This window comes from Akebia trifoliata, chromosome 15 (assembly GCF_017979445.1).
Source record: "Akebia trifoliata isolate Shusen 1 chromosome 15, ASM1797944v1, whole genome shotgun sequence".
NCBI classification, from domain to species: Eukaryota; Viridiplantae; Streptophyta; class Magnoliopsida; order Ranunculales; family Lardizabalaceae; genus Akebia; species Akebia trifoliata.
In genome coordinates this window covers 8963345-9107523 of record NC_141389.1, presented here as the reverse complement: position 1 = coordinate 9107523, position 144179 = coordinate 8963345, and the positions used below count along the sequence as shown (strand labels likewise).

General features: G+C 35.2%; 4 protein-coding genes and 1 non-coding gene across 5 annotated transcripts; 2 read left to right on the top strand and 3 right to left on the bottom strand.

The window, feature by feature from the left end:
• Positions 1–5778: 5778 nt before the first annotated feature.
• On the top strand, positions 5779–9848 carry LOC147384242 (UPF0481 protein At3g47200-like). The gene is made up of 2 exons (XM_086424792.1): positions 5779–5898; positions 8233–9848. The coding sequence occupies exons 1-2, from the start codon at positions 5837–5839 to the stop codon at positions 9581–9583; spliced, it is 1413 nt and encodes a 470-aa protein (XP_086280918.1). The 5' UTR covers positions 5779–5836; the 3' UTR covers positions 9584–9848.
• An 11228-nt stretch (positions 9849–21076) lies between these two features.
• Positions 21077–28105, top strand: LOC147384241 (UPF0481 protein At3g47200-like). The gene is made up of 2 exons (XM_086424737.1): positions 21077–21253; positions 26545–28105. The coding sequence occupies exons 1-2, from the start codon at positions 21192–21194 to the stop codon at positions 27833–27835; spliced, it is 1353 nt and encodes a 450-aa protein (XP_086280863.1). The 5' UTR covers positions 21077–21191; the 3' UTR covers positions 27836–28105.
• A 4344-nt stretch (positions 28106–32449) lies between these two features.
• On the bottom strand, positions 32450–54210 carry LOC147384240 (Translin family protein). Its single transcript, XM_086425126.1, has 7 exons — positions 54053–54210; positions 53841–53947; positions 41689–41768; positions 41297–41438; positions 41049–41198; positions 34769–34970; positions 32450–32895 (listed from the first exon to the last, which is right to left on the bottom strand). The coding sequence occupies exons 1-7, from the start codon at positions 54120–54122 to the stop codon at positions 32795–32797; spliced, it is 852 nt and encodes a 283-aa protein (XP_086281252.1). The 5' UTR covers positions 54123–54210; the 3' UTR covers positions 32450–32794.
• Positions 54211–57972: 3762 nt separating this feature from the next.
• NRPA2 (nuclear RNA polymerase A2) lies at positions 57973–115852 on the bottom strand. The gene is made up of 27 exons (XM_086426667.1): positions 115527–115852; positions 115341–115423; positions 114192–114311; positions 109525–109601; positions 106480–106543; positions 106250–106320; positions 98454–98531; positions 98310–98355; positions 96805–96985; positions 96653–96705; positions 96448–96521; positions 95846–95963; positions 88903–88990; positions 85666–85781; positions 78641–78768; positions 78481–78560; positions 77999–78240; positions 77754–77918; positions 77215–77379; positions 77000–77074; positions 73746–73849; positions 73595–73670; positions 70321–70449; positions 70067–70210; positions 61610–61822; positions 60819–61073; positions 57973–58780 (listed from the first exon to the last, which is right to left on the bottom strand). Exons 1-27 carry the CDS (start codon positions 115690–115692, stop codon positions 58367–58369), a joined length of 3525 nt encoding a protein of 1174 aa, XP_086282793.1. The 5' UTR covers positions 115693–115852; the 3' UTR covers positions 57973–58366.
• On the bottom strand, positions 60344–60416 carry TRNAK-UUU (transfer RNA lysine (anticodon UUU)). The gene has a single exon. It is a non-coding gene; the product is annotated as a tRNA-Lys (tRNA).
• Positions 115853–144179: the final 28327 nt, after the last annotated feature.

Below are 144179 nucleotides of genomic sequence, written 5' to 3'. Positions count from 1 at the left end.
TTCAACAAAAATTGGATGGCCTACAAGTTTCATAATGGGCTGATTTTTGGCAAGGATGATCTCCTCACCACAGAGATCATCCTCACAAAAAATCAGTCCATTCCAAACATTTTTGCCCATATAAGACAAAACACGTTGTCTATATGTGTGTTGAAATGGTTGTCGTTTGAACCTGACCCATATATATATATATATATATATGGGTCCCTTTCAGCAACAAACATTTTGGCAAACATTTTGGCAAAACATTTTTCAAAACATGGGTTAGAGGTTTTGGAACGGGCTGATTTTTGGTGAGGATGATCTCTATGGTGAGGAGATCATCCTCACCAAAAATCAACCCATTCCAAAACTTCTAGCCCCATGTTTACAAGTTGAAAAGTCATGGACCGTCCATTTTTTGTAAACCATTTTTGATGGGTTAGAAGTTTTGGAATGGGCTGATTTTTTGTGATGATGATCTCCTCACCGTAGAGATCATCCTCACAAAAATCAACCCATTCCAAAACCTCTAACCCATATTTTTAAAAATGTTTTGCCAAAATGTTTGTCAAAATGTTTGTTGCTGAACATTTCCCTATATATATATATATACATATATGTGTGTGTGTGTGTGTGTGTGTGTGTGTGTCTCATTCAACACCCTACACTTTACCCTACGTGTTTAGTCCTACATGGGTTAGAAGTTTTGGAATAGGCTGATTTTTGGTGAGAATGATCTTTATGGTGAGGAGATCATCCTCACCAAAAATCAGTCCATTCCAAAACTTCTAACCCCATAAAAAATTATTTACAAAAAAATGGATGGTTTTTCAACTTGTAAACATTGGGCTAGAAATTTTGGAATAGGCTGATTTTTGGTGAGGAGGATCTTATAATTGTAGAAATCATCATCACCAAAAATCAGCCCATTCCAAAACTTCTAACCCATCGGATTGAAGTATTGTCAAAGCCCATGGTGAAAAATTATATAATTAAATCAAATGAATAAAAGTCGCCAATCAGGATGATCTTTGATTAGTGGGCCTCAAAAATGTGCCACATGGCAGACAAGCTGATTAGATAGTAGTGTTTTATGTTAAGCAACTCATATTGAGTATCACAGATTTCGCTTAGAGGCTAATCAACCAAAACCATCAAAAGAAACAATCTTTTCAGGTACAAAGGCCACTTGGCGTTTGAAAGGAATCTTCAGTTGGTTTTGTTGGCTTAAGCAGCACCGTTGGATCATTCTTCTAACACTACATGGTCAGCATTGGGCCCATTACAGCTGTTTACCACATAACTCATTAATTGTAAGTTTTAACTTAAATGAGTCTTATTATATTAAATTTTAAATGTTAAGATGGTGACATTTTTCAACCTATGGCGGTGGATTGCTGTGATAGTTTAATCCGAGATTAGTTGTGGTGTGCACAAGTTGGCCTCGATTAGAAAAAAAAATTAATAATAATAAATAAAAATTTTGACAAATGGAGTTATAGTCGTCTGTGCGAGGGAGATGGAGTTATAGTCGTTCGTGCAAGGGAGATGAAGTTGCAGTTAGAGTGAGAGAATGAGAGAGTGAGAGAGATGGTTTCAGTGAGGTAATTGCGAGAGCGAGAATGAGAATGAGAGAACGAGAGAGAGGATTCCAACTAAAAGAAGATGAGAGTTCTGTCGAGTTCTATCGAGAAAATGAGAGAGTGAGAACTCTCTGCTTTGTTTCGATTTTAAAAAGACAGGAAGGTAGCACTAATTATTGAAAACTATAAGGATGGCGTTGTAAATATTACTTAAGTTATAAGTTAAACGTTAAATCGTGCAAGATTAAATATCATCCGTCCGATCTCTCTATATCCAACGATCGAAAAATGTTTGTTAAACAAAAAGGCACCAAACGCCTCCCATATATATATATATAGGTCCCGTTCAACACCCTATGCTTTACCCTACGTGTTTTGTTCTACATGGGTTAGAAGTTTTAGAATAGGCTGATTTTTGGTGACGATGATCTCTATGGTGAGAAGATCATCTTCACCAAAAATCAGCTCATTTCAAAAACTTCTACCCCATCAAAAATGGTTTACAAAAAATGGACGGTTCACAATTTTTCAACTTGTAAACATGGGGTTAGAAATTTCGGAATGAACTGATTTTTGGTGAAGAAGATCTTCTAATCGTAAAGATCCTCCTCACCAAAAATCAGTCCATTCCAAAACTTCTTACTCATGTAGGACAAAACACACTAGGCAAAACGTGGAGTAAATAGTAGGGTGTTGAACATTTCCCATATATATATGTGTGTGTGTGTGTGTGTGTCCCATTCAATACCCTACACTTTACCCTACGTGTTTAGTCCTACATGGGTTAGAAGTTTTGGAATAGGCTGATTTTTGGTGAGGATGATCTCTATGGTGGGGATATCATCCTCACCAAAAATCAGCCCATTCCAAAACTTCTAACCCCATAAAAAATTATTTACAAAAAATGGACGGTCCACAATTTTTCAACTTGTAAACATGGAACTAGAGATTTTGGAATGGGCTGATTTTTGGTGAGGAGGATCTTATAACTGTAGAAATCATCCTCACCAAATATCAGCGCATTCCAAAAGTTCTAACCTATGTAGGACAAAACACGTTTGGTAAAGCGTAGGGTAAAGTGTAGGGTATATATATAGGGTCCCTTTCAGCAACAAACATTTTGACAAACATTTTGGCAAAACATTTTTCAAAACATGGGTTAGAGGTTTTGGAATGGACTGATTTTTGGTGAGGATGATCTCTACAGTGAGGAGATTATCATCACCAAAAATCAGCCCATTTCAAAATTTTTAGCCCCATGTTTACAAGTTGAAAAATCGTGGACCGTCCATCTTTTGTAAATCATTTTTGATGGGTTAGAAGTTTTGGAATAGGCTGATTTTTGGAGATGATGATCTCCTCACCGTAGAGATCATCCTCACCAAAAATCAGCCCATTCCAAAACCTCTAACCCATGTTTTGAAAAATGTTTTGCCAAAATGTTTGTCAAAATGTTTGTTGCTGAACATTTCCCATATATATATATATATATATGGGGGGCGTGCAATGGCCAACTTTTTAGGAAACTTTTTGGCAAAACATGAGTTAGAGGTTTTGGAATGGGCTGATTTTTGGTGAGGATGATCTCTACCGTGAGGAGATCATCATCACAAAAAATCAGCCCATTCCAAAACTTCTAACCCCATCAAAAACAATTTACAAAAAATGGACGGCCCACTATTTTTCAGCTGGTAAACATGGGTTAGAAGTTTTGGAATGGGCTGATTTTTGGTGAGGATGATCTACTCACTGTAGAGATCATCCTCACAAAAAATCAGCCCATTCCAAAACCTCTAACCCATGTTTTGAAAAATGTTTTGCCAAAAAGTTTGCTAAAAAGTTTGCCCTTGAACGCTACCCTATATATATATATATATAGGGTCAGGTTCAAAGGATAACCATTTCTACACACATATAGACAGCGTGTTTTGTCTTATATGGGCAAAATATTTGGAATGGACTGATTTTTTGTGAGGATGATCTCTGTGATGAGGAGATCATCCTTGCCAAAAATCAGCTCATTATGAAACTTCTAGACCGTCCAATTTTTGTTGAAAAATTATAGACCGTCCAATTTTTGTAAATCAATTTTGATGAGGTTACAAGTTTTGGAATGGGATGATTTTTTGCCAGGATGATCCCCTCATCACAGAGATCATCCTCACAAAAAATCAGTCCATTCCAAACATTTTTGCCCATATAAGACAAAACACGTTGTCTATATGTGTGTAGAATATATATATATATATATATGGGAAATGTTCAGCTACAAACAATTTGGCAAAACATTTTTCAAAACATGGGTTAGAGGTTTTGGAATGGGCTGATTTTTGGTGAGGATGATCTCTACGGTGAGGAGATCATCATCACCAAAAATCAGCCCATTCCAAAACTTCTAACCCCATTAAAAATGGTTTAAATGAGTCTCATCATATTAAATTTTAAATGTTAAGATGGTGACATTTTTTAAATTCAAATTGTGACACGTTTGACTTTCAACCTAAGGCGGTGGACTGCTGTGGTAGTTTAATCCGAGATTAGTTGTGGTGTGCGCAAGTTGGCCTCGATTAGAAAAAAATAATAATAATAATAATAATAAAAGAAAAAATAAACTAAGCCAACTCGCATTATAATAGTAAAGATATATTAAATATATAAAAGGATTCGTTTTTAAAAATTTTCCTCAGGCCAAACTTGTACAGAGTTGACCTTCACTATACACTTTTAAAGAGAGTTTACTATTGGCACCCTAACTTTTACTTATTACACCCTAACTTCTTAAATTATTTATCACAACCCAATTCATGATTAAAGTACACCATTCAAACATTACATAAGTTTGATTCAAGTTGTTATCTCAGCATTATAAAGAACAATGACACATTCAAACAACTTCAGCAAATGTTCACAGGATTAGGCTCATATAAAATTTTAAATCTAACAAATTGAAATCTAAACCAACGAGAGCGAGAGAGAGAGAGAGTCTATTGGCACCCCACTGTTTTTCAGTTATTAACTTAGCTTTAATTTTTATTTTAATTGAGGTGAAATAAGTAAAAGTTGGAGTGCCAATAAGCAGCTTTCTATAGAAATCAGGGTCTTACAGGTATTTATTTAAATTTTAAAATGGTGTGGGTCCATTCCAAGGTTTGCTATGTAACGAGCTTGAAGGGAGTTTTGTAATAAAAATACAACAGGTTGCTCCCTGCAAGTACATCGCTGTTAAATTTAGTGAAACCCTTTTGAGTCTTACTAAGGATCATTTTGCTCAAATGGATCACCACACCACAACCCTCTATGTTTCATCGAAAAACTCAGATGCAAAAAATAATTCAAAAAATAATTTCTTTTGAAATAGATTTGTCTTCTTTCATGAAATAAATTCATCCTTTAAAGTTTTGTTCACCAGTTCAGCTTCTTCACTGAATTAGATAATTCTGTAGGATTTTCTACATATTTTTGTTGTTAATGGCTTACATTACAATTTGAAATAATCATGTAAAATTGAACCTAAAATTTCTTATTTTGTGCAATGGCTGATGGTGAACGCTCCCAGTTGAGTTGTCATATACATTTCTATGTTCCATGTAAAGACTCACGAAAATTGATTTGACTCGTTTGAGTTATCTTGTCTCACACTAGTAACACTAGATCTCTAATAAAGAATTAAAATGTATGAGAAATACAAAAGACAATGAAAATATTCTTCATCTAATTTATCATTCATGAATGCGTGGTGTGGATCCTAGAAGAGTTATGAGTCGTACTGGACTAATGTTGAAATTGAAATCGTTTCACACATTGGTGTGCACATAACCATAGATGCTTCTCACTCATATCTCGAAGAAAAGTATCTATGATTCTGTAATCACATCCAGGTCAGCAATGTTTGGAATGATGTAAATTTCAATGTTACTTCGGCATTTTCCTTAAATTATCAACATACCTCAAATCAAAATCCATCAAATGGATCATGATATGATGTCATAAGCTCATGATATCATGATATGACATCATAATGAGATCAGGATATCCATCAAATGTAAATTTCAATGTTTGACCAATTTAATCGAATACTTAAACCAATCAATGTGACAAGTGTACAAACTTTGACTATGTAAGACTAGTTTGCATCTTTAAGAGGTCGTCATTATAAAAACCCAGGAGGCTCACATCTTTCGACATTGGAATCATTTGGTGCTTGTTAGGTTTGTTTTAGTCTCTCTGGGGAAGAAGCCACAACTTTCGGGTTCTATAATACATTAAGAGAAATGGAGCATTTAAATGTGGGCAGCCCAAACCCAAACACAAACAGGTGTGGATCTGATGCTTGGTAAGTTTTTTTCCTTGTGGACTTATTTTAACATCAAACTAGGGATGTCAACGGGTTTGTTTTGGTTGGGTTTCTAAAAGAATTGAAATTAAAATTGTTCAATTTTATTGGTTTTGGTTTCTGCTGGTTCTGGTTCCAATTCTCAAAACTTATTGGGTGGGAATAAAATATGGCTGTGCAACTTGGACGGGTTAGAGGGTCAACTCAGGTTCAACCCAAAATGTAGAACGTTCAACCCGACTGTCAGGTTAGAGCTCATTAACTTAAGCTCAATCCGAGATTGAGCTTCTAAAATCAAGTTGAGCACGAGTTAGCCCAAGTTATATAATTTTGGGCAGGTTGGACAGGTTGAACTCATTGAGGAAGTCTATTTCATTTTGATCAACACATAAATTTTATTTTATTTTTAAATAATAAAATATAATATAAAAAATAAAATCACTAGACAATGTATATCCCTAGAAGAATCTAGTCAGTCGTGTATCTGTTGTTTTATCTCATCTATGGAAACAAAGAAACCAAGTTCGAGTCATCTTATATGGTATTAGAACTCAAGATTTAAACGATTTCTAATCAAAATATATTTATGTATCTACAATTATTATTTTTTCTAATTATAAGGTTACTTAATTCAAGGACTTTCAGCATAAAATTTTCATAAGGTTATGGCAATGGCAAAAAATGGTCACTTTTCTTTTTAATACTCAAAATAGGGTTATTTGCTCTAGGAACTCATTTTTTTGGACATAAATGCTCCCACCTACAATTTTTCTAATAAACCCTTGAAAAATATTCCATTGAAATAGAGAGATTCATTTCCTCTAATAAAAAAGTCATTAAGCTCACTTACTAGGATCTTGGTTTGAGAAACAATAGTGAACCTTATAGATCTGCCCACTCTTGTGTTCAATATCCTTGATCTATTAGAGCTTTCCACTACTAAACATTATCACTTTTTCTTCTATTTCTTTCATTTAAAAAAAAAATCATTTATATATTCTTAAAATATATTTCTCCTCAGTAGTTTGACAAACCGAAAATGGTAGTAAAAAAATTGATTTTGCAAAATTTTAAGCTTTTGTACATAAAATTTAGCCAGTGTCAAAGTTCAACTTTGGAATGTATTATACCGTTGAGAATCAATGTTACCTATCGTTGAGGTTTGATGCTGTAGACCATTTTTCACTTACAGAAACTTCTGATATTCTTAATCGTCAAGGTTTGACTATTGGTAATGTTGAGCCTCGAGGTATAATATATTCTAGTGTCGATATTCGCCACTGAGTAAATATTTTGAACAAAACCTTTAAAATTTCGCGAAATTAATTTGTTTGGTTACCATTTTTCATTTATATAGCTAGTGAGGATATAGATATATATATATATATATATATATATATATATATATATATATATATATATATATGTATATATATCAAGGTTAAAGAATATATAAATAATTTTTTTTTAAGAAAGAAATGGAGGAGAGAGTGATTATCTTGGTGGAAAGCTCCAATAAATCGTGAATCAAATAGAGAGTGGATAGATCTACAAGGTTCACTATCATTCTTCAGATCTAGAGCCTCGTTGATAATTATTTGTTACAATGTTTTTTACAATACCGTTCTACTGTCATTTATTTATCAATATTTTTTTACAACACCAACTAGGTGCAATTAGATCTTGTAAAATGGATTTACATAATTGCCCTCCCTAACATATGAAAATTGAAAATTTTGATAAGAAAATTCGAAGGGCCAAGGTGCTCGAATTTTAGTATGCTCCCGATTCAATGGCTTAGAACCGTTGAATTTCTCCCATCCTCCATTAATTTGGAGGTTTCGGCCCGAAAAAAAAAAAAAAAAAAAAAAAAAAAGTTCGACAATGAAAATTTTGACATCTTAGTCCATCAAATTTTATGAAATTTAACTGTCTTGGATCGTCGAATATGACTTTTTTTCATGTTGCGGGCTTTGCCCCTAGGACCAAGGGATAACTATTTGTTACAATGTTTTTTTATGATACTATTCGACTGTCGTTTATTCTTTCAATGTTTTTTTACAATACCACCGGATGCAGTTGGATCTTGTAAAATGGATTTGCATCCAGGCAATTTAAACAATTTTGTAACAAATAGTTGTCCTCTGATCCCCGGACAGATGGGACTACCTACGACAACAAATACACATATATAGAAAAAGAATTGAATATAACAACTAATCGGGCTGAGTTCCTAATCCAAGTCGGCAAGTTTACTAGTTGGTTGCAACCAGTTTAATTATATTTAAATTGAAACTCAGCGAGTTAATTAGAGTCATTTATCTCTTGTGGTAGTCCTTGTAGTATTATAACAATCACAGAAGATGAATCCCAAAGTGCTCGACGGACTGGTATGAAGCCTCGAATCCCAAAGGTTCCAAAGGTACTGCGAGATATCGAAGACCACGACAAATGCTTTGATCCTGTGGTGTTGTCGATTGGCCCTTACCACCACGGAAAACCTGAGTTGGAGATGGTACAAAATCTCAAGATTGCTTGCGCTCGACAATTTGTCTCAGGTTGTGATCTTAATAACTTCTGCAGCATGGCTGAAGATGTGGCTACTAAAGCCTGGGCTTACTATGATTGGTCCATGATTGGGCAGAGGTTCGATTACAAAGAGTTCGCAAGGATGATGTTCATTGATGGTTGCTTTATTCTGCATTTCATTGATTGGGTCTTTGGTATTGAAACACGTAGCGAACTGGTCAAACATATAAATATTAGCGCTCTCATATGGAGAGATTTGTTCTTGCTTGAGAACCAACTCCCATATGTAGTTCTCAAGGCATTCATGAGCTTGAGCTTCAAATACACTGAAGCTAAATGGCAAGAAATGTTCGATGAATGTATCAATTGCATGGTTAATCCCCAAGACTTTTATTCTAGTGAGGATGGTGCTGAAAGCTATGATCAACAACAGAATCAATCTATTGGGGATGGGGGAGATGATCAACGACAACCGCTTCTTCATCAATCTATTGGGGATGGGGGAGATGATCAACAACAACCGCTTCATCTTCTTGACCTTCTTTGGATCAAACTGGTTGGTTCTCGTGACAATGCTCAGACATCTAGCCAATCTTATTTGAAATGGAGATCATACCCTTCAATCAATGAGCTTGTAGCGGTGGGAATTAATATCAAGAGGAGTAATACAAGTTGTTTAAATGACATTCATTTTCGACGTACCATGTTTGGTGGAGAGTTGTTACTTCCTCAAATGGTCATTCGTAACTATACCAGAGAAAAGTTTCTCAACTTGGTTGCCTATGAGAGGAGCATAGGTACATATTATTTTCCAGTTAGTTCTTACCTCTATTTCATGGATACACTCATTGATGATGCCAATGATGTGAAGAAGCTGCGGTCCAAGAGAATATTATACAATTCTCTTGGCACCAACGAGCGAGTGGCCGATATCTTCAACAAATTGGCTGTTGGATTGGTGCCGAATCCTGATGCTTATCCACAAGTTATAAGGGGCATTCATGAACATTACAAAAGCAAAATGAAGGTTTCCATTGGAGAATTTGTACACTCTCATTTTAGTGGTCCCTGGTCTATTATAGCTACCATTGCTGCAGGCATTACTATCCTCCTAACTTTCTTTCAAACCATATCCTCACTCTCAAGTGCTAATTAGTAATTTTCATCTTTTATTAGTAGAATTAATGTGAATGATTAAGCTCTCCTAAAAATTAAGGTACTTAATAGTGATGTAGAGAAGGTGCTTGTTTGAGATTTTAGGGTTTCCCTTTGTTCTCTTCTTTGTAATCTAAGGTGTCTCCCCTTGTTACCGTCTCTTTCTTATAATATATAAAATATTTGCTTTCTTAGTAAAAAAAAGAAAAATTCTTATGGAATTCCTTATGTAGTTCTTTTAGAATATTTTCTTTATTGCCATTTCCTTCTCTTAGCAGCAATCAACTGCTTTGGTTGTAAGCCTGTAATACAATTGGTTAGCCGATATGCTACAATGCTCAGCACCATTAAATCATGGATTTAAGAATAAATTACCTTTAATTTGTATCTTTTACAATTTGAAACGTGCATTTGTTATTATTTCATGATATGGCCGAATTTAGTCAGCAAGGACATCCAAATTCATATTTTCTATATAAATTAATCTTCAAAATCTCTAATAACCACTAAACACAAATTTCTAAATTAAGCAAATTCCCATAATCCATAACGTAGTACTTGTTACATAATTAGAGTTGTTTAGGTAATATGACCATGGATTTCAAAATTGGTATCTCGTCTCGTCTCGTTAAGCTCTGATACCGAGTTGACTTGTACGATACGTCTCGTTTGAGTTGTCTCGTTTGACATTGAGACAATGGTTTTTAACCATTTAAAAATTCTGAAAAAAAATTCAAAAATGATTCCTATTAAAAAAATGAACCCAACAAAGTATAAAATAATAAAAAAAATCTATTTGGGGGTGAAAGAATAGAGAGTTGAGGCTTTAACACGTTTGTCTTGGTTAACTCGGACGAGATTTTGAAAATCATGTTAGATGCGTCCCGTTTAACTCATGGGTTAATCATTTTCTACGTTGTCTCGTTTGTATCGTCCGAGATATTGAAAAATATCGTCCGAGACGAGTCACTTATCTTACAATACGCGGTCATTTCAAATTACTTTGTGAGTTGGTCTCATTCAATTTTGATACCGAGTTAACTCGGACGATACTTCTCGATCTCAGACGAGTTTAAAAACCATTAATATGACTGCCCAAGTGGCTTACTCAAATGACTCCATGATGTGACAAGTTCAGATACCATGGATCTGAACATCAAGGGATATGCGATTGCATTTTCCCATAAAAACGACCCCATGGGAATCGTGTATCCCGATGCGTACAGATCTATGGTTCCTAAACTTGTCCACCTCATAGAGTCATTTGAGTATGCCAACTAGCGAGACATATTATCAGGACTCTCAAAATTATTATTTGGTGATATTATCTAGTAAAGTACTTTTGAAATGTACCCTTGACCAAAAGTCAACATTCATTAGCTATGAATATCCCAAATACCCTCCCACGACAAGTTACTAAAATGCCATTAGATATTTAAAAGAAGAAAAGAAGGTTAAAATGGATCTCATCAAGTGTAGAGTTTGTTTTCTTTCACGTAATAAATTCATCCTTTTAAAGTTTTGTTCACCAGTTCCGCTTCTTAACTCTGTAGGATATTCTCTACAAATTTTCCTCCTTAATGGCCTACATTACAATTTTGAAATATTCATGTAAAATTGAACCTAAAATTTCTTATTGTGCTATGGATGATGGTGAATGCTCCCGGTTGAATTGTTATATACATTTCTATGTTCCGTGTAAAGACTCACACAAACTGATTTGACTTGTTCGAGTTATCTTGTCTCACACTAGTAACACTAGATCTCTAATAAAGAATTAAAAATGGATGAGAAATACAAAAGACAATGAAAATATTCTTCATCTAATTTATCATTCACGAAGAGCGGGGGTATCCCTTGAGTTGGCAAATATTATTGGTAACGATCTTTGTTGTAAATATATTCATGTGTGAGTTTGGAATAAAGGGAAGGGTCCCATTAATCTCCAATTTGTGACTAAAAAAGAAAAAGAATAAGAAAAAAAGCCTTAACTAGCAAATTTTCACAATATGGAAAAAACCCAAATTTGATGCCCAGGGCCATCAAATTTCATAAATTTGACAAACAAAAGGGTTGAATTAGTGTCAAATGTTTCATTGTTAAATTTTTATTTTTGACGGGCTGAAACTATCCAATTAATGAAAGATAGGAGAAATTCGATAACTATAAGCCATCAAATCTGTGAACATCAAGAATTTTAACGGTCCTATCTCATCAAAATTCAATTTCTAAAATCCGTGGGCCTTGCCTAGTCAATTTTTTCTGTCAAATTTTTTAGTTTTCACGTACACAATGTGAAAAAAACCCAAATTTGACAGTCTTGGGCCGTCAAATTTCAAAAAATTTCTATGAACCAAGGGGTCAAAATGGCATTGAATTTTTCATTGTCAAATATTTTTTTCCGATGGGTCGAAACTGTCAAATTAATGAAAGATGAGAGAAATTCGACAGCTCTAAGCCGTCAAATTTGGGAACATCAATAATTTTGACGGTCCTAGACTGTCAAAATTCAGCTTCTAAACTTCGTAAGCCAAGGTCCGTCAATTTTTTCTGTTGAATTTTTCAATTTTCACGTAATGGTAGTGTTTTCAATGTGAAGTTGTCACTTAGCTAATGACTCCGCTTGATCGATTGCTCTACCTAAGGCTGTACTCTATGATTTTTTTTTCTAGGTCATCACGTAATGAAAAACAAAATTGTTCGTAGAAAACTCAATTCGGGATATCACAGAATCTTGAATCAACCAATCACATGAACCCGCGTATATTGATGGCATCCCAAATTTAAAACTACCCTCATAGCAAAAAATCATTGATTGACTTTTTTGTGTGCCAAAAATATCTTATCTGTCTCACATTATTATTCTTTATTCCTAACTCGTAACTACTGCAAGGACTAGATTATAATAAAGGTAAAAAAAAAATAGCAGATCAACCATTTCCTTTACTTGGTATGCGAGGAAGATATGATACTTCAAACTTCTATGCAATACTATTTCTTCATTTAACTTCACTTCACTCCTATATGTATATATAAACTCAAGTACATTTTACAATGTCCGTACATAACTGGTAACTGCATCTCAGTTTGAGCTGTATTTCATGGCCCAAAGCGATGAAATTAGTTCGGTTCAACGAGAAGAATCCGGAGAAATGAGCAACAAGGATGCTTGGTTGGTCAACTTAATGAAGATCGACAGTGGTGATAAAAGTGGCGATATTAAGTCTCGAATTCAAAGCGTACCACAATTGATGTGTGAAATCAAAGACCATGAAACATGCTTTGTTCCTAGGGTGGTGTCCATTGGTCCTTACTACCGTGGAAAACCTGAGTTTGAGACAATAGAGAAGATCAAGCCTACACTCGCTTGGAGATTTGCCTCAGATTGTGACAAGAAGATTGAGGACTTGTACAAGAAGGTTGTTGATGTCACTGCTAAAGCTAGGAAGTACTATTCTGATGGCTCCACAACTCACTTTAATGACAAATAATTCATTCACATAATGTTCCTCGATGGATGCTTTGTTCTGAATTACATTTATTGCGTTGTCAATAATAATTACAATGATGAGTTGTTGACATGCCGCCAAGTTGAACATTATTTATTGAGAGACTTGTTCTTGCTTGAGAACCTACTCCCATATGTGGTTCTGATGGAATTTATGAGCTTGAGATCCCCTGGAGAGGAGGAAGGAGAAAAGATACATGACTTTATCAACACGATGATTGATAAGACAGAACACTGTTCCAAAGGACATTGTGGACATCAGCAACCACTTCATCTCCTTCACCTTTTTTGGACCAAATTGCTTGGTGGAAATGGCAAGCCTCACCAATCTCAATTGAACTATGGCATTTGGCACAGTAAAAGAGCTTAAAGCCATGGGGATTAAATTCAGGCAGAGTCGTTTGTAATCTTCATTATAATTTTGAAACTGCATTAGCCCACAATTGGTTCCACATTGTCAATGATGCCTACAACTCAGATGGTAAGTGTACAAACATTAAAATCATACCTCCCTAATGATTCAAAACTGGTTGAGCTAAATCATTGATCATAACAGGGCTTTGAGCAACAAAATTTGACACTACAACTAAGGATAGTAAAAAATGCATATTTGGAGTAAAAAAAGGAAATGAAAATCCAATACTTATCTAAAATCAGTTTAACATCGTGGACTAGCACATTAATGTTGATAAATACATATTTTATGTGTTGTATTAATAATTATTATTTTGTAAATATTATACTTACAAATAATATTGATAATTACATATGTTATTGATACTTTTCCCTATTTTTAATAATTATAATTATTATATTAAAAAAATTAATTAATACTTACTAATAATTATAATTATTATATTACTTTTCATAATTTTTCTTTAAAATGAAGTAAATTTTGTACAAAAATAATAATGTATTTTATAATGATTAAATAATTAATAACTTAAACGAATTTTTAACATTATAACAATTATTTTAAAAAAAATCAAAGTTCTTATCTGATTTTTTCAAAGTGAGAGTGGGGACTTTTTGCCACTCTATTATATTTTACAAAAAAAAAAAAAAAAATCATTTTTCCTAATGATTGTAACTATTATACTAAAAAAAAGCAGTTAATACTTACAAATAATATTGAAAAATAACTAATATTGATAATTACAAATACTATTTGTAATTCTTGAAAATACCTATTATTTGTTATTTTTAATAATTATAATTATTATATTACAAAAATTATAATTAATGCTTACACATAAAAAAAATATTATTTTTAATTTTGATAATTTTGTAAAAATAATTATAAAATAATTTATTATTATTTTTATATTAATTTTTCCTATTTTTAATAATTATAACTACTATTTTTAATTTATATTTTTAATGATATAAGTCAAAGAGCTTGAAAATGATTGGTTTCAAAAAGAAAAAATAATTGAATTTTGGTTATAGGTTGAAAATGTATTTAGGTGTTTTTCAAGTTTATGAAAGAAGATCAAGGTCAAAGGGGGCTTATCATCAATTTGAAAACAAAAAGATATCTCAAATATTCACCAATTTGATAGAGGGGATGTCTCAATCATCCAAAAATTTGATGTGATAGGAGCAACAAGGTAAATGGCATGTCATCAATTTGAAAATATCGATGGTATCTAAATATATATTCACCGAAACATACAAGAACGTTTAATCACCCAAAACCTTGGGTGAGGGGTGGGGGAACATAGGGCTTCTCAAATATTTATGAAAATATAAATAGATGTCTAAAACCCAGAAAAGTTGGACACTGTCACATGATGGTATCTAAAATAGTTGAGAAACGATAGTGAAACGAAAGCGGTGGGAATTAATATCAAGAGGAGTAATACAAGTTGTTTAAATGACATTCATTTTCGACCTACCATGTTTGGTGGAGAGTTGTTACTTCCTCAAATGGTCATTGATGACAATACCACAGAAATGTTTCAAAATTATTATTTGGTGATATTATCTAGTAAAATACTTTTTGAAATGTACCTTGACCAAAAGTCAGCATTCATTAGCGATGAATATCCAAAATACCCTCCCAGGACAAGTTAATAAAATGCCATTAGATATTTAAAAAGAAGATTAAAATAGATCTCATCAAAGTATAGAGTTTGTCTTCTTTCATGAAATAAATTCATCCTTTAAAGTTTTGTTCACCAGTTCGGCTTCTTCACTGAATTAGATAATTCTATAGGATTTTCTACATATTTTTGTCATTAATGGCCTACATTACAATTTTGAAATAATCATGTAACATTGAACCTAAAATTTCTTATTTTGTGTAATGGATGATGGTGAACGCTCTCAGTTGAATTATTATATACATTTCTATGTTCCATGTAAAGACTCACGAAAATTGATTGACTCGTTCGAGTTATCTTGTCTCACACTAGTAACACTAGATCTCTAATAAAGAATTAAAAATGTATGAGAAACACAAAAGACAATGAAAATATTCTTTATCTAATTTATCATTCATGAAAGCGTGGTGTGATTCCTAGAAGAGTTGACTTATGAGTCGTAATGGACTAACGTTGAAATTGACATCGTTTCACATATTGGTGTGCTCATAACCATAGATGCTTTTCACTTGTATCTCGATGAAAAGTATCTATGATTATGTACTCACATCCAGGTCAGCAATGTTTGGAACGATGTAAAATCCATCAAATGGATCATGATATGATTTCATAATCGGGTCAGGAGATCATGATATGACATCATAATCTTGACGTCATCAAATGGTCATCATATGACATCATAATCGGGTCAAGATATCATGATACTGACAAAAACACGTGGTTCACGTGGTAAGATTTATGAGACAAGAATTAATTTTTTGAATATGACGCCTAACTAGATTTTTAAATAAGCTTTTATTACGAACCAAAAATGCGTGATGTGGATCCTAGAAGAGTTATGAGTCGTACTGGACTAATGTTGAAATTGAAATCGTTTCACACATTGGTGTGCACATAACCATAGATGCTTCTCACTCGTATCTCGATGTAAAGTATCTATGATTCTGTAATCACATCCAGGTCAGCAATGCTTGGAATGATGTAAATTTCAATGTTACTCCCGCATCAACATACCTCAAATCAAAATCCATCAAATGGATCATGATATGACGTCATAAGGTCAGGATATCCATCAAATGTAAATTTCAATGTTTGATCAATTTAATCGATTACTTGAACCAATCAATGTGACAGGTGTACAAACTTTGAATAGGGCACCATATATTTTTCACTACTGACTATGTAAGACTAGTTTGCATCTTTAAGAGGTCGTCATTATAAAAACCCAGGAGGCTCACATCTTTCGACATTGGAATCATTTGGTGCTTGTTAGGTTTGTTTTAGTCTCTCTCGGGAAGAAGCCACAACTTTCGGGTTCTATAATACATTAAGAGAAATGGAGCATTTAAATGTGGGCAGCCCAAACCCAAACACAAACGGGTGTGGATCTGATGCTTGGTAAGTTATTTTCCTCGTGGACTTATTTTAACAACAAACTAGGGATGTCAACGGGTTGGTTTTGGTTGGGTTCCTAAAAGAATTGAAATTAAAATTGTTCAATTTTATTGGTTTTGGTTTCTGCTGGTTCTGGTTCCAATTCTCAAAACTTATTGGGCGGGAACAAAATATGACTGTGCAATTTGGACGGGTTAGAGGGTCAACTCTAGTTCAACCCAAAATGTAGAACCTTCAACCCAACCGTCAGGTCAGAGCACATTAACCTAAGTTCAATATGAGATTGAGCTTTTAAAATCAAATTGAGCACGAGTTAACCCAAGTTATATAATTTTGGTCGGGTTGGATGGGTTGATCTCATTGAGGAAGTCTATTTCATTTTGATCAACACATAAATTTTATTTTATATTTAAAAAATAAAATATAATATAAAAAATAAAAAAAGAATCTAGTAGCCGTGTATCTGTTGCTTTGTCTCATCTATGGAAACAACGAAACCAAGTTGACTCATTCGAGTCATCTTATATGGTATTAGAACTCAAGATTTAAACGATTTTTTAATCAAAATATATTTATGGCAAAAAATGACCACTTTTCTTTTTAATACTCAAAATAGGGTTATTTGCTCTAGGAACTCATTTTTTTTTTTGGACATAAATGCTTCCACCTACAATTTTTTTAATAAACCCTTGAAAAATATTCCATTGAAATAGAGAGATTCATTTCCTCTAATAAAAAAGTCATTGAGCTCACCTACTAGGATCTCGATTTGAGAAACGATAGTGAACCTTGTAGATCTACCCACTCTCGTGTTCAATATCCTTGATCTATTAGAGCTTTCCACTAAACATTATTACTTTTTCTTCTATTTTTTTCATTTAAAAAAAAAATCATTTATATATTCTTATAATATATGTCTCCTCAATAGTTTGACAAACCGAAAATGGTAGCAAAAAAATTTGATTTTGCAAAATTTTAAGCTTTTATTCATAAAATTTAACCAGTGTCAAACTTCAACTTTGGAATGTATTATACCGTCGAGAATCAATGTTACCTATCGTTGAGGTTTGATGTTGTAGACCATTTTTCACTTACAGAAACTTCTGATATTCTTATTCATCGAGGTTCGATGATAGGTAATGTTGAGTCTCAAGGTATAATATATTCCAATGTCGATGTTCACCATTGAGTAAATTTTATCAACAAAACCTTTAAAATTTCGCGAAATCAATTGTTTTGGTTACCATTTTCCATTTATATAACTTGTGAGTGTATATGTATAATATTTTTTTTAAAGAAAGAAATGGAGAAGAGAGTGATTATCTTTGGTGAAAAGCTCCAATATATCGTGAATCAAACATAAAGTGGATATATCTACAAGGTTCACTATCATTCTTCAGATCTAGAGTCTAGTTGATAAGCTCCAATACTTTTTAATGGGTTTTGGTTGAGAGAATAATGAACTTCTCTCTCTATTCTGATTGTATAAAAGGTTGGTAGGGAGGAAGTTACAATTTAGGAGAATATTTTTCAAGGGTTTGTTAAAGAAATTGTAGGTGATAGTCTTTCTATAAAAAAAAAAAAAAAAAAAACGAGTTATTGTAGCCAATAACCTAGTTTTGAGAGTTAGAAAAAAAGTGGCCCTTTCTTTCCATGCTGTAAACCTATGGAATTTTTATGCTAGAAGTGCTCAATACAAGATCAAAAATGAAACTTTTATGTTAATAAATAAATCAATTGACTTGGTCGAGCTGAGGACAAGACATCTCAGATTTTGGATGTGTCATTCTGATGAACAATTCAAATGACCTCCTGCTCAGCCACATTGTCCGACCTTAGACGAGTCAATGTGCATGATAATCGTGATTGATAGTGACTTAAGTAGACTTGGATCTCCAATGATCAGAGTCAAATAAAAAAAATGGGAAAATTATTAAAACAATAATATATTAATTAATAATTATTAAAAAATAATACTTTTTTCAAATTTATCATAAAAGTAATAAACCGATGGTTTAATCACCGGTTTTCAACTTGACAAAAATACCCTCATGAAAACTAGCGGTCCAATTGTCGGCTTTCATTTATTATTTTTTTAATACTTATAAATATGATTATTTTTACTAATTATAAATTAATATATTATTATTTTAATAATTTATTATTATTACTTTTTTGATAAATTCACTATATTATTCCCAAAATTTTACTATATTATTTTTGTAGTAATTTTCCTAAAATTATAATATTTTATAATTATTCAAAATAAGGTAAACATATATTATTTTCTAACAATATTTAAAAAAAAAAAAAAATTTTTAATTATTTGATATATTTTATAATTTATAAACTTATAAATTAATATACTAATTCTTTTAATAATTATAAATTAAAATTTTATTTTTTATAGTTTTTCCTACTAATAAATATGTAGTTATTTAATATTTTATTATATTTATTTGTAATGTAATCCTAAAAGTTATTATTTTTTTAATAAATATGACTATAATATTAAAAAAATTATAATTAATAATTACAAATAATATTGAAAAACAAAAATATTGATAATTACATAAATTATTTGTTAGTTTTCAATGTTTGTAACTATCAATATATTAATAATTATTAATTGTAACTATTATATTAATAATAAAATATTGAAAACCAAATAATCTTGATAATTACATATTTTATGTGTTGTATTAATAATTATTATTTGTAAATATTATACTTACAAATAATATTGATAATTACATATGTTATTGATACTTTTCCCTATTTTTAATAATTATAACTACTATATGAAAAAAAATAATTAATACTTACAAATGATTATAATTATTATATTATTTTTCATAATTTTTCTTAAAAATGAGGGAAATTTTTTACAAAAATAATAATGTATTTTATAATTATTAAATAATTAATAATTTAAACGAATTTTTAACAATATAACAATCATTTTTTTTAAATCATATTTCTTATCCGTTTTTCTCGAAGTGAGAGTAATTAAGAGTGAGAGTGGGGACCTTTTGCCACTCTATTATATTTTACAAAGAAAAAATCATTTTTCCTAATGATTGTAACTATTATACTAAAAAAAGTATGTAATACTTACAAATAATATTGAAAATATAACTAATAATTATAATTCCATATATTATTTGTAATTCTTGCAAATACTTATTATTTTTTATTTTTAATAATTATAATTATTAAAAAAATTATAATTAATGCTTACACATAAAAAAAAATATTATTTTTAATTATGATAATTTCGTAAAAATAATTATTTTTTAATAATTATAAAATAATTTATTATTATTTTTTATATTAATTTTTCCTATGTTTAATAATTATAACTATTATTTCATTATTTTTCTTAACTATTATAACTATTATTTTTTATATATATTTTTAACGACATAAGTCTGAAGAGCTTGAAAATGATTGATTTCAGAAAGAAAAATTATTGAATTTTGGTTATAGGTTGAAAATGTATTTAGGTTTTTTTTTAAGTTTATGAAAGAAGATCAAGGTCAAAGGGGACATATCATCAATTTGAAAACACAAATGTATATCAAATATTTACCAATTTTATAGAGGGGATGTCTCAATCATCCAAAAATTTGATGTGACAGGAGCAACAAGGTAAATGGCATGTCATCAATTTGAAAATATCGATCATCAATTTGAAAATATCGATGGTATCTAAAATATTCACTGAAACATACAAGAGGATCCTAGAAGAGTTAAGTTATGAGTTATACTGGACTAATGTTGAAATTGACATCGTTACACACATTGGTGTGCACATAACCATAGATGCTTCTCACTCGTATCTCGATAAAAAGTATCTATGATTCTGTAGTCATATTCAGGTCAACAATGTTTGGAATGATATGAAATCCATCAAATGGATCATGATATGATGTCATAATCGGGTCAGGAGATCATGATCTTGACAAAAACACATGTGGTTCACGTGGCAATATTTTTAAGGCAATAATCAATTTTATGAATATGACGTGTAACTAGATTTTTAATTAAGTTTTTATTACGAACCAAAAATGCGTGGTGTGGATCCTAGAAGAGTTAACTTATGAGTCGTACTGGACTAACGTTGAAATTGAAATCGTTTCACACATTGGTGTGCACAGAACCATAGATGCTTATCACTCTTATCTCGATGAAAAGTATCTATGATTCTGTACTCACATCCAGGTCAGCAATGTTTGTAATGATGTAAATTTCATTCTTACTTGGACATTTTCCTTAAATTATCAACATACCGCAAATCAAAATCCATCAAATGGATCGGGTCAGGATATCCATCAAATGTAAATTTCAATGTTTGATCAATTTAGTCAAATACTTAAACCAATTAATATGTGACAGGTGTACAAACTCTAAATGGGGCGCCAGATATTTTTCACTACTAACTATGTAAGACTTGTTTGCATCTTTAAGAGGTCATCATTATAAAAACCTAAGACCCTCACATCTTTCGACATTGGAATCATTTGGTGCTTGTTAGGGTTTGTTTTAGTCTCTTTGGGGAAGAAGCCACGACTTACGGGTTCTATAATATATTAAGAGAAATGGAGCCTTTAAATGTGGGCAGCCCAAACCCAAACACAAGCGGGTGTGGATGTGACGCTTGGTAAGTTATTTTACTTGTGGGCTTATTTTAACGTCAAATTAGGGATGTCAACGGCTTGGTTTTGGTTGGGTTCTTAAAAGAATTGAAATCAAAATTGTTCAATTTTATTGGTTTCGGTTTATTTTGGTTCTAGTTCCAATTCTCAAAACTTATTGGGTGGGAATAAAATATGGCTGTGCAACCTGGACGGGTTGTAGGGTTAACTCAGGTTCGAGCTCATTTACCTAAGCTCAATCCGAGATTGAACTTCTAAAATCAAGTTGAGCATGAGTTAGCCCAAGTTAAATAATTTTGGGCGGGTTGTACATGTTGAGCTCATCGAGGAAGTCTATTTCATTTTGATCAACACATAAATTTTATTTTATATTTTGAAAAAAAAAAAATACAATATAAAAAATAAATTTACTAGTAAATAAGTTTGCACAGAACCTCCAGATCCATAAATTTTTATATTATAATTTATTCCCTTAGTTTTACAAATATATTTAGGAAAAGAAAACTAATAATTTTTTAATAAATAATTAAAATATTTATATGTAAATATATAGCATCGAGTTTGGGTTGACTTGAGCTGACTCAAACCTTGAACTTCAGTTGAATCATAGCTTCAAGTGTACGTCAATATGGTAGGATGATTATGGGGATTCTCTAGACAATGTATATCCTTAGAAGAATCTAGTCAGCTGTGTATCATTGCTTTGTCTCATTTATGGAAACAAAGAAACCAAGTTGACTCATTCATGTCATCTTAACTGGTATTAGAACTCAAGATTTAAACGACTTTTTAATCAAAATATATTTATGTATATATAATTATTATTTTTCTAATTAATTCAAGGACTTTTAGCATAAAAATTTCATAAGTTTATGGCAATGACAAAAAATGGTCACTTTTTTTTCAATACTCAAAATAGGGCTACTTGCTCTAGGAACTCGTTTTTTTGGACATAAATGCCCCCACCGACAAATTTTTTAATAAACCCTTGAAAAATATTACATTGAAATAGAGAGAAATTCATTTCTTCTAATAAAAAGTCATTGAGCTCACCTACTAGGCTCTCGATTTGATAAACGATAGTGAACCTTGTAGATCTACCCACTCTCGTGTTCAATATCCTTGACCTATTAGAGCTTTCCACTAAACATTATTACTTTTTCTTCTATTTCTTTCATTTAAAAATAAATTCATTTATATATTCTTATAATATATTTCTCCTCGATAGTTTGACAAACCGAAAATGGTAGCAAAAAAATTTGATTTTGAAAAATTTTAAGCTTTTGTTCATAAAATTTAACCAGTGTCAAACTTCAACTTTGGAATGTATTATACCGTCGAGAATCAACGTTACCTAACGTTGAGGTTTGTTGTTATAGACCATTTTTCACTTACAAAAACTTCTGATATTCTTATTCGTCGAGGTTCGACGATAGGTAATGTTGAGCCTCAAGTATATTCCAGTGTTGATATTCGCCATTGAGTAACTTTTATGAACAAAACCTTTAAAATTTCGCGAAATTAATTGTTTTGGTTACCATTTAAATTAATTGTTTTGGTTACCATTTTCCATTTATATAACTTGTGAGGATATGTATATATATATAATTTTTTTTAAAAGAAAGAAATGGAGAAGAGAGTGATTATCTTTGGTGGAAAGCTCCAATAAATCGTGAATCAACATAGAGTGGATATATCTACAAGGTTCTCTATCATTCTTCAGATTTAGAGCCTCGTTGATGAGCTCCAATAACTTTTTAATGGGTTTTGGTTGAGAGAATAATGAACTTCTCTCTCTATTTTGATTGTATAAAAGGTTGGAAGGGAGGAAGTTACAATTAGGAGAATATTTTTCAAGGGTTTGTTAAAGAAATTGTAGGTGATAGTATTTCTTAAAAAAAAAAAAAAAAAAAAAAAAACATGAGTTATTGTAGCCAATAAACTAGTTTTGAGTGTTAGAAAAAAAGTGGCCCTTTCTTTCCATGGCTATAAACCTATGGAATTTTTATGCTAAAAGTGCTCAATACAATATCAAAAATGAAACTTTTATGTTCATAAATAAATCAATTGAAGTGCTCATCCAAAATCAATTGATTTTGGATGAGTCGTTCTAATGAACAATTCAAATGACCTCTTGCCCGGCCACGTTGTCCGACCTTAGACGAGTCAATGTGATAATCATGATTGATAGTGACTTAAGTAGACTTGGATCTCCAATGATCATAGTCAAATAAAAAAATGGGAAAATTATAAAAACAATAAGATATTAATTAATAATTATTAAAAAATAATACTTTTTCAAATTTATCAAAAAAGTAATAAACCGATGGTTGAATCACCAGTTTTCAACTTGACAAAAATACCCTCATGAAAACGAGCGGTCCAATTGTGGGTTTTCATTTATTATTTTTTAATACTTATAAATATGATTTTTTTACTAATTATAAATTAATATATTATTATTTTTATAATTTATTATTATTACTTTTTTGATAAATTCACTATATTCCCAAAAAATTACTATATTATTTTATAGTAATTTTCCTAAAATTATATTATTTTATAATTATTTAAAATAAGGAAAAAATATATTATTTTCTAACAATATTTCAAAATAAAAAATTAAAAAATTAGTTGATATATTTTATGTTTACATTTATCTAACTCATAAACTTATAAATTAATATACTAATTCTTTTAATTTTTATTATATTTATTTTTAATGTAATCCTAAAATTATTATTTTTTAATAAATATGACTATAATATTAAAAAAATTATAATTATAATTACAAGTAATATTGAAAAACAAAATATTTATAATTACATAAATTATTTGCTAGTTTTCAATATTTGTAACTATTCAAAATAAAAAATTTATAAATTATTTGATTTATAATTACATTTTTATAATTTATAAACTTATAAATTAATATACTAATTCTTTTAATAATTATAAATTAAAATTTTGTTTTTTTTTATAGTTTTTCCTACTAATAATATGTATTTATTTAATTTTATATATTTATTTGTAATGTAATCCTAAATTATTTTTTTAAATAAATATGACTATAATATTAAAAAAATTATAATTAATAATTACAAATAATATTGAAAAACAAAAATATTGATAATTACATAAATTATTTGCTAGTTTTCAATGTTTGTAACTATAAAATATTAATAATTATTAATTGTAACTATTATATTAATAATATAATATTGAAAACCAAATAATGTGATAATTACATATTTTATGTGTTGTATTAATAATTATTATTTGTAAATATTATACTAACAAATAATATTGATAATTACATAAGCTATTAATTAATACTTACAAATAATTATAATAATTATATTATTTTTCATAATTTTTCTTTAAAATGAGGGAAAATTTTTACAAAAATAATAATGTATTTTATAATTATTAAATAATTAATAATTTAAACGAATTTTAACAATATAACAATTTAAAAAAAATCATATTCTTATCCGATTTTTTTCGAATGAGAGTGGGACTTTTTGCCACTCTATTATATTAAAAAAAAAAATCATTTTTCCTAATGATTGTAACTATTAATTATACTAAACAAATTACTTAATACTTACAAATAATATTGAAAAATAACTAATATTCATAATTACATATGTTATTTGTTATATTTTATTATTTGTAATTCTTGAAAATATCTATTATTTGTTATTTTTAATAATTATAATTATTATATTAAAAAAATTATAATTAATGCTTAGACCTAAAAATATATATTTTTTTTAATTTTGATAATTTGTAAAATAATTATTTTTTAATAATTATAAAATAATTTATTATTTTATTTTTATTAATTTTCCCTATTTTTATTAATTATAACTATTACTTCATAATTTTTCTTAACTATTATAACTATTATTTTTAATATATATTTTTAATGATATAAGTCGAAGAGCTTGAAAATGATTGGTTTCAGAAAGAAAAATTATTGAATTTTGGTTATAGGTTGAAAATGTATTTAGTGTTTTTTAAGTTTATGAAAGAAGACCAAGGTCAAAGGGAACATATCGTCAATTTGAAAATACAAATGTATATCAAATATTCACCAATTTGATAGAGAGAATGTCTCAATCATCCAAAAATTTGATGTGATAGGAGTAACAAGGTAAATGGCTTGTCATCAAATTGAAAATATCGATGGTATCTAAAATATTCACCGAAACATACAACAGGGTTTAATCACCCAAAACCCGGGGGGGGGGGGGGGGGGGGGGGGACATAGGGCTTCTCAAATATTTATCAAAATATAATAGATGTCTAAAACCCAAAAAAGTTGGACACTGTCACATGATGGTATCTAAAATATTCACCAAAACATATAAGGGTGCCTAAAATCAATGAAAAGAATTTGGGGGAGGGGCAAAAAGTAGAAACTGTAGAGTGAGAGGGAGCAACCAGTAAAAATATGGGGGCATCTCAAATATTAAGCAAAATGCAGAAGGGGGTCTTAATGGCCTTCCCTGGCTCTGCCCCTCGGACCAAGGGATAACTATTAGTTACAATGTTTTTAACAATACCATTCTACTGTCATTTATTTTTCAATATTTTTTTACACACCACTGGATGCAATTAGATCTTGTAAAATGGATTTACATAATTGCCCTCCATGGCCATTATATGAAAATTGAAAATTTTGATAAGAAAATTCGAAGGGTCAAGGTGCACGAATTTTAGTACGTTCCCTATTCGATGGCTTAGAACCATTGAATTTCTCCTGTCCTCCATTAATTTTGAAGTTTCGGCTCGTAAAAAAAAAGTTTGACAATGAAAATTTTTACATCTTAGTCCATCAAATTTTATGAAATATAACAGTCTTGGATCGTGAAATATGACCTTTTGTCATGTTGCGGGTTTTGCCCCTGGGACCAAGGGATAACTATTTGTTACAATACACAGTAATATGACCTTTTTCATGTTGCGGGCTTTGCCCCTGGGATCAAGGGATAACTATTTGTTACAATACCATTCGACTGTCATTTATTCTTTCAATGTGTTTTTTTTACAATATCACCGGATGCAGTTGGATCTAGTAAAATGGATTTGCGTCCAGGCAATGTAAACTATGTTGTAACAAATGGTTGTCCTCTGATATAGAAAAAAAAAATAAATAAATTGAATAGAACATCCAATCGGGCTGAGTTCCTAATCCAACTCGGCAAGTTTACTAGTTGGTTGCAACCAAATTAATGATATTTAAATTGAAACTCAGCGAGTTAATTAGATCATTTATCTTTTGTGTCAGTCCTTGTACTATTATAAAAATCACAGAAGATGAATCCCAAAGTTATCGACGGCCTAGTAAGAAGCCTCGAATCCCAAAGGTTCCAATGGTACTGCGAGATATCGAAGACGACGACAAATGCTTTGATCCTGTGGTGTTGTCGATTGGCCCTTACCACTACGGAAAACCTCAGTTGGAGATGGTACAAGATCTCAAGATTGCGTGCGCTCAACAATTTGTCTCAGGTTGTGATCCTAATAACTTCTGCAGCATGGTTAAAGAAGTGGCTACTAAAGCCAGGGCTTACTATGATTCATCCATGATTCGGTGGCTGTTCGATGACAAAGAGTTGGCAAGGATGATGTTCGTTGATGGTTGCTTTATTCTGCATTTCATTGATTGGTGCATAAATGAAATAGATAGCGAGTTGCACAAACATAAAAATATTCTCTCTCTCATATGGAGAGATTTGTTCTTGCTTGAGAACCAACTCCCATATGTAGTTCTCAAGGGATTCATGAGCTTCAAATACACTGAAGTTAAATGGCAAAAAATGGTCGAGAAATGGATCAATTTCATGGTTAATCCCCAAGACTTTTCTTCTAGTGATCAACTACAACCTCTTCATCGACATATTTGGGATGGGGGAGATGATCAAGAACGACCGCTTCATCTTCTTGACCTTCTTTGGACCAAACTGGTTGGTTCTCGTGACAACGCTCAGGTTTTCCATGGTAGAAAGGACCAAACTGGTTGTTTGGAAATTTTGAAATGTAGATCGTACCCTTCAATCAATGAGCTTATAGCGGTGGGAATTAAAATCAAGATGAGTAATACAAGTTGTTTAAATGACATTCATTTTCGACCTACCATGTTTGGTGGAGAGTTGTTACTTCCTGAAATGGTCATTGGTAACTATACCAGAGAAAAGTTTCTCAACTTGGTTGCCTATGAGAGGACCATAGATACATATTATTTTCCAGTTAGTTCTTACCTCTATTTCATGGATACACTCATTCATGATGCCGATGACGTGAAGAACCTGCGGTCCAAGCGAATATTATTCAATAGGCTTGGCACCAACGAGCAAGTGGCCGATATCTTCAACAAATTAGCTGTTGGATTGGTGCTGGAACCTCAAGGTTATCAAGAAGTTCAAATGGGCATTGATAAATATTACAGAAGCAAAATGAGGGTTTTCATTGGAGAAATTCTGCACTCAAATATAGCTACCTTTGCTGCAATCATTACTATCTACCTAACTATCCTTCAAACTTTATTCTCAGTCTTAAGTTATTTGAAAGGGATGTAGAGAAGGTGCTTGTTGGAGATTTAAGGGTTTCCCTTTGTTCTCTTCTTTGTAATCTAAGGTGTCTCCCCTTGTTACCGTCACTTTCTTATAACATATAAAATATATTTGCTTTCTTAGTAAATAAAGGAAAAATTGTTGTGGAATTCCTTATGCAGTTCTTTTAGAATATTTTCTTTATTGCCATTTCCTTCTCCTAGCAGCAATCAACAGCTTTGGTTGTAAGCCTGTAATTCAATTGGTCAACCCATATGCTACAATGCTCAACACCATGAAATCATCGATATAAGAATAAATTACCCTTTGGTTTGATTATATTGTTACCAATTGATGTGATTCTTCCTATGAAGTCATTTGTTATGCCTTGTTTGGGGCAGCTTTGCTTACAAAAAATACGCTTATGCAAAATTATTGTCTTTACAAGAATCAAAATTAGAGATGTGATGTAGTAGGACTCGTTAGGCAGCATACTCAAAATGACTCCATGACATGACCAGTTCGGATTCCATAGATTTGAACGCCACGGGATATGCGATTGCATTTCCCCATAAAAAATGTATCTCGAGGGAATCGTGTATCCCGAGGCGTACAGATCTATCGTTCTTAAACTTGTCCACACCAAGGAGTCATTTGAGTATGCCAACTGGCAAGACATATTATCAGGACTCTCAAAATTATTATTTTAAAGTACCTTTTGAAATGTACCCTTGGCCAAAAGTTAGCATTCATTATCGATGAATATCCAAAATACCCTCCCAGGACAAGTTACCATAATACCATTAGATATTTAAAAAGAAGATGAAAATAGATCTCATCAAAGTGTAGAGTTCACAGAAAATTCAATTTGGGATATTACAAAATCTTGGATTGACCAATCACATGAACCCACGTATATTGATGGCATCCCAAATTTAAAATTACCCTCATTAGTGCGATTAACTTTTCTCTGAGCGTACAATCCCTGATTGACTTTTTTGTGAGCTAAAAATATCTCATCTGTCTCACATTATTAATCTTTATTCCTAACTTGTAACTATTGCAAGGCCTAGAACATAATAAAGGTGAAAAAAAAAAATAATAGATCAACCATTTCCTTTACTTGGTTGCGAGGAAGGTATGATACTTCAAACTCCCATGCAATATTGTTTCTTCATTGTACTTCACTTCACTCCTGTATGTATATGTAAACTCAAGTACATTTTGCAGTGTTTGTAACTGCATCCCAGTTTGAGCTGTATTTCATGGCCCAAAGAAAGTGAGGGTTATGGTTTCGATAGTGTGTGTGTGTGTGTGTGTGTGTGAGAGAGAGAGAGAGAGAGAGAGAGAGAGAGAGAGAGAGAGATTTAGGGTTAGGATTAGGGTTTCGAACGCAAATGACATCGGATTTGGGTAAGGGTTTAAAGAGATAGTGCAAAAGGGAGAGAGTTATGATTTAAATATAGAGTGCGAGAGAGATACCTGTAGAGAGAGAATACAAGATAGATTTGAAGCTTCTGCCACCGGACAACAGTTCAAAAAAGACGAAGCCTGCCTTAGTTTGAGAGAGGGGATCTCTTCAAACTTTTATGTTTTGTGCAAGCATATTCGCGTCAGTTAGAAGACAAGAGATAGATGGCGAAGATGATCTGATTTTGGGTATAAGAGAGAGATATGTGACAGAGGGGTAACTTTTAATTTCCAAAACTTTATACACACAAAATGATTTCCAATTGTCTTCTCTTGATCTCATCTGTCGAATCATGAAATATCTAATGGTCTTTAAAACTAGGTATGATCCTCGGCTAACATTAGGATATATATGGGTGGCATTCGGAGGCCCTAAAGAGAGCCAAACATTTTTCAATTTGTAGGCTAGAGGTTTTAGAATGTGCTGATTTTTTGCGAGGATGATCTCTATGATGAGAAGATCATCCTCATAAAAAAATCAGCCCATTCTAAAACTTCTAACCTCATCAAAAATGGTTTATAAAAATTGGACGGTCCACGATTCTTCAACTTGTAAATTAGGGTTAGAAGTTTCGCAATGAGCTAATTTTTTGTGAGGATGATCTCTTCACCTTAGAGATTATCCTTACACAAAATCTGTCCATTCTAAAATTTCTAACCTCTATTTTCAAAAATGTTTAGCTCTCTTTAGGGCCTCTGAATGTTTCCCTATATATATATAAGGTACCGTTCTTTTGACAAAATCCTAGACAACATTCTAGACAAAGCATTTTGTTTTATATGGTTAAAATTTTCAGAATGGGCTGATTTTTTGTGAAGATGATCTCTATGATGAGAAAATCATCCTCACAAAAAATCAGCAAATTCTAAAATTTCTAACCCTAGTTTATAAGATGAAGAATCTTGAACTATCAATTTTTATCGTTAGTTTGTAACCACTTTTCTTGGAGTTAGAAGTTTTAGAATTGGCTGATTTTGTATGAGTATGATCTACTAACTATAGAGATCATCCTCACAAAAAGTCAGTCCATTCCAAAACTTTTTAGCCATATAAAACAAAACTTTGTCCAGAATGTTATCTATGATTTTATCAAAAGAACGCTACCCCATATATATATATATATATATATATATATATGGTCCATTGGATTAATAAGACTATGAAAGGAGACCCTCCCCAACCTCATTTGGATTGAAAACTAGAGAATTTCTCATATTCTTCCTCTAAATCTTCTCATTTCCTACGAACCACAAAAAGATGAAAGCAAATTTGATTTTGAAAAAAAAACATGCTCTATAGCTGTAGAAAATGTAATCCGCCGCTATATTTAGTCCTTATATATAATTTTTGTTGTAGTGCCAACATCATTTTCCAATGTATCCCGATGAAAAAGATCTATGGTTCCGTGTCCTTGCCACGTTAGTCGCCTCCCCAACTGCGTGCATTCATCACGACTCTTTTAATAAATATGTCAATTGCCCCTAAATTTTTAGGATTTGTTATTAACGGTGTATATTTAACAAAAAAATTGGGAGGATTTGTTTCACTCATGGGTCCTTTGACAGAAAATGCGGATTATTTGAGGCCCTCTTTCTTACATGTTGTCTACATAAGAATCGTTTGAGATGTTTTGTTACTAAAATAACAATACTACAGTCTTAAAGAAGGACCAAACGATTAGCAAAATCATCAGCCCTCACATGTCTTGGTGAATGAAACCATTTAACATGTGTTGGACATATTTAATTTGATGAATATTTGATATACTCATATATTTTAAAATTGGTGATATGCTCCTTAACATTGACATTACTATAAATTATTGAAAATAATAAAAAATGTCATACATTTTTTCAAAAATTAGGCATTTTTATTTTCTAGAACAATGATGAGGATGATGTGATGATAAAGGCGACAATGATGATCACAATAACCATTGTCGTCGTCATCATACCACCATCATCATCATCATCTTCATCATCATCAAGAGGTTTGAAGATTTTGGAGGTATCTCAAATATTCACCACAATGTCACCCGTACATATGAGATGAAACGAGTTCTTTTTAGCGATTTGAAAAGGGTAGTTTTGGTATTTGATTAAAAAAAATCTTGAAATTACAAGTTTTAAAGCAAGAGCCTTACAAGGTCCGTATTTGCAAATGAAAGACTGGTTCTAACAATTTTCAAAAGAGTCCTAATACTATGACTCGCCAGGTGGCATACTCAATCGACTCAATGACGTGGACAAATTCGAGAATCGTAGATCTGTACGTCTCGAGATACATGATTCTCTTGAGATACACTTTTTATGAGAAAGTGCAATCATGCATTCCCAGGCATACAGATCTACCCGCATTACCATTGCTCAATACTAATTGTTCATTGTGATCTAAAGCCCAACAATATTCTTCTTGATGAAGACTTAAATGCCCATGTGGGTGGCTTTGGAGCGGCGAATTCCCTTCTTGAACTTCTAATAGCTTCAGTAAAGATTTTACTAGCTCGATTACACTAAAGGGATCCATTGGGTAGGGGTGTCAATGGGTCGGTTCCTATGATATTTGAAACCATAACCTTTATATTTTATCGGTTCCAGTTCCGATTTTAAAATAAGTGGAATTAGAACCAAAACCATAAAAAATCACAGGTACCCGTCGGTTCCGATTCTCAATAATTGAATGAGAAAAATTATTTCAAAATCATTATAATAAAAAATTTCTTCTAAAAATTAACATATTATCTGTAAAGTATCAACTTAAGAATAATTTGTTCCACAAAAATGATGATTTCATGACTTTTATTTTCAAATATTAAAATGTATTTCCTTTACAAGTAATAAATTTAAAAAGAAATGACTCATCTTAAACTCAAATATTTAATTTATATGAAATTTGAAAAATTTTATATCATATATGTTAATTTTAAAATATAGGATTACCTTGAATCATATATAATGTAAAAATAAATGACAAACTAAATCAATTCCAGTTACCCACGGGTACCCATCGAATAGAACGTAATGGTTATGGTTCCAATCGGTTCGGTTCCATATTAGACCCAACTCTAATCAGTTCCAATAAAAAGGGAATCAGAACCGGGGTTTTCGATTTCAATTCTGGTTCGGTAATGGGTAAATGGGTATGTTGCATGTCATTTAGTTATGATTAGGTTCACTTTGCAAATATTGAATCCAAGGAAAATTGAAGTATAGGTAAAAGATTCAAACTATCTATAACATTTAAGTACACCAACAACAAAACTTCCCCTGCAGTGGTCCCAAAATCTCTTGCTTTCTATAACATTTTAGTATAGAGAAAAACAATCTCTTTACGAAGATATTCACCTTCGTGCATTTTAGCGCACAAATCCTTCGCCTATTAAAATGGCCCCAAAATCTTTTGCTAGTTGCCCAACCATGATTTAAGTGTTTGTCTTGTGCACCAAAATCATTGATTGGAATACAGTAAGAGCAGAGCAAGACAAGTAGAATCACGGGTGGACAGCAGATGTTAATTCAAAGTTCAAGTTCTGGCACACCCAAGAAAGTGTAATCTGGATCACTGGATCCTAATGATGGAATGTACTCTGATCCTCTAACATGAACGCTAAAGCAAGCTGCAATAACAGAACAAAATGAAAAGAACTGCATGAACAAACTTTCATGAGAGATGTAATTCTGATGAGGCAAAAAAAACTAAATAAATAAAATTGAATCACCAACTCTTTGAAGTGATTTTCATGGAATTTCCTACTGTATCTTAAACATCTTGAAGTATTATGAGATTTCAAAAATACAGAATTTCAGAAGAAATTTATTGGGCAAAAAAATGTAGTAATCTTGGAAATAATGAGTGAGTGTTCACAAAAGTTCATAATTTGCTTACACAGCTAGCAACATACTTATTGTCAAAAAATGATTGAAAATTAGCTAACAACGAACTTGAATTTGTATTCTCAATCATGCACTTTAAACTCCCCTTACAATGAATTCCATTTTGAAAATATCTGAAGAGCAAGTAAACTGGCTGGAGGGACCCTTTGACGATGAGGAAGATTTTTTTTTAGGAGAATAGTTTTGAAGGTGACAAATTGTAGGAGCCAAACGTTTAGTTTTTGGGCCTATTTAAACTTGTGGGGAAATGATTAGAGATGTTTTATGGAAGTAATCCAACAGCATATTTGTGATTCTCTAAAAACAGAGTCAAGACTTTCATACTAAACGCTTGCTAGGGAGTACTAACAAGATTCTTCAGTAAGATGTTAGCCTTGAGAATTCGACTAGTACTTCATACACATATTTCATCCATATGAAGATCTCTTGTTAGAGATAGGCAGAAATTGGATGCGATATTGATTGTCAATGGATAAATTGATTCAAAGATTTGATTGAAAAAAAATAAGGATCTTATATGCAAAATTGATATGACAAAAAATTTGATATGTGAACTGAGGATTTCTAGGTTACTACTTGGGGAGGATGGTATTTTGGGTCGAGGTCAAGAAGATGGATTCTGAAATGTGCATCATCTACCTCTCCCATTTATCAATTTTCCTATTTATTATTCCCCATTTTCATCATCTACCTAGTTATTTGTTGACGTCATAAACAGTTGTGTTTCTCGAGGGTTCTCTGTTGCTTTGGGACGATGTCAAGGTGAGTATCAACGTGGGAAGAAGCAATTTTTTGGGGATTTGTGTTGTAGATGAAATTGATGCTCTTGCAGGACTTTTGGGTTGTGGGACATTGTTCTGCTATATTGTGCCTAGGTTTCCCTTAAAGGGCTTCATATAGGTTTCACATTATTTGTGATCTTGTCAATGGATGATTCAAAAAGAGACTAGTCTCATGGAAGTGGTGTTACCTCTTCAAAGGAGAGTAAAGGTTGTTCTGATCCTGATACAGTATCTAGCATCCCCGCATAATGTCTTAGTTTGTTATCCATGTGCATTATTTAAGAAAAAACATTAGAGACCTATTGTGGAATGATGCGGCAGACACCCACAAATAACATTTGGTGGAGTGGAAGATAGTCTTAAATGGGGTGGGTTGGGTGTTAGAAAACTTAAGCCTATGAATTTGGCCCTCTTGGCATTTGGCTTTAGAGATTCAAATAAAAATCTCGGAAAAAGAACATTGAGGCAAAGTATAGATGTAGAAACCTAAGTTGGGATAGTAGTACAGTTTGTTTTATATCTATAATTGTAGTGTTTAGAAAGGCATCCAAAACGAGCACATAAAAATTTGTGCAAGGGATATAACTCAATGAAGGCAACGGTAACAAGGTATTTTGGGAGGATTGTTGGTAAAACTCATCCTTATTCTCCAGTCCATGGTCCTTAAGAATAGAATTCAAGGAGGATTCAGAGGTATATTATGAATAAAAAAATTTATAACATTTTGTTGGCAATAATACCTTTTCGATATTTGGGAAACATGCATTCATGCTATATTTTTAATTTGACGCCAAGATGAATGGGAACACCATACCATTTTCTATTTTCACCACGCTTTGGAGCATTGTCTCCATTTTTTTCTTCATCTCAGAGTTGTCATCCATATGTGGGACAAGAAGGGTGAGCTCTCTATAGATATCTCGTACGAACCTGCATATCGTCTCAGCATATTTAAGTTCTCCATCTGATATTCTACCTATGGCTAGTCTCATCAGCTCTCCTGTCAAATCCGCAAGCTACAAAAAAAGAGTAGTCAAGCAACTTACTTTACACAAGTGTACAGAAAAGATATGTACAATAAACTAAAAACATTATATAAATCAATATTGAATACCTCTCTTGAGTACTGGGATGGGTACAGACATGTTTGGGTAGCTTAGCAGTATTTTTGGACTTGTTGAAATGAGACTGATTTTCCCAAACTTGGTCTAGTCCTATTAGCAATGGAGGCGAATCCAGCGACTCTTATAAATGGTTGGGGATACACAGTCATCCAGCACAATGAGGCTGAAAAATCTGTAGCATACCAGTAGCAAGCTACAACTACTCCTACATGTCAGGTTGTTAGACTTTGGCCCCCAGATTAGGGGGACTCCATTCAAATTTGAATTGGCAATAGATACTGTTAGAATTTATATTATTGTAAAAAGGGCATACTAGTCTTTTGACCAAATTTAATATAAATAGGGAGAGAGGAGGCCTCTCTCCAGAATCTCTTCTCCTCTATTTTTCTTCTCCATTAACCTAGATTTCTACATGGTATTAGAGCAAAAGTACGCTCAACACTGGTATTTTTCTTCTTTTCTTATTCTTCCTTCAAATTTTTTTTTATTTATTTTCACTTGGTTTGTATCTTGCTGTGAACAAAACCCTATATTCTAGGGTTTATTGGTGATTGCTTCAAACCTAAATGTATATGTAAGGTTTGGTTGAAGGTTTGTTAGTATTGGTTTGAAGTTTCAATGTGATTGGAGCTAGTTCAAAGTTTAGAGGTCGAAACCCTAATTTTTGGGTTTTTGATTTTCTTCACAACCGCGCGCATCTAAGCATCCCCACTCAAACCGCACCACTCATGGAGTTATTCTCTTTCATCCTCCACCTTTATTTTTTTTATTTAATGCTTCGCTAAATTCTCAATTTTTTTTCGAGTCTCGACTTTAACGAATTGTGGTTTGTGAGTTGAACTTATTTCTTATGGCATTTACTACTTCTGGTGAGGGTAAACAATCATGGGATGGTACTGGTGTCTATGTGACAGCAGTTAAACTGAATGGGGCCAATTATCTTCATTAGTCATTCTCCTGATGATTGTGTTAACCGCGAAGAAGAAACTGAAACATATTAGCTCTGTTCTTCCATCCACAGATGATAAATCTTATGAAGACTAGGTGAGTGAAGATGCTTTGGTTATGAGTTGACTTTTGGCTAGTATGGAGCTAATGATCAATGCCAACATGGTATTGTTATCTTCAGCTAAAGTTGTCTGGGATTCTGTAAAGGAGATGTATTCTAATGAACGTAATGTCTCCAGAATTTATGAGATATGGGAATCTATCTTTACCCTAAAGCAGAACGAGAGAAGCATGTTAGTGACTATTATAACACTCTTCGGGGACTCTGAGAAGAGTTAGCTAAGTATCAACCGCTCACTACCAGTTTAGAAGCACAAAAAAAAAAAAAACGTGAATAATTTTATAATATAAAATTTATGTCTGGGTTGGATGTTGATTTTGAACCTATAAATGGTCAAATATTGGCTTGCAAAACTTTACCTACAACTGCCAATGCCTTTTCTCGAGTCGTACGGGCTGACCTACCTCATTTGTGGCTTCAAGTTCATCATCTACAACTAGTAAAGATTCCTCATCTCTCACCACAAGTAACCCCATGGTGGTGGTAGAGGACATGGTAATCCTAGTGGTGGTGGTGGTGGTGGTGGTAGAGGTCGTAATGATCATAATGGTGGTAGAGGCACTAACAATAATATAAAGTGCACATATAGTGGTTTCAGTGATCATACTAAGGATTTTTGCTAAGACAAGTAGGGTAAGCCTACTTGGGCCAATCAAGCTACTAAAGAGTTTCAGCAGACTGGAAAGTCTACTATTCTATATGTGTCGGTTCAACATGGAGTATCTGCTGGCACACAATCTCAGGGAGATCTAATTGCCCAGATGGCTCAACTTCTGAGAGTTTTTCTGCGTCATCTAGTACATCCAATATAGCCATGCTTGCCAACACAGGTAATTCTGCTCTTGTGGTTGCCTAGTCACCATCTACCTAGGTGATTGACTCAAGAGTTAGTGACCATATGTCTAGTAAATTATCTCTCTTTTCCCAGTTTCGTTCTCCTAAGTCTAATATTTTCCTTGCTGGTGGCTCTACTAGACCTGTTTCTGGAGTAGGAACCATCCATCCCACTCCATCTATATCACTATCATCTAACTTGTATGTACCTGATTTTCCTTTTAGTTTGTTATCTGCGAGTCAGCTTACTAAATCCCTTAATTATTCTATGACATTTCTTCCATCTTGTGTTATCCAGGACCTCAAGACGAAGAGGACGATGTTTGGGGCAAGAAACTAGTGGTCCATATTACCTAGATATGGGAAAGGTTAAATCGACCTTGAGCACATATGTCTCCCCACTACAGTAGCATTATCGTTTGGGTCATCCATCTTTAGTTAAGTTGCGTCAATTGTTTGCTAATTTTAAGCAATTACCAAGTCTTGAATGTGAGGCTTGCCAATTGGGCAAGCATCACCGTAGTACTTTTCTTTGATGTAGTCCATTTGGACATTTGAGGACCTTCAAGAATAAAAAGTATTTCTAATTTCTCTTACTTTCTTATCTTTGTGGACGATTTCTTTCGCATGATGGGTTATTTTTATTAAAGGACAAATTTGAATTTCATCATGTTCTTACTACATTTTACAATGAAATTCAAGTTCAGTTTGGTACACCAATAAAAAAAATTTGTGACAGATCTCTTGAATGTATGCAGACTCCAATTCAAAAATTTTGTTCAACCCATGACATTGTTCATCAAACCTTGTGTGCTCATACATCCCAACAAAATGGGGTGGCCGATCGCAAGCATCGCCATTTATTGGACGTTGCCCGCATTCTTATGTTTAACATGAATGTGCCAAAAATTTATTGGTGTAATGCTATCCTCACTGCTTGTTTCCTAATTAACTGTATGCCATCTACTATTCTTGAGGGTCAAACACGATTTTTTGAGTTATATCCTTCCGGTCAGCCCTTTCATCTTCCATTGCGTGTGTTTGGTTGTATGTCCAATTTGGAACCAGGTCGAGATAAGTTGGCTCATCAGGGCTATCAAGTGTGTATTTGTTGGCTATTCTCACACTCAGAAGGGGTATCAATGCTTCCAAAACATTGTCAGTTCTATCTGAGTGCAGATGTCACTTTCTTTGAGTTAACACCTTTCTTTTCTGAAGGGGAAATTTTTTGAGTTAGATTTGATCTCTTTGAGTCGAGGGAAGTTTCTTCAATCTACTCCTATTCCAATTATTCCTTCATTTATAAATGATGTTTCGGCTTCGTTGTAGGTTTATCGGCAAAATAATATGAGAAAAGCAACACCATGGATACCAACCTCACATCCAACGTCTTCTAGTCTTGAGGCTCCAAGACCAGTTGATTGAGAATGCATTAAACATCCTATAAGTAATGATGTGTCCCTTCATCATATCTCATCCACGATGAAGTCCTTTGCCTTGTCTTTGTCCTCTATTTCTATTCCTCCCTCTCATATAGATGAATTAACATCACCTAGTTGGAAGTTGGCTATGGATGATGAGATGAGGGCATTACAAGACAGTCAGACATGGGAGCTTGCATCTTTACCTCTTGATAAGAGAACAATAGGATGTAAATTACGCCATCAAATATCTCCCAGATAGGTCAGTTGAAAGGCTAAAGGCAAGGTTAGTATCTAAAGGTTACACTCAGACTTATGGACTTGATTACATGAAGACTTTTTCCCCAGTAGCTCCCCTCAACTCAGTTAGGATACTATTATCTATGGCTACATGTTGTGATTAGCCTCTTTATCAATTAGATATCAAAAATGCATTTCTTCTTGGAGATCTGCAAGAAGTTTATATGGACCAACCCCCAAGATATGTAGTTCCTAGGAAGTCAGAATTGGTATGCAGACCAAAGAAGTCCATTTATAGACTAAAGTAACCTCCTAGAGCTTGGTTTTACAAGTTCAACTCTGTGGTGTTGGATTATGATTTTCAGAGATCATCTTCTAATCACTCAGTCTTCATTTAGAAGTCGGTATCATGGGATTATAGTGCTTATTGTGTATGTTGACGACATAATCATTTATGGTAGCAACTCTATTGGGATAGCTGAGTTAAAAACTCATCTTGAGAAGCATTTTCATACTATGGATTTTGGGGTCCTTCAGTATTTCTTGGGTATTGAGGTTGCCAGATCTAAATCTGGGATTAATTTCTCTCAGAGAAAATATGTGCTGGATTTGTTGTTTGAGACTGATATGCTTGGTTCAAAGCCTATGGATAATCCTATGGACAGTTCTATCAAGCTCAATGGTGAACAGGGAGAACTATTTTATGACCCTAGAAGATATAGAAGCTTAGTTCGTAAGCTCATTTATCTCGCAATGACTAGACCATATATTACCTTTGCAGTAGGTATTGTGAGCCAGTTTATGCATGTTCCACGCCAACCACACTAGGATGCTTTGATCAAGATTCTAAGATATCTCAAGAATGCACCAGGCATTGGGCTATTGTACAAACCATCTAAAGAATTGACAATTACAGGTTTTACAGACGTAGATTGGGCTAGTAGTCGCACTGACAAGAGATCTACCTCGGGGTACTATACCTTTGTAGGAGGTAATTTATTTACTTGGAGGAGTAAGAAGCAGACCGTAATAGCTTGTTCTAGTACTAAAGTTGAGTATAGCGCTATGACTCATACTACAACTGAAATGGTATGGGTTAGGTCATTACTTCAAGTGATGGGGTTATTTGTGCCTACACCTATGCATATGTTCTGTGATAACCAAGTTGCTATCTTGATCTCTAGTAATCCAGTGCTTCATGAGAGGACTAAGCATATTGAAGTTGATTGTCATTTCATTAGAGACTTGCTTATGAGGAATCGAAGTTCTACTCTGTACTTAAGGTCGGATAGTCAGATTGGTGATATCTTCACCAAGGCATTGTCTAAGGGATTATTTTATAAGTTTTGGAACAAGCTAGGTATGTTTGATTTGTATGCTTCAGCTTGAGAGGGAGTGATAGAATTTATATTATTGTAAAAAGAGCATATTTGTCTTTTGACCAAATTTAATATAAATAGGGAGAGATGAGGCCTCTCTCTAGAATCTCTTCTCTATTTTTCTTCTTCTCCATTAACCTAGATTTCTACAGGTACAAATGGAAATGATTTGAAAAAACACTCCTGGAAATGACTAATAGGTAGGATTTTATTTTTTAGTCGGGATCTGTAGACTCATGAAAAGTGAACTCATATGTTCACACACAATCTCAAACATGCAGATATGAGATCCAACGGTTGGGATAAAATATGTATCCCGAGTATATATTACAAATCTCTAAGATATATCTCAACCGTTGGATCTCACATATACATGGTTGAGATTGTGTGTGAACATAGAAGTTCACCTTCATAAGTTTACAGATCCAGCAGCTTTTGTGAAGTGAACTTCAAGTTAAAACCAAGTTTCAGAGAAAAAATACTCTCTTTATGGGAGGTGAGGGCATTTCCCCTTTTTTTGGGTACGTCACATTTCTTTATCAAGGCTGATAAATGAGATGCAAGAATGAGAAACTGAAATACTTTGAATTTCATTTTCATTTTAAGCTCTTCTAATAGTGTTTGCAAATTTGTGGGGAAAAAAGGGAGCAGCCTCGATTTCAAATTTTTTATTTTTATTTTTTGTCCATTTCTGACAAGTAACAAATGTTTCGTCCAAGGATAGTATTTATGATCTTAGCAAAACTTAACCGTAAGATTGGATAAACATAACCAGCAACTATAGAATTGAATGGACTGTTGGTATCATTTCTCAACCATCCAAAGAAAGTGATCAATTGGATGGATAGGATCATTTGACCAGTTTGAAGATTCTCTATGAGAGGTTTCCTATTACAAACTACAAAATACAGGGACCTACCACCTGGGCATGTGCACTAGAGATTCTAGTCTACCCATCAGGTATCTTTGATTTCCTCCTCTTAAAGACACTTTTAAAATATAAATATAAAAAATATCTAGAGATTACCCCCAAGAGATAGTCAAGAACATTAATTTGCAAGGGCTCGAGAGAAGGATCACTCAATGGTACCAAACTAGCATTTATCTCAGCAAGCTTCAAGAGTGTCCCACTCGTACAGAATTTACAGAGCGTCGCGGCTTCAACATACTCTTGTATCTGCAATGACCCAAAAAGGGAATTGGTATTAATAACACAATAACTGCATTTTCAAAGTTTTAAGTATTCTAACAAGTGAGAGGATTCAAAGATTCAACCCCAAAACAATATGCTCGTCTAAGCTTCCAAAAATCAGTCCCTTGCAACTCTTTTACTAGACGGGAAATATATTGATCAGTCACGGCTGCTAGATCCTTCTCTGCCTTCTCCAAAACTTCTTCTCTATTGTGTTTACTGATCCTGTCGAGTCAGAGAGGAGAGAATCATTCGTATCATTTAGCATTAAGAGTCTATAGTTAAGTTATATTTCTAAAGGAAATCTAGAAAACAAAAACATTAGAGAAAGAAGTAAATAGTGAGGTGGGAAGCTCCCTCACATTTTACCATGTAAGTCTTGCTTCCTTTCTCTTCAATAAATTATATTTATCGATTAAAAAATGTATATGTTGGCAACATAATTTGTTATAGGCAAAGATGATCATTTGGTTACCTGTGCACTTGAAATATGACCTTTTTGCTGTTAATGGTAATATCACGGCTAGCTTTTACTACCCTCTCCCTCTTGTCATTCTACAACATATACATCAAAAACATATTTTAAATACAAACATAAATAACAAAATGATACAAGAATGGTCACGCTTTGAACTATAATGTCATCAGCACATAGAAACGATGTTATAAAAGTAAGGTTTCAGTATATTGCTACATGGTCTTTGTGCTAGCAATCTCAATTGGCATTACTACACCAAGAAGATGAAATAAAACTGGAACTCAAATTACATTTGGAAAGATAGAGTCATAAGGATATACTTAACTTTTCCTTGCTCACCAAAATGTTCTATTTAACAGATCGGAAATTATATACATTATCATGAGGGCATGATCTCCCCACTTGAGAGAACAGGTGTTCGAAATCATGCATTCATGCGGGGTATGATCTCGTCTCTTTGGTCCCTTGCATGTTGATCAAAGGGATATCGACCAATGTAAAGTCAAAGCTAATGAATTCAGTAACCTTCATTGAATAGTTAAGGCTTTGAGAATCTATAATTGACAGCCCCGACTTCCATGTATTCGGATGGCGCCCAGAGATGTGGAAAAGACTGCTTTCCGTACACCAATAGGAAATTTCTTCTTCACTATGATGCCGTTTGGACTTAAAAATGGGGGGGCAACATATCAGCACACCATGACAACCATCTTTCATGATATGCTACATTCGGACTTGGAAGACTATGTTGACAACATAGTCGAGAAGAGTAGAGACCGTGAAAAGCATATGGACACTCTACGAAAAGTCTTCGAACAATGTCGGAAGTTTAGGTTGCGAATGAACCCTCGCAAATGTAACTTCAGGGCGTTTTTTAGGCTTTGTGGTTCATAAACATGGGGTCGAAGTTGATCCCGATAAAGCCACTGCCATCGCAAGTATGAGCCCACCTCGTACACTGGATATGTTGAAGAGTTTCTTGGACAAAATCTCGTCTATCAGGAGGTTCATCCCCGGCTTAGCTCAACTAGTCTCACTTTTTTCGACACTGCTAAAGAAGGGAGCTCATTTTGAATGGAATAGAGCACACTAACACTCGTTCGATAAGATAAAGAAACTAATGGGAGCCACCCAAACCATGATGGCGCCGATACCCCAAAAACTATTGCTAATATACATAGCAGCAACGCATAAAGCCGTCGTGGCCTTGTTGGCTCAAGAGGATGAAATGGGTCATGAGAGGCTAGTCTACTACATCAGTCAAGCATTGCGGGGTGCGGAGCTTCGATACTCGAAGATTGAAAGGATGTGCCTTGCTCTGGTATACGCTTCACAGAAATGCAGGCATTACTTGTTAGTCAATGAAGTCCAAGTAGTGATGAAAGTTGACCCTATCAAGTATCTTTTATCATGGCCCGCCCCAACAGGACAGACGGCAAAGTGGTTACTCCGTTTAATTGAATTCGACATCAAATGCATCACGCCTCGAGCCATCAAAGGGCAAGCAGTTGCGGACCTTTTGGCTATCTTTCCGAGAACAGACATCTGTCCTATTAATGAAGATATATGTAGCCTTGGCTAATAAACAACCTAGATGGACAATGTATTTTGATGGATCTTCAACGACGAAAAGGAAGAGGGGGGGGGGGGGGGGGGGGGGGGGGGTGGTCAGTCTTGTTTTTGAAGGCTCAGACAAGTTAATGGTCTCTTTGGCATTCAAATTGGATTTTATATGCAACAATGTGGCAGAATATGAGGCGTTCTTACTTGGACTCGCCTTGTTAAAACAAATGGGCATTAAGAATCTAGATATCAAAGGAGATTCCAGCTTTTTGGTGAATCAAATGAATGGGACATTCGCTTTAAAGGAACTACGGTTGGCGTCTTACTGGACGAGGGCGCAACATCTATTGTAGTACTACGAAGACTCTACTATCACACATATGGGACGAAATTCCAGCAAGCACGCTGATGCTTTGGCAACGCTGGCTTCAAAGTTGAAATTCGAGGGGGAAATCAAGGATGTTTGAGTTGTCAAGAGGACAGTACCCTACTCATGGGATTGCATTGAAACGAAAAGTGAAGTGAACAAAAGCGATTGGCACAAAGGGTTGATCGAGTTACTTAAGACAAGTGATGCAAGTCACAGGGAAGTGACCTTAAAAAAGAAAAGTGATTACTTGATTTATGACAACGTGCTCTATTTTCGTAGGGTTGATGACACCTTGGCCCGTTGTGTAGGAAGATGAGAAGCACAACAGATCTTAAAAGATGTGCACGACCAAGTATGCAGCCACACTTTGGACATCCCAATGTATCAAAGAACTCAACGTCAAGGTTATTTTTGGCCAGAAATAGCTCAAGAATCACAAGCTTTACAAGCGGCATGTCCAAGCTGCCAAAGCCCTCCACATCATGGAGAACGAGCTGAACGAGCATAAGATGGGGAAGTCGCCCCCTTTTTTCTGTCAAAATTAACACGTTAAGCTAAATTCAGTACGAATTTAACAACAAAGAAATATTACCGTAGAAAGCAATACATACCTTATGCTGTAGAAGCACATTCAAGGGGATGCCATCCTCAACATCCGAAAATTGGGTTGCTATGCTAGGGTAAAGGTCGGCATCAGGAATTAGGATCTGGCCAACAGTGTCCACAACGGTCTCTGTATAACCCATATTACAAATTTGGGACACAGCAACTAGGCAAGTCGGAATGTCCCTTAAATTCGGCAAGGGAGCGAAAGACTTAATTGTGTTAAAATCATAGTAAGAGGTAGCTAAGTCAGCCATACATATTGCTGCCTTCAAAATCTCATTATCACTTGCACTTGTAGACAAAGGGGACTTGTTTCTCCTCCTAGGGATTCGAGACTTCGCTTTTTTGTCGACATAGGGCGTTGATCAAATGTAGAATAGTGTTGATAAGGTCTTTTGATTATTGAATTACAAGTGTTCGTTACAAAGACTCCAAGGTCCTACTAAGCTTTTCAAAAAAAGCTTATCGTACACAGTCGTGCAGACCTTGTTGCGTACAAAGCAAGGTGAAGACAAAATATGAAGAAAGATCTAGAGCAATTGCAGAGGTGAAGGTCCAACCCCTTCAATGGCAGCTTCGTACTCTTTTTATAGTGAAAGGAAAAAGGTTTCTCCTTATTCAACCGTTCTAACATAGTAGTTGCGAGTTATCACTGTCACGTTTGAGGTAAGGTCATGTCCTGACATGGCAACTGTGACCTATCTCTTTCAAGTCCGAGGTAAATTCGTACTCCTGTCCATGTTAGAGGCCTACAAGCGACAGTCATGTTGGCCTCTATGGCATGTCAATTATCTATGTAGCCTTATAGAATCTAGCGCCTTCTCCTTATAGGTGACCCTATGAAGGTACCATAATCAAGGTGTCAAGGCAGCCTCCCTTCTTTCATGCTACCAGATTCAAAGCCCTCAGAGGTGACACGTGACGACTTTGCTAGTGCCATGTGGCAGTCACAACAGTGACACCTGATCATTCCATTACGCATGTCTACACTAACTACTCCAAAAGATGTAGATTTGAGGTGATTAAAGGTCCTTATGCTAAGGGTTCTGATTTTGCAACTATTGTAGTGATCATGCAACAAAGGTGAGCCAATGGGCACCCGCAACATGGAGTCCATGATGATTAGCTTTTAATGAACTCTTACTTGTCTGTCCCTTATAGTTTTTTATGTGAACGTACGACGTGAGTCACACAGAGGAGAGGACTAGCCGATCTTTCTAGCCGTGATAAAACTACTTCTCTCATTGAAGTGAGGTTCTTTTGGCTAAGGATGAGGAAAGACATTGACTAATTGATGAAATGATTTTAGATTTGGCAGAAAAAATATGGAAGGAAAGCAAAATGCGGGGTTGTGATCTCCTTCGCTTATAGTAGAGAAACCATGAGAGGATATTATAATGGATTTTATATTTGGCTCACCCTCCACATGCCTATATTCGTCCAACCGTCAAAGGCTTCTAAGACTATACAAGGAGCATTCATATGTTTGGGTACCAAAACTACCATCCAATTTTTTTCCATTGCCAAGTCTTAGTAGGATAAAGAAGTCACTTTGGTTTATTAACAAATATTTATTCAAAGTTCTACACACTCCGATGTATTCATCCATATAAAAAGAATGTGAAAAAAAAAAGGAGTCAACTTTCATTTGCCAAAAATCCAAAATTTGCACTATCAAGAAATGCCCAAGAGGAATAAATCTTTTTTTTTTAAAGCAAATATATGTTGAATTTAGTTCATGTTGTGTGACCTAACATTTATGTGTCTCAAATTGATCACCAAGTGAGTTATTACATTTGAGTCGTCCGCCCATCCTAATTAGGGAAAAACATTCAAAGTACCCAAAGGACACTTTGAATTATGGTTTTAAAAATTGTCGAAAACCGAGATGACTGACCACTTGGGGGATATTCAATGTGTGTCATCATCCTTCACATTGACTCATCTAAGATCCGATACGACCTATCCACTATTTGATCAGCCAAATCATAAAAATTGGACCGAGCTAACAGGGTTTTTTTGTATTTTTTCACTAAAATAATTAATTTATTACATAATTAAAAAAATATGACCTTATCACCAACGATCTTTTGACCCACCTTATTTATTTTTTTTTTTTTATAGATAAAGATAAGTTTATTGAAAAAGAGAACGAGGGGGTCGAGATGACCAACCCAAGAAACAAAGAGAAGCAACAAGAAAAAAAAAACAAAGAAGAAAAAAAAACAACACACAAATGATGAGAAACTCTCACATCAACGAACAAACCCTATCCCATCATCTTACAATAAAAGCTTTAAAGAAAACCCCCTTAAATTCCTTATGAGTTTGCTCCAAGAGTACAAGAGCTCCAAAATAGACAAAACTAAACCTTCCGTTGAAAAACCTTTCCCCTCAAAGATGTATCAATTACGCTCTGTCCAAATACCCCAACAAATAGCAAAAGGAGTTAAGAACCAAAAAATCTGTTTTGAAGCCAAGAATGAAGCTCCCCATGTCAACCACAATTCCAGTGCCGACTTGATTGAGCAAGGAAAGCAGCCCACTACCCCAAATAAAGACAAAAAATGTGACCACATGTGATGTGCCACTTGGCAATGAATGAATAAGTGATCCACCGATTCTGCCTAGATTCTACATATACAACATTGGTTTGGTGAAATAAAACCTCTTCTGATCAACTGATCTAATGTTGCCAGTCTCCCTAGAACCGCCATCCAAATGAAGACCGAAATCTAGGAAGGTATTTTACCGCCCCAAACAAATGCATGAGGGAAACTCTCTGTGCTACTTGGAGCAATGCTGGCATACATGGATTTAACCGTGAAGTTCCCATCCCGAGTTCCAACCCACACTCTCTTGTCTTCTGAGGAATTCTATGTGTAGTTATTCTCCACCCTAAGAATCAGTCTTCCAAGTCTATCCACCTCCCAATCATTAAAAGTTCTTCTAAACCCAAAATCCCAGCTAAGCGTGTCATTTTCGAACCTCTTGAATGCAAATACAACTAGATTCTTTTTCAGGGATAAATCAAAAAGATCTGGAAAAGAGTCCTTGAGAGGACTATTCCCACACCACCAGTCTTCCCAGAACCTTACCTTGGTCCCGCTCCCAACTTTACATTTAAATCTGCTCTTGAATGCCGTTAATCTTCTTAGGATGCCTTTCCATACTCCGCACCCCAACGCACCTCTCACCGGGCCACTCTCCCAACCATTTTCTTTAACTCCATATTTGTTGTCGGGCCACCCTAGCGCACCTTATTTTATAAAAATATTTATAATTATTTGCATATAAATACATAAACAATTCTAAACTAAGTTAAATGGTTTACCAAACCTAGTCCAGGACAGTATGACTAATTCAAACAAATCTCATATGAAGAACAAAACCCAATAATTGGAGAAAACGAAATTGCTTTATTACTTTTCTCCCTATCTCCAAACGAATTTACAATGGTATTTATAAAATAACAAAAAACAAAAACTTAGTTCTATTCTAACTGACGTAATTACTATAAATAGTAATAAAATTTATAGTAAGTCTAAAAATAGTAAAATTCTAATTACTTCTTAATTGGATTAAGAATCCTAAATATGTTAAAACTCATTTCAGCTAAAAATTCAAAATCACTACCGAATTAAAGTTATTAGCAGTTAAAGATTCTATAAATAGAAAGTCCAACTTTGACTGTGATTTCGAAGGGGTAAACAATGTTGAAACGCTTTCGTAGGTTACGCTCACTCTAAATAGTGGAATGAACACTTGGGCATTCGGTCGTGTAGTCCTCTTTCCAACGCCTTTGGAATCGTCGAATTCCGAATTTGTATGACAAAATTATGCCCCATTTACTATAAGCTATCTATGTAAATCCTCCTGGATCATGGTTCCCCTCTTTTAGGGGACTTAGCTCCTGTTAAATCTAAAACTGTACATGAGGAACATTTTGGTCCCCTATCTCGATTGTACCATTTAGACTGGCTAGGTATTTGTCCTGTCTTGCAAATACGAAAAGAGTCATACTTACATCGTCGTGTCTTTGTCACCTTTTTGAGAATGCAGTCCTCCTTCAAAAGGTCTTCATGGTCAATCCATAGATCATCAATGGATGGGAGACGAGTGTCTTTGTCAGAGTCATCATCAAGGAGTGACGATTCAAATAATTTCAAGTATTCAACATTGATGACTGAATACATGATCCAGGAGGATTTACATAGATAGTATATAGTAAATTGGACATAACTTTGTCATACAGACTCAGAATTTGACGATTCCAAAGACGTTGGAAAAAGTACTCAAACGACTACGCGACCGAATGTTGAGGCGCTCATTCCACTATGTAGAGTGAGCATAACGTACGAAAGTGTTTCGACATCGTTTACCCCTCCGAAATCACAGTCAAAGTTGGACTTCCTATTTATAGAATCTTTGATTGCTAATAACTCTAATTCGATCGTAATTCTAAACTTGTAGCAAAAGAGAATTTTAATGTAATTAGGATTCTTAATCCAATTAGGAAACAATTAGAATTTTTTTATTTTTAGACTTACTATAAATAGTATTACTATTTATAGTAAGTACGTCAATTAGAATAAAACTAGATTTTTGTTCTTTCTTCTTTTATAAATATCATTGTAACTCCGTTTGAAGATAAGGAGAAAAGTAATATAGCAATTTTGTTTTCTCTAATTATTGGGATTTGTTCTTCATATGAGATTTATTTGATAACCCGGAATGGCCCATAATAAATAGGCTTGAGTTTCTTACCTTCACCGTGCAACCGCTCCTTGCCAAGACACAACCAAACAAGATCGTCCTCTTTGACTATACATGAAACTCGGTGCTTGGCATGACGAGCCTTGTACTTTTACTGAGACCTACGCAATTGTGCTTCAACTTCTCTATGAATCTTACTGATCATCTTTAAAAATTTCTTAGCTCTAGCATGATCCTCTTTTTCCTTTCCACCCAATTGTTTGTCACTTATAGTGAATGCCATGTCAAAAGGACTTTGAGGCAAATATCCCAAACACACTTCAAAAGGCGACTTCCATATAGAACTATGCACTGCCCTATTAAAAGCAAATTGTATGTATGGGAGACTGTCATCCCAAGTCTTCAGATGCTTGAAATTATAGCCTGCAATAGATGCACAATGGTCTGGTTGACAACTTCAGTTTATCCATCGATTTGCGGATGGAAAATTGTACTCTGTTTCAATCGGGTATCCATCATTCCCCATAAAGACCACCAAAAATGTCCAAGAAACCGACTGTCCCTATCAGAGATAATCGATGTGGGAAGTCCAAAATGATTCCAAACATGTTGAAGAACAACTTGATCGCCCCCTCTCCTGTAATAGTCTTCTTACACGGAATAAGAATAATCATCTTCCTGAATCTATCTACAACCACATATAGATAATCATGTCTAGACTTGGTTTTAGGTAATCCACCCAAAAAATCCATGGAAATACTCTCCCAAGGTCGATTAGGTATTGGTAATGGTAGATTCAATCCTACCTTTCTATCGAAAGGCTTCAAGGTGTTGCACAATACACAACCTTGGATAAAACGAGAAACATTGAACTACATCTTCGGCCAGTGGACATAACACCGAAGATTGAGCAAAGTCTTATCGACCCCAAAGTATCCTACCACTCTAGAAGTATAAGCCTCATGAATCCACTGCACTTGATTCCCATCTTTCGGAATACACAAAAGTGTTCCCTTGTACATCAACCCATCATTTAGCTGAAACTCACTAGTTTGCCCTTGTAGTCGCTTTTGATAATTATAAACAAAATCAACATCTGTGTCATACCCTTTTGTGAATTTGAAAATAACCATAAGTTTAATTTGCATTGCCACCAGTAATGCGGAATTTACTAAAGTAGGAGGTCTAGAGAACATGTCTGCCAACTTACTGGTCACTCCCTTTTTGTATTTGATGGTGATGTTGAATTCTTGCAAGTATGACATCCACTTCATGTGAGGAGCTTGCTGTAACTTGGACTTTGTAAACAAAAAACTAAAGAGGTTTATGATCAGAATGAACCATGACTTCGTTCCTAAGTAAGTAAACTCTCCAATGCTTCATGGACTGGTGCAATGCATAGAGCTCCTTGTCATAAGTTGGATAGAATCAACCCACTAAACATTTCTGAATGATAAGCCACCGGTCTTCCATCCTATATCAGATAGCTCCCAGTGCATAATTAGAAGCATCTGCTTCAATCTCAAAAGGCCTCTGCAGGTTTGGTAAAGCTAGCACTGGTGCCTCAGATATCTTCCGTTTGAGCAACTGAAAAGTATCCCCGTGCTTCTTGTTCCACTCGAATTTTTTATTGGCATTTGTTAGAGAATGCAAAGGTGCTGCAATCTTTGAAAAATGGATTTGCGCAAATACTGACATGCGCCCATAAAATTCCAAACCTCTGTTATCAAATGGGGTGTGGGCCATTTAGAGATGATCTGTACTTTCTCATAATCTACTTTCAACTCTCTTGTGCCAACTTTGTATCCCAGATACATTAGTTCCTATTTCCCAAACTTGCACTTTTTCTCGTTCAAATATAACTGACTTCTTCATAGGGCCTCCAAAACTTTTGCTATATGTCGTAGATAATCATGCCATGTTTTGCTAAAAATTAGAATATCATCTAAATACACAATAACAAAATCATCGATAAATGGTCAGAGTACCTTATTCATTAGTTGCATGAAAGTGGCTGGAGTGTTACATAATCCAAATGGCCTAACCAACCACTCGAAAAGGCCTTGCTTGGTCTTAAAGGCAGTCTTCCAATTACCTTCTCCTCAAATTCTAACTTGGTGATTGCCAAATTTAAGGTCCAACTTTGTAAAGTAATGAGCTCCTTGAAGCTGATCTAACAGATCATCGATCCTTGGTAGCAGATATCGATTCTTGATGGTTATTTTGTTTAGTGCTCGAAAATTGATACACATCCGCCAACCGCCATCCTTCTTCAGTACTAGTAACATTGGTGAACCAAAAGGTGACCAATGGGCTTGAAAACTCCTTGCTCAAGAAGTTCTTGGATTTGCCTCTTTATCTTTTCAGATTCCTAGATCGATGTACGATACAAACCCAAATTTTGTAAAAGAGAGTCCTCGACCAACTGGATATCATGTTCTACATCCCTTGAAGGTGGCAACCCTTTGATGTCTTGAAATAAGTCTGTATATTCTTACTATAACTTCTCAATCTCGATTTGTTGTTTAGGAGACAAAGACATAGCAGATAATGTCACAATTACCACATTCTGTTCTTGACGATGTATCATCAACAATACGAATTTCCTGCATGCATTAACCATCCTCTTGACTTGGGTTGTTGTCAACAGAGTCTCTGTAGTCTATTCCTTGCAGGCACTAATATGGAATTCCTTCCCATTTTTGACAAACCTATATTTGTAAAGACATCGGTAATAGATTGCATCTTTGTCCCATAAGTATGGACTTCCCAAGATTACCTGACACCCATCCAATGGTACTACCTCACATGTTACCTCATCAATATATCTTTTAGTGATTGCGAACTTGAAGATGCACTATTTAGTGATCTTCATCTCCACGTCTTTCTGAATCCACCCCAAAGGGTATGGTCGAGGATGAAGTGTAGTCTCCAACCCCAACTTTTGTACTACAGATTCTGAAATTAAGTTTTTCTGACTACTCGGTTCTACGATAGCCATTACCACACTTTGCTTCACCTGAATTCTTACATTAAACAATTCTTCTCAATTATCGTGTCTAAGGACTTATTTGGTCTAGTCATAAGAGCGAGTTTAGTATCTATAGTCTATACCTCTAGGATCTCTTCTACATGTTGCATGGCCAAGGCTATTATCTTCCTGTCCTTCTTCCCCTCTTATTTTTTCCATTCTTTGGTCGTAATTCGGGGTGAAGTACCCAACACTTATCCTTCACATGCCCATTGAGTTCATAATGGTCAAAATAGTTCTATTTGGAGGACGATCCCTCCTTCCTCTAATCCCCATTTTTGCCATCCTTCCAATAAGACTTATTCCCCTGTTTTGGCTTGCAATCCTTCTTATCAGATTTTTCATTTCTCGCCTCAATGGTGATGGCCTTCACTACAGCATCTTCAATTGTCTCTACAGTGAACAACTTCAATTTTTTTCGTATATACTCCGCGAGATCCCCAGTATACTTCATGAAGACTACATGGTCATCGACATCCACATCTAGAACTAAAGCGTGATTGTCAAATTTTGTAGTATTCTCTTCTACAAACTGCCCAATCTTCTACCTAAGGTGCTGACACTTATACCAACATTCATCCTCATAACTTATGGGGTAGAGTTGTTCGCAACATACTTTTAAATTTTTTCCATGTGAATTTTACCACATCGTGGTATTTTCAGTACGATTTTCACCATGTGAGAGCATGACTTGACAGTTTCAAACTTGCAAAATTGACCTTTTATGTACTAGAATACTTATTTAAAGCATAATAGGTTTCTAGTCGATCAATCCATCCATCCAATTTATCGGCATCAATCGTCCCATCATAAATAGGAAAATCAATTTTAAAGTCAATTTTTGGAGTTTTCGTGGGATCCTTACTAGTATCTTTGGAGTCGTTTGCAGTATCAGAGGCATCATCATCTCTATCGCTATCTTCTAGTTCTGGCTCTTTTGTTTTCAGAGTGTTTTTCCATGAGATTTTGTTGGTCGACGAGCCTTTTACTATCTTTTCCAAACAGCTTGGTAAGGTTTTCAACTTGCTTTTCTAGCTTGTCAAATCTATCGTTATCGTCTTTCTCTATGTTGCCTAACATCTCCCCCAAACTCGTCTTCGAACTTGGTTTCCTGTGAACTTGCAACGGAGTAGTGAGTTTTTCACCATATTGTTTGTGTTAGTCACCCGTTGAGACCATGAACCACCCTCACCTTCTGAATCTGGATTAGCTCTAAGACCACTTAATTCAAACAAATCTCATAGGAAGAACAAAACCCAATAATTGGAGAAAATGAAATTACTTTATTATTTTTCTCCCTATTTCCAAACGAAGTTACAATGGTATTTATAAAAGAAGAAAAAAACAAAAACTTAATTTTATTCTAATTGACGTACTTGTTAGTTTTATAATAAGTCTAATAATAGTAAAGTTCTAATTGGTTCCTAATTGGATTAAGAATTCTAAATAATTTAAAACTCTTTTCTGCCACAAGTTCAAAATCACGATTGAATTAGAGTTATTCGCATTCAAGCTCAACTTTAACTATGATTTCAGAAGGATAAATGATGTCGAAACGAGCGCTAGGGCAGTAGGTCATGTAGCCTTCTAAATCCTCTTTACAAGGCCTTTGGAATCGTTGAATTCCGAGTCCATATAACAAAGTTATGCCCAATTTACTATAGACTATCTATGTAGATCCTCATGGATCAATGACTCGGACGAGCCAACTCAGTATTGACGGGGAGAGGGAGAGGAGAGCGAGACGAAATACCAAGTTTTAAAAATCATGCTCAGAATTGGATTTTAAGTTTGGTGAAGGAATTAGGGTTTCATACTTCTCAATGAATCAAAAAAGGAAGAAAAAGAGTTGGGCAAGCTCACAAGTTGATTGAGGTACTCTGTGTATTTCTCGAAACCCATTTTCATGGAGGAATCTGTGGTTATTTTCCTCGGCTTCTTTGCCGAGCTTAAAACCGAAGTCTCTGCAACTGTGGACACACACACACAGTATCAGATCGTAATGAAGAAATGATGAAACACAAACACAAACACACACACATACACACAAACACAGAGAGAGAGAGAGAGATTACATTGATGGAGACGATGGGATTTGGACGCCATTAAACAGAATCTCTGCAAAGTAGAAGAGTATAAGAACATCTGTCTGTAAGGCCCAAGAGCAGAACATCTGCTTGATTAATGGTGAAAATGAAGAAGTTTTGAAAACCGAACCAGTGGTTGGACCGGAATGATATCAAATTGGTTGGACCATAGTTGAACCTGGTTCAATTTATATGTGACTTTTCCACAAATTATCTTCTCTTGGGGTCTATTTAGAGCTTCAACTTGAGAGGGTTGTTTGGGTAAACCCAGGCTCAACCCACAACCCATGTTGTAGAAACCTTAACCCAACCATAGGCCTAATCTCACTGACCCAAACTGGCAAGCTCAACCTGAACTTGATCTTTTAAAATTGGGCCGATTTAGAATTAGGTAATTTTGGGCGATTTGGTTGGATTGGACTCGTTGAATAACCCTAATTTCATTTTGATTCGCGAATGAATTTATATTTAAAAAAAAAAAAAATACAATATCAAAAATATAATCACTAATAAATAAAATAGTTTATAACCTTCAAATTCATCATGGAGTGAATATTTAAATAAATCGTACTAAACTAAAGTCGATGTTAATAATATCCAATGTATGTCTGCAAGTGATAATAATACGATGGAATAAAAAAGTTAAATAAAATTATATAATTAATATACAAACAATTATATATTAGAATGTAGTATCGAGTTGAGTAGGATTGCCCGAACCCTCAATCTAAATTGAGGTTGAGTTGAGATATTTTAACCTAGGCTCAACTCATCTTCTATATAACTCAGCCCAGGCTTGCCCATCAATCGGGTTGAACCTAGGTTGACTTCGCCCAAGCCGCCTAGGTTGCAGCTCTAGAAGACATACATTTAGAGAGTTGTTATTGGCACCCCAACTTTTTTACTTATTAAATTCCAATTTCTTTTCTTTCTTTTTTGATGGCGGGGTTCTGAACCTGTGTGCTCGTCTAGCAAGGCAAGGCAACTAGCCACTTATCGTCCAAATCTCCCAAGTACATGCAATACCCTATAAATCACACATACCAGAAAAGCAAGGATAAATCCATGTGATTTTTCAATGAAGGGGTTTGAACTCAAGACCTTTCTTTTTTTAACGGAAGCTTTGGTCATTGCACCCAACACTCAATGATTAATTTTTTTAAATTATTTATTACACCCTAAGTAAAGATTTAAACACACCATTCATTCATTCATTACAAAAGTTCAGTTCAAATTATTACATGAACATTAGAAAGGGTTATTATACATTCTAACATCGAGGGTTGTTTGTAGTTAGTATTAGGCTCTTATAAAATGTAAAATCTATCGAATAAAAATTTATACACGCACAGTTTCTATTGGCACTGCAACTTTTACTTAATTCTCAACGATTAATTTATGTTTCTTATTTTAATTGTGGTGTAATAAGTAAAAGCTGAGGTTTCAATAACAAATTCCCACTTTTAATATCGATATTTTGTCTCATTTACATCATGACCGATGTCAAGATGTCTCATATCTGAATTCTGAAGCATAATGAAGAAGAAGAAAAATCAGTCCCAAAAAAAAAAAATATATATATATATATATATATATATATAGAAGAATGTCTTAATGGCTCATCTCATCTCGTTCACGCACAAAACTGATATGACTTGGGTGAGTCATCTCGGTCTCCGACTACTTTTTAAATTATGTTTGATGTTGGTAATTGACAAGTAGGTACAAATTAAACATGAAAATTGGCACAAACAGAAAATATCATTGTCGATAGCAAATTTCACGATCTACGTCTAGATGTACAAAACAAGATAACAAACAAACAATTTTATCTGTCACATCCCGAATTTTTGACACATAGAATGAATCGTGAACCGTTAACTTGGCCAAACAACTCAACTTGACAAATTTCTAACTCAACATTAGTATTGGGGAGATTTGACCCTTGAGTACTAGGGAATTTCTATAAGATTCGATTTTGATCAAAACTTTTGTAACCCAAACCTTCTGACTAGGCCAACCTTCCTGCTCTAAAACTGTGATTTGATCGATTTAGAGTGAATCCGTGGTTTTGTGGTGCTTTCATGTGATGAAATCAGCGCTCTCACTTATTAGAAATCGGTGTTCTCATTTTGCTAACTGGTCCGCAAGATTGTGCAAATTCTTTGGTGATTTACATATGAATTGAGGTGGTGTTAACAAAAGTTGGTGTCGCAATAGAATCTCTCTATCTGAACCCTAGGCAACACCACAAAACCTGTCATCATAGTGTACTTTAAAAGTACTAAACGGGAGGTTTTGACCTTTATATTTTTACATTTTTGTAGGTATTACCTGATTCAAGAAGAATATTTTAGAAAAAGTTTAGGACTGAAATGTGACTAAAAACATGTTTCATGACAGATACTTAATACAATTTATTTGAAATAAAATAATATCGTTCTAAATTCAATCATACAACAATCAACAATTCCAACTCTCTTGTCCAAGAGAAAAAAATAAAGCTACAATCTATCCTAGACGAGAATCGGCTGTATCAATGATTCTCAATGGAGGATCGGGGGTTTTTTGACCAATTGTTCAAGTCCGCAAAAAATCCGTTCGAGAAACAAGAAGAGAAATTTCGGGTCGAACCAACAACCAGATTGTGTAGTTATTATGGATGCAGATAAAAAGTCCTCAATCATACTTGAAGTTGATCGATCACAAATACCTATTGCATCTTCAGTGGATTCGAATATCCCATTGGGATCCCATAAAAGAATCACTTATCCTATTCCAGCAAATGATCCTATACAGTTCGTATATCTATTTCGTGATTCGATCACGAAAACTGTTCTTTTTCAATGGGGAAGAATCGTTGCGATGAAGAAGACAGCGGGAGAAGAAACAACTCATCGATCGACCTTTTCCAAGAAGAATTGGTTTTAGTCAATCTGTCGAGTGGTCAAATACCAAGCTATGGGGAACCTGTTTATGAATTGAACAAGAATTGTATGACTTCGTGTGGATGAACAAGTGCGGGCCTAAGTCAATCTTCACTCCTTAGTAACATCAGTACCACCCTATGAATATAACACAAATGTAGTGCAAAACATCGGCCTAAATTCAGAACTACGTGAAAAGGTCGTTGAACAATTGGAAAAAGTCCGGTCCTATTTACGAAAAGTGGAATCATTCAATTTGAACAACAAAGAACGATTACTCAAGTCCGCCTTCAAGGTTTCCAACAAGGCTTACAAGAATCTCTAGTAACTGCAAATAATAATACTTGTGTTGATGAAATTACTTATAACACACCAAAAAGAATTTCCACTTTGCTCCAAAATACTTTCTCATGTTCTAATTCTTTTGCATTCGTTTTGTAGTTTTTTCTGGTACATTTTGCTAAGAGAACCAGAATGGAGGAAAAAAGAAAGGTTACTCTTTAACACTTCCATTTATATCATTGACTGGGATGTTATAAATAATAGTTGGTGTATCAATATAATCTCTCATAAATGAAGAATTAGGCTTTGATCATCTTCCCCATGTCTTTTTAGATACTTTGGTAGGTTCACATTGGCATACTTGGGACTAACAATGAACACTACAGTAAATACTCTCCTAGAAATGATTCTGAAGTTGGTCCAATATTTCCTCAGCAAATAATGGGGAATCAGATTTGGGCAAAAAAGTCATTTTCTCAGTGCTAAATAAACAGGAAAATTCAAAATTTTCTGAAGATAATTGTTCATATTTTTAATCAATAATAATAAATTATATAGTTCTCTTACCTCTGTTTGCTTTAGAACCAAAGATATCCATGAACTTCTATGAAATGGTCTTTATCTCACCTCAGTAAGAACTCAATCCACACATAATAAATTGAATATTATCGACTCAAATGCAAAATACCAGCAATAACAAAATCCACAAATGGAAACCAAAATTTAATATAATCGGCTCAAATACACACAAATTAATGTCGATACAACTTGAAGTTGTCAGCCCGTGGATTCAAATCCACCTTTACCCACTAAATACTCATTAGGCCAATTGCATAACTTAAGATAAATATAAACTATGCTCACATGATCAACCTTAATATTCCAAAAACTGACCTTACATGCTCTTAAATCACATAATTTCAAAATTGTGCCCCCTTAAACAGGTTTAAATTAATACTAGTACATTCTTTGTGGTAATGTGCATGGACTGCAGCGCTGTTGAGCAAGCAAAGAGCTGACACGTGTAGGCACAATGAGCTGACATTTGTTGATATTAGTGTGTGTCGAGCAGCCCGGGTGAATTGCTTGGATTTCATGCTTCTGCTCTGTTACTTAACCTGAGGGTCATTTTAATGTTCATAGCTGCTAACTCCGCAGCCAAATATCTAAAAACATAAGGCATAGCCACGGTTTCCATTCCTTTACTAGTCTTACAAGCATGGCAAATAACTTTTTTGGGGATCCTACCAGGTGGTAGTCCACCAATCTCTCGCACTGCTCTCTTCTGTGGTTGGATGAAAGACGTCGTGAGGATGCTCCCACAAAGTGAACAGACATCAGCAATGTGATGATCCGAGCATGTATGGAGTCTGTCATGTAACAGATATGCAGCACCATGAGCAAGCATTGCATCCCTTTCCATTTCACCAAAGCGGATGCCTCCACCACGCTTTCTTCCTTTGATAGGTTGTCTAGTAACCTGGTCCAATGTTCCGGTGGACCGAACCTGCATTCAGTAGGAAAGCATGTGTAAGGTGCATACAAATGGGTTAAATTTAATCAATATAACTATGGTAAACATGAAATTTTCATACATTATTCTGGTATTTATGTCATATTTTTGTTAACCAACCAACTCTCCATAAGACCGTTCTATTGGAGGAGAGGGAGAGAACTATCAATATAAGTCGGTCACAGGGCTTAACAGGAGTATAACACACCAGAGTGGAGCAAAATATACGGTCAACACTCCCTATCACCCATAAAGGTGGAAAGAATCGAACCCGTGACCTATACGAACCTAGAGCTCTAATACCATGTTAACCAACTAACTACTCCGAAAGATCGATCTGTTGAAGAGGGTCACAGGGATTAATTGGAGTATGACCCACCCGAGAGTGGAGAAAAATATACACTCAACAATTTTTTGTATCTTTTCAAAAAACATTTTCATATATAAAAAATAATTATTTAAAAATAAAACTAATGAATTATATATATATATATATATATATTATATATATATATATATATATATGGGTGGCGTTCGGAGGCCCTAAAGAGAGCCAAACATTTTTTCAATGTATGGGTTAGAGGTTTCAGAATGGTCTGATATTTTTGTGAATGATCTCTATGATGAGGAGATCAACCTCACCAAAAATCAGCCCATTCCGAAACTCCTAACCTACTCAAAGTGGTTTATAAAAATTGGACGGTCCATGATTCTTCAACTAGCAAACTAGGGTTAGAAGTTTCAGCCCATTCTGAAACTTCTAATTCCTATTTTCAAAAATGTTTGGCTCTCTTTAGGGCCTCCGAACGCTTCCCCATATATATATATATATATATACAAGTAGGGGAATAACATTCCTTTATTCATGCATGTTCATATCTAACTTGTATCCATATGCATATATATATGTATGTATATATGCACAAGTAGGGGAATAACATTCCTTTATTCATGCATGTTCATATCTAACTTGTATCCAAGAGGTATTTAAATTGTTAACAAAATCAAATATAGTTTTTAAATTGCAAAAAAAATAATGTTTGAAACATTGAGGTCTGGTATTGTATTTCCATGTCCTAAGCTCTTCACCAGAAACGATCAAGTAGAGATCTATATGAGAAGCAGTATCCACCCACCACTAGGACAATGTGCGACCTTAAAGAAGTATGTACTCATGTAGATTCAGCATTGAACATGTTTAGTGCATTTTAGGGTATGCATTTTGGTTATATCGACAAGGGAAAGTGAGATTTTTATTGGTCGGATAATTGTGTCTCATTAGCAGAAAGCCTCTTCGCTAAGCAGCTGCTAAGCTACTCTCCGCCCCAGATGCTCCACTCTGTGTTCAATCGATGAGCCAGCGCTCCACTATTGATTGTTGGTCAGCAGCCCCGCTCTACAGAATGAATAAGGAGAGGCCTAACAATGACTGATCCACTCGGACACTACTCCTTACGTCACCCGACGAGAGAAGTCACCGAAGTGATTCTAAAGGCCAAAGAATGATTTTTGAATGCTACTACGCATCCTTTCTCATAGTTAAGTGTAAGGTAGGTTTGGGTATAGCAGGACTTGAACCTGCGACCATTAGGTTAAAAGCCCAATGCTCTACCAACTGAGCTATACACCCATTTCAGACACCATTGGTGACTCATCATAGGGCTTATTTAATTGATTTAAACATGATTAAGATCTTTTTAGCATTTTTTTAATTTCAAAAAATGATTCTCATTGTTATCTTGATCCATCTTGCTTTGTCTCACAAATTTATCCTCGTTCAGCCAATGTAATGTGGGGGCAGAGCAAAATGCAATCAAGGACCTAGTATGGCATTGTAAAATGACAAGCTTGTGCCTGACAAACCAAATAAAAAGAAGATAAATAAGAGTGTGTGATTTATAGCCAAGTCAGAAGGTTATTTGATCAACATTACCGATGGTTTTCATTGTTTTTTTTTTTTTTTTTTTTTTTTTTTTCAATTTCGAGAGACAGAAGTCAAAAGAAAAGAAAGGAAAATAATAAGAGAGATTACCTGAAACTTGTCAGAAACCATGTGTCGGAGACGCTGGTAATAAACCGGCCCAATAAAAATTTCACAAGGCATCTCTATTCCAAGAACTCCACTGTACAATACTTCTAAACCATGATAATTAAACCCATGAGAGGTTAACATGGGACCGAGTTCATCAACAAGTGAGCTTGATTTAGATGAGGACTCTCCATTAGCTGTTTTGATTGAACTAGCAAAGGGTGTTGCATCAACAAATTTTCCATGTAAGCTACCTCCCTGTGGCAAGACATGCAAGTGTACGTGCAAAGCAGGCTTAGACATGAGGTGAAGGTAATACTCAAATACTTGAATAAAACTAATATGATTCTAAATTAATATTATCCATTGATCGAATGGGTGTCAAAAATTTTAGGAGGATCCAAAGGAATGGAGGACCACTTGGATGAGAGTCTCATCCACAATTTATAAAAGTTCTAATTGTCATTGAATCAAACAAGATAAAGACAGAAGATCAATGGAGCAATGACATGGGGACATTGGCATATGTCTGACATATACAAGTCGGGCACAACGCTGTTGAGAAACCTGAAATGCAAGCACATCTGCTCCAATACATTTGAATGCCCTATTTCATTAAGGTCGAAATGTAAAATATTTAATATGCAGACCAAATACGGGTACAAACATTGAACTAGAAGTCTAAGACACGGATACGGATACAGATAAACTAGAACATCTTACAAAAACTGAAGTCCAAACAAACCTGGAAATGAAATCTTTAACAGTTTGACCGTACTCGTTTAAAGGTGTACCTTAGCAGCTATAGATTCGAAAAGCATTCCAATTGTCATCCTAGAAGGAAATGCATGCGGATTGATGATAAGATCTGGACGCATTCCCGTTACTCCTGAGAATGGCATATCAATATCGGGCCATAACTGAGAACAAACACCTTTCTGCCCATGTCTACTGCTGAATTTATCACCAATTACAGGATTTCTAGAGCGTCTGAAACGAACGTTCACCTGTTCAGAAAGATATATAGATGAATGTAAGCGCATGTGCATCAAAAAACTTCAAGCACAATTAGACTTAAATCACCATGGAAAGTATTTAATGGAAAATAAGTTTCACATTTACCAAAATGTTGTCTATGTCATGGCATGGATCATTAAAAATTAAAATTCATGACTTTATGTAAATGAAGCACCTTATGAAAAGATCATTTTTACATAATAAAACAAGAAAGACTTCTGCTGTTCCTCAAGAGAAAAATCACCAAACTGTACAACAATTGTAAGGAGCAAGAAGAGTTCACATTTTTGCATGCATTGCAACTACCCTGAGAATTGCAGTCAACTTTTCTTAACTTCCTTTTGTCTGAATTATTATTTTCCTAAGGAAAGATTGATGCCCTAGCCCTTTTGGCACCAAAAATTAGTAATAATAATGCCAAAGCCATTATATTGTTTAAAGACCAGCCACTACAGTGAATCCAAGTGAAGAAAGCTAGAGGGCTTCATAAATGTCTTCGTACTCTTATCTAAAACGAAATCAATTTCTTCGTACTGCAAAAGTTAATTTCTCAGGTCCATAGAAAGTGAATGAAGATACAGCCAGCATTATTTAACGGATGAGGAGGGCAGCAGAGTTTTGGCAAATATCCTCAACCACTTTGGAGAATTGTCTAGAGCCAGGTCCATAATTTCCTCCTTTAATTTCTATCTAAAACCGTCTTCCATTCAAGTGTCCTATTAGACGATCCTCTCGCTTTTTTAAAAGCCTACCCGAATGTTCCTTCTTTTCAGTGTTGTCATCAGTCTTCGCTACATGATCAAACCATCCCAATCAACTCACTTAAATTAGCACTAATTGGGGATTGGTTGATGTGCTTCAATAGTTTAGGATGACAGTCGTATCAACTTAGTCTGGGCCTCAAGCTTCTATATTGGAAAGCTCATTGTTGGGGTTTGTATTTGTATTGGATAGTTGCACCATTGTTGATACATCACCTTATCAGTTTATGGGGAGTGTCTTGTCATATGATCACCTTGTGCAATATGTTGCCAAGTGCACAATTCAGTTAATTCTGAAAAAAATTCGTAAAAAGGCAAAATTTTGGAGATTTTACTAAATATTTTATTAGATTTCTTACTAAAACCGATCATCTTCAACCACTCTCTAAATCCTATCTTCTTCTTAATGTTTCAATGTTGAAAAAACTAAGGGCCCGTGTGGATACAGGAGCCAAAAGTACTTAGAATATAAGTACTTCCATAAATACTTTTTGAAGTACTGTCTGGAGTAAGTGGATGACTGTTATGTGTTTGGATGCAGGTTCTGAGAAGTACTTTTGATAAAGTTTAGTGTTTGGGAACTATTCTGGATTCTGTTAAAATGATCAGAATGCTCTTATAGGTATCAGTTACTATTTTTAACAATAACTCAATAAATTATGCTCCAAAAGAAATAAAAATTATTGTTTTTATCCATAAAAACTTATATAAACACCCAACAATTATAAACAAATGAAAGTGAGCAAATATATACCACTAAAAATATGAAGAAGCTTTCACCACATCAATGGCTAGTAAATTTGTGTCTAATTATTCACATCAATCTTGCAATAAGAAACTTTCAACCATGGTTGGAACCCTCATGATGTAGGACATTTACAATCCGAGTTATTGCTTTACTAGTATTTCTATTTTTATTTCTACTTCTAGTAGGATTTCTATTTCATAGTTATGTTAGGAGTACAATTCCTTGTTAGTTTCTAATTTGTTTTAAATTCGTTTTTATTATTTAGACTATAATTAGAAGTGCTTAGTAGAAGTTTCCATTTTGAGTTCTAATAGGATTAAAAAGTTAATATTATGTTATAAATAGGTTAGGAATATTAATTTTTAATATTTTAGTAGGATTACAAGTTGTTATGATGGAGTTATCTATATAAAGAACTCTAAATCCGAAAATTAATAATCAATTCAATTATTTTTTCTCTTTTAATTACTTTTTTTAGCTTTATACTTTATTTTCTTTTAAGCTATTACTTGTTTATCAATTGAATCTATTGATTCAAATTGATTTTGAATGTTCCATTGAATACGATCTATCGAATCTATTGATTCATACGCTTCCGCTACATCACCTCATGAATAAATCATCGAGTGAACAATTGAGGGAGTTATAAATTCAAGTTCAAATGCTACACTAAAAGGCTACCACCACATCAATGGATAGTAATAAAATATTATTGCAATTGCATTTTTGAGGGACATATTTGTCCCAAATACTACACCAAAAGGTTACCACCACATCAATGGATAGTAATTTATTATTGCAATTGCATTTTTAAGGGTATGCTTGTAATTTTCAAAATTTATGAGGGGCATACTTGTCCGCAATGCTACACCAAAAGGCTACCACCACATCAATGGAATGTAATATAATATTATTTCAATTGCTTTTTTGAGGGTAGGTTTGTAATTTTCAAAATTTATGAGGAGCATACTTGTCCCCATCTCGTCATTTTAACGGTGTTTTGTGGCTCTACGCAAGAGTAGTTTAAAGAAGTAGCACCATCGATACTCCGTGAAAAAGCACCAAAATGACTCCAAAGTAAAGTACTTCTCTCCAGGAATTATTTATCCAAACACCTTTAAAGTGCTTCTGACTCCCCACAAGAGTCAGAAGCACTTAGAAAAGTCAATCCACAAAGACCCTAAAATTTTGGAAGTGAAAAGTAAAAATGTTACCATATTCCATGATTAATTGAGGGATCGTTGATTAATTCGTCAATTCACCAAATTAATTGGCTAACCCCTAATTTGGAGAATTTTACAACTTTTTGAAAAATTCGAAGAATTTTGTGACTATGATCATGACCAATTCAATAAAATTATTATTTATAGCAATAACACCACTATTTGTTCTCAAATCAGTCAATAATCATCGCTCCCTCATACACGTACTTGTTATTTCATTATATCCACTTGGATGTCCTTCCTTTTCATATGCACATCAAAATAACAATCTAGATAATTTGTTTGTATACTTTCTCTAGATCAACAAAAACACCTTTTCTCTAATTTCGGCATCCCTTGTCCAAGGAGATTGCCTACATGGTTGACCTCTACCTAGCCTAAAACTAAACAGGTGATATCGTCGTCTTTTCTACTAATATTAATAGAGTCGTAATATGCTCTTTTTTTAAGACGCCCATCATAAAACCATAGATCATTTGCCTCGGGATACACATGAAAAAGATTTATGGTTTTATGCTCAAATATTATCTTTGTTATAGGAATAGTTAGCCAATTTATGCATGCTCCGCGACAAACTCATTGGGATGTTGTGTTTAGGATATTGAGGTATCTAAAAGGGTCATTAGGCAAAGGATTATTATACAGACCTTCACCTCTTATATCCATTATTGGCTTCTCTGATGCTGATTGAGCGGGGAGCCGGACTGATCGTAGATCTACTTCTGGATATTGTACCTTTGTGAGAGGTAATTTGGTGACTTGAAGCAATAGAAAACAAGTTGTAACTTGTTGTAGTGTTGAAGCAGAATACAAGGCAATGTCACATACTACATGTGCGATGCATTGGATTCAGAATCTTCTAAAGGAGATGAGGGATTAAAGTTCATACACCTATGCCTATGTATGGTGATAACCAAGTTGCTAATTATAGAAGAATTGAGGAAGAATAATTATCAAGTCCAAATGAGGGCTTCGCAAAGTATTTATAAGAATCAAAGTGAAAGGACATAAATGACCTTACACTAAAAACATAACAAAAAGACATAAAACTAAATATAATATATTCCAATACTCCCTCTCAAGTTAGTGCAAATATATCAATTAAGCCCAGCTTGACAAGATGAGAATTGTAATAAAAAGACCAACAGACTTTTTAAGCATGTCGACAAGTTGATCTGAAGAACATACAAATATTGTCTAAAGAACACCAGATCAAACTTTCTCCTTGAGAAAGTGAACATCACTACTCCTTTACCATCTTTAATACCCCTTGGGGTTATCTCTGCCCCAGCTAAAGATCAGATGGCTCTTACAACCAATTCAGGTTTCTCTAACTCTCATACTCAAGGACATGGAAGTCGAGCCCGTGGAGGCTGTGGACGTGGTAAAGGGAATGGTCTTACTTGCAGCCATTGTGGGAAGGTTGGACATGAGAAGACCCATAGCTTTCAACTCTATCCCCACCTTTGGAGATCTTTTGTGGGACAACCTTCTCCCCATGCTGCTACTATGGAATCTACATCAGTTTCTCAAGCTTCCCTTGGCACTATATATTTGCAACACCTCCAGACTCAAATTGTCGCCATTGTACTGGATCAAATCCAGGCTCACACTCCCTTATCCTCAATTGTTGCGTCAGTTATTACACTCCCAGGTATATCCTCTGCACTTCATGCTACTTAGTCTAGCTCTGCTCCTTTGACATGGGTAATTGATTCTGGCATTTCTAATCACATGACCAGTGAGTCTAGCCATTTTACATCCTCTATTTTCCTTACTGCTCATAGGGAGGTTCGTCTTACTTATAGATACCTTACACCTATCCACAGTAAGAGTACCATCTCATTATCCCCTGATTTTTCTCTTGATTCTGTGCTTCATGTTCCTCACCTATCTCTTAACCTTTTATCTGTGAGTAGTATTACCAAATCTTTAAATTATTTCGTAACTTTTTTCCCTACTCACTGTATTTTTCAAAACCTGACTTCGAAGAAGATTTTTGGTAAAGGGTATGAGAAGGATGGATTGTACATGTTTGAATCTCAATCGACTGCAATTTCGACTTCTGTGCTTCCATCTTTTAAGGGTCACACTTTTTCATCTCAGTCTTTAGATTTATGGATGCTCGCTTAGGACATGCCAATTTTTAGCATTTATATTCTTTATTTCCTTCTTTAAAAACTTCTTGTAGCGGACACAAATTTCAGTGCTCTGTGTGTGAACTCTCTAAACACACTCGTACCTCTTATATTCCTCGTATACATCGGTTTAATGCAATATTTGATTTAGTTCATTATGATATGTGGGGGCCTTCCCCTGTTACTGCATTTAATGGTCATAGATACTATGTTACATTTATAAATGACTATTCTTATTGCACCTGAGTTTATTTGATGCGTTCTCCTTCTGAGATACTACCTATTTTTGTTAATTTCTTAAGATGATTCAAACTCAATACAACATCACTATTAAATCTCTCAGGTCAGATAATGGGAGGGGAATATATTTCATATGGGATTCCTTGCCATCTTCATGAGAATGGTATGCTTCATCAGTTAACATGTCCATACACTCCTTAGCAGAATGGAGTGGCGGAACGTAAAAATCACCACCTCATGAATATAGTCCGGTGTCTTCTTCGAGGCATGCTTGTTCCTAAAGCATATTGGAATATGGCAGTCCTTACTACGGCTTTTCTTCTTAACCGCGTTCCGAGTTGCACCTTAGGGAGATAGGTGCCTCTTAATGTTCTTTAACCCGACAACACGCTCTTCTCCATTACTCTTAGAGTCCTTGAGTGCACGTGCTTTGTTCAAAATAGGACTCCTACTTGCACTAAATTAGATGATAAAGCCATTCAGTGCGTCTTCTTGGGTTATTCCTCTATGTCCAAGGGGTAGCAGTGTTATGATCCGATTTCTCACCGTGTCATACATTCTCTTGATGTTACTTTCTTTGAAAATGTTTCATACTTTCGTACTACTTCTACTTTGCAGGAACCTTTTTCTTCGCAGGACCAATCCCATATAGTGCTACATTCTTCAATTTTTACTTCACCTCAGTCGCCACTTCAGGTCTACACTCGTTGCCCTCGTCCTTCTCCACCCTTGTCAACCTCCTCCTTGGACTTAAGTATACCATATCTTACCCTTACACCTATACCTACTCTTATTCCTTCTGTTTATGACTCTCACTTGCCTATTGCTCTTCGCAAAGGTAAGCGAGGGTGTGTTACTGATCATCCCATTGCCCAATTTATTTCCTATCAGGGTCTTTCTTCTTCTTATCAGGCCTACCTTACTCTCATTAATTCGATTTGAATTCCTCGATCTATATCAGAGGCTTTGCAAGACTATCAATGAACTAAAGTTAAGACTACCAACATAAATGCTTTACAAACCTAGGAGCTTGTTACCCTTCCATCTGGGGAGAGAATTATTGGTTGTAAATAGGTCTTTACTGTGAAATACCTCGCAGATGACACTGCTGATCGGTATAAAACACGACTAGTTGCTAAGGGATTTACGTACACTCCAAGAAAAGATTTTGATATCACATTTGCTCTTGTCGTCAAAATTTCCACTATTCATCTTCTTATCTGTTTAGTTGTTTGTCACTCATGACCCTTTCATCAATTTGTTGTGAAGAACACTTTTTTGAACAATGATTTGACTGAGGTTATATATGTGAACCCCCTCTAAAGTTTTGTCTTCAGGGGGAGTATTATAGGAAGGTATGCCACCTTTTCAAATCTCTATATAGCCTGCAATAGTCCCCGCGAGCTTGGTTTCAACGATTTTCAGAAGTTATTTTGTCTATGGAGTTTACCAGATGCCATTCACATCATATTTGCTTTGTTCATCGAGGTTTGGATGGTCGTTCTATTATTCTAGTGTATGTAGATGATATTATCTTGACACAAGATGATGCACAGTGAATTGACAAGATAAAGATGATATTAGGTCGTGAATTTCAAGTTAAGGACTTGGGTCCCCTCAAGTACTTCTTGGAGATAGAAATAGCTCGTTCCCGCCGTGGTATTTCGCTATCTCAATGCAAACACACATTGGATCTTCTTAAGGACACTGGTATGCTTGGTTGTCGTCCTGCCACTTCTCCTATGAATCAGAATCATCAACTTCATGCCAAATCTGGTAATCTATTATCTGATCCTTCTTCTGATTAGAGGTTTGTAGGTCGACTAATTTATTTGACTAACACTAAACCAGATTTGACCTTTATGGTTAGTGTAGTCAGTCAATTTATGCATTCTCCACGTAGTCTCATCTTGATGTTCACCGTAATCTTCGCTACTTGAAGTCACGTCCTGGCCTTGGGCTTTTCTAATCATCCACTACTCAACCACATCTGTCGTGTTTCATTGATGCTAACTATGCAGGCTCCCTTAAAGACAGGAGATCTACCTCTAATTTCTGTACATTCCATGAAGATAACCTTATCTCGTGGAAAAGTAAGAAACAGAGTGTGGCTACTCGTTCTTCTGTTGAAGTTAAGTATCATGCTATGGCTCTTGGCACATATGAGTTTCTCTAGCTTTGATCTTTGCTGATAGAGATGGGATTTCCTCCTTCTGGTTCTTCCTCATTGTTCTGCAACAACAAGTCTGTTATCATGCTTGCTTCTGACTCAGTTATTCATAAACAAACTAAGCATATAGAAGTTGATGTACACTTTCTCAGGGAGAAAGTTCAATCTGGTGCCCTTCAGACAGTCTTTGTATCTTCTTCAGATCAACTTGCCAACATGTTTATAATGTTTGTTGGTTCTTTTATCTTTAACACTCATCTTGTCAAGCTGGATTTAGTTGATATATTTGCTCCAACTTGAGGGAGAGTATTGGAAAATAATAGTTAGTAGTCTAATTCTATTATTTCTGTGTAAGGGTATTTATGTCCATTATTTCTATGTAAGGGCTTTTATGTCCATTCACTTTTTATATTATTATAAATATCTGGCAAGCTCTTAATTAGAGTCTTGACAATTCTACAATTCTTCTTTCACAAGATATGCGCCACCTGTTTTTAATCGAAGCAAATGATTCCATTCAAAAATCATACTCTTATTCAAACAGAAATAAGATTTTTATCTTTCTATAATGTATATGAAAAATGGTTGACATATCAAAAGCTTGAAGGTTACAAATTAAGATGAAAATAATGACACTATATAGAAAATTAAAGAAATCTTATGAGTACCAACATATATAAACACATGGTTCTACATATTATAGAAGTGAGAAAACAAGCCATCATTACATTTATGCCAGTAATTAATAGCGGCTAGGTTTTCAATGCAATCTGATACAGTTGAGTCAACACATTCAAGTTTCTTCCCATCTATTAGTATCATTTTTTTTATGGGTAAGCTGGACTTGAACCCACAAACACAGTTATTTTGCAATGTGTCAAAACCAACTGAGCGATGGGTCTAAGCCCATCTATTTGTCTCATACACTTAAACAAATAAAAACTATGTGTTTACCTTCTGCAATGGCTTTTTGTGATTTTTCCCATCAATGGCTACATAGTCAACAATAACCGGTTCCGAACCCTTCAGTGCAAATGGTTTTGTTGTACTGCTTATCGTATTGTAAATGCTACAATATGGTTCATTTGGCTGTACGATCTGAAAGATAATAACAAGGAGATTAATTATTATTTTGTTGTACTAACTTAAACTGAAGAATATTAGATGAAAACTATATACAAAAAGACAAAGAAACATGAAATGCTAACCTGTCCCACATAAGGGAGACCATCTGAATCAATCGAGGAATGCATAGACTTATCTGTATTACTTCTAGCAAACAGTTTAAGAGCGTGATCTGAGTTTCCTCTTTCATCTTCCAAGTCAACAGTTTCCAGCTGCATATAAGAAGTTTTCCAGAGGAAATGAATTTATACCCATAAAGAAAAGAGACCTTGCAAGGAAGCATTAAGTCCAGTTTCTTCAATAAAAAATCTCTTACGTCAAAATCAACAAAAAATAAGCAGAGCCATGATTGGCTACTCATAATATATAAGCCTTAAAGCACCAAACTATTGGCACCTTTGTCTTTGATCATGTATAAATCAGTTGCTGGCAATGTTCATTTCATAATTTATGTCAAATTATCTAAGTTTTATTGCCACTAAATCACCTTCAATGTATTATTCAAGGGGCCCAAGCTATGCTTGTTAGAGTAGACCCTATAAATATAGTTTTAACTTTTAACATGCCAATGAATTAATTGTAGATTGTGTGATGTCTTTTCTGACAACTCTTCTTTTAATACTGTATGCTTCAGAGGCTATATGCTGTCTGCATTAAACACGAAGAATCCCTTAAGATGTTATGTTTTAAGAAAGCAAGTAAATGTTTTTACATTTGCATTCACCTTCAGATTATATTACAATTTAATTATTTGTACAAAAGCTCAACCTACAACTGTAACACAGATTTCATTAAATAATATACATCATATTGTATGGTAGCCAACCCCAAATCTTTGGTATAACAGTTCGATGATGATGATGAGAAGAACTACTTGAATTAAAGAGCTATCCGTGCTTGCCAAAAGCTTGCTCCCCTTCTATAATTACCTTACTTAGGATAGACAAGTAGAGTTCAGACCTCTTTCATCTCCATCGTTCCTTAGAACTCAGTTACTTTGTCTCCTTGCTTCCTTATAACTTTGCTTTGGTACAATGTAGATGAGATATAATATTGTATGGTACAGTTGTTACTAAACTAATAATACTTAGGTAAACACACATTGCTTTGGTAAGCCGTATGACGAGATGCGTGTGCATGTGTATGCTACCAGCTCTCTTTGTATGAAAAATTAAAAAAATAAAATACAAATTGGTGGTCGCTGTGAAAACCTGTTTTTAATGAGATTAGTAACTCAGGTGAAGGAAGGTTTTGAACTCAGGTCAATGGTACCAATAGTCACACTTTACCAATTAGGCTAGTTGACACCTTCAAATTGCATGTGTGTATGTGTGTGTGTGTGTATAGAGAGAGAGAGAGAGAGAGAGAGAGGCTACCATCAAAAGGACCAACTATCCATTTCGCATTCCCCACCCACTGCGGTTCACATAGCACACGGAACCATGCCATTCAGAAGAGTTGTGATATGGATGAACAGTGTAGAAATTATCTTCATGTGGTTCAGAATCTAGCCTAAGCCAGCCTCTGACGCCCCACACCATTGCGACAGGAGGGGGCTTGCCCATCAGCCTACTTTGCCAAGAGGTGGCAGGAGCGCAACGACCTAGCCCAAACCTACTTAGATGAAGCAGCAAGGCGTATGAAGGGAGCGACGACCCTTCTTGGAGATAACTCCAAAAGATCAACCAAACCTAGCCCAACCTACTGAAACAACTCACAGGCTTGGCCTGGTCTAAAGGAAGAAGAAAGTAGACCTTGTATTAAGAAGCACTTCAAGTCATTCCTCTCCACTCTCAACATTTGTAAAAAGTCACAAAAGTTTGTTCATGCTTGTTCTACTGCTATTAAAGTAAACATTTTTGCAACTTCATTTTCCTTTGAAACTATGAACTGAAAGAAATACGCTATATATTACTACAAATTCAGATGACTTAATCTATCTAATATCTTCTTACAATTATGCTTGTGCATTTGGCCACATAGTCAGAGCAGGCCTATGCCAAACGTGAATACTCCTGAAGCCACGGGCATAACACTTGGTAGAGACCCAATCTTGAGTGAAATAAATACTGCAATTTCAATGTTTTTCAAGGAGCCCAAGGTGGAGTCTCTTTCTCCTTCCAGTTTACTATAGTACCAGAGTAAATTTGAACATACTAACGCTTTAGCTAGTACACGGATCTGCCTATCAATAATCGCATGCATCACATGGTAGATGTGAAGAAGTAGGCCATTATCTTGGCAAAGAGCCAAGCTAGTATTTGCAGTGAATCCACCCATTAAGTAATGATGCATGCACAGCGGATTAGAAAAAGAACATACACCGAAAATTCTACTTAGCTAAGTGGTAAAGGCTACAGGAGAGTTGATTTCATGACCAAGGTTCAAACCCTGTTGAACCCATCTTCACCTCCATTAACCACTAATCCCTTGCTTGCTTAGCATAAAAAAACACAAGATGTTTGTAAAATATTTTCATTTAGATATATCTGAATATTTAGAAAGAAGATGCAAGGGTCACCAAAAATATGAACAAAAGAAGATTGAAATTGTTGCCTTCATTTTTCCTTACATATCAACAACAATCAATCTTCCATATTTGGGCAACTACAAAAATTGTGTTCCATTATTCCATTTCACCCGAGGAAAAATCTTTCACTAAAGAGAATTTCTCAATATGTAAAATAAACATCATTTCCACCCTTTCCCCAAACTCTTCGAGTCAAACTAGACTAGATTGTTCCTTCTAATCAATCCATTAACTTCGAAGAAATTGACAATACACTGGTATTTTTCTTTATTCCAATGAACCTCTAGACAAGGGAGAAAATCCTCGATGAACTGTTGATTAACAGTAAAGAATGCCATCATAGTAATGCCAATCAGTGGTAACATAAGAGAGTTGATTGACTGGTTGGTTCATGTGCAACAAAGATATTTTCAATAAATCATATGCAATAGAATGAAGCAACCGAACCACTAGTGAAAATAATTGTGTGGGTTGAAAAAACAAAAGAGCACAGGACAAGGGGGGAAAAGAGGGCGAAGATTGAGGTATTGAGAGCATATTTGACAATGTTTGCCTTAATCAAAGTCATGTCCTTAGATAGCATCACAAGGTATTGGAGACCAAAAGGTTTTTTGAATTTTACAAATTTATTGGTTCTTTAATATGATCTTTAAAATGGCAAAATCATAATCCTTTTTTATTATATAGCAGAGATGGAGGTGATCACCATTTTGAACCGACGACATTCACAAGACAGTCTGCCCCACAATGATAAAGGAGCATTAATGGCGAAACAATTTTTCGTATTCAATTTTTTTTTTAATGTTTAACAGAAAAGGACATCAAACCTGGTATATGTGCCCATGACACATTCCACGCTCCACAGATGACTTATTCAAGATCATGGCATCCTCCATATCATATCTGGAAGAAGCAAACAAATCAGCAAATATTAAAATTAAAAAATGAAAGATTACTCTTTATATCTGCAAAGCTTACCCTGTATATGCCAAAACAGCAACAATTGCATTTGTCCCTGTGGGGAATTCATCCATGTTATATTTTGTATATGCAGCTGTGCGTACAATGGGAGTTTGAGGCGTCTACATAAGGCATCCAGAACATGTTCAACAACCAACAAAAAAGTAAGCAAAGTGCTACATACAAAATAATGGATAAAGAACCTAAATGAGTTTGAATGGATTAGTAAACTTAATCTACCAGAATCATGATTACACGAGAGCTAACATTTTCAAAATTAGATACAATGAATTAAATTAGTTTCAATGTCCATTTCGGCCAGCCTCTGCCAATGTGAAAGTTGATACAATTTTCATGAAAATGATCAAATATTGAAAATTTTAGTTGAAACTATAAGAAATAACTCAACATCCATGAAACATGGTTACAAATCATCTAACTATAATATATAAAAAATAGAGTACCAAAATGAAGATCAAGGTTGATGCATGCATCTAAGAGCCTAACAGTAAAAAAATAACTATAATCAACATGGAAATGGAAACAATAATGTCAATTTTACATAGACCTTAATACCTAAAAAACTTGCACAACAAACAAACCATTGAGTACTACATGCACGCATTATATATCGAATATGAACACAATTTCAACAACAGAAGACAAGGCTCTAGACAAAGTGGTATGAAAAACATGATTCTTTAGCCAACCCCAAATGTTTGAGATAATGCTTAGATGACGATAATGATTCATGAATTACACCTCTTTTTATTTTCTTAATATGCCTGATTAAATTACTAATAAACCAATTAATTAGAACATAAATGATTGTATTTGCATGCTTACATGATCATGCCAATTTGCTTAGGATACATTAAAATAAGATGAAATATAGAAACCTAATCATGCAAGAGTCAAGTCCTCATGATCATCATCATCAAAGCCTTATCCTAAGGACCTGGGATATGGCTAAACGAACAATGTTCCTCCATTCCATTGTGTAGAGTTGCACCTTTAGTTACTGAAAGTATGTTCATATATGTTAAAGCTTAATACCATCTCCATCCACGTTCTATTAGCTAATGACTATTGTGTAATTTATAGGTCCTTTAAACAATATTTGCTATTTTAAAAAATGTTGCCGGTATTTTTAGATTAGATTTTCCAAAAAACAAGATTGAATGTTACTATTCACAACTTGCATTTCATACATCAAAAAATTATCTTTCGAAATTCACTATTGACCAAAATATTTCGCAAAATGAATAATGATTTCCACAAAAATATAAACAAAATAAAATTGTAGATTAAATTTCCTATCGAGCCTGACTAAAACAAACTTCCAATTTCCACACCGGTAACAATAGAGCAATTTTTTTCCAAAATAAATCGAGATGAATCAAAATTTTGAACCATGATTTTCAACATCATCTGCGCATAACATTAGATTTCAACATTTTTTCACTAAACCTAAATATTTTCTAGTTGGTCCTTATCAAATAAGGTAATATTATAACTTGTAAAATATAAAGATTATTTGAACCACAGCAGAATATGTCTATATGGAGGATTCCTCTCAACTGGACACAAGCTTTGAAGCAAATGATACGAGTGCAATTCATTTTATAAGTAACAAGTATAAAACAAATAAAATTTAAAGAGTCTAGAAAGGCTACCTAACAGATAAACAATGGAATACTAGATCCTAAAAAATAATGCCTTGATTTGGCGCAACTAGAGTGTACTCAAGTCAAACTTGGGTTGATCTTCGGCTGGTCTTTTTTAAACAAAGGTTACACTCGGATTAAGTTAACAAAATTCAATCCAATCTCAAGATTAGGCTTGGGTTGAGGCCTTGGTAACAACAGCGACCTCGAACCTGACTTTTAGCAACTTACAAATTTGTTATGTATCATCAGCAGCAGCAGCATCAAAGCCTATCTCAAAGACAAGACGTTGGCTAAACAGATCTTGTTCCTACATTCAATTCTACCAAGAGCAACATCTTTTGTGGTAATTATATTTAGCTGATCTTCCAGTCAACCACTCTCGAACATGCCTTCAAATTGCATTCAAGGAATCACCACAAGTCCCAAAGGAAGCCTCAAAAATCTCCCTAAAAATGTTTAGGACCTTGAAAAACAACTGGTATTTGCTTCAATGGTGTTGGTAAAACCTATGAACTGGAAAATTCCAACGATCCCATCACAATTGCTTCGAAAGACTTTCAATCCCAATTTGACAAAGGGATGCATGAGCACTAAATCAAACTTTAGCTTTACAACCCCAACTTGTGAAGCTCTCAATACAAGCCTCCAAAGCCCCTTCAATCCACTTTTGAAGAAAATGTCATTTTTATCTGGCTACTAAATAAATCTGCGATCTTAATGTCACAAAATTCCTTCTAATCCCCCAAAAGTTTGCAAATGAAGATGCTTATTTCTGAAACCACCAGTGCTTTATATTAAAGAGTTCTACGTTGCGTTCCATCCATACCACTCATAGTTCTATTTCTTGTGTTCCAATCATTAATCAAACAAAACACCCATAGTTATATTTCTTGTGCTCCAATTATTAATCGAGGTCAAGCCATAGACTAAGCTTGAGACCTTATGTTGGTCATGACCTTGAAATCGAGCCTGAGCTCAATCACAAGACAGACAAACCAGACACGTCTGTGCAAAGCTTATCTCATTGATGCCCCTAACCTTCATGCATTAAAGAAGATGAGGAAGTTGATATTCATGTGACATATACGTGAACATACTATACATGTCAAAAGACTCATTCATATAAAAAAAGCCACAACATAATGTAGAGTAAACCCAAGCAACTAGCAAAACAAAAAACAGTAATAAAGATGAAAAAGGATTTCTTTCTTTCGCTTGGCAATCTCTTCCTCCATTTCGAGGTTTCTGGGTTAGTATGGAGTTTTTCTTTCGAATTTTGGTCAGTGTTAGATCTTCCCTAAATACATCATTGACATATTACATTCTTGGTCATTAAACTCAGATGGGGCAGTTGGAAGGAGCGTGATGATCAGATTTTTAAATATAAGCACTGGAACCACCAGATATTTTTGTGAGGCCATATGGAAATATTCAATAATGAGTGGGCTTTCGTAATAAAAGAATTATCATAGGTCAAGCTGGAAGATTTTTGTCCTTAACTATGAGAATTTGAAACAAAAAGATTAGTTATGATATTATATTTCTTTTCTTCAGTATATCATAACTTCCTATACAGTTTGTTCTAAATAATATCAACCAGACCTGAAGATGGTATAGCTTCTGATCTGCACGAAACTGTATTGCTTGTGAAGAGAAAGCCATAGTCTGCTTTGCCATCTACAAAATCGATTACAAATTCATAAATAATATATCACTGCAACAGTAACATGGAACAAACAAGATAGACAAAAGAGAGTAAACATTATCACAACAAATTAATTTCATTAACCAAATGAATCTTTCCGAAGTGAAAGAACCTGGCATTGGTACATATTTCGCGGACTTTGATTATGATCAGACCATGGTGTGAGATTGGCAACCACACTGAGTATTCCAGTAGGGTGGATCTCTTCATGAGTTGCTGGAAAAATGTTCTTCCTTCCCCCATCTCCACCATCAGCACATTTTATTTCCATATAGACCTGGCCATGCCAAGATGAAAAAGACTTCGTTAATATTAAATAATGTCCACATTTTTGTTCATATGGTTAAAAAAAAAAAAAGCAAAAGGCCATAAATACAAAAAGAGTTTTGTTAATGTGTGCCCTATGGGCCCAGGTTAAAGTGCATTAAATACACTTTGGAAATGAGCACTTGGGGGTATTTTAGCTGAAATAAAACTTTTTGAGGGTAGTTTTGGTGTTCAATGCACCTTAACATGTACCCTTAAGGCATATCTTAACATAACCCATACAAAAATTATACCAGTATTTAAAGTTTTCCACAATAGGGAAAAAGTGTCTACTATAACCCAAAAAAAGAAAAAAAAAATGTAACTAAACTTCAGCTAAAGCACCTGTTCAAATGGACCAATAAGTTCAATATCAAGATCTTCCTCTGAAGGAATAGAAATATTCCTAACCGGTCGAATGAATCTTGATGGAGATGTGAAAAGGTACAAGCCAGGATAAGCCCCACCCATGCTCAAAGGAACATAACCTACCTCCAAATCATTAGGAATCTGCAAATATTTTCTGTTTAGTGATAACTTCCATAAAAAAGGGGAAAAAATAAAAAGCGGTGGCTTTTCCAAGAACACACCCCCGCAGATTCTGAAAGCTTTAATCTTCGAATGTACGAGACCGCTTTCTCAACTATACTAGAAGATATAGAGCCAATAACACGTCCATCTAAAAGAACAGCAAGAACTTCTGGAGGACCAGCTCGCACAAGCTTTGGCAGCGAAGGAGTCATTCCAATTCCGGTCAGAACACTCAGAATAGACAATCGGATTTTGAAAAAATCCTTGATATTTCCTTGAGAATCAAAGTGAGACGTAACTCCTGAAGTTAAAAAGAAATGGATATTAGGTGCACTAAAAGACATGCTAATAAATAATCAATACCAAGAAAAGGAAAATTCCCATCAATAGTAGAATTCATACTGCAAGAAGTTTAAGTATGCTATCTCAAAATGGATGGGAGATGAATGGAAAAAAAAAATGGATGCATTTCTGTCACACTCCCAAAAAAGCTCAAATGCGTGAATGGAGAAGGTTCTGCTGAAAAGAAAAAAGAACTTACGACAAGTAGAAGTCATATGGTTCAACAAACCACATGGTTCCCCATCGGGTGTGTGTACAGGGCAAAGAAAACCCCAAGCTCTGAAGACAAAAAACAGGTACATGTTTCATTAGATAAATCATCATTAAGTAAACAAATAAATTAGCATGACAGCACATACTCAGGTAACAATTTTCGAACACTAGTGCTGCGCAGTCCCGCAAATGAAGCGCCTCGATGAACCGCTCGAAAATGTGAAAGAAACCGGAGAAAATTTAGCCTCTCTGCATGAACAGTCATGCCGGCCCTCTGAAGTGGGAAAAAACAAGGAGTATCTTCAATAACGTTTTAACCACATGCAAATAATATAATATAGAACTGATACAGAACTTTCTGCCAAATAAAAATCCTACTTCAGTTTCTAATTGAAAATTTCCCGTTTTTACCCAAAAGATCAACAAAGCTAAATCCTAGGGCAATGGTAGCTGCAACAGACCTAAACCTCAACTGGCCCACCATCATTCATCCATATTTTTAAATTGGTAACAACACATTGAAAACACACCAGGCCGATGGGGTCTGATTCTATTTAAAACTAAACTTTCAGCTTCAATATATGTAACCTTGCTACAGATGCCAAAAGTACAAGTTTCAACTCTTTTTAGGTATAGAATCCAGAATTAATAAGAGCAGTTGGACAATACTGTCCAATTGAAAAGAAGTCCTTTGATATTGCAGTTGCAGAGGAAAAGAAGGATGTCATAACTCTTTCCCAAAAGCAGATTTGGATTTTTGGAGCATAATGTTTCTGAAAAGAGAAATTGTTGTTTGGCTGAATAAATTGTTGTTGGACATTACTTGGAACCACTATGATAGATAGAGGCTTACCAAGAAAAACCAACCACAAGCTCTTTATTGGTGGGAGGCAAAAAGGAGTTCTTTAAAGGCACAAGGTTGTTGCCTCCTCAGTTCTTTCTTTATTTGTGTTGTGGAATGGGTGGGGTTCTTGCTTTAGTGGGACAAAGAAGTTGGTTTGGAGTGTTTTTCCTTTCGTGTATGTTGGAGTATTTGGAAGGAACAGAACTTGAGAGTCTTTGAAGGGAAGTCTACTACCATGCAAGCCTTATATTTGTCTACTTTAAGACTTGTTTTCTTTTGATATTAGGTATTCAATGAGTTTAGGGGCAGTTTTTTGAGGATTTTATTGGGAGATGAGAGTAGGTTTGTCACTTAAACCTAGATTTCAACATGGTATCAGAGCATTAATCTAAGATAGAGATATAGGGTTCTTCTTTTCTTATTCTTCCTTCCTTCCCTCAATTTTTTTTTGTTCTCTTGGTTTTGATCTTGGTGTGAACAAAACCCTGTGTTCTAGGGTTTATTGGTGATTGTTTCAAACCTAGATGTACATCTATGGTTTGGTTGAAGGTTTGTTAGTGTTGATTAGAAGTTCAACGCGATTGGAGCTAGATCAAAGTTTAGAGGCCGAAACCCTAACTTTTGGGTTTTTGATTTTCTTCACAACTGCGCGCATCTAAGCATCCCTACCCAAACCGCACCACTCATAGAGTTATTCCCTATCATTATCCACCTTTACTTTGTTTGTTTGGTGCTCCGATAAGTTTTTTTGAGTTTTGGCATCAACAAATTGTGGTTTGTGAGTTGAGTTATTTATTATGGCATCTACTACTTCTGGTGAGGATAAACAGTCATGGGATGATGTTGGTTCCTGTGTGACAATAGTTAACCTGAATGGCATCAATTATCTTCATTGGTCATCCTCCATGATGATTTTGTTAACCACAAAGAAGAAACTGAAACATATGCCCTCGGATCCTCCATCCATAATAATAAATGTTATGAAGATTGGGTGAGTGAAGATGCTTTGGTTTTGAGTTGGCTTTTGCTAGTATGGAACCAGTGATCAATTCCAACATGGTATTGTAGTCTTCAACTAAGGCTATCTGGAATTTTGTAAAAAAGATGTATTCCAATGAATGAAATGTCTCTAGAATTCATGAGATAGGGGAATCTATCTTTACCCTAAAGCAGAACGGAAGCATGTTAGTGAGTATTACAGCACTCTTTGGGGACTCAGGGAAGAGTTAGCTAAGTATCAACCTCTCACCAACAGTTTAGAAGCATAAATAAAAATAAAAACAGCGCGAAGAATTTTATACTACAAAATTTTTGTCTAGGTTGGATGCTGAATTTGAACCTATAAAGTGTCAAATATTGGCTAGCGAAAACTTTACCTACAGCTACCAATGCTTTTCTCGAGTTGTACGAACTGCACCAACCTCATTTGTGGCTTCGGGTTCTTCATCCCTAGCTGGTAAAGATTCTTCTGCTCTCACCACAAGTAGCCCCCATGGTGGTGGTAAAGGACGTGGTAATCCTAGTGGTCGTGGTGGTGGCCATAGAGGTCATAGTGGTCGTGGTGGTCATAATGGTGGTAGAGGCACTGACAGTAATATGAAGTGCACATATTGTGGTTTCAATGGTTATACTGAGGATTTTAGTTGGGACAAGTGGGGTAAGTCTGTTTGGGCCAATCAAGTCACTAAAGAGGCTCAGCAGACTGAAAAGTCTACTATTCCGTCTGTGCCGGTTCAACATGGAGTATTCGCCAGTTCACAATCTAAGGGAGATCTAATTGCCCAGATAGCTCAGCTTCTTCAGAGTTCCTCTGCATCATCTAGGACATCCAATACAGCCACGCTTGCCAACACAGGTAATTTTGTTCTTGAGGTTGCCCAATCACCATCTCCCTGGTGATTGACTCAGGAACTAATGCCCATATGTTTGGTGTACCTTCTCTCTTTTCCCAGTTTCGTTTTTCTTAGTCTAATATTTTCCTAACCGAGGGCTCTACTAGACCGGTTTCTGGAGTGAGAACCATCCATCCCACTCCATATATATCACTGTCATCTAGCTTGTATGTACCTAATTTTCCTTTTAATTTGTTATTTGTGAGTCAGCTTACAAAATCCCTTAATTGTTCTATGACATTTCTTCCATCTTCTTGTGTTATCCAAGACCTCAAGACAAAGAGGATGATTGGTTTGGGGCATGAAGCTAATGGTCTATATTACCTGGATATGGGAAAGGCTGAATCGGCACTAGCACATCTATCTCCCCACTGCAATGGCATCATCGTTTGGGTCATCCGTCTTTAGTTAAGTTACGTCAATTATTTCCTAATTTTAAGCAGTTATCGAGTCTTAATTGTGAGGCTTGCCACTTGGGCAAGCATCGCTGTAGTTCTTTTCCCTCTAAAATTGAAAGTCATCAATTGAATAAATTCGATGTAGTCCATTTGGACATTTGAGGACCTTCAACAATAAAAAATATTTCTGGTTTCTCTTACTTTCTTATCTTTGTGTATGACGTGGTTATTTTTATTAAAGAAAAGATCTGAATTTCATCGTTTTCTTACTACATTTTATAATAAAATTTGAGTTCAATTTTGTGCTCCAATAAAAAAAATTCATTTTGACAGAACCCTTAATTGTAAGCAGACTTCAATCAAAATTTGTGTTCAGCCCATGGCATTATTCATCAAACCTCGTATGCTCATAAATCCCAAAAAAATGGGGTGGTTGAGAGCAAGCATCGTCATTTATTGGATGTTGCTCGCACACTTATGTTTAACATGAATGTATCCAAAACTTATGGTATGATGCTATCCTCACTGCTTGTTTCCTAAAAAATGTATGTCATCTATTATTCTTGGGGTCAAACACCATTTTATGTGTTATATCTTTCTAGTCATCCCTTTCATCTTCAACTGTGTGTGTTTGGTTGTGTCCTTTGTGTACCATTTGGAAGTAGGCCGAGATAAGTTGGCTCCACGAACTATCAAGTGTGTATTTGTGGGCTATTCTTACACTCAAAAGGGGATATCGATGCTATATTCCAGAACATCATCAGTTTTATGTGAGTTTGAATGTCACTTTCTTTGAGTTAACACCTTTCTATTCTGACGGAAAAAAAATTTAAGTCAGATTTGATCTCTTTGAGTCAGGGGATGTTTCTTCAATCTACCCTATTCAAGTAATTCCTTCATCTATAGATAATTTTCTAGTTTCGTTGCAAGTTTATTGGCAAAACAATATGAGAAAAAGTAACACTAGGGATATCAGGCCCACATCCAAAGTTTTCTAGTTTTGAAGCTTCGAGACCAGCTGATTTAAACCAGCCAATTGCTTAAAGAAAAGATACTCAAGAATGCACTAAACATCCTATAAGTAATGTTGTGTCTCTTCATCGTATCTCATCCACGATGAAGTCCTTTGCCTTCTGTTTGTCATCTGTATCTATTCCCCCATCTTATACAGATGCATTAGCTTCACCTAGTTGGAAGTTGGCTATGGATGATAAGATGAGGGCATTACAGGACAGTCAGACATGGGAGCTTGCATCTCTACCTCCTGGTAAGAGAACAGTGGGTTGTAGATGGGCTTATGCCATCAAATATCTCCCAAATGGATTAATTGAAAGGTTAAAGGCAATGTTAGTAACTAAAGACTACACTCAGACTTATGGAGTTGATTACGTGGAGACTTTTGCCCCAGTAGCTCACCTCAACTCAATGAGGATACTATTATTTGTGCCACATGTAGTGGTTGCCCTCTTTATCAAGTGGATATCAAAAATGCATTTCTTCTCAGAGATCTACAAAAAGAAGATTATATGGAAAACCCTCAAGATATGTAGTTCCTGAGAAGTTAGAATTGGTATGCAGACTGAAGAAGTCCATTTATGGACTGAAGCAATCTCCTAGAGTTTGGTTTGACAAATTCAACTCTGTGGTGTTGGATTATGATTTCTAGAGATCATCTTCTGATCACTTAGTCTTCATTCAAAAGACGGTATGTGGGACTATAGTGCACATTGTGTTTGTTGATGACATAATCATTTATGGTAATAACTTTGCAGGGATTGCTGAGTTGAAAACTTATCTTGCTAAGCATTTTCATACAAAGGATTTGGGGTTCCTTTGGTTTTTCTTGGGTATTGAGGTGGCTAGGTCTAAATCTAGGATTAATCTCTCCTAGAGAAAATGTGTTGGATTTGTTGTCTGAGACCGGTATGCTTGGTTCTAGGCCTATAGATACTCCAATGGACAGTTCGGTCAAGTTTGATGATGAACAAGGAGAGCTATTTGATGATCCTAGAAGATATAGACGCTTAGTTGGTAACCTCATTATTTCACAGTGACTAGACCAGATATTACCTTAGCAGTAGATGTTGTGAGCCAATTTATCATGCTCCAAGCCAGCCACGCTAGGACAGTGTGATCAGGATTCTAAGATATCTCAAGAATACACCAGGCACTGAGTTATTGTACAAACCATCAAAAGAATTGATAGTTACAGGTTTTTCATATGCAGATTGGGCTGGTAGTCATACTGATAAGAGATCTGCCTCAGAGTACTGTACCTTTGTAAGAGGTAATTTGGTTACTTGGAGGAGTATGAAGCAGACTGTAATAGCTTGTTCTAGTGCTCAAGCCAAGGATAGTCACCAACACACATGGAAAGATTAGCTTTGTCGACGTGAACAAATTAGTAAGACAGAGAGCAAGCATTATCCAATTTAACAATGGGCGTCAAATTCTATATACCAGCACAATGCTTTTCAGTTTTCAACAATAGATTCAAAAGCCCTGAACATGCAAATGGTTCTAAAGAGGGAGGATGAGCATTGTGCCTATATCTTGAAATGTGTCCAACACCAAAAAAGGTGTTGGCAATGACAATGGATAAAGAACTTCCTCTTCTTCAATTCTTGATGATAATTGAAGGTTCAATAATGATAGAAGGTGGCTTCAAAAATGATTTAATGTGAGTCTAAAATGGTAGCTTATATGGATTATTAATAATATAAAAAGATACTATAAATGTGGGGATTATGGACAATGTGGAGAGAGGAGAACTATCCAAAAACAACCAGAGAACAAGGTCGGTTACTCGATCAAATGGACACAATTCAAGAGGTAACAACATGAGGAAGGGATAGGGACACAAAGTCCTTACATGCATAATGATTTGGCAAGATCATCCCACCTACCACGCTACAAGTTGATGGGATAGTTGCTCACCAACTGAATTCGCATACTAAACGAGAGCACACAAGATCTAAAATAGCATGATATGCATGGCAAGGAAGTTATTATTTCACCACGTGTCACCATCTCTGCACGTGATATGACCAAGCCAACATGCATTACAACAAGGAGTCTCAGGTCTATAAATAGGCAAGGAACGAAGGAACAAGTACACAATTTGCAAACTTTTTTAAACCAAAACTTTGCTAAAAGCTCATCTAACTTGATCATTGAAGTGTTTTTCACAGGAACCACTGCAAGCTCAGGAGTTATATCACCACCATCAAAAGGAACAAGATAGAGTTGAATACAAGATACATGTTGTGAAAAAGGAATGATCTTAGGCTCTTTTGCATCCTCGGATCCTTTTTTCCTACCCCTTTTGTTTGCTAACAAAGCATTATCATCACCAACTAAATAAGAAAGCCAGTATTAAAAGAAGTAAAATGTCTATTGACCTAGGACACTCACAAACTAGAACTTTTCTTGGATGATAAAGTAAAATATACAAAATGGGAACGCAACATTATATCATTTAGCATACATCACAATATAAAAGAAAATAATTAGCATCTCAGCAAATCTTTAAGATTCCTTTGAACAACAATAAACTTGCCTTTGATAAAGATATGTCTAAAGATAGAGTTGAATGACAGGATACATGGTGTGAAAAAAGGATGATCTTAGGCTCTTTTGCATCCTCTGATCCTTTTTTCCTACCCCTCTTGTTTATTAACAAAGCATTATCATCACCAATTAAGGAAGAAAGCCAGTATTAATAGAAGTAAAATGTCTATTGAACTAGGACATTCACAAACTAGAAAATTTTCTTGGATGATAAAGTAAAATATACAGAATGGGAATGCAACATTATATCATTTAGCATACATCACAATATAAAAGAAAATAGTTAGCATTTCAGCAAATGACTGTGTCAAAGGAAACCACTTAAAAAACAATTTTAACCATAGCAACTTTATTGTATTATTATAACAATTATATCAATTTGAGAGTGCAAAATAGATGTAGATCATATATTTCTTCAAAGTTTAGAAAAGGTAAATAACAACGCACAATTCCAAGTTTGTATTTACCTGTTGTATATCCAGACCCGACTGCGTAACAAGATTTCCAGTTTTCAACATATTTTCAACAGTTAGGCTGATATTTTTGGAAGGATTTTTATCAATAATCTTCTTGATATGAGCTACTGCATGAATTTAAGACAAACAAATTGATAATGTCAGTTGCCAAAATATAATGCATTAATGATAAAGAACTAGATCCTTATTTCGCGTGTTAAAATCCTTTTGAGAGAGAAATTCAATAATCCATTTCTAGTTGTAAACATCAGAGGTAAAATATGAAAGCATGGGACGAGGCATTGAAAACTTAAAAGACATGAGTCATAAAAAAAGGCACATAAACATGCACCCACCCCCCACATAGCCATACCCACACTAGGAATAAAAGACACTAGGAGTTTAGGGGAATCTTTTTCGAGGATTCATTGGGAAGATGGGATTGGGTAAGAAGGATCTCATTATGATTTGGTCAGCTACTGTTTTTTTTTTTTTTTTTTTTTTTTTTTTTTTTTTTGGGTCTGTTTTTTGCTCCTTTGTAATTTTGGGTTACTCATCTCGACTCCCTCTTTTATATTAATCTTTTGCTTTTTTCTTTCCTTTTCCTGTCAACGAAAAAAATAGAGAAAGCTTCCAAAGGCTTACAAATACTGGATACTTTTAACACATTTCCACTCACAATACTGATAGAATATTTTATCTTGCTAGAGAATAAAAGATTCCCTCTGAAGAAGCATTTTGAAAGCACCCAATAGAGATGTTCTCCAGTACAAAAGACATTTGTAGTCTGTATAAAACAAGCCCTGCTCTTCCACATTAATCTGATATATTAAAAAAAAGATAAGGAAATTCTAGCTACTCAGTTTATCTAGTAATTAAGGGATTGAGGTAGCATTACTTACAAAGGAAGTGATTCTACAAATCATTTCTCCAATCACTTTTAGAAAATTATAATCTCTTTTATAAAATTCATATTGGGTGACTGCACATAACAAAAGAGATTGGGTGACTGTGTTCATGTAATGCTTTTAACTGATAATAGCAATACAGTGACCTATGGGCATTTTTTCCATTTAGCTTTATGCCTTGTGTTAGTCATTTTGTGTCTCTTGTAAGGGCATACACATAGGTATCAGTATAGTGTCTCATAATCCTTATTTCTCTCCTTTCTCTTTTCCCTCTCTACAAGCATAAAGTGGTGTCTATTCTCCACTCACACACAATATATTTTCATGTATCTAAGAATGCATAGAAAATAATTACAATAGAACCATTAGATTACTATTACCTGCCAAAATACTTATACATGAGCTAATGAGCATTCCTACACTTCTCTACTACCCCAATTTTCACATCTTTTTTGTCTTCCTCTAGCTATTCTAGAACCTTCAACTTGTGAGGGTTCATTCTAATTGCGGTTCTTACTTAAGTCTTTTTTTTTCACATGCCCAAACCATCTTAATTGACTTCCCTTAGTTTATCACCTAATGGGGGCTAGTCCTACATCTTAATACACAAATCTAATTAAATCTTTCTTATACTTTCCACTCATCCATCTCAACATCCTTATGACTACCACGCTCAATCAGTGACCATGTTGTATATTGATTGCACAACATCCATCTCCATAAAGTATAGACAACCATACTACCATTTAGTAAAATTTGCCCTTTAATTATGTTGGGATGTGTTACTCACGTAGTACTCCAAAAAAATAAAAAACCTTTACTAACATCAAACTCTATTTTATGTGCGGAAGTGCTAGGGAAGATTGCTATTTTGGACCAGATCATCAGAATAGGCTACTACACACCAAATTTCTGCACTTTATGTAAGGGAGTCAAATGGATCACATTCTCATCCATTGCTCATTGGCCAGGACTATTTGGTTGCAGTCGCACTTGCTTTCAATGTTTGGAATTATTGGTTATCTCCCTCATTCTATGAGATTTCTTTTCCAGTCATGGATGTATTGAGGGTTTTCATCATGGCCTCAAAAAGGATTCTATGGAACTTTATCCCGTTTGCAGTTTGTTGTGATCGAGAATGAAAGCTTCCCAATGATGGAGGAAATCCTCAACCTTTATACACCAAATGTATCAATATTCAAAGTTTTCTAAGGACAGTAAGGCCTATTTTTTGAGGATTTCACAGTTAGATGGGATATCATTATTAATGGAGTAGGGTAGTTTGTTATCCTTCATGATGACTTCTGAATGGGTCCCCTTGAACTCCTTGGCATATTTTTATCAAGTTGGCAAACACATACAACAAGATGGTGAGGCTTCGGTCTTTCAAGAAAGGTGATCTGGTGCTCATGGTACGGATGAACATTGTCATAACACGGCACACTAGGGGGAAGTTTGAACCGAAGTGGGACGGTCCCTATGTGATGGAGAAAGTCGACTCACATGGTGGACGGCGATAGCGCACTGCCACCCAACAGAACTACACTCGTACTATTAGGGTTGCACATAATAGTGAGTTCCCTTGCTAAAAGTTCTATAAGAAATACTTTTTTGAAAATTGCACAACATTTTTTATAGGTAAGCTAGCCTTAAGATTGCACTATGTTTTACTTCTATGAGAATCGAAAAAGGGAATATTTTCTAAATTAGGTGTGACACTAACCAAGTGGTGGAGCAGGGGTACCTTGGTGTGCTCCCTAGGGTCGTGAGATCATCTCGCCAGCCGCGACTTAACCCGATACTCCTATTTGTCATGGCTAGGCGTATCCGCATGGATTAGTCGCAGTTCCAATGGGGGAGGGACACCCTGTCGCATCAAGAAAAAATTGGGGTGACATTCCTTGTATCTTTCTTCATTCCAATAATTCATTGTTTCTCATCTTTCCTCTCTTCAATAAATTATTATTTCTATCAATAACAATGAAAGAATAAAGTCACCAATGAAAAAGGGGTTTTCAGAATTCATTCCCAAAGGTTTAAAGCAAACACCCCTATCTAGTGCCAATGATTATAGATTTGCACAACTATTATTCGCATTTTCCAAATGAGTGCTTGAATAGGCCCAACACATTTTTCACTATCAAATAATCCATATAGCATAAGTATTATACGTTTCACAATACCCCGAGGCATAAGATATATCTTGATATATTTGGCAATTTGAACATAGTAGAGAGCAAGAAGCATGTGGTATTTTTTGTAAAGTCCAAGATAAAGAAAACAAACGAAAATATGTACCCCTTTAAACCAACATAATCACATAAGAAAGGATATGACGTACAGCTGAGGAATTCAAAACTTTCTCCTTTATTCTTGATCTCTTCTAGGAGTAATCGTCGTGCTTTGTATAGCCATTCTTGAAGTTTTTCCTAAAATCATGATAAACAATGGGATATATCCAATTCATAAGTTTCATTTATAACAACGTAAAAGCAGTATCATCAACTTAAGAATTTCAATTAAAAAATGTATTGAAAGGATGAATATGCAATCACTATCTATAAAAGATGATCCATACATCAGTAACAAAAACATAAGTAGTTGTTAGCATGGTATCAAATTCAAGGTTTAAAATCTTGTTCTCATGCCATGTCATGCTACACTAATAAAATGAAAGAACAATATTGCTGAAAATAAAGATGTGCATCTACACAAAAATATATTAAACTAAATTACTACTAGTGCTTAACTAATCTAAAAGAACTTACTTGATGATCTAAAAGCACTTTGACAATGACTCTTCCAGTCATTGTCAAAGTCCTTGATTAATTTTGTCAAAAAAAAAAATCAGATATAAGATGTCCCCATAGGTATCCTACTAGTATGTACTAGGAAAACACATTGATGCAGGACAGAGAGGGAAGAAGATAAAATATGAGGATAGGGAAACTAGTTTGAGGGTAGGTTAAGGATTCAGGCTATGATAGGGTTACCATAAAGGTTTGGGAGTAGGTTAAGGATGTAGAAATGATATTGAAAGAAATTAATACATTATTCCATAAACTTTCTGTGAATATATCCTAATACAATATTTTTTTTTGATAAGTTTAATACAATATATATAAAGAAAACCTGTCTAAGAATCCTACAATGACTTAACATTGATGCTTTTGACCTTGATAAGTCAATCTCATGTAAAACTGATACCCTCTCAGTACTCTCAATATTTTAAACATAACTTTTTTCAAAAATCATCAAAATCGCAAAATCTTGGGCTCGTTGGATAGGTAATTGAGTAACCTTTCAAATGACACAAAAATCAACCTAATATAAAGAGTTTTGACCCCTCGAAATAAGGTCTAAACAATAGTGACGTGAATAGTACCCAGACTTGAATCAACTTCCTAATAATGAACTTTTAAAACAAATAGCACTCAATAAAACATAAAATAGTTCAATACCTAAAGCCCAATAACTAAAATACAACTAAATCCTAAAACTAAAATACGGCCCAAATATGATAGACCAATTATCTTTGATGTTCCCATCAAATAACTTAGGGGATACATTCCAAAATAGAACAACAATCCATGATTGAATGTATGTGGATTGACTATTTGGAATTGCATTGTATGTCATTCATTGACTATTTTGAAAAGTATTGAATTAATGTGGCCCGATGGACACAATCATTTGTACACGTATAGGCCCGTTACCAAATTCATTGTTTGAAATAATGATTACACGTTGAATCTTCAAACTCATTTGTCATTATAAATTTGTCATTTTTTATCATCATACTTCTATGTATATATTGAGATAGGGATTAAAAAAGCTTATTCAATATTTACATGTTTTATTAGTTACTAATTATTGTAATCTGAAGCTATTAATACCTGCTTGTCACCGATGCGATATAAAACGTGTACATTCTTTTTTCAGTCATTAACCATTATCTTCCAACATTGTAGAGAAATATCTCTTGTATTGAGAGTTCCAAAATTATTCAATTATATTGTGCATACAAATTTTTTGTTATCAAATATAGTTATTTTTTATGTTTATGTCTTTAGGTCATGTTTTGGCTTTTCCTAATTATTTTTTTTTTAAGTGTAAATTTGTATTACTAAAAGGAGGATACCTTGGAGAAATCAAAAGGCAGAGGCCGATGTATAGCCCCCAACCAAACAAGACAAAAGTCAAAAACAAAGGAAACAAAGAGCAATTACACAAAGAATCTCATCTAAACCCAAAATCCTCAAAAGAAACACCCAAGAAATCCTTGCTCAATTTCAACCAAAGGTATAGCAAGCCCATAATCTCTATAAAAACATTGTGATAGCTCATTTCCTTACCCTAGAACACCCTGTTATTTCTTAAGAACCCAAGCAATAACCGAGGGAAGAATAGCCCAAAGGTGATTTTTCCAGAGGGAAAATATGTTATAAGCCAACCATTTTAAAAGCAAGAAGAACTTTTGAAGTAATACCCAACTAATCTGATGCTAAGAAAGGAAAAGTGACCAAATTCCCGAGAAAAGGAGCAAAGAATGAAGGTGTGATCAATAGATTCATCGCTCATGCATAAGGGGCAGAAATTTGGAGTAATCCAACCACAATCAAATTGTCCACAGTTAGGATCCTCCCTAAGGAAGCCAATCACACAAAGAAGGATACCTCTGAAGGAACTAAAGCGGACCAAATGATTAACTTGGATGGACTGAAAATCTCTTATCCTTAGCTTTTATCAATTCCCTCCTATCATGTTCATTCTCCCTGAGTTGGAAGGAATTAAGGATATCAAGGAAAAAAGTTACCTCAATTAGCTCCCAATCATTAAAATTCCGCTTGAACCCAAGATCCCAAGAAGTAGTGATTTCGTTGAGAGTCAGATAAATAGGAATGAAAGAATAAGGAATTTACTTTTCTTTAGAATACTTTCTACTTCTCTCTCTTTATTTTCTTTAAACCCTACATCCTTTTCTACATGGTATCAAAACCTCATTGAAGATCGAGAAGTTCAAAGAGGGCTCCAAAAAACTAGAGAAAGACTTTACAATCTCTCTGAGAGGTTTCTAAGGTTCCAATCTCCACCCATTAACAACCCAAGGGCTATTGCCCAACTCCCACAAGCTCCCTGGGGTTGTCACCCTACCTCAGCCAACCCCCTAGGGTTGTCGCCCAACTCTCGCAAGACTTCTAGGGCAATCACACCCCTCAAAAACCACTTTCCATTAGCTAAGTGGTAAGACGTGTGGCGTGTTATTCCCATGTCCTAGGTTCAAAGCCCCTTGAACCCAACTTCATTTGCTAATCACTAACCCTATACCTAATCAAAATAAAAAACAGGCTTTAGGGGTCATTGTCAAGTTGGTTTTAACACTCATTTGAATATTACAACCCATGTTACTATCGTAGTAGCCCTAAAGGTGAGTCAAAAAAATTCTCATTAGGAATGCAGAGAGAGATCCTAATCTTGTTGTTTTTGAGTGATATTTCATGACTCTGGATATTCTGAGTAGTAATTTTTTTTCCGAAACCATGTTAGAAGTAACTTCTTGACAGTCTACCAATGTTGACTTTGGATCTTCGCAAGTCAGAGATGAAAATCCAAACCTCCACATCATTACAATCAAACTCAATGGCAAAAACTACTTGGAATGGGATCAATGAGTAAAATTGGTCATTCATGGTAAAAAGAAGGTAGGTTATTTGAATGGGAATGAGAAACAATTTGATACATCATATCCTAAGTATGAACAATGGGATGTTGAGAGTTCATTGGTTATGTCTTAATCATGCATTCAACGCAACCTCATATTAGTAGAGGATGTCTTTATTGAAGACAACACAACAAATTTAGGAATCAGTGACTTAGACAAATTCTCAGGCATAAAACAATGCTAGGATTTTTAGCTCAAATTAAGGAGAGCTCTATTGATTGGGATTAATGTTCATAAAATTTCTAGTCTAAATTAGTTATTATTGCATGTTACATTATCAATTGTCTAGTGTCTTAAACTCCCAACCTCCCCTAACATTCATTTATCCAAATTGTCCATTGTTTTTGTGGTTTCAAAAGTCTTTGGGTATGTTTGTTTTGCTCATATCTTCAATTCTAATCACATTAAAGTTGACCCCTAGGGCATTGAAATGTGTTCATTGTCTATTCCAACTCTCTGAAGGGTAATAACTGTTATCATCCATTGACCTATTATCGGTTTGTTACAATGGACATCACATTCTTTGAGAATCAACATTACTTTCCTGACCCTAATGAAAATCTATTCAAGGGGAGTGATTTCTTCCATCTACTAACCACGAGTGTCTTCTGGAGTCATCTGGCTCAGTTTCCCTTCCTTTGCTAATTATTCCAGATTCTACTGTGGAAGTTGTGCAACCAACTATGTCAAACCTAACCTGCTAGGACGCACCTACACCAAGAGGGGAAAACAAGTCAAGTCATTGTAAATCCACCATGCCACAACCTTGAGAAGCCAAGTCATATCTCCAAAACAACTTCATCACTAGTACCTATGATGTAAGGTAGAACACACAATCCTAGAGCTTATGTTAAAAATCTGGTTTTAGGCCGAAATCGCAATAACTAGGAGTAATGAACTGAGAGCAATAGCCAAGAATGACATCTGGAAGTTGGTATCATTACCACAGTTGAAGAAATATATTAGTAGTAAGTGAGTGTCTACAATGAAGTACAAGTCAGATGGATCTATTGATAGGTACAAGGCATGGTTGGCTACCAAGGGCTATGCATATACTTTTTTGTGTGATAAGTATGGAGTTTTATTAAACAAAGAACTAAAAGAAGGTCAAGGTAGCCCCCAATACAAGGGAAAAAACAAAAAGAAGCTATGCAGGGACTTTATGGCATAGACTATCAAGAAATCTTTGCCCCCGTCCCAAAAATTAATTTTATTTTATGTTCTCCTCTCTTTTGCTGCAAACTTCTCTTGAGAGCTTCATCCACTAGATGTGAGTTACTTTGGTTACGATTGTTACTTTGTGAGCTAGGTTGCTGACCTCATCAGCCTTTTTTCAATTGTACTATGCTCACAAGGTCACCATTAACATAGCTCATAATTCAATTCAGCATGATCATACCAACCACATTGAGGTAGATCGTCATTGTTCCTACATCGTAGCAGTTAATCGATGTCCTTACTAAAGCCTTGGGTGGAAGTTGGCATGTGTGATATCTTTGTACTAGTTTGAGGGGGAGTGTTATCAAATATAATTATTTTTTATGTTTATGTCTTTTTCGTCTTTTCCTATTCATCATGACTAATATAAATAGGAATGAAAAAATAAAGAATTTACTTTTTCCGGAATTTCTTCTTCATCTCTCTCTCTCTCTCTCTCTCTTAGAAAGACAACACAGAGCCAATACAGTTGTCCTACATGGGTTAGAAGTTTCGGAATGGGCTAATTTTTTGTGAAGAGATTATTGTCACAAAAAATTAGCCCATTCCAAAACTCTTTTTTTTTTTAAAAGACCATTCCAAAACTTCTAACCCCAACAAAAGTAATTTAGAATTGTGGACCGTCGATTTTTTACCGTTAATTTGTACATCAATTTTGATGGGTTAGAAGTTTCAGATTGAGCTGATTTTTTGTGAGGATGATCTCCTCACCATAGAAATCATCCTCACAAAAATCAGCCCAATCCGAAATGTTTAAGCCATAAAAGGATAAATTTTGTCTCCCAACGTTGTCTCCCTAACATTGTATGTTGAACGCTCATATATATATATATGGATTAGGATCCATGTACATATATCTACAACGTGTTTTGTCCTATGTGGGCTAAAAGTTTCTAATTGAGCTGATTTTTGGTGAGGATGATCTCTATGACGAGGAGAACATCCCCACCAAAAATCAGCTAATTCTAAAACTTCTAACCCCATATTTATGAGTTGAAGAATCGTGGACTGTCCATTTTTTGTAAATCACTTTTGACGATGTCAAAAAATTCGGATGAGCTGATTTTTGGTGAGGATGATCTCCTCATCATAGAGACCATCCTCACCAAAAATCAGCTCAATCCGAAACTTTTAGCCACTAGGACAAAACACGTTGTAGATATATGAGTAGAAATGTGTGTACACGACATATATATATATATATATATATATATATATATGGATGGCGTTATTACGACCCCCATTACGACCCACCGTTTGTCTTACATGGGCAAAAATGTTTGGAATGGGCTGATTTTTGTGAGGATGATCTCTGTGATGAGGGGGTCATCCTGGCAAAAAATCATCCCATTCCAAAACTTCTAACCCCATCAAAATTGATTTACAAAAATTGGACGGTCTAAAATTTTTCAACTTGTAAACATGGGGCTAGAAGTTTCATAATGAGCTGATTTTTGGCAAGGATGATCTCCTCACCATAGAGATCATCCTCACAAAAAACAGTGTTTGGGGCTAAACCTCCCATCAATATATAGTGTCATAGAACCCACTTTATTTCCTTTATTCTTCACCTCCTCTAATTTTACTTTATTTTCTCTTCTACCCCTTTAATCAACTTATTATTTTTCATCTTTTACCCATTTAATCTCAATTCTTTAAATAATACCACTCCAACTCTATTTTTTTTCACATTTACCCTCCTTAACCCGAAAGAGGATGCCCCCTCTAATTTTACTATATTTTCTCTTTTATCCTTTTAATCCACTTTATTGTTTTTCATCTCTTACCCCTTTAATCTCAATCCGCTTTATTTCATTTATGCTTCACCTCGTCTAACTTTACTACATTTTCTCTTTTACACCTTTAATCCACTTTATTGTTTTTCATCATTTACCCCTTTAATCTCAATTTTTTTAATAATACCCCTCCAACATTATTTTTTTCCACTTTTACCCCTTTAATCCACTTTATTGGTTTTCATCTCTTACCCCTTTCATCTCAATTTCTTTTAATAATACCCCTTCCATTGAGAAATCGTTTCTTGGGACCCACTTTATTTCACTTATCTTCACCTCTCCTAACTTTACTATATTTCCTCTTTAATCCACTTTATTGTTTTTCATCTTTTACCCCTTTAATCTCAATTTTTTTTATAATAATACCCCTCTTAACTATATTTTTTTTCGCTTTTACCCCCTTAACCTAAGAGAGGATGCCCATGCCGTAGGCACGAGAGAACTTTAGTGTGTGTATATATATGTCTTCTGTAAACCCTATATCTTTTTTTTACAATTTTAGCATATGTAAATATTTATAATCAAAAATATGAGTTCAAGTCTTCTACCTTAAGGAAAATTGTAATCAAATGTCCAGGCAGTAACACCTCCTGAGTTTGCAAAGCATCCGGGTTATCAGGTGTGGCAGTCTGATCAACAAGTGCAAAAAGCTTCTGCAGCATAAAGCTAAAACACAGTACTATGTTAATAATGTACAGCAACAAATAAATATGAAGAGTTAGGCAACTGCCAGCAACATTAGGAAATGTGATGGTTTTATATGTATGTATGTATGTACATATATATATATATATGGGAAATGTTCAACACCCTACACTTTACCCTACGCTTTACCAAACGTGTTTTGTCCTACATGCGTTAGAAGTTTTGGAATGGGCTGATTTTTGGTGAGAATGATCTCTACGGTTAGAAGATCCTCCTCACGAAAAATCAGCCCATTCCGAAATTGCTAGCCCCATGTTTACAAGTTGAAAATTCATCCTCACCAAAAATCAGCCCATTCCAAAACTTCTAACCCATGTAGGACAAAACATGTAGGGTAAAGTGTAGGGTAAAGCGTAGGGTGTTGAACGGGACCCTATATATATATATAACAATTGGGGTAGAACAATAGAACATGAAATATGAGAGAAAATTGACGAAGGCTAACATGAGCAAATTGAATTTGTCATGGCTGCTCTCAAGATGAACAAATACGTAGTCTCTTAGAACAGCTCGTCCAACCTACAGAAAATTGTTCAAACAAGGGAGGAGAAAAAATCAGAGAACAAATAGATATCCTCCGATAAACCAGTTCTCGACCATGAAAAGCGAAATAATAAACTAATACTAAGATTTAACTGCTACAAACTTACAGCAAGATGACTTTCAGTTTCCAGTCCATCCATTACAGGTTTGAAGTACGCTCCTAGAATAAAAGGGAAAATGAGGATCTTGACGTAATTAACAAAATAAAGAATAATATTCGGATTTTGTAATAACTTCAACTAATAAACTTGATAAGTACCAAGATGTTGTAGGCATTGAAGTTGAGTACAAAGAGACAAGGCTTGAACTTCATCAAGAATTATCTTCACCCTTTCACCTACAAGTTGGGTACCAACAGCTCCTTTTCCCCTCTGATATTTCTCACTATAGCAACAAGTCAAACTCACATAGATTTCATGGTCATTAGTGTCAATGAGGGCCTGTTGACAGAATACAGAAACTCTATTACATTAAGACACTTTTTATAAGTATTTGTTGTAAACAAATCATCTACATTGAATTCTCAAAAAGTATATAATAATAAACAAGGAATCAATAAGTGGAAAACAAATAATGTGTTTCAAACACTTCTTTGAAGTGGAATTGAACTCAATAACATGCAACATGAACTTCATACAACTCATATAATAAAAGATAATCTCAGAAATGTTATATGAATCACCAAAATCAACAGATGCCAATAATGATGATTGGTCACAGTGACGTCATTTATATTTGAAGCCTAACCAAAGTAACCTAATAGTAAAAAACTAAACCAACACGAATTTACCTTCCTGAGCCAGAGACTTTTTTTTTTAGAGCTGCTATTGGCACCCCAACTTTTACTTGTTACACCCCAATTAAAATAAAAAATTAAATCAAAGGTAGAGAATAAGTAAAAGTTCGAGAGCCAATATAAAAACTCTCTCCCACTGCTGAATTTGTTTGAATGTGTTATAATCCTTTGTAGCGTGGAGGTAATAACTTGACCAAACTTTTGTACCGATCAATGGTATGTTTTAATCTTTAATTAAGGTGTGAGAAATAATTTAATTTGGGGTGTCATAAGTAAAAGTTGGGGTGTCAATAGCAGCTCTCTTTTTTCTACACGTTTTTTTCTCAACCAAAAAAATAAAAAAATAAAAAAGGAACATTTCAAGAAGACATAAAAATATATTTGGCAAAAAACAGTGTGTCCAGCCTCCAAACACATTTAATGATAACCCGTAATAACGTATTCATCCAAGATATATGATATACTTATCAAAAAGATGATGCATTATAAAATGTTAATTATGAAATTCCCCTCAGGAATCAGTCAGATAAGGGTTTCAGTTCCAAGGGAAAAATGGTTCATTGAATTTGTGTGTTTTCCCTGATGGTTCAGATGAGTAGAAAAGTATGGTCAGCGTGCATAAATAGAAAACTCATCGTCATAGTAATCAACATTAAAGCCTTATCCCAAAAAAATTGGAATTGAAAGAAAAATAACTAAGAAAAATGGTAAATACAGAATGAATTTTAAAATTGAAAAACAGCTTCCAACACTGTTTGACGAAGAAAAATACCAACATGTAATAAATTGAGTAAAAAGTCGAGGTCTGCATTACTTCCAACTAACGACATGAACAAGGGACCTAATCATACACAAAAAGCAACTTTTATACAAAGAACTAACAGGTAAAATATTCACTTGTTTCTATATCAAATGTATGGACAAAAGTAAACAGCCAATACACACTTAAAAAAGTTCATATCAATCACCTTCAAAACAACTCCCACCGGGAGCAAGTACTCCCTACCTCTTATCCTACAGATTTTCAAAGAAAAAAGTGTACATTATTTACTACACAAATTAGATTGACGGCAAAAACATATTTATGAACCCCATGAAATACCAGTGCTTACCAAAACCCAAGCCTAGCACTCCCATTCTGAAGGTAATACAATTTGACACTTATAGAGGATTGATCATCTCTAACACATCTGAAAAAGAGTAGATAATAAAGAAACGGTATAAACATGTCAATTGATGCAATGATAAAGATTGAGATTTTATCAACAATAAAATTAGAACAAACATGTTTTTATAGTTCAAAGATCGTAAACTAGAATCCAAAGAAAAAATATATATATTATACTAGTGTGCAAGGTGAAGATTCTAAAAGAGTAAGAGGTAAACCTAAGAGAACGTTAATTGAGTTAGTGAAAGTGGGGCTCTGGACAGAAATGAATGGAAAATAAGGAATCGTTCAGCTGACCCCAAATCTTTGGGACAAGGCCTCAATGATGATGATGATAATAATGAACAAAAACTTGACTAAATTAACCATAGGCAAAGAATCAAATCAATGGGAGAAACCATACAAAAACCACATGTATCAAAATATTGGGAATTGCCCATCAAAACAGACTTCAATCTTATTATGAGGTTCAATTCAGGAGATGCTGCAGGAAAACAATAGTTTTAAGGTACTAGGAAATGAGAGAGACTTGGAACCTACGTTACTGTAGAAGAATCCGGAAATCTAATCTTATAGAATCAAGAAAATAGGATATTCTTCTTGATTATTCTTGATTACTCTTAACTTTCTAGAATATTCCTGTAATCTTCTACAATAGGATAGTTGGTTTATTATTCTAGATTATTCTTGAAGTTCTAGATTATTCTTGTAATAGGATAGTTGGTCTATAAATACCACTATTGGGGCATTTGTAATGACAATACAAGACTTCTCAATAAATTCAATTTTTCTACATGGTATCAGAGCACTAGGTTCTGATATAGGGATTACCTATGACGGGCCAAAATCCGTGGAAGACGGCTCTAACCGGTGCGACCAGCAAGGACTCAGCGACGTCAAGGGAAAGCACCGCAAGTTCGAACCTGAACTCCTCTATCTCATTCAGTGGTTCGGAAGGGTCCACGAATTCATTCCAATTAAATATCCACCGTCTAAATGAAAAAAACTACACGGAATGGTCGCAAATTGTTCGTTTGATTTTGGAAGGCAAGCCTCAAAACTGGAAGAAGAAGTCTGGTGGAGAGGGGGCGTGCACTTCAAGCTAGTGTCTCGGATCAAGAGCAGCAGTCTTCTTCAAGTTCGTTTCCTTTCACCAAGGAACAGATAGACCAACTGTACAAGTTTCTCGAGTCTCAGAAAAATCCTTCTTGTTCTTCGGCTCAAAAAGGTAATTACCTGAAAACAGCTCTCATTGGTGCCAACCCTGATCGCACCTGGATCATCGATTCAAGTGCAACCGATCATATGACAGGGTTGTCAAATCTTTTTCTTTGTATAATCCTTGTGCAGGTAATCAGAAAATTAAGATTGCAGATGGCTCTCTTTCAGCCATTGCAGGAAAAGGTTCTATTATAGTATCTCCATCACTCACTCTTCACGATGTTCTTCACGTTCCCAAACTTTCCTATAATCTTTTATCATCAACAAGCTAGCCCGTGATTAAAATAGTCAAACTAATTTTTTCCCAACTCATTGTGTGTTCCAGGATTTGACCTCGGGGAGGATGATTGGCAATGCTAAACAGAGTAGAGGACTCTACTTCCTTGATGATGGATCTGAATCAAGGCGACAATCTCAACAAATAAGTTCCTGCTTTGAATCTATTTCTGTTTCCAATAATAATATTATGTTATGGCATTTAAGATTAGGTCATCCAAGTTTCAAATATTTAAAACATTTATTTCCTAAGTTGTTTGGCAATAAAGATCCATCTATGTTTCATTATGAAATATGTGAATTTGCAAAACACCACCGTACATCTTTTCCTTCACAACCATATAAACCATCAAAACCTTTCACTATTATTCACAGTGATGTTTGGGGTCCAAATAAGATAAGTACACCTTCTAACAAGAGATGGTTCATCACATTTACGGATGATCATACTCGACTCTACTGGGTGTATTTATTGAAAGAAAAATCAGAGATCGAACGCGTTTTTAAAAATTTTTACAATATGGTGCAGACTCAATTTCAAACTAACATACAAGTTTTCAAGGAGTGATAATGGGAAGAGTGTATTTTAACATGACCTTGGAAAAAAAATTTCTTGAAAAAGGAAAATAATTCATCACAGTTCTTGCATCGATACACCCCAACAGAATGGTGTTGCAGAAAGAAAAAATAAACATCTGTTGGAGGTGGCTCGTGCGTTAGTTTTTGCAACTAAAGTTCCCAAGTATCTATGGGGAGAGGTTGTTTTAACTGCTGCGTACTTATAAACAGAATGCCCTCCAAAGTTTTACAATTTCGAACTCCTTTCCAAGTTTTCACAAATTGTTTTCCAACTGCTAGACTTTCTGCTGATCTACCTCTAAAAATATTTGGTTGTACGGTTTTTGTTCATGAACATCGAAAAATTGGAAAACTTGAGCCCAGAGCTATAAAATGTGTCTTCATTGGTTACTCCCCAACTCAGAAAGGCTATAAATGTTTTGACCCGATATCGAAAAAATGTTTTGTCACAATGGATGTTACATTTTTTGAAAAACAACCATATTTTAAGGATATTCATCTTCAGGGGGAGATTTTTAAGGAAGATTCATTTAACTCAGGCAATGTTTTTCTCTCAGATGATGTGTTTTTCTCGCAAGAGTCTGAGTCTAGTATCTCTGCACCTATAGTAAATGGCCAAGATTCATTCCTTGAAACTCTTCCTATTATGAGTAATGTTTCCCCTAAGCCTGGGCCTACATTTGAAAAACAATCCAAAAATCAGAATTTTGAACAACAATTTTTGGAAACCGAAAATAAGGAACAGCCTATTATAATGTCACAACATGATAATAGATTCAAGGATGGTGACCGAACTTGAAAAGGGATTGTTTACTTGAAGAAGAATCATAAGAAAAGGAAAGACGAATTGACTCTACAGCACAGCCATGATTCTGAACCAAGGACGAATCAACAATCTGAGTCTGTTACAGGTAATTCTCTTTCTCTTCCCAACAGTCAGTCTAAGCCTTCTGATTTAGACATTCCTATAGCTATTCGTAAAGGGGTTAGATCTTATACTAGTCATCCATTGTCTAAATATGTATCATACTCGAAATTGTCTTCATCTCTTGTTGTTTTTACCTCTCAATTGTCCAGTATAGAAATTCCTAACAATGTACAGGAGGCTCTAAAGGTTCCAAAGTGGAAGGAAGCAGTACTTGAAGAGATGAGAGCTCTTGAGAAGAACAATACTTGGAGTGTTGAGGCATTACCAGCTGGGAAGACCATTGTTGGTTGTAAATGGGTCTTCACTGTGAAGTACAACTCTGATGGTTCAGTGGAAAGATACAAGGCTAGGTTGGTGGCAAGGGATTCACCCAGACATATGGCATTGATTATTCTGAGACTTTTGCTCCTGTTGCAAAATTAAACACGGTGAGAGTACTTTTATCTATTGCTGCTAATCTGGACTGGCCCTTGCAACAACTAGATGTGAAGAATGCCTTCCTCAATGGTGACTTGGAGGAAGAAGTGTACATGGATAGTCCGCCGGGCTTTGAGGAAAAGTTTGGCTCAAGAATATGCAAACTAAAAAAGTCCTGTATGGTCTCAAACAGTCTCCAAGGGCTTGGTTTGAGAAGAGTTCACACAGTCTGTCAGAAAACAAGGATATTCTCAAGGACAAGCTGATCATACCTTATTTTTCAAGTTCTCTCATGAAGGAAAGGTTGCTGTCCTAATAGTTTATGTTGATGATATTATTCTCACAGGTGATGATAGGATCGAAATAGAGAGACTGAAGAAGAGCCTTGCTTTAGAATTCGAGATCAAGGATTTGGGAGCGCTAAGATATTTCCTTGGCATGGAAGTTGCTCGTTCAAGGAAAGAAATCGTTGTCTCTCAACGAAAGTATATTCTTGATCTTTTGAAGGAAACCGGGTTAAGTGGTTGCAGACCGGCTGAAACTCCCATGGATCCCAATGTAAAGCTTTGGGAAAAGGGAAGTGTTCCTGTTGATACTGGTAGATACCAGAGATTGGTTGGAAAACTAATATATTTATCTCATACTCGACCAGATATTGCCTTCTCTATCAGTGTTGTTAGTCAATTTATGCACGCACCTTATGAAGAACACCTCGAGGCGGTCTACCGAATTTTGAGATATTTAAAGTCTACTCCTGGAAAAGGTCTGTCTTTCAAAAAGACAAATCAAAGGAGTGTTGAGGTATTTACTGATGCAGATTGGGCAGGTTCGGTGAATGACAGGAGATCTACTTCAGGGTATTGCACCTTTGTGTGGGAAAAACGGTTACCTGACGAAGCAAGAAGCAAAATGTTGTTGCCAGAAGTAGCGCAAAAGCTGAGTTTAGAGCAATGGCTCAAGGGATCTGTGAGGTATTGTGGATATACAGAATCCTCGAAGAACTCAAGATGACGGTGGAGCTTCCTCTGAAGCTGTACTGCGACAGCAAGGCTACAATAAGTATTGCTCACAATCCTGTCCAGCATGATAGGACGAAGCACATTGAGATTGATCGACATTTCATTAAGGAAAAAATTGAAGCTGGAACTGTTTGGTTGCCGTTTGTGCCTTCTAGTCAGCAAACAGCGGACATCTTGACTAAGGGGCTTGCTAGACCTAACTTTGAACATCTGATAAGCAAGTTGGGCATGATTGACATCTATGCACCAACTTGAGGGGGAGTGTAGAAAAATCCGGAAATCTAATCTTATAGAATCAAGAAAATATGATATTCTTCTTGATTATTCTTGATTACTCTTAACTTTCTAGAATATTCCTGTAATCTTCTACAATAGGATAGTTGGTTTATTATTCTAGATTATTCTTGAAGTTCTAGATTATTCTTGTAATAGGATAGTTGGTCTATAAATACCACTATTGGGGCATTTGTAATGACAATACAAGAATTCTCAATAAATTCAATTTTTCTACAGTTACAAATATACCTCAATTAGTGTCCTATCAACATTGGATGCTTCAATTTGAAGTATGAAATATGAATCATGCATCCATACATAAAAGTCATCTATCCTAGCCTTGCCTGACTAGCATTACTTGTGAAGTGCCCAAACAATGTACGAGCATTCAATTATTTAATGATGAAAATAACAAGTAGTTTACATTAATCATGCACAATGAAAATGTATTCTTAGCAAACAAATAAATCCATTGTGGCCTTAATAGACAATGATTTACTAGGTCAGTTATAGTAGGGAGAAGAATAAATTATGAATTCTTGGGTTGCCACATTCGGGTGCGAGATTGAAATTGGGACTTCATATTCCACAAAAAGTGGGTCTTCCTATGGTGTGGGCCTATGGAAGGGTAATATTATAGTTTATGAGGGGAAAATTTTAGAAATATAAGCTTTAGAGTAGGGCATGAGAAAGAGAGAGGATTTGGGAGGATGATTGGTGCGGTGCTAGCATGCATTTTGAAATTTGTCCTCTCCAAGGTGGTCCCCCGCAAGAGTTTACCAATGAATCACTATTTTGTTGAAGGGAAGTAAAAATTAGAAGTGTCAAAGTAACAACTAACAACAAATATTGGAGTTTAGTTTCATTAACATCAACTAAATATTCCTCTAATTTGAATCAATATTGTCCTCCTCCCTCCATTTGACTCAAGCATCATCATCTCCGTCATCTTCGCAATCATCTCCCTCCTCGAAGCAAACCTGATGCAGTAACATCTTCATGGGGTTGCCCCACCACTTGGTGGCACCCACATAGGTGGGACCCATCAAAAGGTCTCAACAAATACAGCTGTGATAAAGGAGATTTTTTGGGATAAGTGCTTGGTTGGTCCCCGCATCAGGTGGTGGTATCAGAGCTAAGGTCTCGAGTTCGAGCCTTCTAAAGTGATAGTGAATGACGCAATAACATCTTCACGAGGTCACCCCACCACTTGGTGGCACCCATATAGGTCGTGCCCATCATAGGGTCTCAGTCGATACCAGTGCTTGGATATTGTGATAAAATGTTTTAATTGGCCATTCGTTTTCTTTTCTTTTTTTGATAAGTATAAAATTAATTGGTCATCCCATCAGCCCCGGCCTTTGTGCAAGGGTTGGTTGCTCCCTACATCAAAATCTCATCTACTTTTCTCTCCTCGGAACAAATCTCTCCTCCTTCAATAGTTCATTCTCTTATTATATTGCTCTACTTAAAGTGTCTGCAATAGAGCTTGACTTTGATCGTCTCATTTATAGTTAAATCTCTTGTTATATTGCTCTACTTAAAGTGTATGCAATAGAGCTTGACATTGATTGTCACATTTATCTTTGTTACCCCTTGGCTACCTAAGAATATCCCAAGGCTTGGTCAATATGTAGCCTCCTAAGATCCAGCATTTGCCCAATCATTCCTCTTTCTAAATTCAGAGATCTTGATATAAAACCCATATTGCAAATCTGGATCTGGTTTAGAAACCAACCCATCCACTTCTCCAAATGGACCAGGTTGATGGGGAAAAAATTGACCTCTATTTGCATCTCAAACCACTTCATCATACAGCTAAGATAGTTTGAAATTCCGCTTTTTTTTTCCAGCATTACTGTCCAAAGTAGTCCTAAAGTCCTTGGATTTAGCAACAACTTCCCAATACGGCTGAGATTGCTGGAATTTCTCCTTAGTTTTAGCAATGGCAACGTCCAAATCATCCCTATGCGTCTCTACCTTGTAAAAGCTCCCCAAATTTAGCATCTCTGGCAAGACCATCCATGCATGACCCAGATTGCTCAAATGATTTCCTTAGAATTAGAAGCATTAGTTTCCAAATCATCCAACTGCTCCCTCTGCTGAACCGTGTGATTCTCCTCATAGCCCATCTCATCCACCCGTTGACAGGACAGATGAAGATCAATCACTAACTCTCCAAATTTGTTAAATAACTAGCCAACTGAGATAATGGGCCATGATCTCCACAATTTGAGGGAATACTTCTGTAGAGTTTAGAGGAGAATTTTGTATTTCACAAGAATTCAAGTGAGAGGATTCGGTTAGATCCAAATTCCGATTCTCGGAAATTAACTAATTCCACACATCATGGATGGAATGTCTACAAAATCTCAGGAGTCTTGGTATAAAACCTGAAAATTGTTATTATACATGTAGAGGGGGATTTTAGAAAAGTGTCCACTTCAGCGATCGATTCGGGTAAGCAGCCACTTTATTCACCAAATCCCCCGCTTTTTTTTGGCATAAAGCAGATGCCATCTAGGCGCCTGAATGTCCTAGGATCCACCTTTGACAACAGAGACCACATATTCAAGGAAAATAAGAAACCTGCTTTCGGCACCCCAACTTTTACTTATTACACCCCAATTAAAAAAGTCAATGTCTGAGAATAAATAAAAGTTGGAGTGCAATACAAACTGTCTCTGTGCTTAGATTTTTAGATTTAGGATTTATATTAGCCTAATGCTAATTGTAAACAACTGTTGAAGGTGTTTAATGCATTGCAATGTCGAGGTAATAACTTGAACCAAACTTTTGTACTGTTTGAATGGTGTGTTTAAAATTTAATTAGGGTCTGATAAATAATTTAAGAAATTGGGGTGTAATAAGTAAAAGCTGGCGTGCCAATAGCAACTCTAAAAAATAATCATTGTAATTGTCCATAATGTCAAGCTACAATATGAAAAAATAAGAACACCACAGTACAATTGCATATATAAAAAATTGTTAAATTAATGGCATAAACAGAGACAACAAAAGCACCTTATGAGAACTGCTTTATCAGTGTATCCTTCCTGTCGTTCACGAAATGAAACTCGCACCACACTCATTGGCTGGAAAAATAACATGCAGAATTAAATATACAAAATTGATATCCGACCCATAAGCAAGAAAAAGAAATGCCCTTGACCCCACTGTCCTCATATGTTGCATCAAAATACTAGAGGATCAACAAAGCCAAGTATCTGATTGGGAAGAAATGGGTGACTCACATAGTTCCGCTTCGGAATAATTAGAAGTCGAAAAAGTCGCTCCAGCCCATTCAATATGAAGTAACTAGAATACACAGAATATGAAAATTATGTCCAGGAGCAAAAGGAAGAACGACAAAGCCAAATATTGAATGTTTATTCAACAAACTATGGCACCTGAAGGGTTGTGACAATCAACCACAATATAAATATCAAACAGAATTGCTTATACATCAGTATTTCACTTACCAAAAAAAGTAATTGGTGATTCAATTCTACTTTAGTTGGTGAAAGTCATACAACAACGAATCATAGATACAAAAATCAAGATAACAACTGCATATTTAATTTACAAACACTTGGTAATTGGCATTCATTTATGGACCTAATTTGATGACATTTGTTAAATTTCATAATTTTGTGATACTGCCCGCCATGTTACAAAATAAATATAAAAAATGCGAAACCTCATGAACAAAAGCAAATAATTGAATTAAACCGTGAAATCCACTTCTGATCTCAGTAATAAATTTCCCTCTCATTTTTTGCAGTTATGATATGATTTGAAAGTTTAATTGGTGAGAATGGATATGAAAATTTTATTGGTAAAAAACAAAACCAGTCTCTGGGGTTATCTGGATCAAAGGTGTTATAATTAGATTTATATCAGAAGCAACCAAGTAGGTGACGACACATCGACATTGAGAATAAAGACATATAGTCAATTGTCGAGAAGATGGAGTGCTTCTAATCATTGTAATCAAGGCAAGTGCCTTGGTGTGCCTCAGGCACGCCTCAAGGCATGCAGGCAGAAGGTGCCTTAATAAATGTGAGGCTGCACAGTATAAGTGAGGCGTACCAAGGCAAACACCTTGACTGCATCACAGTCAAGATGCCAGGCACACGCCTCACCAAAACTTGAATAAAATAAATATATTTTATTTGTATAGTCTTTACATACAAAAAAAAAAAACAATCTTTGGAAAGAATATTTTTTACCATTAAAAATGTTTAATTTTACATTTTATCACTTTTATTCAACCAAAGCCCGTTTGGATTAGGTTAGGACTTAGCCAACTTAGGACCACGAAGGGTATAGGTAGTGCTTAAAATGGGTCTGACCCAGGTCAATGGGGACATCAGGCCCATGGACCATATTTGTTAGGAGCTCATATTGATTAGGAGTCTATAGTACTATCTATTTTGGAGTTGTATTTTAATTTTTTGTAACTCTTTATTAGATGGCTCATTTAAATAGGGGCTATGTTTTAATTTCCAATTAAATTACGACTTTTATTTAGAATCCTGCACATGATTTTTTCAGCTTTTTTTCTATTCTAGTAGTCAGGCTATTGTATGACTCTTAGTTGCAGTAGGGATTATACATATAATTTGTTATTTTCAAATGAATGAATGAATATAGAAGAAAACAAGTTACGGATTTTCTCTTATGAGAGTCCTCTAATGGTGTGAAGCCATTGAAATCCTATGTGTGAAGTCAAGGTCAATCCATCATCCTTTTCTCCAGCTCATCTCCTCCTCTTTTCTTTATTATTCTATTTCTCTTAGTATCACTACCCTTCTGCAATGGAAAATACAGCACCCTTTGTGCAAGCCAAACCATCTCTTTGATCTTCCAAACCCTACCTCAAATCCCTCTAAACCCAGCCATAATTTCTCCAAAACCTATGTTGCCCTTCTATTTTAGTTTTAGCCATTTTAGAATTTAAACCCCAACCCTAAACTCTTTCTTCCATTAAACCTATTAATCCTTATTGCAGAACTTTGTATTTTTTTTCTTCCCGTCTTGCATCACAAGTAGAATCTCAAAATATCCATATTCAAATTCGATATGAATTCAACGTGTATCTTATTAGATAAACCATAACTAAATCATTTTCATTCCACTTAATCCGGATCCGACCCGATCCGACTGAATTGCTTGATTTGGGTTGGATAATTTCAGGTTTTTCAACACTTCTTCTATATACTTCTTTGCTAATTGCTATACTATTCTATTTTACCATTATGATCATTTTATTTTATAAGAATTCATGTTACATTAAAGTAATAGAAAAAGGATATTTTGAAAAACCTGAAAAAATAATTTTCAAAGCAAGATATTTTTTTGCTCACATAGTTGTTTGGTGTATTATGATAAGTTTGCACATTATAATGCTTGTTTTGTCATTTCAAAAATTAGCGTGTGTTTTCTATATTGTAGTAATAATACCCATCATGATTCCATATTTTGAACTTTGCAAAAATAAATAAATAATCCATATGCTTCCAATAACTTCCAAGAAAAAGATTAAAGTTTTTTACTGGCCAGAACTGAAACTTGCCTACATTTTGTAAGTATTGACTAAATAATAATGGAAATGTTCAGTGCCCTACATTTTGCCCTACATATTTTGTCTTACATGGGTTAGGAGTTTTGGAATGGGCTGATTTTTGGTGAGGAGATCATCCTCACCAAAAATCAGCCCATTCCGAAACCTCTAGCCCCATGTTTACAAGTAGAATAATCGTTGACCGTCCATTTTTTGTAAACCACTTTTGATGCAGTTAAAAGTTTTGGAATGGGCTGGTTTTTGGCGAGGATGATCTCCTCACCATAGAGATCATCCTCACCAAAAATCAGCCAATTCCAATACTTCTAACATATGTAAGACAAAACACGTATGGCAAAACATAGGGTAAAACTTAGGGTGCCGAACATGACCCAAATAATAATAGAAGAGACATACCATGTTATAATGCAAATTTAAAACACAAATTTACAACCCAATGGCAGCACCTTTCATGATACCTTTTTGGTGAACCTATGCCCAAAATATTGACATGGAAAAGAACCCAATGCCAGTACAAAGTTCTACAACTTTAAATAGATGAAGTATGATTGCAATGTTTTATATTATACGTTGTGATAAAAAATACTTCTATATTATTTAAATTGTATCATTGGTTCTAGAATATAAGACTGATTGGAACTCCAATACTGATAATCAGAATCGTAAACAAATTAAAATTGAAAGCATTGTCTATGAAGAGAATTATACTTACCCACCCATTTCTGACGCCTCTTCTTTGTGAAAGATTAGTTTTTGGGGATCAGCACCTCTCAAGTGGCAAACCTTCGACTATTTAAAAAACAAGACAACCACATAATAAATAGTATAGACTAATAAAAGAGATACGTTGTTCCAAAATATACCAAGTATACACTCAAAATATAATCAATTGAAGCAACATCAAGCACAACTCATGTTGGTTTTCCTTCAAAGCAAAACGTACATCCCAGTAATGCTGATTTTGATCAGTCCATGATAAACGAAAAACTGATCTATTTTATGGATCTTAACTAAATTAATGGGGAATGGCTAAGCAAACAGCTATTTGCTAGCAATTATTTATAATTTGATGTTGTACATAAAGGTCAAACCTTAAAAAAAGGAACACCAACCAACAATTTTCAGAAAAACATTATAAATAAGATAAAATGTCATTTACATTCCCTATTGAAGTTTGACAAGCATAGAGCAATATCTACAAAGAGGGGCTGGGAATAAGTATGATACTCTACAATATTAATCGAAGACCTCCACATGTGGCATGGAGACCAGAAGAGATAGAGGTCCCCTTGTGCTTGAAAGGAAAACTTGGCAATCAAGTCTAGATAAGGAAGTGCAAAGGGTGAGTCTCGAAACGTGAGTTTTAATTTTAGAACTCTAACTAGCTGCTTGAGTGTATGGTCATCCTCATTGAAACGGCAATTGTGTGGCACTTGTATGCATAGTCACCAAGTTGGGGTTCAAGAATAAGTCAGTGAGGGGGAATTTCAGAAATTTGAATAAAAAGGGGAAATTTTGAGCCAGGGTTAGGACTGTATAATCGTTCCTACTTGGTGGTGTCTCACATTAAGTCGTTAAATCCTATGTTAAGCTAAAAAAATAAATAACCAAACCTCATATTAATATATCCATGCATACAGAACAAATAACCACAGGTCAACAACACATTCAAGGTTTAGATTGTTTAAAATATAGAAAAGATTACAATCACAAGTCAAAGTTAGTATTCATCAACCAATCAATGTCATTCTCATTTCTATCTTCATTATCTAAGCCTTCCTCGATAAAATGGTCATCGTCATCTTCATTAAGGTCATCTTCTCTTACTGGTATCAAGGTCATCTTTCATGTTTCCCAATTTAATCTTAATCACAAAGTTCATGATTTAATTGTGAAGTTTGTGACTACATCGATGAAGGTAAAGTCACAATTTAATCCAGATTTTTTCTATAAGTCGCATAATTTAGTGATTATGCTTGTGGGAAAATACCCACCAAATATGTGCAAAAGTGCAAAACAACACACAAAGGCATGTAAATGGGGGAAATGCCCAGGGCTCCGTCTTGGCACTTGGCTTCAATCAACTCGCTTCCCTCAAAGAGGTTGCTAAGTCTTTCCCCTACCTCTAGAAAGGAACATCAACCTTGAGCCCAATCATACAAGACTTTATGGAGGCTCAAGCCAAGAACAAAATCCCAATAAATAAGGTCATTTATACTGACACATGTACAAGGAAACATATGTATAATGAACCTTGGTTACATGACCACATATGTATAAATTTCCCCAAGGCGTGCTCAAATCAGGTAGACTCCCTAGACAAAACATACCTGGACACAGTGTATATATCTTTGACATCCCCCCCCCCCCCCCCCCCTCTCCAATTTAACATGCAACAGTCTTCATCGCATTCACTTCAACACCCTTCTTATTGATAAATGAAAAGGTTGTGGCAGTTCTAGCTTGTCTTGGCTTGTTGTCCCTAGTGTCAATCACTTGATGGGCTGGAGATGCTTCTCGTCATGGCTAGACTTATCACGTAAGGTAATGTATTGGTCTAGGTGCTCTAAGATTGTTTTAGTATTTTGAGTGAGGTTAGCCGTTTGCCCTTGTTCACTCATCTACACCTACACTTCGACTCTTTCAAGCATGGATCATGCAACTTCCACACTCTCTTACAAAATATTAGAAGATCATGTACTTTCAAGAGATCGAAGCATATTCTTTGGAGCATCCTACCTTTTGTGGTCTGTTGGAGTCTTAATAAAATCTCCAACCAAGAATTAATTTTATCCGTTTTTGGTCTTCTTTTCTTGTGGGGTAAATTGTACAAGGAGTTTAAGGATATTTTCTTTAAGGACTTTATTGTTAGGTGGGATTTGGTTTATGATTTAGAGCCTCTGTAGTTTGTTGTGGGTTTTTTTTTTTTTTTTTTGTATTTCTTCGGGTTGGTCACCTCAGCCTCCCTTTTGTTTTAATAAAATCTCATTTTTACGTATAAAAAAATAATAGCAAACTAGGTCTCTTAATAACATGCCACAACCATGTGAAAAGTGTGTATTGGTTAGCGTGATTGGTGCTCAACCAGACACAACCAAGTTGGCGTTCAGGAATAAGTTGGCAAAGGAAAATTCAATAATCAAAAAAATCGAGTTAGGTTAGGTTTGTCTAATTATTCCTAATAGTTGGTGTTATCATATTCTATCACCAAACCCCATACTAAGCAACAATAATAAATCATTAAACCCCATATTAATATCATTCATACATCTACAATCTATAACCACGGATTTACAACATATTCATGGTTTATATTGGAATGGTCAACATCATTGTTATCCTCATTTTGTATCGGCATTATCTTATGTATCATCAAGGTTATATCCTCTTACTAGGGCATCAAGGTGATCTTTTGTTCTTCCCAATTTAATCGCAAAGATCATAATTTAATCACAAAGATCATAATTTAATCGCAAAGGTCAAGACCAATCACAAAATTCGTAAAATCCGTTTCTTTAGAAGAAGTAGGTGAAGGAAGAAGTCATGATCTAACTGCGACTTTTCAATAAGTTGAAGAATTTAGTGACATGGCAACTAGGTAGCAAGTGAGTCTTCGAGGTAGTGATGATTTGGGGAGCTTGAGAGGTGGAGTTTGGCTATACCCTCAATCATCAAACTCAACTCGCATGAGAGTCAATGCTTGCCCCCCTTTTCCCTGGCTTTGTCACTACCTATAAGTTTGTGATGGTTTTGCCCTCATCCTTCACCATGGATACTGACATCACACATGGGTATTCCTCAAACATGCCCAATTTATTAGCAAATGACATGGGACAGCCTTGGCTTGATGTAAGAAATACATGCCTATGACGACTATAAACCACCTAGGGGCACTACAAGCAAGTCGATGGCCCCCTTCCATGTGCCCATTTAACGGGCACGACTGTAACCGACTCTTGAATTGGCATGGCTGCCACTTCACAGTCTTCAATCGACAATACTCCCATGTGAGTTTTAAGTTGAGGCACTTCATCTCTGCAAGAGAAATAAAGTTATGCATTGCTAGAGTTTGTTTGTGCTTGCACAAGCCTCCTATTTAGGGGTAAGGGGAGAAAAGAAGAAAGACAATAAAGTTAAAAGGATATTATTGGAAAAGAAAAGAAGAGGAGGAGCAATAAAGTTGAGGGTATTCTTCGAAAGGGTTAGAAGATAGAAAAGGCTTAATAGTTTGGTTCGAGATACGGTCTTTATTGGGGGGGGATAAGGATTGAGACAAAGGGGGGGGACACAACAGTTGAGTTTAATTTATTTAAACGCACAGACGCAATAATTAGCCTTTTATAGCTAATCAAGTGATCAAACAATCTAAGTCTTGTCAAAACAGACATTCTAGATCGGGGGAAATTCTCATAGGATGTCAAAATCCCACATGATCAATACCTAATAAAATAATCTTGCATGCATATGCAATGCCACGTAGAAGAATCCCTAAAATGAACCATCTCAACTCCATGATGACACTATTGATCATCCAAGAAACAAATCCTAACTCCTGGTAACACCTTGAAATGTAGGGTTTTGGATAAATTTAAGTACATGTTAAAGATGATTCTCCAAAATACTGTATCCAAAAGAAAATCGAACCACTTGAGTAACCCTACCAAGATTGAATCCCGCATGATCGATCCAAAATAAAATAAACTTGCATGCATGTGCAATGCCACATGGAAGGATCACCAAAATGAACCATCTCAACACCATTACAACACCATTGATAATCCGACAAACTAACCCTATCACCTAGTACCCACCTTGAAATCTAGGTGCTTTGGATAAATTTAAATAAAAATTAAAAACTTTTCTCCAAACATTGCAATAACAAGAAAATCAAACCACTTAAGTAACCCTACAGAAATTGCAACTCTATACTCGGACAAATAGCTATCTTCCCCTTTTTTATAATATAAACTACATCCATAAAAAAAAATGCCATGATACATAATGTCATTGTATCCCACTGGATCATTCCCACTTCCGTCTATCTTATTCTAAATATTCACATTATTTTGATTTTCCTTCTTCTCCATATGTATCATTTCTTCATAGTTCAGACAAAATTAGAATATTAAATGATAAATGTAGGGTATGACCCACAAATTTCATGTCCTAGCCCAATTAGGATCCACCAATTGTATCACTTAAAACCAAAGTTATTCCTTTCAGAAGTAAAAAAAGACGGAAAATCAACAATACTATTAAATACTTATTGTTTCATCGATTCAATTTATACAGAAAAAAAAGGTCTTTACTCATTGTAATAAAGAATAAGTTGGGAAACCAACAATTATTATTACAATCAAAGGGTTGAAAAGCACCAACCTTTAACATTATAGGAAGATGCCCGAAATTCATTTTTTCTCTTACAACAGGGCCATCATTGTATTGGAAACAAACTTCCACTGAAAACCTCCCCGCATAGTTAATTTTTGCTTCCCTACACTGTTTTCAATTAAACCCATAACATAAATTAACGGAAAGAGAGACATAATTAGCAAATTTAAGCACAAAATATATATATATATATATATATATATATATATATATTATATATATATATATATATATATATATTATATATAGGGTCCCGTTCGGCACCCTAAGTTTTACCACACACTTTAACAAACGCGTTTTGTCTTACATGGGTTAGAAGTTTCGGAATGAGCTGATTTTTGGTGAGGATGATCTCTATGGTGAGGAGATCATCCTCACCAAAAATCAGCTCATTCCAAAACTTCTAACCCCATCAAAATTAATTTACAAAAAATGGACGGTCCACGATTTTTCAACGTGTAAACATGGGGCTAAACATTTCGGAATGGGCTGATTTTTGGGGAGGATGATCTTCTAATCATAGAGATCATCCTCACCAAAAATCAGCTCATTCCAAAACTTCTAACCCCATCAAAATTAATTTACAAAAAATGGACGGTCCACGATTTTTCAACGTGTAAACATGGGGCTAAACATTTCGGAATGGGCTGATTTTTGGGGAGGATGATCTTCTAATCATAGAGATCATCCTCACCAAAAATCAGCTCATTCCAAAACTTCTAACCCATGTAGGACAAAAAACGTTTGTTAAAGTGTGTGGTAAAACTTAGGGTGCTGAACATTTCCCATATATATATATATATATATATCTTTGCTTGCCTACACAGTTTCCAATTAAAAGAAGAGGATAAATTACTACACATCAGATATAATTTGATATAATTTGAAATTTTAAACAAAAAAATATTTTTTTTATAAATTAAGCCAAAAACTATTTTTTTTTATTGCCCACACTGTTTTCAAATAAACCCAGAACATAAAGTAATAGAGAGAGAGATAATTAGCAAATTTGGGCCAAAAAATTATATAAATTAAAAAAGAAATGCTTACCGCCACTGTTTTGAATCAAACTCAGAACATAAATTAAAGAAACATACAGAAATATAATACAAATGAATCAAAAATAATTAAAACTACCTCGTGAGGATATAAAGCTTGACGGAACGAGTTAACCCCGCGTTCCTTTTGTGGAGGGTAGAGCTCATGCTCACCAAACGAAAGTATAAAATAGTTATGGAAAAAAAAAACATCAAATTAAACACAAAAATAAAGAGATTGAGAGATTTGGGGAGAATAAAAGAATAAAAAGACATGAAAGGATATTTTGAAGCTTGGTTTTGGTGTAGGGTTCGAAAACTACAATTGGTTTGATCTGCGAAAGCATGGTTTCGAGTCCAGCATCGACGAAGTGATCGAAAGAATCAATGTGAGGTTTGATGAGATCTTGCAGAGTCTTGTAATCGGAAGAAGGAAGATTACTGTTAGCCATCACTCAGTCCTTCGATTTTTTCTTCCTCGTCTTTGATTTTTCAATCGAATCCCCAAATTTTCTGCAAAAATTTAAATAAAAGTTCTCTTTTTTTTTTTGTTTCCTACAGAGTTGTTTTAGAAGTATAAGAAGACGGGTTTAGGGTTTATGAGTTATGACGTGGTTTTTAAGGAATAGTGCTGAAGTAACCATATCGAAGTGCAATATGATTCACTCCAGCACGACTCGGCTTTGAATTGAAAAATTATAATGGCACCCCAATACTCATTAGGGCCATCCGTGTACAAAGGGCACCCCCATATCATTAGATTTGCGATTAGGGCAAACTAAAGGGATGAAAGTAACCCAGTTTTTTTTTCTAAAAATGTCAGACATATATAAAAAATGTCGACAACTATAAGTGTCGACACTAAACAAAACTTTTGTTTTCTTAGTCCACATAAAAATGATGACATTTTTTATAAATGTTGATTTCTAAATGTCAACATTGATGTTTTTCGCGAGGTGCTCTAATCTAATATTAAATCCGCCATTTTTAAATTATTTGGATTGCTTGTCAATTAGTGGAGTGCCTTTAGAATTTCCCTTTTAAATATCATCTGAGACTGAAACAACTCGCCCGAGTCATCTCAATCACCTTCATGGACGAGATGGATTTCCAATGTGATGCAATCATGATTTCAAAACTCGTTATTTCATCTCATCTCGTTCATGGAAGAAACCGAGTTGTCTCGGACAATTCATCTCGATTAAATTGTTGATTCTTTGTGGGAATGGAAGTAATAAATTGATTGGGTTTAACAAAAATTGTTTGGGCAATAAGCTTTGGACACAATTTTTCTAATTCTGATTCAATCTGAAAAACTATAAACAAATTGGGTTTGTAATCTAACATCTTGACTAGTTTGTTCAGTTGTGTCTTTGGAATTGAAATTGGAATGGAAAAGACAGATAAATTATCATATGTAATAATAACTGATTTTCTTGTAGAAAAAAATGTTAATTCAACATTTCCTTCTGGGTAGTAGATGATTGATTCAATTTATTGATTTTCTATTTTTTGTTGGGGAGTTTCTCTTTCAAGTTTCCAACTATCAAATAAAATAATGTTTTCCCACTTAATTATCTTTGGGACAATTTTATTTGACCTATGAAAATTACTTTGTAATAGTAATGTTTCACATTGTGGTAGGTGTTTTTGTAAAGCTGTTGGATTAATTGTTGTTTGCATAGTCTTATAAATTAATCTAAAAATTAAGTCTAATGGTTGTGATCCTGAAATTATATTATAACATAAGGTTTGAATGTTTAAACTTAAAACTTTCATTATTCCAGGGTCTGATATCGAAACTATGAAGTTTTGAAAACTATCAAAATAGACAAGCCCTTCGCACAGACTTGATTCCACTATTCCTAAGAGCGGGTCTGAAAATATTTGATGTCATTTATCTCTAAGGCATAATAGAATAGAAGTCTTTAGTCTTATTTTTGTTAATGATTTAATTCCTTCTTGTATTAATCTTATATGTAAAAACTTGTATTGTTTTTTTTATGTGTTTTAATATAGGTTATTAGGATAATAGTTCAATTGTTTGTTGTCTCGAACTTAGAGGAATTGTTTGTTCACAAACTTTAATTGTAAAATCTGATTTTGAAAGAAAGTTTTTTTTTTAATAAATTTGTGAAATTGGTAATTTTGGAATATTCCAATTAGATAAATTATTTTCTATATCATTAATTGAATATTCTTCCATATTAAAAACATCAGGATTTTCAAGGTTTGAACTTGACTTTCTTAAAATTAGTTTAATTATAGAATTTATTTTATGATGATAAATTTAGTAATTCCTGGACTATCAATAGTTTACTCCCATAACACGACTCTTCATAGCCAAAAGATACACAATTATTGGTCAGATGAAACATTAAGCTAACAACATAAAATTAATTCTACGATAATCTTATTTCTAAGTTGATCAAGTACAATTATGAGCATTTAGAAAAAATTTAATATTATCTTTGGTCTAAAGGGGATTTGTGGCGCCCCGCCAAACGCTAACACAAAGCCCCATGTCAGATCTCGAGGCATAAGGTGGCACATCGAAATTTCGGCATGGTCTCCTCTATTTATATTAGCATTCCAAGGCGTTCAACCTGCACCTGATAAACGACATACAGTTGTAGACACCCCATTTTTGCACTCACCTGATTAATCAACTCGTCAACCTGATCGCAATGATTCCCAATAATGGATGTATATTCCATTGTTTTATTTTCTTACCAGATGTGTTTCAGAAATCCGAATGAGATATTTCGAACTGACAAAACCTTAGAAACCACGCTACGCTAGGAAAATACGACTTTAGAAACATAGAAATCATCATCTTGCAACTGAAAAGAAGCTTCACGATAAAAATCGTTAAAAATTGATTAAATTATCAAAATACCCCTAACATCAAAACAATCCTAGAGCCTACGTTACGCTTAGGAAAACTCTCTCAAACACATAAAATAACAAATCGGAATCAAATAAATTATTTCACCAATTTTAATAGAATTTGACAAAATTACGAAAATGCCCCTCATAAAGTTCATGACCATTTCACACAAAAATTTTCATAAATGACACAAAATAATATTTTCATTGAATTCCTTATGAAAAATCGATTCTAAAACATCCTAGAACAATAAAAACCGACTTAAAACGTGAAAAATCCTCTCTGGGGGGTAAAATGGTAATTTCATAATTTTCATAATTAAAAAATTTGAAATTAATAAATAAAACATTAAATTTCTAAAGTGAAACATTAATGAAATTAATTTAAAATTTTGAATCAAAGAAATCGATCAATCGGGTTCTCAGGCAAAATTGTTGAGGGTTCGTGAGATATTTCTTTAAGGACTCCTCCATTTGGGGGTCCAAAGAATTAAAGATATAATAGAGGGGGATTCTCCAAATATTAAAAGTCAATCAAATAAAATCAAAAGTCATAATAGAATTCTAATTAAATAATAACTCAATCTAATAGAGTTCTAACTAAAAAATAATTCTACTTAAAACAATTTTAATTAAAACACAATTCTACCTAAAATAATTCTTACTAAACACAACTCTAACTAAAAGAACTCTAATTAAATACTAACTCTATCCAAATCAACCCTTAAAAATTTTTATAAATAAAGGTCCCCACACCCTATTTTCGTATCAAATCATAAACCCTAAGAGAAGTAGGTCTAAAAGCCCCCTTAGTCTCCTATAAACCCTAGTTTTGGAGCCCCAACTCCTTACCTAACATCCCTCCTTCGATTTTAGCCTAAAGAACACCCAAAAGTCCTCAAAAAACACTTCAAAATCCATAATAAACTCGAAGAGTCCAGATCAAAAAAAGGAGATACCTTACCTTGGAGATCCGAAATCAAATTCGGAGACAGAACAAAGTAGGGGAGTACGGTACAAGGAGTAATTTTTGTCGGATCTGAGGGAACAAAATCTTTGCTATCAGAAAGGTATAATCTTTTTTTTTATCATTATCTAGGTTTTTTTTAGCAATGTAATTTATTTGGGAAGTTAGTAGAGACCGGCTTTGGCTGGGCGGGATTGGTGCCTAACACCTTCCAACCCCGTAACGTGATCCCCGGACCCTTTTTTTCTTTCGTAGATTAGTTTGTCTTTTTTTAGAGTCAGTTTGGTTCCTAGACCTTAATAACTAGGTGGCGACTCCCAAACCTCAAGGGTCAAAAGCGGATTCGCGCACCCCACGGATCGAGGGTGCTTTCAACAGTCTTCCATATACATACAAAATATAATACTAGTAGAAGCCTATGTACATCTAATAACTTATGAAAGATCAGAGTGTGGAAGAATAACCAGAATACATGATTATACAAATATTTCTCACTCTAGCAAAAGTCGTAACGCTCAGAACAAAATCTATAATACTTTTTGACAAATCGACAATACTAAGGGATATAGTCCCAGTACTAACCAGGTAACGGACTTTGGTCGTCTATCTGACCCACCAGATGATCCCTACTCGTTTGCTCTACGCTCGCCTCGCCAATTGTAGGCTCTAAAGCTAAAAAAATGGAGAAGGAACGGGTGAGTAACAATGGTTACCCAGTAACTGGTACATATAGTTAGGGATGAGCAACTAAACATTTTAAAACTCACATTACATCGATCAACAGTACTCAATATAACATTCTCTTTTTATACAAATCTAATTGCTCAAATGGAAACATTAAACCTGTTTTTCATGACTGAATCGCTCCTAGTTGGGACATAATATTTTATAATAAAGTAGTAGTTCCTGATTTTATAGCTGGTCGTTGTTTCCCACACTTGTGAGACCATTTATCAGGCTCAGGCTGACCGTTTGACATGACTGTAAGCAATGGGTCTCTTTTCGATGTGTCAAAACATTCGACTACTATAGATTGTTAGTGATTACTAACTAATCATTTTCGTCTATACCTATCAGGCGTGCATATGATTCTCAAATATACAATCCATTCGTATACGACTACCTTTACATTACAAGTTCACTGGCAAAGATAGAGAGGAATAAACCCGAATTCCAGTTGTGACTCCACTCTCATACGCGTCTCATACCACGTATGAGCTTAGTGGTCCCTACCGTACATCCTAGGATAATACACCACTCCGGATGATATAATACACTATCCCTTTAGGCATTCACAAAAAGAAATGACCAATATATGGTTGTACTGTGATGTGTGATAGGTAGACATAAAAAAATATGATGTTCATCATCAATTTTATGGTATATTCTAATAGAAATATAATATTTCACAAATCAATCAATGCCACTAGAATTACTAAAACATTGGAGTGCTTACTTGGATTGATAAAGAAAGTAGAATATAAAATTGGTAAAAATAATGTTGTGGCGCCTCGTCGAACACTAACACAAATCCCAAGGTCAAATCTCAAGGTACTAGGTGGCACCCCAAAATTTTGACATGACTCCCTCTGTTTATGTTGGCTTTCCACGGAACTCGAAAATCTAATAAACTAAAATCCAACAAATCCTGTATATAACATATGCCAAAAAAAGTATATTATGTGTGTGTAAAACCTCGAGTTTTTGATTTGTATCTCAAGAAAAAATAAATAATCAAATTCTGAGAAAATACTGAAAGTGAGACTTAGGGGTAAAATTTTAGGATGTTTCTGATTATTTTTAATGAAATCTAACCTCACTATTAGATTCAAAATGATTGAAAAACATATTTTTGCTTATAAGGACGTTCAAATGTGAGTCCGAACAGAAAAATTGTAAAATCATCGATTATCGAGTCGGATTAGGCTAAAATAATGACTTTTTGTTAGAGAAATAACTGCTAAGATTCAATTATTTCATTGGGTTCATAATAAAAAATTATTGAACATAGACTATTTATTTATCATTTTTGAATCACAGAAAGTTGAATTATTGTCAAAAATGAAAACGACGTCAATTTTAGGATCCCATTGGGCTAAAAATGTAAATTTCTATTAGAAAAAGTATTTGTAGAAAGTAACCACACCATTAAATCTGGAATGAAAAATTAGACGAAATGAAATTTTCATTCGTCACTTTTGGAGTCCGGATGGTCAAGTTATCGTCGATCGAAACAATAGGCAAAATATCGATTTCGTCCAAAGACTTTATATAAATAAATTTTTTAATATTGTTCATATTCACATCATTCTCATTCTTCTAAAACCAGCGAAGGTTTTTAATTTTTAATTTTTATTTTTCTTCCAATTTTTCAACTCCGATTCGTCACGAATGGTCCGTTTTTGACCTTCGACATAGAAGAGAAAATTATTCACAACTTCGTTTTCTACAAAACCCACTCAATTTCCTTCCGTTTTCTTCTTTTTTTTCACTCCGTATCGTCAAAAAACAATCGTATATATATAAGGGGATTTTGCAACTTCGACCTCGAATTTTATTTATTTTGAGATCAAACCGTCTTCCGTCGTAGAAAAGAGAAAGGATGACGACATCGAGATTTTCGAAACCATTGGGTTAGATTCAAAAATTAATCGTCTCAAAGTTTGAATCACCTCGATTTCAGTGTCGATTATCTCGATTTCAACGCACATGTTTCAATTCCGTTAAAAGCGCCCTTGATCCGCGGGGTGCGCGGATCCGCTTTTGACCCTTGAGGTTTGGGAGTCGCCACCTAGTTGTTAAAGTCTAGGAACCAAACTGACTCTAAAAAAGGCAAACCAATCTATGAAAGAGAAACAAGTCTGAGGATCATGTTATGGGGTTGGAAGGTGTTAGGCACTAACCCCGCTCGGCCGAAGCCGGTCTCTACTAACTTCCCAAATAAATCACATTGCTAAAAACCTAGATAAAAATAAAAATAAAAATGAAAAATTTATACCTTTTCGATAGCAAGGATTTTGCTCCATCAGATCTGACCAAAATAGCTCATTCTACCGTACTCCCTTGCTTCGTTCTGTCTCTGGATTTGATTTCGGATCTCCGAGGCAAGTATCTCCTTATTTTTGAATCTAAACTCTTCAAGTTTGTTGCGGATTTTAGGATGTTTTTGGAAGGCTTTTAGGCGTTTCTTATGCAAAAATCGAAGGGGGGATGTTAGGTAAGGAGTTGGGGCTCCAAAATTAGGGTTTATGGGGGGCTAGGGGAGCTTCTAGACCTACTTCTCTTAGGATTTTTGATTTGATCCGAAAATAGGGTGTGAGCACCTCTATTTATAAAATTTTTTAAGGGTTGATTTGGATAGAGTTAGTATTTAATTAGAGTTCTTTTAATTAGAGTTGTGTTTTAGTTAGACTTGTTTTAGGTAGAATTGTGTTTTAATTAGAATTATTTTAGGTGGAATCATTTTTTAGTTAGAACTCTATTAGATAGAGTTATTATTTAATTAGAGTTCTATTATGACTTTTGGTCTTATTTGATTGACTTTTAATGTTTTGACTTTAGTCTTAATTGATTGACTTTTAATATCTTAACTTCAATCTTGCTTAATTGACTTTAATTTTGACTTTAGTCTCACTTGATTGACTTTAATACCTTGACTTCAGTCTTGCTTGATTGGTTTTGAATTTTTTGAGAACCCCCCCTCCATTATATCTTTAATTCTTTGGACCCCCAAATGGAGGGGTCTTTAAAGAAATATCTCACGAACCCTCAACAATTTTACTTGAAAGCCCCATTGATCGATTTTTTTAATTCAAATTTTTAAATTAATTTCATCAATGTTTCACTTTAATTATTTAATATTTTATTTATTAATTTCAAATTTTTTAATTATGAAAATTGTAAAATTACCATTTTACCCCTAGAGAGGACTTTTCACGTTTTAAGTCAGTTTTTAATGTTCTAGGATGTTTTACAATCGATTTTTCGTAAGGAATTCAATGGAAATATTAGTTTGTGTCATTTATGAAAAATTTTGTGTGAAATGGTCATAAACTTTATTAGGGGCATTTTCGTAATTTTGTCGAATTCTGGGAAAATTGGCGGAATGATTTATTTGGTTTCTATTTGTTATTTTATGTGTTCGAAAGGGTTTTCCTAAGCGAAATGTAAGCTCTAGGGTTGTTTTGAGGTTAGGGGTATTTTGGTAATTTAGTAGTTTTTTAGTGATTTTTATCGTGAAGTTTCTTTTTGATCTGCAAGATGATGATTTCTATGTTTTTTGGGTCGTATTTTCCTAGCGTAGCGTGGTTTCTAAGGTTTTATCAGTTCGAGATATCTCATCCGGATTTCTAAAACATTTCTGGTAACAAAATAAAGCAATGGAATACACATCCATCATTAGGAATCATTGCGATCGGGTTGACGAGTTGATTAATCAAGCGGATGCGAAAATGGGGTGTTTACAGATGCCCCTCTTTGGTAGAGGGTTGAAGCAAACTAGATAGCAAACCTATTTTGGTAGATAGTGCGATATCTGAATTCCAAAGCTAGTGACAATTCATTTTGCAGCCTGATTTAGCAATTCGTCAGGGTGTTCGGATCCTTGAGGGTAAAACTCTCCCCGAATCAAAAGGTTGTCAGGTCATCGAGCGAGAACTCTCACTGACAGTGTCATATCCTTGAATTTTAAAGAATTCTCCCTGACTAAAAAGTGCAAATGTGCAAGTGTGTGCACTATGTGAAACTGAGTAAAATCTGAATATAATTTTAGCATAATTTCAGTATAAACTAAGCATAATTGAGTAAAACTGAGCATAACTTCGAGAAAACCCTCGACGGTAACTGAGCAAAATCCAAGATAACCCTTGGCGGCATCTGAGCAAAATCCAAGATAACCCTTGGCGGAAACTGAGCAAAATCCAAGATAACCCTTGGCGGCATCTGAGCAAAATCCAAGATAACCCTTGGCGACAACTGAGCAAAATCCAAGATAACCCTTGGCGAAAACTGAGCAAAATCCAAGATAACCGTTGGCGGTAACTGAGCAAAATCCAAGATAATCCTTGGCAGAAACTGAACAAAATCTAAGTAAACCCTTGGCAGCAACTGAGCAAAATCCAAGTTAACCCTTGGCGGAAACTGAGCAAAACTAATAGAGGAATGAATGAATTTTGGGAAAGAATGAACGAATTTAGAGAAAACTGATTAGAACGAACCGGAGAATGAATAAATCTGGAAGGTAATGAATCTGGAAGAGAAATGATCGATTCCAAGAATGATCGGATCTGAAAAGAATCTGGAGAACGAAAGAATGCCATATCTCCTTATGTGAGATCCAAAATACTTTTGTTTAAACCTCAAGGATTTATCAAAAAGTTTTAAAACCTGAATTTTTATTTCTTTTGAACCTCAAGAGTTTTTTGAAAAACTGTTATCAAGAGGGTTACCTTAAATTTGGGATTCTCATTATCTCTTAGGATTAACATTGCTCAAAGCAAAATGTCTCTAGTTTGACAATGACCATGGCCTTGAAAATAATTGAACACATCATAAAAAAATGCCCCTAGTATAAGGGGGAAAAGTTACATTAAAAAGGAAAGAAAATGCCCCTTGTATAAAGGTTTGAAATAATTGGTAACCATAAGCGCAATAAAGACTCAACTTTTAATTTTGATTAATTTTATTGAAGGTTTTTGAGTCAGGCTCAAGAATACAAAATTATTTCCTTTCGAGTTTCATCATAGAATTCACCCTTATCTCCCTTGGTTCACTTGAGGGAAGTAAGAATTTTCAGATCGATCGTAGACAAGATACTTGTGGCTTCTGAGTCTATTCCTGATTTAAGCTAAGTATTGAACTTGATTATTCAGACTTCTGATGTTTCAGCTCGGACCGCTCTCAGCTTGGGATTTTCTTCTGTTTTTCTTTGTTGCTCTAACTTTTGCCTAGATCGCCTTTTCAAGTTTTCAATCTAGCGAGCTTGCTCTAGCTTTTGCCTAGATCGCCTTTTCAGGTTTTCGATCTAGCAAGCTCTTCTTTTTTTCTTGGCTCTGATTGTTGCCAAAGTTGTCCTTTCAGATTTTCAACCTTACGAGCTTGCCTTAATTTTTGCCTAAGTCGCCCTTTTCGGGTTTTCAACTTAGCAGGTTTTATCATTTTTTATCTTCTTTTTCTCCTCTGAACTTCTAGAGTTATTGTCTGATCATGCTTTGCTATCTTCCTTGACTTTTAATACGGTACTTAGGAGGACTTTTATAGGTAGGCTTAGGACTGGGTATAAAAAGAAAGGAATTTTGAGGCTCAAAGACCCAAATGCCCCTTGTGTGGCATTTCCTTTTAAATTATTTCTTTTTCTTTAAATTTTCTTCCTCATTTTGGATAATATTTCTTTTGAATTTTTTCTTGATTTTTTTTTGTATGGGAAATATATTTTTTATTTTGATGTGGTCGGGCCTGAAGTAACTTCTCAGGTTGCCTACGTACCCCAGAATTTTGGGATCAGACTAAAACGTAGTTCGAAACTTCCCTCCCCTAGGTTAGGTGATCGGGCAGAGAAAGAAAAATGTATAATTTTTCTTTTTTAAAAGGCTGCAAAGGGGTTGAGAAAGGATATGTTGGACTGGGTAACTGGGTAATATGAGGATTGATTCGGCCAAAGGTGGCTTCCTTAAATGTAGTACCGTTTGATTTGGTCAAGGTTGGTTAGTTCTGGTAATTCGATTCCATCATGATCTTGAAGTCTGGCAGCTTTTCCTGGTAATATTTCCTTGACGATGAACGGACCTCCCCAATTTGGTTTTAATTTCCCCCTAGGATCAAAAATAGGTGCCCTGTTCTCTTTGAGTACTAAATCTCCGACTTGTAAGTGACGGGCCTTGATTTTCTTGTCAAACGCACGGGCGACTCTTCTTTGATAAGCTTGCACGTGGTACAATGCTCTTAGTCGTTTTTCTTCGATCAAATTCAATTCTTCATACCGTTGGCGAACCCAATCTGCTTCTACAACTGACTTTCTACCAGAACCCTGAGAGACGGAATCTCCATTTCAACTGGCAAGACTGCTTCCATGCCATACACTAAAGAGTAGGGAGTTGCTCCGGTGGAGGATCGAACTGAGTTCGATATGCCCATAATGTAAATGGCAGTTTTTCTGACCAATCTCGATTTGATTGACACATTTTTCTGAGGATAGTCTTAATATTCTTATTAGCTGCTTCGACTGCTCCATTAGTCTGAGGGCGGTAAGGAGATGATTTATGATGTGAGATTTTGAACTTTGAACACAATTTGATAACTTCAGTTTTGAAGTGCGACCCGTTATCAGAGATCAACTCTGAAGGTACCCCATATCGATTGATGATGTTTATTTGAATGAACTTTGCAACTCGAGACGCAGTGAGGACAGCATAAGAGGCAGTTTCGACCCATTTGGTAAAATAATCGATGGTGACCAGAATGTATTTGTGCTCGTTTGATGCCTTAGGTGATATTTTACCAATAATGTCAATTCCCCAGACTGAGAATGGCCATGGTGAAGTCAAACCCACTAATTGAGATGGCGGCACATGTATCAGGTTCGCATGTATTTGGCACTTATGACAGGTTTTGACTATGTGATGACAATCTGTTTCTATCGTGGGCCAGTAGTATCCTTGTCTCATAATCTTCTTAGCTAACATTTTCTCACTCATGTGAGGGCCACATTCTCCTGAATGTAGTTCAATCATTATCTGTTCAGCTTGATCTTCATCAACACACGACAAGTGAATCCCATCATAAGACCTTTTATATAAGCTTCCTATGCACAGGATAAATTGAGATGCTAATCTTAGTAGGGTTTGTCGTTCCTTCCTCGATGCTTCTTCCGGGAATTCTTGTTTTTCTAACACTCTCTTTATATCTATGTACCATGGCTTTCCATTGGGTAGTCGAGTAGCAATGTTGATATGATGGCAGTATGCGGGTTTGTCTCTGACTTCAACAGTGATCGGTCTTAATTCCATTCCAGGGGTAAATGGATCATTGAAGATAAAGTTGCTAAGGAATCAGCAAATCTGTTATCCTCCCTTGACAAGTGCTGTAACAGGATAACTTTAAACTTACTGACTAAGTTTAACAAATACTCATGGTAGGGTTTCAACTTTTCATCCATAGTCTTCCATTCTTCCAATGACTGATGTATGACCAAGGCTGAATCCCCAAAGGCTTCAATTTCTGAAATGCCTAGGTTCAAAGCAGCTTCGATCCCCGCGATGCACGCCTCATATTCAGCCGTGTTATTAGTGTTCGTAAAGGCTAACTTAATAGCGATAGGAATGTGGCATCCTTCCGGAGAGAACAAAACTGCTCCTATTCCATACCCATTTTGATTGGCGGCTCCATCAAAGTACAACTGCCATGTTTTGTTCTGCGATTCTTTTTTAACGTGCAAGATGTTCTCATCTGGAAATTGATCGACAGGCCTTATTCCTTCTACTACAGGGTGATCTACCAAGTATTCTGCTACAGCTCTCCCTTTGATAGACTTCTGTGTAACATGCGTGATGTCAAACTCTGATAGCAACAATAACCATCGTGCAGTTCTCCCTGTAAATACCGATTTCTCGAAAAGATACTTGAGAGAATCCATCTGAGATAACAGCATAATTGAATGAGACAACATATAGTGCCGGAGTCTCTGAGTGGCCCATACTAATGTTAAGCAAGTTTTCTCCGAGGATGAATATTTTCGTTCATACTCTAACATCTTCTTGCTAATGTAGTAGATGGCCCTTTCTTTACGAGTATCTTTGTCATATTGTGCAAGCATGCATCCCATAGCTTCTTCTGTGATTGATAGATAAAGAAGAAGTGGTTCATCCGGTGTAGGTGGAACCAAAATAGGTGGGTTTAAGAGATACTCCTTGACTTGGTCGAAAGCCTTTTGACATTACTCATTCCAAACTGTTGGTTCATTTTTCTTGAGAAGCTTGAAAATAGGCTCGCAGACATTGGTGAGTTGAGCGATGAACCTACTAACATACTGGATTTTGCCCAGAAAACCTCGAATCTGCTTTTCTGTCTCGGGCGGTGGCGTGTCTTGGATAGCTTTAATTTTTACAGGGTCTACTTCGATCCCTCTTTGACTGACTACAAATCCTAATAGTTTTCCAGAAGTTACTCCAAATACACACTTCTGTGGGTTGAGGCGGAGTTGGTATTTTTGAATCCTTGTGAGAAATTTTTCTAATGCTGTAACATGCCCTAGTCGTTCCTTAGATTTGACTATCATATCATCAACATAGACTTCGACTTCCTTGTGTATCATGTCATGTAGTAAAGTCGTGGCTGTTCTTTAATAGGTAGCTCCAGCGTTCTTCAAATCAAAAGGCATGACCTTATAACAGAAGGTCCCCTACTGCGTGATGAACGACATTTTTTGTATATCTCGAGGATTCATTTTTATTTGATTGTACCCTGAAAATCCATCCATGAAGGACAACAAAGCGTGCCCTGCTGTACTGTCCACTAGAACATCTATGTGTGGTAAAGGGAAACTATCATTTGGACTTGCTTTGTTTAAGTCTCTAAAATCCACACACATTCTAACTTTTCCATCCTTTTTTGGTACCGGGACGACATTGGCAATCCACTCAGGGTATTCTACTACTTCCAAAAATCCAGCGTTAATCTGCTTCGTAACTTCTTCTTTGATTTTCAAAGTCCATTTCGACTTCATACGTCGAAGTTTTTATTTGATTGGTCGAGCATCAGGATATAACGGAATCCGATGTTGGACAATATCTGTGCTTACCCCCGGTATATCCTCGTAAGACCACGCGAACACGTCTCTGAACTTTCTGAGTAAATCTACTATCCCTTTGCGTTCATCGAGAGATAAAGTGACCCCTATCCGAATTTCTTGAGGACTTTCTTTTGTTCCGAGGTTGATAACCTCTACTTCCTCTATTAGAGGTTGAGCCCGACGTTCCTCTTCTTGTTCAAGTAATTTGATTATTTCAGGGGGAGGTTCTTCGTTAGAAGACTCTCCCTCCGAAGCCAGATTATTAGTTGAATTATTATTGCGCTCGGGATAATCAAAAATTTCTTTCATTTCATTAAAAAGAGATGGGGTAATAGGACTCATTGCAGACTTAACAGACTCACTCAACTCAGCAGGAAAAACAGACTCACTAGAAGCAACAGACTCAACAGAAACAACTAACTTACTCGACTCAACAGAAATAAATGTCTCAACTGGCATGTCAGACTGAACAAGACTAATGGGACCGACAGACCCAGCCTTGACATGCAACACAGGACTGATTACATGATAATTTGATAGAGCCCCAACAGCGGGTTTGATTACAGACTGAAGATTTGGGATCCCTTTCTCAACCGACAACACTAAAATACTATGGTCTTCAATGAATAGCTGATCGATGTTGAGGGAGTCCAGATCGAGCTGCCATTCTTCAACTTTTTTCTCTTTAACTTCTGTGCTTGCTTCCTTTTCAGGCCATTCCATGCCAAAGAAGATTTCAAACCCCGACAGTTGAGTACCAATGATGTGATCGATGAAAGGCTCTAGGAACCCACAGTAACGGAAGTCTTCTCCTTCTTTCACAAAATAACCATTGAGAGTCTTTCTATAGGACTTCATTTTGATGAGATCTGCGGTACGCCTTTGCCTTTTAGCGATGGCCTTATCCCGTTTTGTCTTCCAGTATTGGGCCCAATCTTCCTTAGTAGGCTTATATCCTAGTCCAAATGTGTCGGTGGCCTCTTTAATCAGTGGTGCCTCTTTAATACCTTGCTACTTGCGACTTAAGCCCATACTAGGGAAGAATCTCATTTTTTTGAATATATTGGCCATGTAGCAATTATAGGTATTTTCCATTGGAAAATATTCTTTCATGGCTTGATCCCATTGGATTGAGCATATCTTTTCAAACTCGAACCCACTGAGCTCTACTCCCTGTTGTTCTGGTTGAATTTAAAGCAACGGCTCATCCTCAGCTTCAGTACTATTCATAATCCCTACAATTTCAGCATCTCCATGGAGAGTAATCACTAGCCCATCTTTGATAAACTTGACCTTCTGGTGTAGTGTAGAAGGGATGGCTTTGATTTGGTGTAACCATGGTCTCGCTAACAGTAAATTGAAATAAAACTGAATGTCAATAACCTGAAATTCCATAGGAAATTCGGCTATGCCAGTGGACAGTCGAAGGTGCAAAATTCCCAGTACATCCCTCTTGGTGTTATCATAGGCTCTAACACCTTGATTAGTAGGTTTGAGATCTTCAGCCTTAAACCCAAAACAAGTAGCCATTTTCAGCGGACAAACGTTCAGTGCATTCCCGTTATCAATCAAAACCAGAGGTACCCTCATTCCGTTACAGTCAACTGTAATATGCAATGGCTTAGTATGGTTTGCCCCTTCTTTTGAAAGATCTGAGTCTGAAAAGGATAGGATATTCTCCACGTAAGTTGCCCCTACTATACTGGCCAGCTGATCTGGAGAAGTATCAAGGGAAACTTGGACTGTGTTTAGTGCTTTGAGAACAGCCTCCCTATGAGCAGTGAAAGCCATGAGTAAACCCCATATTGAGATATTAGTCCCTAATTTTTTCAACTGTTTGATCACGGAGTTATCTTCTTTGATGCTTTCCTTAGTGGGATCTTCTCCTTCTTTTCTTGCTAGGGCTGCAAGATTATCAACACAGAGTTCTTGTGGCTTAAAAACTCTTCCCCCTCGAATCATATGTCTAACTTCATCACAGGAAAGGGGGAAATGCTCATCTTCCTCAGTCAACAAGTATGGATCTTCGTCTGTCAAAGGTACAGGGCTTTTCAGATTCATTTAGGCCAACAAGTAACTAGTGAATGCGGGACTTTCGTAACGAGGCGGGGATAAACAATATGTGTCATCCGAGGTTAGATCAAACGGTTCATAGTTCGTAGTGAAAACCTCATCAGTGAAAGTTATCCCGGCAAGGGGGTAACTAGACGGTTTGACCTGGATTGGATGGATAAGAGAGATGGGATCGAATGGCAATGAAGTATGAGAAACCATATTTAGGATTGGTGGAGGTTGATAGGTAGGTAGTGGATTAGTGGTGACATTTGGTGGGCTAGGGACCGTGATCTTTTTGTTATCAATAAGGTTTTGAATGGAATGGCGCAGGGTGATACATCGATCCGTGTGATGGCTAGGATTTTGATGAAATTCACAGAATAAGTTGGGGTTGTGTCCGGATGGCAAGGGATTTGGTAAAGGTCGGGGTTGGATCGGGGTAAGCAATCCTTTCTTCAACAGTTTTTGCAAAGCTACGGTAAGGGTCATCCCTAAATTGGTAAATTGACGCGGAGTTCGAGGTTGACTCGGGTGACCTTGGTTATTAACCCGAACCGGGGGTTGAGCTGGGGTAACTGAGGTATTGACGATGTAAGTATGATTGATGTTGGGTTTGGGAACATATGATTTCTTAGGCTTGTTATCTGAGGGGTTAGAAAGGATCCTAGAGGCAAATACATCCTCGAGTTGGCTTCCGGCTTGCAGCAAGGATTCAAAAGTAGGGAGGTATTGAGTCACTAGGTGTTGAGCATATCCTTTTTAGGATAATCGTTACTTGTTCCTTTTCCGAAGGTCTATCCCACATTTGAGAAGCCTTGGCCCTCCAACGACCAATGAAATCAGTGAATGTATCCCCATTTTTTTGTTTAGTTGCTTCCAAATCCTTTCTTGAAGTCTCAATCTCGGTACTGTACTTATACTGATGCCAGAAGGCCTTTGACATGTTTTCCCATGTACCCACAGTAACTGGATCTTGAGACATTAACCAACGTAGTGCTGATCCCGATAGAGTTCTTTGGAACAGCAATGTCATTTGTTCGTCGTTGAGCCCCATAGTGCGCATGTTAGTAACATACACCTTAAGATGTGTTTTCGCACACCCTGTCCCACTGAACTTGTCCATTTCAGGCATCACAAACTTTTCTGGCAAATGGATTCTAGGGATGCGATTCAAAGCTTCAATGCCTGCTGCAATTTCATTAATACCCTTTATACTCTTCATTGCTGACTCTAATTGGGACATTCTATTAGATAATGCCGGATTTTCATCAACATATTCTTCGTCTCCGTCGAGCTCGAAGACTTCACGTGGACGTTTCTCTTCAACCTTTTTCCCCTTTGGGTCATCTAGGGGAACTCCCGTCGATTCCGAGGTCTGTTCTAACATTTCCACTTTACCTTTTATATTGCTGATATCATTGGCAAAGGCTGCCAAGATCTTACGGATCTCTGTAAACTCGGATTCTGAAGCCATTTCTGCTTGTTGACTTGATATTGTGGTTCTTTCTAACTGACTGGACTTACGATTCCAACTAGGAGGTGGATGCTTGAGTTTGGGCGCAATGATAATCCTATATGACCCCATCAAAGGTATATTTAGTCAATTTCAGTATTACCCCCTTGATAACATTTTAAGAATCATTTTATTGAGGTTTGTGCACCAATCCATTAATTAATCCATTCACACAATGAGTATTTGAAAAGTGAATATTTATTCAAAAAGAAAGATAGTTTTATTGAAAATGATTGACAAACAATATGTTCTTATTAAAACATCTTTCAACAAATTTGATTTGAACTATTTTTACATGGACGCTTGGCTCTGTCTTGATGGTCATCAGGATTACTGTCAGGCTTGACCCTCTTGGCTCTAACAACTGGCTCTCTGAATTCTGCTGGTCTGTCTGCATACCCTAAGGTGCGTTTGTTCCAAGCTTTCTCAATGAGGTGTAATAACTTTTCAATCAAAGGCTCGGGGGAAAAGAAAGCTTTGTGCTAAGGTAAGGATAACTCTGTAGGTACATTATACTGTTCTGAGATCAGATTAGGATGGTAAAAATATGTTTCTTCTAAACCTACCAGACGGACATAGTAGGATCCTTTGGTTCCTAGAACAGGGGGATCAGTCATCCACCAAGGGCACCTAAAATCAATATGACAGGCGAGGCGAGAGTCTAACCATTTGTTCCAAGCTTTGACTGAATTGTGACGCACTAACAGGTTTCTCTTAAAAAAGTGTTCTGGCCCATATTCGAGGTTTGAGGGAACTTCTACGATTTTGAGACGGTCACAAAGTCACATATAAAGTAAGTGGGGGCTTCCTTTGAAGCTTTCCTACTCACCATTTTTTATGGCATCTAAACTTGAGAAGGTTTCAACTAGGATGAGAGGTACCGGGTTGGCTTTCCTTGAGAGTTGAGAGGCTATATCTATGAAGGACTCAGGGATAGTTTGGCCATCACTATTGGAGGTCAGTATGTATTGGACTAGGACTCCTAGGCACAATCGATAATCTCTAGTGGCTCGCCAGGCTTCGGATTTTACATTGATAGGGTGACTGCGAAAGTGATATGGGCCCAATAAAGGTAGTAAGTTCAATCTCCCATCATGGACTAAGACCTTGGCTTCTTCCTTGGAAATGTTTAGTCTTGTGGCGAGTTCACCAGAATATCCGATCTTCAATGAGGGCCTAACTAAAGGTCCTGGAGTGGATATCCTCATGATGCCGCAATAATTCTCGTGAGTGGGGCACAAATGCATATACCCCATATGGAATATGTGTTTATGTGGAGATAGGGGTTCCATCGCTTAGCCATAGCATGTAAGAGGTTCCAGTCTATCTCAAACTCATGGAAGTAAATAGCACTCCTCAACATGAATCTCCCAAAATTGATCTTCTCTACAGGGTGCATTCCTATGACGGTTATTTTGACTAACTGATCGATTGGGTTATCGCCAACGGCTAACATCCTGGTTCGACACAAAAGGATAGTTTAGTACTCTTCCAAGGTCCACGTAAAAGATCAGTTTTTTATTTTCTTTTGGAAAGTCTTGTTCTTATGGAAAATATTTTCTGAAAAATATTTTTTCTTGGAAAACATTTTTTCCTAGAGAACATTTTTTTTTAGAAAACTTTCTTTTCTGGAAAATATTTTCTTTTTCTTCTCTGAAAATTCGATTTCTATTTTAATTTAAGTGGCCCGGTCCATCATGATTGTTAGATCGGGATGGGCTGGGTCATTATTGTAAAAGAATGGGTTCTTTATTGGGTTGGTGCACCCAAATAAATTTTCAAAAATAAAATTTTTGAATCCTTGAGGACAATCATACACTTTGATCTCATCATTCACATCACTCACATACTTGATCTCATCATTCACATAACTCACATACGTTCATCAATCACATGCATTCATTCAATAAACAACCCGGGACACCCACGATAAGTTCGAGTCGTGACCTACTAGGAAGGTTTCTAGACTCTAAGCTTACTACGTGCAATACATTTTTATTTAGCCACCCTTGCCCAAGTGCACCTATATACCTCTCGATACGTGGTGACTTGGTTTGATATACCGTATAGGTGATAATTTAAAACCTCAATTCACTTCTCTAAAGCCAAAAACAGCCAGTTCGATCTCCAATTGAGAGGTGGCGGACAATGTTGAGCAAGGGCCCACTTAAATACCTCTCGTATAGAATAGACATAGTCTATCCCCTTCGTACAGTAGGGTACAGCGGGGCAAGATCTTGCTTAGGTACCGATTTTGACCAAGAAGTGCAATTGATATACTTAGATTATCTTTTATACCTACGGGTACGAGTCAAGAGTTGTAGCTTTCATAAATGGTTTGGCATCCCACGAGGGGATCGACCATGTACTAGTACTACGTTGGCAATCGGGACATGTGATTGTGTGGCTTATAATAGGTCAAAGGCTTAGGTCGCTCCAGCCTGGGTGCATCAATATACTTCTCAGAATCACCTGATCAGACGGTATTGATGCCCCAGTTCGATATACCCTAAGGTACGTGACTGGAGTTGTGGGTTTCATGAATGACGTCGCATCTCCGAAGAGACCGGGCCACGCACTAGTGCCACGTTGACTATATGGGACGTGTAAGTGCTCAAAACAGTATACGTGCATGTGGTGTGTGCAAAACAGGGTGGGGTGTGCCCGGGGCCTTTTCCAAACAACATGGGCCTTATCAAACCATCACAACATTGATGTGGCATGAATATTAAATACCAATTCGATCACATTCCATCACATCAACATTATGATCAAAATAAGCACACATATCTTAATTTATGACCTGTTTAGATGGGCAATCACAATAGGACTAATAATTAGAATCAATCGAAACAAGCACATAGTTTTTTTTTTAGTCCAAGATTTTTTATTAGTTCAAATAAAAAATCACTTTGGTGACCCTAAACACATCGAGATTTTTAAGGAATATTGAATTGAGGAGATAATGATAATTGTTGGGATAGAGACTTCTCTTTAAAATCAAATAACCCCCTTTTTTTTTTTTAACAAAATTTTCAAAATCTAGAAGGCCAATGCATCAGAATTTTTTATTTGATAATCTAAATGGGCCCAATGACATTGAGTAAGATTTAATATCTTATTAAGTGAGTTATGATAGCATGGCTCACTAAAGAAGTTTCAACTCAAAGTTTTTCCTCATTATTTGTCAAGAGCACACACCCATTTTTTTATTATTATTAATATCATGTTGCCCCCAACATGCTGCCAACATCAACACCTCAATATATTTTTTTTAATATGTAGATGTTGCTACTACAACATATAACTCAAAACTCAAATTACAACCCACAACACACAACTTCACAACTCATGACTCACTTTGTTTTTTTATATATGCTTGCTACCAACACAAATAATCACCTTTTATATATAGTGCTGGCAGCAACACCATTCACATGTTCATACTTCAACACACTCTCTCCTTTCTCTCTGTATGCATAAAACCAAACCAGGTTTTCTTTCTTTAAAAAAAAAAAAAATTAATTAACTAAATAAATAAATCATCTACCAAAAACTGAAGAAAAAAAAACTCTTCATGCCACGGTCTACATGAATTCCAAGATTTCCATTTTCCTCCATTACCGATTCAATAATTTCGATATTTTCTCGCGTTGCACGTTTGATTAAATGCATGAGACAGTGGAATTCTCGATTCAAATCGAAAACCAACTCAGATTTTCCGAAAGAAACCAACACAAATTAAAAAAAAAATCGATTAAGATCTGCTAACTATCAAAAATCAGCAACTTCTGAAATTATCTTCGTTTCGGTCATTGTGGGCAATATTGAGAATCGATGTTTTGATCATGGAGAAACAATGTTTTTATTTCTTGAACGGAAGTTTGGATTTCAGTTTGAATCATGTGAGACCAGGAGAGATGAAGATGAGAGAGAGAGAGAGAGGGGGAGAGAGAAAGAAGGAAACGTTTTTCCTTCTTGTTGTCTTATGTTTGGAGAAGAAGATAGAAAAAAGGAAAAAAAATAAAACTCTAACAGCACACCACATACATAACAAACACATTGAGTGTTTGACCATTAAAACCTAGATTTTTATTGGGGCACACCACCTTTAAAATTATTTTCAACGAAGTGTAGGTGCTGTTGGCTAACAGTACCCTTGAAAAAAATAAACCCTCGATCCGCGGGGTGCACGGATCCGCTTTTGACCCTTGAGGTTTGGGAGTCGCCACATAGTTGTTAAGGTCTAGGAACCAAACTGACTCTAAAAAAGGCAAACTAATCTACGAAAGAGAAACAAGTCCGAGGATCACGTTACGGGGTTGGAAGGTGTTAGGCACCAACCTCGCCCGACTGAAGCCAGTCTCTACTAACTTTCCAAATAAATCACATTGCTAAAAACTGTAGACACCCCATTTTTGCACTCTCCTGATTAATCAAATCGTCAATCCGATCGCAAAGGTTCCCAATGATGGATATTTATTCCAATGCTTTATTTTGTTACCAGATATGTTTCAGAAATTCGGATGAGGTATCTCGAACTGACAAAACTTAGAAACCACGCTACGCTAGGTAAATACGACCCCAGAAACATAGAAATCATCATCTTGCAAACCAAAAAGAAGCTTTATGATAAAAATCACTAAAAATAACCAAATTACCAAAATACTCCTAACAGCAAAACAACCCTAGAGCCTACATTACGCTTAGGAAAATCCATTCAAACACATAAAATAACAAATCGAAACCAAATAAATCATTTCACCAATTTTCACAAAATTTGACAAAACTACGAAAATACCCCTAATAAAATTCACGATCATTTCACACAAAAAATTTCATAAATGACAAAAATCAACTTTTCCATTGAATCCCTTACGAGAAACTGATTCCAAAACATCTTGGAACATTGAAAAAAGACTTAAAACGTAAAAAATCCTCTCCGAGGGCAAAACGGTAATTTTACAACTTTAATAATTAAAAATCTTGAAATTAATAAATAAATTATTAAAAAATGTAAAAAGAAACATTAAAGTCAATCAAGTAAGACTAAAGTCAAGTAAGGCTAAAGTCAAAACATTAAAGTCAACTAAAAAAGACTAAAGTCAAAGCATTAAAGTCAATATCATAAGACTAAAGTCAAAACCCTAAATCAAAACACTAATCAAGTCAATCTCATAAGACTAAAAGTCAAAACCCTAAATCAAAATCCTAATCTAAACTAATCAAGTCAATTTCATAAGACTAAAAGTCAAAACCCTAAATTAAACCCTAAAGACTAAGTCCATCTCATGATACCAAAGTCTAAACCCTAATTGAAACCCTAAAAGAAACCTAATCAAACCCTAATGCTTCTTAAAATTTTATAAATAGGAGCCTCCACACCCTATTTTCGTATCAAAGAAAAAATCCCAGAAAAAGTAGGTGAAGAAGCCTCCACAACCCCTCCAAAACCCTAATTTTGGAACCCCAACTCCTTCCCTAACACCCCTACTCCGATTTTAGCCTAAAAAATAACCAAAAGTCTCTCAAAAACATCTCAAAAATCCATAACAAATTCAAAGCACCCAGATCCAAGAAGGAGATACTTCACCTCGGAGATTAGAAATCAGATCTGGAGATAAAACGAAGTAAGGAACACGGTACAAGGAGCCGTTTTCACCAGATCTGAGGGAATATCACTTTTGCAGATCAAAGGTAAGCTTTTTTATTATTTTTTTTTAAAATCTAGGTTTGTCATTAACGATGTAGATTTATTTGGGATAAGTAGAGACCGGCATTGGCCGGGCGGGGTTGGTGCTTAACACCTTCCAACCCCGTAACATGATCCCCGAATTCAGATTTTTTGTGGTAGATTAGTTCTTTTTATCCATGTTAGAGTCAGTTTGGTTCCTAGACCACAATAACTAGGTGACGACTCCCAAACCTCAAGGGTCAAAAGCGGATCCGCCTGCCCTACGGATCGAGGGCGTTTTCAAAAACCTAGATAAAAATAAAAATAAAAAATTTATACCTTTCAGATAACAAGGATTTTGCTCCCTCAGATCTGAACAAAATTGCTCATTCTACCGTACTCCCTTGCTTCGTTCTATTTTTGGATTTGATTTCGGATCTCCGAGGCAAGTATCTCCTTATTTTTGGATCTGAACTCTTCAAGTTTGTTGCGAATTTTAGGATTTTTTGGAAGGCTTTTAGGCGTTTCTTATGCAAAAATCGAATGGGGGATGTTAGGTAAGGAGTTGGGGCTCCAAAACTAGGGTTTATGGGGGGCTAGGGGAGCTTCTAGACCTACTTCTCTTAGGGTTTTTGATTTGATCCGAAAATAGGGTGTGAGCACCTCTATTTATAGAATTTTTTATGGGTTGATTTGGATAGAGTTAGTATTTAATTAGAGTTCTTTTAATTAAAGTTGTGTTTTATTTAGACTTGTTTTTGGTAGAGTTGTGTTTTAATTAGAATTGTTTTAGGTGGAATCATTTTTCAGTTAGAACTCTATTAGATAGAGTTATTATTTAATTAGAGTTCTATTATGACTTTTGGTCTTATTTGATTGACTTTTAATGTTTTGACTTTAGTCTTAATTGATTGACTTTTAATATCTTGACTTCAATCTTGCTTAATTGACTTTAATTTTGACTTTAGTCTCACTTGATTGACTTTAATACCTTGACTTCAGTCTTGCTTGATTGGTTTTGAATTTTTTGAGAACCCCCCCTCCATTATATCTTTAATTCTTTGGACCCCCAAATGGAGGGATCTTTAAAGAAATATCTCACGAACCCTCAACAATTTTACTTGAAAGTCCCATTGATCGATTTTTTTAATTCAAAATTTTAAATTAATTTCATCAATGTTTCACTTTAATTATTTAATATTTTATTTATTAATTTCGAATTTTTTAATTATGAAAATTATAAAATTACCATTTTACCCCCGGAGAAGACTTTTCATGTTTTAAGTCAGTTTTTAATGTTCTAGGATGTTTTACAATCGATTTTTCGTAAGGAATTCAATGGAAATATTAGTTTGTGTCATTTATGAAAATTTATGTGTGAAATGATCATAAACTTTATGAGGGGCATTTTCGTAATTTTGTCGAATTTTGGGAAAATTGGCGGAATGATTTATTTGATTTCTATTTGTTATTTTATGTGTTCGAAAGGATTTTCCGAAGCGAAATGTAAGCTCTAGGGTTGTTTTGAGGTTATGGGTATTTTGGTAATTTAGTAATTTTTTAGTGATTTTTATCGTGAAGTTTCTTTTAGATCTGCAAGATGATAATTTCTATGTTTTTGGGGTCGTATTTTCCTAGCATAGCATGGTTTTTAAGGTTTTGTCAATTCGAGATACCTCATCCAGATTTCTGTAACATTTCTGGTAATAAAATAAAGCATTGGAATACACATTTATCATTGGGAATCATTGTGATCGAGTTGACGAGTTGATTAATCAAGCGGATGCGAAAATGGGGTGTTTATATCCGTCGCCTAGTGAAAGCGCCCTCGATCCGCGGGGTGCACGGATCCGCTTTTGACCTTTGAGGTTTGGGAGTCGCCACCTAGTTATTACGGTCTAGGAACCGATCAATGACTCTAAATAGGTAAAGGACTAATCTAAAACAGAAAAAACTGAATTCGGGGATCATGTTACAAGGTTGGAAGGTGTTAAGCACCAACCCCGCCCGGCCAAAGCCGGTCTCTACTAACTTTCCAAATAAATTACATTATTAAAACTTAGATAATAATAGAAAAATAAAAAAAAAGATTATACCTTTTCGATAGCAAAGATTTTGTTCCCTCAGATTCGATAAAAGTTGCTCCTTGTACCGTACATCTTACTTCGTTCTGTCTCCAGATTTGATTTCCGATCTCTAAGGCAAGGTATCTCTTTTTTCTGTGGATCTGAATTATTCAAGTTTGTTTTGGATTTTGGGGTGTTTTTGAAGATCTTTTAGGTATTTTTTTGTCTAAAATCGAAGGAGGGATGCTAGGTAAGCAGTTGGGGCTCAAAAACTAGGGTTTATGGGAGGGTAGGGGGCTTCTAGACCTACTTCTCTTAAGGTTTATGACTTGATACGAAAATAGGGTGTGAGCACCTCTATTTATAGATTTTTTTTAGGGGTTGATTTTGATAGAGTTAGTGTTTAATTAGAGTTGTATTTTAATTAAAATTATTTTAGTTGAATTGTGTTTTAATTAGAATTATTTTATGTAGAATTATTTTTTAGTTAGAACTCTATTAGATGGAGTTATTATTTAATTAGATCTCTATTATGATTTTGACTTTTGGTCTTATTTGATTGACTTCTAATATTTTGACTTTAGTCTTAATTGATTGACTCTTAATATCTTGACTTTAGTCTTGCTTAATTGACTTTAATTTTGACTTTAGTTTTGCTTGATTGACTTTAATATCTTGACTTTAGTCTTGCTTGATTGACTTTAAAATTTTGGAACACCCCCTCTATTATATCTTTAATTATTTGGACCCCCAAATGGAGGGGTCCTTAAAGAAATATCTCACGAACCCTCAACAATTTTACTTGAAAACCCGATTAATCAATTTCTTTGGTTCAAAATTTTAAATTAATTTCATTAATGTTTCACTTTAATTATTTAATGTTTTATTTATTAATTTCAGATTTTTTAATTATGAAAATTATGAAATTACCGTTTTGCCCCCAAAGAGGACTTTTCACGTTTTAAGTCAGTTTTTAATGTTGTAGGATGTGTTAGAATCGATTTTTCGTAAGAAATTCAAAGGAAATATTATTTTGTGTCATTTACGAATTTTTTTGTGTAAAATGGTAATGAACTTTATGAGGGGTATTTTCGTAATTTTGTCGAATTTTGTGAAAATTGGCGAAGTGATTTATTTGATTTCAATTTGTTGTTTTATGTGTTCGAAATGATTTTCCTAAGTGTAATGTAGGCTATAAGGATATTTTGATGTTAGGGGTATTTTGGTAATTTGGTCATTTTTTAGTGATTCTTATCGTGAAGCTTCTTTTTGTTTGTAAGATGATGATTTCTATGTTTCTGGGATCATATTTTCCTAACGTAGCGTGGTTTCTACAGTTTTGTCAGTTCGAGATACCTTATCCGGATTTCTGAAATATTTCTAGTAACAAAATAAAACAATGGAAATAACATCCATTATTGGGAATCATTGCGATCAAATTGACGAGTTAATTAATCAGGCGAGTGCAAAATGGGGTGTCTATAGATGCCCCTCTTTGGCAGAGGGTTGAAGCAAACTAGATAGCAAATCTATTTTGGTAGATAGAACGATATCTAAATGCCAAAGCTAGTGACAGTTCATTTTGCAGCCTAATTTAGCAATTCGTCGAGATGTTCGGATCCTTAATGGTAAAACTCTCCCCGAATTAAAAGATTGTCAGGTCCTTGAGCGCAAACTCTCACTGATGGTGTCAAATACTTGAATTTTAGAGAATTCTCCCTGACTAAAAAGTGCAAGTGTGAGTGTATGTATTGTAAGAAACTGATCAAAGATTGAGAAAAAAACTAAGCATAATCTGAGCTTAAACTGAGCATAATCTGAGCAAAGTGAGCATAATCTGAGCAAAATTTGAATGTCTTCTTTTACCTACGAGTAATAAACTAATTTTTTGAAAGTCCTACTCTACCTGGCCAGGGTAAAGAGTAATGAACTAATTTTTTTGGAAAGTTCTACTCTACCTACTCGGAGTGAAAGAGTAATATACTAATTTTTTTGGGAGTCCTACTCCACCTGCCCAGGGTGAAAGAGTAATGAACTAATTTTTTTGGGAAGTTCTACTCTACTGACTCGGAGTGAAAGAGTAATGAACTAATTTTTTAGGAGTCCTACTCTACCTGCCCAGGGTGAAAGAGTAATGAACTAATTTTTTTTTGGAAAGTTCTACTCTACCTACTCTGAGTGAAAGAGTAATGAACTAAGCTTTTTGAGAGTCCTACTCTACCTGCCTAGGGTGAAAAAGTAATGAACTTATTATTTTGGGAAGTTCTACTCAACCTACTCGGAGTGAAAGAGTAAAGAACTAATTGTTTTTTGAGAGTCCTACTCTACCTGCCCAGGGTGAAAGAGTAATGAACTAATTTTTAAGGAGTTCTACTCTACCTGCCCAGGGTGAAAGAGTAATGAACTAATTATTTTGGGAAGTTCTACTCTACTTACTCGGAGTAAAAGAGTAATGAACTAATTGTTTTGGGAGTCCTACTCTACCTGCCTAGGGTGAAAGAGTAGTGAACTAATTTTTTCTTTGTTGGGAAAGTTCTACTCTACCTACTCGGAGTGAAAGAGTAATGAATTAAGCTTTTTAAAAGTCCTACTCTACCTGCCCAGGGCGAAAGAGTAATGAACTAATTATTTTGGGAAGTTCTACTCTACCTATTCGGAGTGAAAGAGTAATGAACTAATTGTTTTGGGAGTCCTACTCTACCTGTCCAGGGTGAAAGAATAATGAACTAAGCTTTGAGGGATCAAACGGGATTAACCTCGCATTTGATTTTTTTTTAATAAAAAGTTAGATTTTATGAAGGTCCGGTAAACATTTTAACTCTCTTTGAATCTGAGGAGTTTTCAAAATTGCTATCAAGAGGGTAACCTTTAATTCAAAGTTAACCTTATCCTTTGGGGTTGGAATTGACCAGGTTTCAGAACCAAAATTCTCCTAGTTTGATAGGAAAGATTGCACTAGGGATAATTGAACATAATCTGAAAACGAATGCCCCTAGTGTAAGGGGGGAAACTATACTCTTTAGAAAAAGGAAGTGTCCTTGTTATGAAAATTTGAAATCCTTGATTACCGTAAGTGCAATAAAGGTTTAACTTTTAATTTTGACTTTTTATATTGAAGATTTTGAGTCAAGCTCAAAGAAATTGGAACAAAATATTTCTTTCTGAAATTCATCATAGAATTTGTTATTTCTCCCCGTCGGTTCGTTTAGGGACATAAAACTCTTCAGATCAATCATAGACGAGATACTTGTATCCACTGAGTCTATATTTGGTTCAAACTGGGTATTGAAACTTAATTATTCAGACTTCTGATATTTTGGCACGGGCTACCTTTTCAGCTTCTCAACTCAATGGAGATTTTCTTTTATTTTTTGATAGCTCTAAGTTTTGCCTAGATTGCCTATTCAGGTTTTCAATCTAGCAAGCATGCTCTAGCTTTTGCCTAGATCACCTTTTTAGGTTTTCGATCTATCGAGCTTACAATTTTTTCTTTTTTCCTTGCTTTGATTGTTTCCAAGGTCATCCTTTCAGATTTTCAACCTTGCGAGCTTGCCTTAATTTTTGCCTAAGTTGCCCTTTTGGGTTTTCAACCTAGCAGGATTTTTTTATTTTGTCTGAACTTCTGGAGTTGCTGTTTGATCATGCTTTGCTATCTTCCTTGACTTTTCACACGGTACTTAGGAGGACTTTCTTCGGTAAGTTTAGGACTGGGTATAAAAAGAAAGGAATCTTGAGGCTCAAAAAACTAAATGCCCCTTGTGTGGCATTTCCTTTTAAATTATTTTCTTTTTTCCTTGAATTTTCTTCCCCACTTTGACAATTTTTTTCTTTTTAGATTTTTTCTTTGTCAGGGAATCTATTTTTATTTTTTTTATTTTGATGTGGTCGGGCCTGAAGTAATTTCTCAGGTTACCTACGTACCCTAGAATTTTGGGATCAGATCAAAACGTAGTTTGAATTTTCCCTCCCCTAGGTCAGGTAATCGGGCTGA

What these genes read in the sequence shown, in the direction of transcription:
- NRPA2 (XM_086426667.1), bottom strand. Translation starts at nt 115,692, where the DNA reads ATGGCTAACAGTAATCTTCCTTCTTCCGATTACAAGACTCTGCAAGAT. An exon ending in TTATTCCGAAGCGGAACTAT is followed by an intron (nt 106,321 to 106,479) that starts GTGAGTCACCCA and finishes TTATTTTTCCAG; the next exon opens with CCAATGAGTGTGGTGCGAGT. An exon ending in GTCATGGGCACATATACCAG is followed by an intron (nt 70,450 to 73,594) that starts GTTTGATGTCCT and finishes TCTTATATGCAG; the next exon opens with CTGGAAACTGTTGACTTGGA.
- LOC147384240 (XM_086425126.1), bottom strand. Translation starts at nt 54,122, where the DNA reads ATGTTCTTATACTCTTCTACTTTGCAGAGATTCTGTTTAATGGCGTCC. An exon ending in ATCCCATCGTCTCCATCAAT is followed by an intron (nt 53,948 to 54,052) that starts GTAATCTCTCTC and finishes GTGTGTCCACAG; the next exon opens with TTGCAGAGACTTCGGTTTTA. An exon ending in CAGAGTACCTCAATCAACTT is followed by an intron (nt 41,769 to 53,840) that starts GTGAGCTTGCCC and finishes TATATGTTGTAG; the next exon opens with AATGACAAGAGGGAGAGGGT.
- LOC147384241 (XM_086424737.1), top strand. Translation starts at nt 21,192, where the DNA reads ATGGAGCCTTTAAATGTGGGCAGCCCAAACCCAAACACAAGCGGGTGT. An exon ending in GGGTGTGGATGTGACGCTTG is followed by an intron (nt 21,254 to 26,544) that starts GTAAGTTATTTT and finishes CTTTTGTGTCAG; the next exon opens with TCCTTGTACTATTATAAAAA.
- LOC147384242 (XM_086424792.1), top strand. Translation starts at nt 5,837, where the DNA reads ATGGAGCATTTAAATGTGGGCAGCCCAAACCCAAACACAAACAGGTGT. An exon ending in AGGTGTGGATCTGATGCTTG is followed by an intron (nt 5,899 to 8,232) that starts GTAAGTTTTTTT and finishes CTCTTGTGGTAG; the next exon opens with TCCTTGTAGTATTATAACAA.